This window comes from Lithobates pipiens, unplaced genomic scaffold, assembly GCF_037356315.1.
Source record: "Lithobates pipiens isolate NorthernLeopardFrog02 unplaced genomic scaffold, aLitPip1_a1.2 Scaffold_109, whole genome shotgun sequence".
NCBI lineage: Eukaryota > Metazoa > Chordata > Amphibia > Anura > Ranidae > Lithobates > Lithobates pipiens.
Genome location: NW_027507695.1, coordinates 282,121 through 424,750, shown reverse-complemented (window position 1 = coordinate 424,750; position 142,630 = coordinate 282,121). Strand labels below are relative to the sequence as shown.

The 142,630-nt window shown below is 44.2% G+C and overlaps 1 protein-coding gene across 1 annotated transcript; it reads right to left on the bottom strand.

Moving 5' to 3' along the window:
• Positions 1–41,260: 41,260 nt before the first annotated feature.
• On the bottom strand, positions 41,261–96,453 carry LOC143959098 (EH domain-containing protein 1). The gene is made up of 5 exons (XM_077467927.1): positions 95,823–96,453; positions 82,412–82,509; positions 52,927–53,339; positions 44,366–44,530; positions 41,261–43,023 (listed from the first exon to the last, which is right to left on the bottom strand). The coding sequence occupies exons 1-5, from the start codon at positions 96,224–96,226 to the stop codon at positions 42,499–42,501; spliced, it is 1,605 nt and encodes a 534-aa protein (XP_077324053.1). The 5' UTR covers positions 96,227–96,453; the 3' UTR covers positions 41,261–42,498.
• Positions 96,454–142,630: the final 46,177 nt, after the last annotated feature.

Genomic DNA, 142,630 nt, shown 5'->3' with positions numbered 1-142,630 from the left:
TTCACTGTAAATAGGTCCGATCGTGCCATATTCCTATTACAAGGGATGTTTACATTCCTTGTAATAGGAATAAAAGTCATCAATTTTTTTTTATTTTATTTTTTAAGTGTAAAACTAAAAAAAATAAAAATAAAATTAACAATAAAAAAATTTTTTTTTTTAAGTGCCCCTGTCCCCGTGAGCTCGCACACAGAAGCGAACGCATACTTAAGTCCCGCCCACATATGAAAACGGTGTTCAAACCACACATGTGAGGTATCGCCGCGAACGTTAGAGCGAGAGCAATAATTCTAGCCCTAGACCTCCTCTGTAACCCAAAACATGTAACCAGTTAAAAAATTTAAAGCGTCGCCTATGGGGATTTTTAAATACCAAAGTTTGGCGCCATTCCACGAGCGCGTGCAATTTTGAAGCATGACATGTTGGGTATCTATTTACTCGGCGTATCCTCCTCTTTCACATTATGCAAAAAAATTGGGCTGACTTTACTGTTTTTTTTTTTTTAAGCATTAAAACAGTTTTTTTTCTGAAAAAAACGCGTTCGAAAAATTGCTGCGCAAATACCGTGCGAGATAAAAAGTTGCAATGACCGCCATTGTATTCTCTAGGGTCTTTGCTAAAATAACATATATAATGTTTGGGGGTTCTATGTAATTTTCTAGCAAAAAAATTAGGAATTTTACATGTAGGAGAGAAATGTCAGAATTGGCCTGGGTCTGAAGTGGTTAAAAAAAAAATGTCACTTTTAGTCCTATTACAAGGAATGTAAATATCCCTTGTAATAGAAAAAAACATGACAGGTCCTCTTAAATATGAGATTTGGGGTAAAAAATCCTCAGATCTCATATTTAGACTAAAATGCAATAAAAAAATAAAATAATAATTTTAATTTAAATAAATAATTTAAAAAAATTGGCCCTTTAAGAATTGTGGGCGTAAGTTGCTTCCGCCCAGCAATTGTATGAAGACAGGAGGGGGCCATCTTCCCCTCACTTGTCTTCATGCACAGCTACTGAAAGGACGTGATCGCCTCCGCCTCTGCCGACAGCTCCGGTAAGCAGGGGAAGGCACCGGATCGCGGTGGGAGGGGGGGACCCTCTCCCACCACTGATAAAAGTGATCTTGCGGCGAAACTGCCGCAGGGACCACTTTTCTCTTGTAGCGGACCACCCGCTGAAGAAGGGGATACCGGGGTTATGGCAGCTACCTGCTGCCATAACAATGATATCCTCCTTCAAATAGCTGCCGTAAAACTGCGGCGGGCGGTCCGTACGTGGTTAAAATGAATGAAATTGTGTTTTCAGTTTGTCATTCTCAGATAAAGTTCCATTTTAAAAGATTGCCAAATGATTTGAAATCAATCATACCACTGTAAGAAAAAAAAAATCTATAAGTGTCAGAGATTTAAAATGATTGCTTATTTAGAAAAATAGAAAATTATATCAAATACTTTCAGTAATTTTTCTTTCCTGGCACCTATCCATGGCAGCATACATGTGGTAGTATGCTGCCATGTCGGAGCCAGGAAAATGGTTGATTGTATCAAGTATCATCATTTTCTTTTCCTGGCACCAATCCATAGCAGCATACTACCACATGTATGTTGACATGTTGGAGTAGGGTTGCCACCTTTTCTTCAAGTCAAACCCGAACACTTTAGCGGCGCACAGAATATATATATATATATATATATATATATATATATATATATATATATATACATATACACTACCGTTCAAAAGTTTGGGGTCACATTGAAATGTCCTTATTTTTGAAGGAAAAGCACTGTACTTTTCAATGAAGCTAACTTTAAACTAGTCCTAACTTTAAACAAATATACTCTATACATTGCTAATGTGGTAAATGACTATTCTAACTGCAAATGTCTAGTTTTTGGTGCAATATCTACATAGGTGTATAGAGGCCCATTTCCAGCAACTATCACTCCAGTGTTCTAATGGTACAATGTGTTTGCTCATTGGCTCAGAAGGCTAATTGATGATTAGCAAACCCTTGTGCAATCATGTTCACTCATCTAAAAACAGTCTAGCTCCTTCCAGAAGCTACAAAACTGACCTTCCTGTGAGCAGATTGAGTTTCTGGAGCATCACATTTGTGGGGTCAATTAAACGCTCAAAATGGCCAGAAAAAGAGAACTTTCATCTGAAACTCGACAGTCTATTCTTGTTCTTAGAAATGAAGGCTATTCCATGCGAGAAATTGCAAAGAAATTGAAGATTTCCTACAACGGTGTGTACTACTCCCTTCAGAGGACAGCACAAACGGGCTCTAACCAGAGTAGAAAAAGAAGTGGGAGGCCGCGTTGCACAACTAAGCAAGAAGATAAGCACATTAGAGTCTCTAGTTTGAGAAACAGACGCCTCACAGGTCCCCAACTGGCATCTTCATTAAATAGTACCCGCAAAACACCAGTGTCAACATCTACAGTGAAGAGGCGGCTGCAGGATTTTGGGTTTCAGGGCAGAGTGGCAAAGAAAAAGCCATATCTGAGACTGGCCAATAAAAGAAAAAGATTAAGATGGGCAAAAGAACAGACATTGGACAGAGGAAGACTGGAAAAAAAGTGTTGTGGACGGATGAATCCAAGTTTGAGGTGTTTGGATCACAAAGAAGAACGTTTGTGAGACGCAGAACAAATGAAAAGATGCTGGAAGAATGCCTGACGCCATCTGTTAAGCATGGTGGAGGTAATGTGATGGTCTGGGGTTGCTTTGGTGCTGGTAAGGTGGGAGCTTTGTACAGGGTAAAAGGGATTCTGAATAAGGAAGGCTATCACTCCATTTTGCAACGCCATGCCATACCCAGTGGACAGCGCTTGATTGGAGCCAATTTCATCCTACAACAGGACAATGACCCTAAACACACCTCCAAATTGTGCAAGAGCTATTTACAGCAGAAGCAGGCAGCTGGTATTCTATCGGTAATGGAGTGGCCAGCACAGTCACCAGATCTGAACCCCATTGAGCTGTTGTGGGAGCAGCTTGACCGTATGGTACGCCAGAAGTGCCCATCCAACCAATCCAACTTGTGGGAGCTGCTTCTAGAAGCGTGGGGTGCAATTTCTCCAGCTTACCTCAATAAATTAACATCTAGAATGCCAAAGGTGTGCAATGCTGTAATTGCTGCAAAAGGAGGATTCTTTGACGAAAGCAAAGTTTGATGTAAAAACAATGTTATTTCAAATACAAATCATTATTTCTAACCTTGTCAATGTCTTGACTCTATTTTCTATTCATTTCACAACGTATGGTGGTGAATAAGTGTGACTTTTCATGGAAAACACAAAATTGTTTGGGTGACCCCAAACTTTTGAACGGTAGTGTATATATATATATATATATATATATATATATATATATATATATATATATATATATATATATATATTTTTTTTTTTTTGTTATATAAACTCTACATATATTTTGCTATTAAATAGCATTTCTAATCATATGAAGTTAATAACAAGAGTCCCGATTTACATCTGAGTCCACAGAGTTCTCCTTTTACATTTGAACTCGCAGAGTTCCCTTTCACTGTAAGGGGGGGTTCTGCAGACTCTGATGTAAGGGAAAACTCTGGGGACTTTGACATAAGGGATGCTCTGGGAACCCTGATCTAAGGGGGAACACTGAGAACTCTGATGTACGGAGGGGACTCTGATGTAAGAGGGAACACTGTGGCTTTGGTGTAAAGGAGAACTCTGATGTAAGGGGTGCTCTGAGAACCCTGTTTTACCTTAGTGTACTCACTCAGAGGCAGGAGAGAGAAGGTGGGAGACTTCAGTCACAAACAGGGGTGGATGGTGAGCTCACTTACCCCTTGGCAGTCAGCACCTTTCATCCAGATGTTTCTGAGGCTGCTGTACTTCAAATTTCCAGCCCCCACTTTCCTTTTCCGAGGCACATCCTTGGGGATTGGAGTGTGGACATAGGGGTAGGAGCGGGAGGAAGAGGTGCAGATCGAGCCCTCGCTCCTCTCCCATCTGTACGTGTATTTGGGGGTGATTGTTAATTATGGCTTTGGGCAGTGTGAAAGAGAGTGTAACAGACACTCTCAGCTTAGACAACTGCAGCCAGTAACCCTTCTGGGAAGCCATAGTCCAGTCTGAATAATGTGTCCGGGTTTCAGGCAGGCTGAAACCCGGACGCATGATGCCAAACCCGAACTGTCCGGGTGAATCCTGGACAGGTGGTAACCCAGAAAAATTTAATTGTGGGGTTTTCAGGTTACTCTTGCAACAGATGAGGTCAAAGTGCATATATCTATATATCAGAATAATACACCAAGTCAGCCTGCATGAGTGGTGTTTTAAAGTGGTTTTAAACCCTAATGCCACGTACACACGACCGGACTTTTCGAGGGACAAGGTTCGATAGACTTTCGACGGAGTTCTGACGGAGTTCTGACAGAGTTCTGACGGACTTTCTGAATGAACGGACTTGGCCACACACAATCACACCAAAGTCCGACGGATTTGAACGTGATGATGTACGACTGGACTAGAATAAGGAAGTTCATAGCCAGTAGCCAATAGCTGCCCTTGCGTCGATTTTTGTCCGTCGGACTAGCATACACACGAGCGTATTTCTCGGTAGGAACTGGGTCCGGCGGAGTTCTGGCTGAAAAATTTTAAACATGTTCCATTTCTAAAGTCTGTCAGACTTTTGCAAATCAAAAGCCTGCTGCAGCCCACACACGATCGAATGGTCTGCTGGAATTGTTCCGTCGGACTTTTGATGTTGAAAAGTCTGGTCGTGTGTACACGGCATTACAGACCATTTTTAAATACAGGTAAGCAGTTTAGGAGATATTTACCATTTACGCTTGCACCAACGTCATCGGCACATGCTCACTAAAGAAAGGGCACGATTGTGCCGTTTCTATAGGGCCGTTCCGTGACCATAGACTGCCGCGCACATTCATGGGAGTGATATCACGAGACTCTGGCTAGTCAGAGCGACAAAGTCCAATACCCTGGAAGAAAGAGGGGTGAAGATGGACGCGGCCACCAGAGAGGACATAGCGGGCTTCGTTTTCAGGTAGGTGGCACATAATGAGCTAGTATGCGATGCATACTAGCTCATTGTGTTTTTACTTTGCAGGGGAATAAAGAGGAAGTAAAACCCATCAGAGTTTACTTCCTCTTTAAGAAAATGCTTTTACCTGTCCTAAAAAAACATTACAGCTGACTACAGCTTGCAATTGAACATATACGCTAAGACCAGGCCTTCTTACTTGCAGATGATTAATTAAAGATAGGGTTGTTTGGTAAAACAAACATTCCATGTCTGACTTGTATGTCTGATCTCATTTCCACCCTCATGCGGGGTAGGTGCCACACTCATTTGTCACACCCCCCATGTTGCCATATGCACTTAGTGTGATACTTTGGCTTCAAAATGCTGACCAATGGGTTTTACCAGTGCCAACCTCCAGGGAGAGGCATGGACTGCAGTCTTGGCATTAATGTCATGTGTGATTTCAGATGCTTCTAATGTTGCAGCTATTGGAGAGCACATGAGTGTAGCCAGGTGCTTGGTTAGAGACAAGGAGAGATTTAGAACACTGCGCTGTAGTGCTCTCTGTGCTTCCAATGGACTTCAGCTGAATGGGTTAAAGGGTAATTCCACTTTCATGGGGGAAATAAATAGCAAATAATGAACAAATAATTTAGCACAAAGTCATTGCGACACTAATCTTATTGCAATTGAAAGTTATTAAAAATGAACTTTCCTTTTCAATCTGCAGCCACTGTAATTTACTGAGAATGCATTGCAATATAGCTTCCTGGAGTTGTTCTGTAAACCGAGTGTGTACTGACCACTCCTCAGAAACATCATTTCCTGCTTGTGTGATTGGCAAAAAGTCTGCCTACTATATAAGTCAGATTTCAGGCATCCCCTGCAACAAAAATGTCATTTTTGGAGAGACACTTTCAATAGAAACATGTCTAAAGGGATGCAGGCCCAGCAGATTTCCTCATTAGTGCCCTGCAGCTGCACATCTGACGGTTAATTATGAAACGACCCCCATTAGACCCACTCAGTACAGAGGCACAGAAAAACACACATGGATTTCTTCAGAATAGCAATTCCTTTCATGCTTCTCCGCCCATCCACTGTGGCCAGCTGACGGCCATCACAATTAACAATGTGATTGGCCTGATGCTCTGAAAGCCCTTGTACACACGGTCGGAGAATCCGTCGGAATGTGTCCTATCGGACTGATTCCGTCGGAATATCCGTCTGACCCAATTTTCCAACTTTTTGGAAATATTTTCCGACAAACTGGTCCGATCGGACATACTCTGATCATGTGTAGAGAATTCCGATCGGACAAAGTGCCACGCATGCTCAGATCAAATTCCTACACCAAAGCTATTGGCTACTAGCCTGAACGTAGTCCCGTCGTAACGATATAACGTCATCACGTTCTGAATGATCGGATTTTCTGACAACTTGGTCCGACCGTGTGTATGCAACAGTTTCGGACACAATCCGTCGGACAAAATCCGTCGGACAAAATCCAACGGATTTGGTTGGCAGAATGTCCAACCATGTGTACAGGGGCTTACAGGCCTTTATATACCAGGACTCCCGGCATTTATTTTAAATGCTGAAGGAATTCATGGTTGAAAAGTAGCACAGCTTGATACATCCAGTATCTCCCAGGTATGCTCACTATTTTTACCACTATCAAATACAGACCCTATCCTATGCAGCCTTGTTGATGCTGCTAGGTCTTATTGTTTAGCGCTTTATTGAATGCTATGCTTGCTTTATATTTCTAACACAGTTACACTGGCCCAGTTCAAGCAGGAGCTTTTGCTCTCCAGCAGGGCCGTCTAATATAGATTGGACGCTGGGCAAAAATTTTCTTGGGGCCCCCCCCCCATGCAATTTCCCTCTCCACCTACTCTGAGACATACAATAAATAGCAGCTAGACTTAAAATCAGTTTTCTGTATCAGATCAGGCAGCAATTGCGATTGGTTCCTAGCAGTTACAGCACATCATTACTGCTTACTGACTAGTTGCTAGAGATTACAGCACACATTACGGCTCACTGATTAGTTGCTAGAGGTTGCAGCACATCACCTCCTCACAGCAGAGCAGTGTTTTTCAATTCCAGTCCTCATGGCCCACTAACAGGTCATATTTTCAGGATTTCCCTCAGATGAAACAGCTGGGGTAATTACTAAGGCAGTGAAACTGATCAAATCACCTGTGCAAAAATAATGGAAAGCCTGAAAACATGACCTGTTAGTGGGCCATGAGGACTGGAATTGAGAAACACTGCAGCAGAGGAACATGATATACATAGGAATGCCACCTTTATTTACATATCAATGCCGCCAGTCGCAGCTATTTACTTAGTATTGTCGCCCCTATTTACATACTAATTCCGTTTTTTTACATGTAAACACGGGGTCTGCAGGTGAGTCATCTGCACAGAACAATAGGGCAGAGCTGGGCAGCATTAGTACCAGCGCTTCACACTGAGATATTGGGACACATCACAGGAATAAAACTTCAAGGGACAAGGGCATTTAAACCTGGATAGTTGGCAAGTATGAGGCAGCTGTTTTGGGCCCCACAACAATGACAGGGTCCAGGGCAGCTGCCCCTTTTGCCCTGCCTTAAAGACAGCCCTGCTCCCCAGTCTTGAGTCCTTGCAATGAAGCATTGGTTGCCTTGTTTTTTTCTGAACTTGTTGTGCTCTGGAGGGGATTTCATTTGCTGTCCATGATTGGAATGACCATCTTCTATTCCTCAGACTTATCCCATGTGGATTATTTTATTATGTATGTAGTCCACACACATGGCTGAACACACATAATTCAAGATTTTTTTGTATATCTTGCAATTGTTATAATGTTCATACTAATCATTGTATACTAATATTGTACTATTTGCACATTTTCTCTGTTATAGAAAATCTGTATCCAAATTACCTCTGAAGAAGGACATTTAGTCCATAACATGTAAGGTGTTTTACTTGTGTATTGATCATCACTAGTCCATCCTGCACCAGGACAGTGGTCAGCTTATACAATTGTACAAATTAGGTATCAGATACTGCTTTTTTTGTATAGATTTATATGTGTATTATTGTTACATGAAAATAAATTTATACCTTTTATAGTCACTTTTTTGGTCTGTCTATAATAGACCCTTAGGGGTTTCTAACCGTGCCTTTGGGCACCCGGTTTTCTTTATTTGTTCTACAGGCTAGACAATGGCACCCTGACTTCCATTAGGTAGGTAATCGGGATGAAATCAATGGACCCATTGTCAGATCATTGTCAACTCGCTTGACCTAAATCCAATAGAACACCTCTGGGACATTATGTTTCAGTCCAATCGACCAGTGGCGGCCCGTCCATAGGGGGCGCCCGGGCGCCACCCCCCCCCCCCCCCTTCTGTGTGGTCACAAAAAAAAAAAAAAATGTAAAAAAAAAAAAAAAGTTTTAAAACTGCCCCTTAAAGTTCTTTAAGGAAGTGCACTGTGCTCGAGCGCCGGTCACAGTGCACTATGGGAACCGCCACGCCAATGCAATCATGAGATTGCAGGCGTGGCGCTTCATTTGCGGGCGTTTAGCCCGCCTCAGGGCGCTTTCTGAAGCGCTGAGTAGTTTCCGCCCGGCGCTGTAGTATTGTTACTACGGCCGGGCGGGCAGTTTGATTGACATCTGAGTTGACTCAGATGTCACTTCCTGTCTTCTCTCTCCCATTTCACCTGAGAGAGGAAACAGGAAGTAAGAGGAGTAGAGCGGTGTGCAGGAGAGGAGCGGAGAACACCGGAGAGGAGCACACAGTCAGGTAAGTGGGCTTCGGGTGTGTGTGCGGGTCCTGGTTCTTGCTGTGTAAGAAGAGGGGCTGCAGCAGTCTGGGGCTGGAGATGGCTGCTGGTGGTGACCTGTGATCAGGATGGAGCCACAATCTGGACATTTGCTGGTTTTTCTGCTACTTGTCTCGGCTATAGGATTCTCTCCATCTGGAGCTGCACAGAAAGGTAGGACCGCTCTCTATCATCAGGTGTCTGTGGGGTGACTGTGTTCCTATGGTGGGAACACATTGGGGGTCATGGATATTGGGTGTCTATGAACATAAGTGGAGAGCAGAATGTGAATAGAGGTGATGGTCAGGGTGATTGAGCCACGTTGGGTTCTGATCCATAGCGATCCATAGACATCGGTCATGTCTTGCCATTGCAATCTATGTGTGGGTCATGCCAGATAACTTTTTAAATATGGTCGTGTCCTTGATCCCACTGTGTTTGGAGACTGACGATCTGAGCTGATGTTGGTCCATCTTGTAGTGTTTACCCATGTCTAGTAGTCATTAACCATTGCCTTACCTTGTATATCTGCACCACACATGGTACACCTGCCTCAAACTGCCTTCAGGGGCGTAACTATAGGGGGTGCAGCAGTCGCGACCGCAACTGGGCCCTGTGCTGCAGGGGGCCCATGCAGCCCCCTCTACATATGGCCGGCAGCAGCATAGGCAGCTAGGGGTACCAGTGCACCATGCACACGGGTGGCTGGAAGTGGAGGGTGACTAGCAGAGCTCCATGCTCGACTATCGCACTGGCTGCTCTTTAGTTGTGCATTACCCGCATGACCTGTGTCCTCGGCTGGCTCCTGAGAGTACCCCTCTCCTGCTCCATGCATTGCCGCTCAGTCCGATGTCTGTTCTCCCCAGCCAGAGTCCGCCCCCCCCCCCCCTTCGAGTCCGGCCCACACTGCACTGCATACTTCTCCCGAGTAAACAAACTTTAAGCACACAGATGCAGTGCAGCCCTATGAGAGCCCCCCAGAGGACACTGCAGGCTTGTCTGCCAGCCCCCCTCCTCCCCCGTCATACACAGATGATGAAAGGTCTTTCTGGGAGATATGCTGATCACCCATCCAGCACACTGGATGGAGCCCAGGCCAACATGGATTAGTGCACGGCCTGCAGCTTGGTCATGGTGAGTGAGAGGGCCCCTTCTCACGTGGGGACAGGGACCTCCATCTCCCCTGGGGACAGGGACCTCCATCTCTCCTGGGGACAGGGACCCCTTCTCACCTGGGGGTAGTAACTTCATCTGCCCTGGAGAAAAGGACCTCATCTCTTCTGGGGACAGGGACCCCATCCTGCCTAGGGACAGTCCCCCAATGGGGCACCTAAAAGTAAAAAAAAAAAAAAAAAAACTACTGATGCCAGTAGTCATAGCTGTGACCATGCCCTGGAGTTCCACCGCCGAACTTGGAGGGAAGGGCCCTGGCTGGGGTTCAGGGGGGCCCTTCATGGTTTCTTGCATCGGGGCCCTGAAGGTTCTAGTTACGCCACTGACTGCCTTACCTTGTATACCTGCACCACACATGGTACACCTGCCTCAAACTGCCTTACCTACACCTGCACCACACATTGTACACCTGCACCACACATGGTACACCTGCCTCACACTGCCATACCTACACCTGCACCATACACTGTACACCTGCACCACACATGGTACACCTGCCTCACACTGCCATACCTACACCTGCACCATACACTGTACACCTGCACCACACATGGTACACCTGCCTCACACTGCCATACCTACACCTGCACCATACACTGTACACCTGCACCACACATGGTACACCTAACTCACACTGCCTTACCTACACCTGCACCACACACTGTACACCTAACTCACACTGCCTTACCTACACCTGCACCATACATTGCACACCTGCACCTCGTTGCCTTACCCTGTGTACCTGCACCATAGATTGTATACCTGCACCACACTGCCTTACCTTGTATTTATGTTACCACGCCCTGCACTGTGCCAGGCATACATTAATCAGACTCTTCATGGGTATGTCAGGTACCCCTGGGTAGATTTGCTGGTAATGCTCATCAGCAGTATCTTCTAGCAGTGATCAGGGCACCACTGTGTAACTGCAGTGCAGGGCTGTCTCATTGCATTGCCAGCAGCATTGCCTTACTGGTCCTCTTGGCTCCAGAAGGGTTAACCCCCTTCTTTCCACGCTTCTTCCATGATATACTTCAGGCCATATTTAATTTCTCCTTAGGTCACAGAGGAGGCAGAACGATAAGAGCCAGTTATGTGTGATAACTGATATTAAACAATTCACATATGAACTCTGGGCTAATGAGTTGCAGGCTTGACTAGTTTAATTTGTGAGAAACATGCGTGGGCTGCAGAGTGAATACATTGATGGAGGTGCTATGAGGACTCCAGGGGGATCCAGGTGACTGAAGAATCAAATCTGCTCTCATGCCAGGGAAGAGCTTCCATAGACTGAATGTGTCCTCCATAAGTTGGATCAGACATGCCCTGATAGACTGCACCTGCAAAGCAATGCTTGGACTTGTAGTTCCCCATCTGATCTCAAGCCCTTGGTGTAGGTTATGTTTAGGAAGTTTTAATTTCCTGTAGAACTACAGAAACCAGCCAGCTCCCCTGGGATGCCGAGTCCATCACATAAGCCGGAGAACCATGCCTTGCAGGTTTCTGTCTCTGCTTCGGGTCAGGCATGGTATTGTAGGTTCAGGTACAAACTCCTGTGTCAAGGCTGTTCTATGTCCCCAGCCCATAAAACACGCATGTCTAATAAGGATTAATGTAATTTATCAATGACGAGCCCGGTGTATAATGTCCAGCCTGTTATGTGATGTGCAGAGCCCGGTGTATAATGTCCAGCCTGTTATGTGATGTGCAGAGCCCGGTGTATAATGTCCAGCCTGTTATGTGATGTGCAGAGCCCGGTGTATAATGTCCAGCCTGTTATGTGATGTGCAGAGCCCGGTGTATATAATGTGCAGCCTGGTATATGATATGGATTCTATAAGGGGTGTGGCTTATGAGAAGTGGGAGGGGCCAACCGTGGAGGGGCGGGGTCTTGCGCCCCCCCATCCTAAAACTTCACCAGCCGCCACTGCAATCGACATCTCCAGGTTGAACCTCAGTCTGTTCAGGAGCTCAATGATGCCCTGGTCCAGATCTGGGAGGAAATACCCCAAGACACCATCCGTCATCTCATTAGGAGCATGCGATGACATTGTCAGGCATGTATACAAGCATGTGGGAGCCACACAAACTACTGAGAACCATTTTGAGTTGCTGCAATGACATTTCAGAAAAAGGAATTCGCCTCCTGTATCATCTTCCACTTTGATTTTTGGGGTGTCTTTGAATTCAGCCCTCTGTAGTTACTAATTTTGATTTCCATTAAAACAATGTGGCATATTTTCATTCCTAATACATTATCTGGTCCATTTCAGTACAGATATCCAGCATGATATTTTTCCCCCCTTGAGACCTGATGTGTTTTCAAAGGGTTCCTTTAATTTTTTTGAGCAGTGTATAAATCTACCAAATAAAAAAACAATGGTTTGGTACATCATGAGTATGTTGTCCAGTTCTGGTCACTAATTCTCAGGAAGAGTGTGCTTGAACTGGAGAGAGTCCAGAGAGGGGCAACACAGCTAATGAGGGGGCCAGAGGACCTCAGTTATAAGGAACTACAAACAACCAGTTCCCTCCCAGCTCATATTAAAATGACGGTTGGGCGGGCCTCTTGTCCTTCCAGATAATGCCCCAATCTGTCACCAGTTGTATCCACCGGGCACAGCCAATGCTTAATCAGTATACTGGCTCGCTGCTGGTACTATTTGAGCAATCACAGCAGGTCACATGACAGTTGAAACCAATGGATGGCTTCCTTTCATCCATTGTGTACAACTGTGTTGCTAGCTGTGACTGATTAATGTGATCACATGATACAGACAGGGCCAATCACAACCGATCTGTACTTTGTGATTAGCTCTGGCCAATCACAGCTAATCAAAACAAAACAAACTCAATAAATCCAATTTTATTCAGTAAAATGCTTGCTTATAGCAACTAAATACACTGCTATAAGCAATCATAATGTGTAAAAAAAATCAAAAGAAAAGAATCACTATCACTTCCCTCAGAGTTTGCTTTGGTCACGGTGTGTTACCATGGACTGTCTATTTTCCAAAAAGGGGTCATTTGGGGGATATTAGTACTGTCCTGGCATTTTTGGGCTTCAAGAAATTAGGCCGTCAGTACATCAGGAATGATCCATTTTCAGATCTATACCATCGTTTGTGGACTCTATAACTTTCACACAGACTAAGTAATATACACTGACTTTGGGTTACTATCACCAAAGAAATGTAGCAGAATACACTTTGACCTAAATTTATGAAGAACAATTATTTATTTTCTAAATTTTATAACAAAAACGAAGAAACATATTTTTTCAATCTTTTCAGTCTTTTTTCGTTTATTTAGCAAAAAGTAAAAAACACAGTGGTGATTAAATGCCACCAAAAGAAAGCTCTATTTGTGAAAACAAAATGATAAAAATTTAGTTTGTGTGTATGACCACGCAATTGTCATTCAAAGTGTGACAGCACTGAAAGCTGAAAATTGGCCTGGGCTAGAGGGGTGACACCCATGGGTAGTGGCACCGCTAACACCACCTGCTGCCATACACTAAGCCCTTCAGCAGAGCGGACCGAAACCACCTCCCCTCCTTTGTTTACATCCCCACATGAGGAGCCAGAGAGATGCATACTGCTGTGTATATCTGTCCGCGCTGTTCTGAGGTCTGTATACTTTACTATTGTCACGGTCCCTACCGTGCCAAGCAGTTGGCCAGGTGTGGTCACATCTCAAGTGGCTCAAAGAGGTATTGAACCTATGACTGCATTTTTAGTGCACAGTTCTGCATAAAATACTAGGACCATACTCTGGATCTTGTTGCAATTAGTACCTTTCACTCTTGGTTCAGCTGAGGCAGTTTATCCAATCAGCTGGGTGTAAAGCACTGTCTCACTCTAAGGGCTTTGTCAGTTCATTGTCTATTGTCTATCATTGCCAAGGGTTCCTGTGTCCCTTGTGTTCAAGTTACAGTGTTCCTAGACTGACCCCGGCTCCTGACCCTGGCTTGTATATATTTTATTCTGACTTCTGGAGTCCCTGACTACGGCTTCACCTAGAAAATCCTTTGGCTAATTCTTGTCAAGCCCCCGTACACAGATTCACAGCCCAGGTAGCTTATCTCTTTGTTACCGTGGGCCGTGTCTATTTGCAAGGGTGAGCCTACATCTCTGAGCCATAGACTCCAACCTAGGTAAGCCCTCACATAATGAACTGACCAACATGGAGTCCGCAGAGATGTATAGGATGCTCACCTCCTTTGCTTTGCAAGTCTCCCTGCCTGGGCCAGACCATTGCTGAGTTGCAGCAAGAAGTCTGCTTGTTTAAAGGCACAGTGCGCCCAACCCTGGAACCTGCATGTCTGGAACCGTTTGTTGTGATGCCTGAGAAGTTTGATGGGAATAGTGCATCATTTTTGAACTTTAGGATGGATTGCGAGCTGTTGTTTACTCTTAAGCCTAGGACCTATGCCTCTGACTTTATAAAGGTTTGCGCATCCATCAACCTGCTCACTGGGCTAATCAATATATGGGATTTTCAGCTATTACAGGAGAGGAGCCCAGTCTTGCTGTGAAGCTTTCATGTTTGCTCTGGACTCTTATATTACAGTTTCTAAGAAAACCAGTGTTCCCAAGTCTGCTTCTAGTTCACGTGGCCTATGAGTACCCAGGGACAGGAATACCCTGTACAGATACAACTCCAAGCCATCCCAGTCTGTGCCAAGTTATGAAGCCCTAATCCCTCAAAGCCTGGACAGTCCTGAGGTTTTACCCGCTCCTACCCTGGATGATGTGGAACCCATGGAGATCGGGTCTATCCGGTCCAAGCTGTCTAAGGGAGAGAGAGAGCGGAGGAGAGGCTGTGAACTCTGTTTCTATTGTGGAGTAAGATGGCACCTTATCTCTCTCTGCCCAACTCGTCCACCTCTGCCAAAGTTTCAGCAAGTGGGTACTACTAGGATCCTTCCTGCTACCCCTGAATCTATGCCTGCTATCCTGCTTGAAGTTCAGGTGCCTCTGTCCCCAATTGCAGTTCCAGTGCCTGTGTCCCCAGTTGAAGTTCCTGTGCCCGTGTCCCCACTTGTTCCTGTACCCGTGTTCCCACTACCTCCTGACTGTACGTATGCCTCAAATGGCACCATAGTCCGTAAGCAGGACCTGAAGACCTTCGAAAGAGCCTTGCGAGCGACAAAAGTCTCCCCAGCTGGAACTTCTAAAACAAAGAAAGCCCAAAGGAAATAGGCTGTTCCATGCTATGAGGGCATTCCTAAGGGGAGGGAACTGTCACGGTCCCTACTGTCCCATGCAGTCGGCCAGGCGTGGTCACACCCCAAGTGGCTCAAAAAGGTATTGAACATATGACTGCATGTTTAGTGCTCCTGTTATGTTGCCTCTGAGCCACACCTCAGTTCCTTTCAGGCTGCTTTCCAGCTTTGCACAGTTCTGCATAAAATAATAGGACCGTACTCTGGATCTTGTTGCAATTAGTACCTTTCACTCCTGGTTCAGCTGAGGCAGTTTATCCAATCAGCTGGGTATAAAGTCTCACTCTAAAGGCTTTGTCAGTTCATTGTCTCTTGTCTCTATCATTGCCAAAGGTTCCTGTATTTCTTGTGTTCAAGTTAGTGTTCCTAGACTGACCCTGGCTCCTGACCCTGGCTTATATATAGTTTATTCTGACTTCTGGAATCCCTGACTACGGCTTTACCTGGAAAATCCTTTGGCTAATTCCTGTCAAGCCCCTGTGCACAGATTCACAGCCCAGGTAGCTTTCCCTTTGTTACCGTGGTCTGTGTCTATTTGCAAGGGTGAGCCTACATCTCTGCGCCATGGACTCCAACCTAAGTAAGCCCTCACAACTATATGTAGATGGACATGTGTGGGAGGGGGGCACTATGGAAGGGGAGAGGGGGGTCTATACTGATGGGGTCGGTTTGCACTGAGGGGTGTGTCTATACTGATGGGGGGGATCTGCACTGAAGGGGGGTCTATACTGATGTAGAGGTGGTCTGCACTAAGGGGGGTGTCTATACTAATAGGGGGGTCTGCACTGAGGGAGGTGTCTATACCGATGGGGGGGGTCTACACTGAGAGGGTGTCTATACTTAGGGAGGGGGACTTAACTGATTGAGGGGGGTGGGATCTGCACTGAAGTGGTGTCTATAATGAGGGTGGGGGTCAGTACTTAGTGGGGGGGTCTATACTGAGGTGGGGACTATAGTTAGAGGAGAGGAGGTGACACCAATTTTTCCCACACCGGATGACACTAACCCTAGTGACACCACTAGCATTAAGGCAGCCAGCTGTAGTAGTCCACAGGGTATCAGGAGAGGCGACGGGGCTGGGAGCGCTCCGGCTCAGACCCCACCCCGATGTATGGTCGGGAGAAGGCCAAGGCTGCAGGTGTAGGGGTTTGGAGTGGGAGCAGCTTCGATGAGATCCCCAGATTGCTGATTATATGTGCTGCAAATTTTTCCTGTTCCTCACCCAGTTTTAAGCCTCCTACACAGTGGTTTGTTTCAGTCAATGACTGTGTTTCAACCTAAATATGAAATTGATGATCACTAGCACCTGCTTGGTGTAATTGGTAATACACCTGACTATAATCCTACATAATCTCTGCCTTTGTACACGTGTACAAAGTGTGAATTGATGTTGGTTTGAAGCCAAAGAGTAATCACACCAAATATTGATTTTATTTAGATTTTTCTTCTGTTCACTAACTTTGTATTATGTAAATTGATAAAAATAAACAATTGAAATATAGATTTATATAAAAAAAAAAAAACTTTATATTTACTTTCTGTTATAAATCATTGTAAAGGAAATTTTTAAGTTCTGTATATAATTGTATTCTATTTTGTATGTATTGCACACAGCATTAATAATGTTTTCATTACATGTTTGCATTCTTTCAAGTCCTGATTAGAATTAGCCTGCCTATGTTGCACCCATTGTTAATCATGTGAGCATGTGTATAAAAACCTTCAATTGCGTCTTAATAAAGCAGAACAGTTATTTGGAAAGATGCAGAGTGTATCTTTTGTGTCTGTTCCCTACTTCAGTAGTTATTAATTTGGAGCCACTAATATAATAATAATGAGGATAGGAGTTGCCTAGCTTTAGGCAATCATATACAACAAAACACATTTCCTCATGAATTTAGGCCAAAATGTAGTTTGCTACATGTTGCAATTGCTGGCAGAGATTGGGCTGATCCGATCACTGTATTTTTGGGAAGACTAGTATAATTCTGATCGTGATCAAGATACTGATCCATACAGACACTATACTGTTAATGTCGGTGATAAGCGACTAATCACTGACATTACCAGTATAGTGTCTGTATGGATCAGACACTAGCTGGGAGGTACACTAACTGACTGACACTGACGTTGCTAGTGACACTAATACCAGTGGCAGCAGGTGGGGTTTTTTTTGGGGGGGGGGGGGAGGTGGCAAACAACCCCCCCCCCCCCCGGGCAGCCAGCAGAGCAGCAATAACATAACACAACTGCTCCCTCATCTTTACCCCAACACGGTGGGGGGCTCTGGTGTCCTCCAGCCTGAGGTGGGCAGGTGTCTTGATGCCGCCGGGACATGTGGAGAGGTCTGTGGGTGTTGAGAGCTGAATTCTGAGAGCAGCGGTCGGGTCCTTATGGAATGCGCTGGGCAGCTGAGGTGCAGAGCTGATGTGGCCATCTTCCAGCAAGGTCCCCTCAGTCCAGTGTCCTTAACCACTTTCAGACCGGACCATTTTGCTGGTAAATGACCAGAGGTCTTTTTACAATTTGGCACTGCGCTGCTTTAACTGGTAATTGCGCGGTCATGCAATGTTGTACCCAAACAAAATTTGCGTCCTTTTCTTCCCACAAATAGAGCTTTCTTTTGATGGTATTTGATTGCCTCTGCGATTTTTATTTTTTGCGATATAAATGGAAAAAGACCGCAAATTTTGAAAAAAAATGATATTTTCTACTTTTTGTTATTAGAAAAATCCAATAAACTCAATTTTAGTCATACATTTAGGCCAAAATGTATTCAGCCACATGTCTTTGGTAAAAAAAAAGTCAATAACTGTATATTTATTGGTTTGCGCAAAAGTTGTCACATCTACAAACTAAGGTACGTTTTCTGGAATTTACGCAGCTTTTAGTTTACGACTGCCTATCTCATTTCTTGAGGTGCTAAAATGGCAGGGCAGTACAAAACCCCCCCAAATGACCCCATTTTGGAAAGTAGACCCCCTAAGGAAATTGATAAGTGGCATGTTGAGCCCATTGAATATTTTATTTTTTTGCCTCAAGCGATTGAATAATGACAAAAAAAAAATTTTTTTTTTTTTTACACAAAGTTGTCACTAAATGATATATTGCTCACACATGCTATGGGCATATGTGAAATGACACCCCAAAATAAATTCTGCTGCTTCTCCTGAGTACGGGGATACCACACGTGTGGGATTTTTTGGGAGCCTAGCCGCGAACGGGGCCCCGAAAGCCAAGAACCGCCTTCAGGTTTTCTAAGGGCGTAAATATTTGACTTCACTCCTCACTACCTATTACAGTTTTGAAGGCCATAAAATGCCAAGATGGCACAAAACCCCCACAAATGACCCCATTTTAGAAAGTAGACACCCCAAGCTATTTGCTGAGAGGCATGTTGAGTCCATGGAATATTTTATATTTTGCCACAAGTTGCGGGAAAATTACAAACTTTTTTTTTTATTTTTTTTTTTCACAAAGTTGTCACTAAATGATATATTGCTCACGCATGCCATGGGCATATGTGAAATGACACCCCAAAATAAATTCTGCTGCTTCTCCTGAGTACGGGGATACCACATATGTGGGACTTTTTGGGAGCCTAGCCGCGTACGGGGCCCCGAAAACCAAGCACCGCCTTCAGGCTTTCTAAGGGCGTTACAGTTTTGAAGGCCATAAAATGCCAAGATGGCACAAACCCCCCCCAAATGACCCCATTTTGGAAAGTAGACACCCCTAAATTTAGGGGTACACTAGTGAGACTAGGTAATAAATGGCGGGTGCCCTGAAACTATAAAAAAATAACTAACCAACCAGCGTCACCTGTAACAGTTATATGGTGATCACTGGTGAAAGGGTTAACTAGGGGGCAATCAGGGGGCTTTATGCGGTAGTATATGGGGGTCCCTGGCGCTATAAAAAGCTGCGGCGAACCTAAATACCTACCTGCCTAACTAGCGTCACCTGTGACACTAATACAGCGATCAGAAAAACGATCGCTTATTAGGCTGGGTTCACACTGGAGCGATGCAGGAACGCCACAAATCCGCGGCGGGTTCCCGCATCGCATGCCTCCCGGCGGCAGTTCACACTGCCCTATGCGAACTGCTGGGAGTGTCAGTGAAATGTTAATGACACCCCCAGATCAGTTCGCATATCGCAGTGCGATCTGCAAACTCGGATCGCATGGTGTGAACACCCATGCGATCCGATTCTGCTGCGGACCAAAAAAAGGGTCCCGTGCGAGTTTGCGGCGGGTGCGGCGGGTGCGACACGAATTCAGCCATACTATCTGTATGGCTGAACTCGAATCGCACAGAGATCGGATGTGATTTGCACTGCAGTGCGGTGCGAATCACATCCGTTCTCAAACCGCTGCAATGTGAACCCAGCCTTAGTGACACTGGCGACAGGGGGTGATCACGGGGTTAAACCTTTATTGGGGGGGTTAGGGGGGTACCTTAGAACTAAAGGGGCTAACCCTAACTGCCCTAACAGTTATTACAGTCACAAATGACACCCGCCGGGTGATCAGGGGGTTAAACCTTTATTAGGTAATAAATGGCGGGTGCCCTGAAACTATAAAAAAATAACTAACCAACCAGCGTCACCTGTAACAGTTATATGGTGATCACTGGTGAAAGGGTTAACTAGGGGGCAATCAGGGGTAGTAGTATATGGGGGTCCCTGGCGCTATAAAAAGTTGCGGCGAACCTAAATACCTACCTGCCTAACTAGCGTCACCTGTGACACTAATACAGCGATCAGAAAAATGATCGCTTATTAGGCTGGGTTCACACTGGAGCGATGCGGGAACGCCACAAATCTGCGGCGGGTTCCCGCATCGCATGCCTCCCGGCGGCAGTTCACACTGCCCTATGCGAACTGCTGGGAGTGTCAGTGAAATGTTAATGACACCCCCAGATCAGTTCGCATATCGCAGTGCAATCTGCAAACTCGGATCGCATGGTGTGAACACCCATGCGATCCGATTCTGCTGCGGACCAAAAAAAGGGTCCCGTGCGAATTTGCGGCGGGTACGGCGGGTGTGATGCGAATTCAGCCATACTATCTGTATGGCTGAACTCGAATCGCACAGAGATCGGATGTGATTTGCACTGCAGTGCGGTGCGAATCACATCCGTTCTCATAAACCGCTGCAATGTGAACCCAGCCTTAGTGACACTGGCGACGGGGGGTGATCACGGGGTTAAACCTTTATTGGGGGGGTTAGGGGGGTACATTAGAACTAAAGGGGGCTAACCCTAACTGCCCTAACAGTTATTACAGTCACAAATGACACCAATGCAAAAAAAAAAAAATGCAATTGGTGTCACTGTGACTGGGGGGGCAGGGGTAATTGGGGGGGGGTGATCGGGGGGTAAAGGGGGGGTGTGAGTGTGCCTGGCATGTTCTACTGTATGTGTGGTGTGTTGGTGCAACTCACCGATGCTCTCTCCTCGGTGCCGGAACGAAAAATACCGACACGGAGGAGAGAATACATCACTTCCTCTCCTGTGTTTACATTACAGGAGAGGAAGTGATGTCACGAAGGATTTCCATTCGTCGGGAGCGATCGCGAGGGGGTGGCCATGAATGAATGGCCGTCCCCTCGTCCGGGATCGCTCCCGAACGAATGCCGACCGCCGCAGGCACCGGGGGGGGGGGGGGCCCGATCGGGCCCCCCACCCGTGGGAAGGCAGGGACTTATATATACGCCCTTATGCCTGCCCGTGCCATTCTGCCGACGTATATCGTCGTGCGGCGGTCGGCAAGTGGTTAAACGTGGCAGGCTCAAGGAAAGCTGCTCATGTCTCCTCTCCTGAAGCAACTTCTGCGGTGCGTCTCCTCTCTGCTCCTCCCAGCGCTAGGCATCCAATAGGATAGCCTGACGTTTTGGCCACTTCCCGATTGGCCAGGAGGAGGAACAGTGTTGCAACAGCAAATATTCATTCATTGTTGAAACACACCTGGGTGGGCTCCAGCCACAGTGCTCTACGCCCTGATCCCACCCTTTTTTGAAGCCTATTCGAGCCTCTGGCTCTAAGGCTCTAATCAGGTGCTTCAAAACACACACCCCCCACCTATCCTCACAATTGTAATTCATGCACCTGGCGTCCTGAAAGGGGCCAGGCGCATTGATAGGGAGGGTGGCGGCAGCGGTGTTGGGGGGGGGGTGCACCCATGTACCCACAATGCACGAGCCACGACTGATTAATATAGTGATAATACTGACACTGGCTGGGTGACAGCAGTGATCAGCATCACAATCAAGGGATTAACTTTGTGCCCAACAAGTGTATGTGTGCTGCCTTTACTCATTGATTTTACTCATTAACTTTGTGCCCAACAAGTGTATGTGTGCTGCCTTTACCCATTGTTTTTAGTTCAGAACTGTAACTGAGCAGGGAGAATTCAGCCAGATCTGTGTGTTGTGTTTACCCTGTGCGGTGATTAGCCGTTGCCGATCAACATGTATATAGTCAAAATTATTTGCTGTAACTCATGCCTTGCCCAATCACAGCACAGTTCAGCAGAGGGCACGTGCCTGAGCGCCTCTAAACCAGAAAGTACCCTGCGCCATAAGGGTATGTTGCGGTGCCTTCTTCTGCCACCCACCATCAGTAAGTGGACTGTTGCCCGTTGGCAAGAGGTTAATGATACTTAAATAAAACATGACATTTTATACAACCCATTTCTTTATGATACCGTAAAAGTCTGATATTGTCCTATTTCCTATGTAAAAGCTTCTATGTACGGAATACTACCGGTACCTCGAACCACACCAGAAAGGGAGAGGGAGATTAGGGAAGTAAAAAAGTGGCTGAGGAGCTGGTGTAGTAAGGTGGGGGGTGGGGTTTGGGTTCCTGGAGGACTGGACCGACTTCTGTCAGTCACCAGCTCTATAGAAGTCATTAGGGTGCAGATCTGCTGGGAGTAAAGATGGCCAAAAAGTTAGAGGGGTTTTTAAAGTAGGGGAAGGGTTGGGGGTGGGGGTCCAGAGGTAGATGTAGTCAGCGCAGAACACAGTCCAGAGGGTAGTATTGGGGGCATTAGTGGAAGGTTGACTAAAGCACATAAACCCAAGGTAAGTATAGTAACAAGTCCTAGTTGCAACCTCAGAACACCCAATAAGAGGATAGTATGGGACATGCCAGGAGCCTGGCGGACAAGATGGGTGAACTAGAAATACTGTTGTTGTTTAAAGAGGATTTGGATTTTGTGGGAATTTCAGAAACCTGGTTCAACAGCTCTCATGATTGGCTGGCAACCATTCAAGTGTATACCCTTTATCGCAGGGATAGAGAGGGTAAAAAAGGGGGAGGAGTATGTCTATATATCAAGAATAATGTTCAAGTGAATGTGAGAGATGACATCACTAAGGGAGCTAGGGAGGTGGTGAAATCCTTAAGGGTAGAGCTCCAAAGGGATGAAGCTAAGGGGAAAATAATACTAGGAGTATGCTATAGCCTCCCTATCCTGAGGGAGGAGGGGGAGGGGGACCTCCTATCACAATTTGGATTAGCAGCAAGGATGGGAAGTGTTAACCTGGGGATTTTAATTATCCAGAAATAGACTGGGCAGAGGGAAACACGCATTTGTCTAAGGCTCACCAGTTCCTAAATGTCTTGCAGGACAATTTCATGGGGCACATGGTAGACGCACCAACTAGAAATAAAGCGTTACTAGATCTACTGATTATCAACAATACAGACCTGATCACGGATGTGGAAATATGAGGCAATTTAAGAAAACAGCGATCACAGGTCAATTGGCTTCAGTATAAATCACACAAATAGGAAAATTAAGGGAAATACAAAGACAGTGAATTTCAAAAGAGCCAATTTCCCTGGACTACGAACCTTGCTAGAAGGCATAAATTGGGATAAAATCTTAGGAACAAAGAACACGGAGGAGAGATGGGTTCGCTTTAAGAGCATATTAAATAAGTGCATTAGCCAGTGCATCCCATTGGGTAATACATTTAAAAGCGCAAACAAGTCCTGGATGGCTTAACGCGCCAATGTAAAAATGCATATAAAAGCAAAAGAGAAGGCTTTCAAAAAAATACAAGGTTGAGGAATCCTCAACAGCATTCCGACTTTATAAAGAATGCAACAAGAAATGTAAGGGTGCAATTAGGGAAGCTAAGATAAAACACGAAAGACACATAGCGGAGTACAGCAAAAGAAAAATCCCAATAAATTCTTTAAGTATGTAAACAGTAAAAAAGGGAGGACAGACCATATTGGCCCCAAAAAGAATGAGGAAGGACATCTGGTTACAAAGGATGGGGAGATGGCGAAGGTATTGAATTTATTCTTAATCTTCACGAGGGAATCGGGGGACTTCAGTAACCAAAACTGCAGTGTTTATCCTCGTGACACATCACAGGAAGCACCCTCATGGCTAACAGAGGACAGAATTAGAATTAGACTTGGGAATTAATAAATCACTGGGGCGGGACGGCTTGCACCCGAGTGTATTTAGGAAACTCAGTCAAGAAATTGGATAATAAAAACAGTGTAGCGCTTCGATAATAATAAATGTAAACAACATAAATTATAAAAATAAATATAACAAAAATCACATAGATGTAAGTGCCTGAAAATGAAAGTCCAACATTAGGCGTTCAATCCACTATGTTGATGGCATAAGAGTGACCAAACTGTCACAGAGAAGAGAAATGATGTACTAGACGAATGTATTCATGCTGGTATACTTGATTGTAAAACATCAGAGAAAAGTAGATAAATACTTCTTACCGGAACAGTTGGACTCACACAGTCATATGACGGTTGAGTCTAGAAGGCTTAAGGTCACAATCTGGGACCAAAGAGTGTAAGGAGAGAGGTCAGTTGAGCTGATGGAGGAGCTCCGGGCGGTTGTAGGCTCAATGATGGATCCCTCCAGATGGAACTTCAAGGTGTTCAAGCTCAAACGCAGCCCGCTGTACCAGTACTCCAACCTCCCCCAAATGAGAAGGGGGGGTGTTTGTGAGGTTTTAAACCAAAGCAATGAAAGAAAAGAAAAAGAGGCTCCACATGGTGCGGGTCAAACGATAAAAAGACGTTGATTTATTGAAGTCAAAAGGTAATAAATGACTTGGTGATCACATAAAAAAGCAAAAATAAAATTAAAAGCAATGTGGGGTGCCAACAGCTCGCGAGCTGTTGGCACCCCACATTGCTTTTAATTTTATTTTTGCTTTTTTATGTGATCACCAAGTCATTTATTACCTTTTGACTTCAATAAATCAACGTCTTTTTATCGTTTGACCCGCACCATGTGGAGCCTCTTTTTCTTTTCTTTCATTGCTTTGGTTTAAAACCTCACAAACACCCCCCCTTCTCATTTGGGGGAGGTTGGAGTACTGGTACAGCGGGCTGCGTTTGAGCTTGAACACCTTGAAGTTCCATTTGGAGGGATCCATCATTGAGCCTACAACCGCCCGGAGCTCCTCCATCAGCTCAACTGACCTCTCTCCTTACACTCTTTGGTCCCAGATTGTGACCTTAAGCCTTCTAGACTCAACCGTCATATGACTGTGTGAGTCCAACTGTTCCGGTAAGAAGTATTTATCTACTTTTCTCTGATGTTTTACAATCAAGTATACCAGCATGAATACATTCGTCTAGTACATCATTTCTCTTCTCTGTGACAGTTTGGTCACTCTTATGCCATCAACATAGTGGATTGAACGCCTAATGTTGGACTTTCATTTTCAGGCACTTACATCTATGTGATTTTTGTTATATTTATTTTTATAATTTATGTTGTTTACATTTATTATTATCGAAGCGCTACACTGTTTTTATTATCTTATCTGTTGAACTTCGTTTGTTTTTGGTGTTGGCTGCTGTTGTGGCCGTTGTGGCCATCTTTTTACAAACTATAGCGCAGTGTTTTCCCTTTTTTTTTTTTTTTTTTGTCAGTCAAGAAATTGCTAGACCATTCTTTCTAATTTTTTACTGACAGTCTACTTACTGAAATGGTACCAGCGGATTGGAGAAAAGCCAATGTAGCACCAATATTTAAAAAGGGCCCAAAATGCATCCCTGGGAATTACAGACCATTAAGCCTAACATCAATTGTATGCAAGCTCTTGGAGGGGAGGATAAGGGACTATATACAAGATTATAGTAATGAAAACGGTATCATTAGCAGTAATCAGCATGGATTCATGAAGAATCATTCTTGCCAAACCAATCTATTAACCTTCTATGAGGAGGTGAGGATGAGGTAAACAGTTCAATCTCTGTATCTTGGGACAATACTAAGCTAAGCATGGCAGTAACTTTTCCGCAGGATGTGGAAACCCTGCAAGAAGATCTGAACAAATTAATGGGGTGGGCAACTACATGGTAAATAAGGTTTAAATGAAAAAAAAAGTAAAATAATGCATTTGGGTGGCAAAAATATGAATGCAATCTATACACTGGAGTGAGAACCTCTGGGGGAATCTAGGATGGAAAAGGACCCAGGGGTCCTAGTAGATGATAGGCTCAGCAATGGCATGCAATGCCAAGCTGCTGCTAAAAAAGCAAACAGAATATTGGCATACATTAAAAAAAGGCATTAACTCTAGGGATAACATGAGAATTCTCCCACTCTACAAGACTGCTCTGGCCGAGTATGCTGTCCAGTTCTGGGCACCAGTCCTCAGGAAGGATGTACTGGAGATGGAGCGAGTACAAAGAAGGGCAATAAAGCTAATAAAGGGTCTGGAGGATAGTTATGAAGAAAGGTTGCGAGCACTGAACTTATTCTCTCTGGAGAAGAGACGCTTGAGAGGGGATATGATTTAAATTTACAAATACCATACTTGTGACCCCACAATAGGGCTAAAACTTTTTTGCGGAAGGGAGTTTTTTTTTTTTTCATAAACAATTTTTATTCAGGAATATGCAAACATACAGCAGATGAACAGGCGATTGTATTCCATAACACAGCGTTCAAGATGCTATTAACAATATTGCATAGAATCTGACTAACAGAAGTAACCGAAAACCTAATAAGATTTGCTCATAGACAACCCATTCTGATCAGACTGGACCTGTGCCTGGAACAGGCGGTAGTTGATCACCTTCAGCAGAGTTTAAGAATAAAATAAAATCGGGGGGTGTGGTCGGATGGAGATGGGCGTGAGTGAGTGAGCAGGAGTGTGAGTGTGTCCGAGCTCCTAGCCTCCGCCCTGCGATGCGAGGAACGCAGCCCGCTGGAGGATACAGCTGCCGCTCCCTGGCTCCCTCTATCGTAGCTCCGTAATGAACGTTCGACCTGGAGCGCGCGCTATCACGATTGCTGCCCAGCACTGACGGAGATCGCCGAAAGAACCTGAGGAGGACTCCGCGGTAGGTTTCGCTACCGCGGGAGCGCGGTCGGAGATCCGGTCGGAGATCCGAGGATAGACGAACACTTAAAACGCTGCACGAGGACACGCGGAGAGAGCCCTACGACTGCCTCAGACGAGTAAACCTCCCGTGACATCTGCCAGCCCTATTGATGAAAGAACCCTGGTTGCAGAGTGGTGAGAAACGCTATATAATCTAGCGGGACGGAAGTTAGAACCTGTGTAGTAGAGACTTGGTTACTTCTGATTGCTTGGAATGTTTGCTTCTCCCTATCTGCTTTACTTCTGATAATCGCTGGCCGAAGCGTGCTCACCCCACAAACATAATTAACGTGGGATTCAGGTGCCGCGCGCTTGGTGAATTGGCTGGCCCCCCTCAAGGCTCTCTTGTTAAAAAATTGGGCCTTTTGCTGGGAGAATTGATTTAGCGATACAAACTGCTATATTACTACCTTCCGCTGGTTTAGTGACTCCTCCACGTGGACTTTACCATGCTTAGCAAAAGAGCGGTAGAAGATATATCCCATGGAGAGGGGAATCAAAAAACGCGTGCTGCCAAAGAAAAACTAAATCAAGCCTCTGCGGCCTTGAAACTCGAGCGCTTTGCACATGTAACTTCCCCAGGCAGGAAAGTCCAACACCATCCACCAGGTCAATCTAAAATGCAGGGGTCAGTGGGTGACAGAAGGAGTGCAGGTCGCCCTTCACTGGACCCTGGTACCCCACTGCCGGGAGGCGGGGTAGGTGAGCTATCCCAGGAGGACAGCAGGATGGCCCAAAAACCCGGGGGGGGGGGGGGGGGGGTGGGGAACCGACTTTACGAGAGATACTGCTGGCGGTTAATGATTGTAAGAATTCTATTTCTGGGCTGGACAGCCAACTGAGAAATATTCAAAATGAACTGCACGCTATGAGTCAACTATTAAGCAACACCATCGATAGAATAGACGCTCTAGAGGGAAGATTAAGCATGGTTGAAGACGAATTATCCCCCCTGCAGGAAAAAATAGCTACACTTCAGAAACAAATTGTCGCACAGGCATCCAAAATTGATGACATGGACAACAAGAACCGCAGGAATAACGTGCGACTAATTGGCTTGCCAGAGGGAAGCGAGGGTCCTGACCCCGTAATTTTTTGGGAAAATTGGTTCAAGGAATTACTGGGAGATGTCTCCTTCTCCTCGCCCTCTAGCATCGAAAGAGCCTACAGAGTTCCTCTTAGATCTCACCTATCAGAGGGACGCTGCAGGCCAATGATATTGAAATTTGTTAATTACAATGATCGAGTGATTTTGATGCGGAGGGTTAGGGGATTGGGAGACATCTTCTACAAGGAGACTAGGGTGTCATTTTATCCAGATTTTTCACCGGACTTACAGAAACAGAGAGCGGAGTTTATTCCTGTTAAACGCACCCTGAAATCGCATATAATTTTTATATACAAGCTTCTTCTTTTTTTTTTCTTCTTCTCTTTTTTTTTTTCTCTGTAGGGCATGATTGGTGCTATGGAGGGATTACGATCCCACCCTATAAGATTTTTGATGGGGAGTGATAAGATCACGTGGGGGGATGGTGAGCTCGGACACTTCTGAATGGGGTATGATTATACCGGCTACAATTGAGACCTCTAAGGGTGGCTCTGATGGGCAGGGTTGGGTGGGGGGTGGGAGGGAGGGGAGTCCTCGAACACACACTGTGAGTAACGGGGCGGCGATGAGGGACAGGTTGAGAAGGGGAGTGGCGCCGGGGAGAGGAAGTGGTTCCCTCCCCCCTTACCCCCTCCCCTTCATGGGCATATTAACCACTGGAGCCGATGGGCAGGAGGAATATTATTGGAGTTGATGGGTAGGTGGAATATAACCTCGTGGAACGTGAGGGGCTTGGGAGACCCTAAGAAACGGAGGTCTGTGATGTTAGAGATGGAAGGAAGGGGACCTGGTTTGCTTTTTTTGCAGGAAACCCATCTAACCCCAACTATGGCCCCTCTGCTCCATGACCGGAAATTCCAGGCATACTACCACTCCTTTTATTCATCGTATTCCCGCGGCGTGAGTGTGTTGGTATGGAAGGGCACGGATTTTTTATGTAAAGAGTCCCAGATAGATGGGGAGGGGAGATTTGTTTTCTTGCACTGCCAGGTGGCTGGGCAAGAATGTATTCTAGCAAATATCCTCCTTTCAAACTAGAGGTTATGGATGAATTTCTCATGTTCAGTCTGGGCAAAATGGGTGTCCCATGGATAATTGCTGGTGATTTCAATGAAACTATAGATAAACGCCTAGATCTATTCCCAGTTGGACAAGGGAATCTAACAGGTCGATTACACGAACTTCTACTGGAAGTTGGTTTAAGAGACATCTGGCGTATGCGACACCCCCAGGATAGGCAGTATTCCTGTTTTTCTAGTACCCACCAGACGCTATCAAGAATATATATGGGCTTGGGGAACAATGAGGCAGTGGGAGCGGTGGTAGACATAGAATACGGGGTACGGGGGATCTCAGACCATTCCCCTTTGGTTATAACTTTGAACACGGGAGAGTGCGTCCCACTGAGAGAGTGGAGAATAAACCCCGCTTGGCTGGAACTAATTGATAGATCCAACCTTTTAGGGGATCAAATAGGGGAATTTCTCCAGACTAACAGGGGGACAGCGGCATCTGGAATGGTTTGGGATTCCCTAAAAGCCTTTCTTAGAGGAACACTCATACAGAATATTGCAATAACAAAACGGGAATCCCGAGACCAAGAAGGGAAAATTCGAAATGATGTTATTCAGGCTGAGAGAGAGTTTGTGGAGGATCCATCGCCGGGGAAACAACAGACTTGGGAGGATAACCAACAGATATATAAAATGGCACTTCTAAAAAGGGTAGAAAATCAACGTATTTTCCAACGCCAATATTATTTTGGCGAAGGGGAGAGGGTGGGTCGAGCTCTTTCTTTATTGACTCGAACCAATAGTCCCCCCACAGGAATACAGGCAATTAAAACACAGAAGGGTGACCTTGTCTTTAGGCCCTCCGAGGTTATGAAGGTACTGGGTGATTATTACAGAACCTTATATAAATCAACCACACAGGGTCGGGAGGGCCTGGCCACTAATTTTTTGCAGCAAACAGATATTCCCGTGCTTTCAGACCAGGATAAATTGAATCTAGATTTACCACTTACTTTGGAAGAACTAAAATGTGCAATGAACAGTATGCCCAATTGTAAATCTCCTGGTCCCGATGGCCTTCCAGTGGAAATTTATAAGCGATACAGCGAACAGCTGATGCCGGCACTACTGGAAACGTTAAACTATGCATTAGAGGCGGGGGAACTCCCCGCTTCAATGCGCAAGGCTAATATCACCTTAATTCTTAAAGAGGGGAAGGACCAACAAGAGGTCTCGTCATACCGGCCGATATCTCTGCTATGCTCAGATATAAAAATTCTAGCCAAGGCCCTAGCAACTCGGTTAAATAGCTGTATACATAAATTAATACATCCAGACCAGTCCGGGTTTATCCCGGGCAGAACAACTAATACTAATATTAGGAGGGTTTTTCTAAACTTACAAATACCTAGAGATAGTGACAACCCAGGTGCCATATTAGCTTTGGATGCTACTAAGGCTTTCGACAGCCTGGAGTGGGACTACCTCTGGGGCGTATTGGAACGTTTTGGCTTTGGCCCCCAATTTATCCAATGGGTAAAACTACTATACAGGGGACCCAGGGTCAAGATTAAAATGGGGACCCTATTTTCTGAAGTGTTCTACCTAGAAAGGGGTACGAGGCAGGGATGCCCGTTGTCTTCCCTCCTGTTCGTGCTAGCTATGGAACCCCTGGCTGTGATGGCGAGATCACGCTCAGACATCCGGGGATTCCGGCGCGGACTGGAGGAGGAGAAGCTGGCTTTGTTTGCAGACGACGTCTTGTTTTTTCTTGACGATGTGCGCTTCACCCTGAATAGGGTAGTACGGCTGATGGATGAATTTGGGCAGCAATCAGGCTTGGTCATCAATTGGAGTAAATCAGCCCTTATGCCACTATCAGAGTTTGAAGACCAAACATCGTCTATAGTCGAGGGACTAGAAGTGGTACCTAAGCTGAAATACTTGGGTGTCTGGATTCCCAGAGAGATAGACCGGTATGTTGAGAAGAATTTGGTACCATTACTGGCAAAGTTGAAGCAGAAGGTCAACAGCTGGTGTCGCCTTCCCCTGTCAGTGGCGGGGCGTTGTAACTTAGTAAAAATGATTTGGCAGCCACAGATCCTATATATCCTCCACAATTCCCCAGTCTGGATCAACCAGAAATGGTTTAACAGACTGGAGGGATTAATTCGAGAATTAATATGGAAAAAGAGACAGCCTCGGATTCGGCTGCGGACGCTGCAGCTCCCTGTGGAAAAGGGAGGAGTAGCGATGCCACATTTAAGAACATACTTTCTATCAGCCCAGCTCCAGCATTTGACTGGGGCTGGACTGGAAGAGGGTGGCTGCCCAAACCACAAATTGATGATTAACAATGCATATCATAGAACTCTAGCTGAAGTCCTGGAGGCTAACTCATTTGCTTGTAAATGCCCCACCAATGCTTTGGCGAGGAAAGTATGGCAGATAGCTAAGCAACTCTTGGCCTATGGGGGGGTAACTGAGTATACCCCCCTATGGAACAACGGAGAACTGGCCGAATTAAATAGTATAGCCCGGTCCCTGGAGTGGGAGAGGAGGGGGATTAGAAGACTGGTGCATCTCTATCAGGGGAACACTATAAAATCTTTTGAAGACCTTCGACAGGAATTCGGCATCTCCAATAAAACATTTTATATATATTTGCAAGTGAGGCATGGGATACATTCACAGTATGGCACACTTATTATTGAGAGGACAAAGAATCCCTTGTTACAGAGATTCCTCGAGCAAGGACAAACAAAGGGCCAGATCTCTAGCCTATATACAAAATTCAGGGATAACGTTTTGAATGGAGAGGGACCGGATAAGAGTAGGAGGGGATGGGAGGAAGACCTGGGACCAATTGAGCAGGAACAATGGGACGAGATCCTAGCACAGGGGAACCTGGTGTCTATCTCCCCATCGCAGCGTATGTCCCACAAGCTCTTTCTATATAGGGCATACTACACCCCCAAAAAAAATGCAAATCCAGCGAAAGCACATACAACAGGGTGGACAACGGGCATCTCTGCCTTGTCCCGTTGTGTATGGAGAAGGCGTCCGACAGGTGGTTATTTACTTTGACCCGTGCCCTGAGGTTGGAATATAAGGCCATAATGCTGGCTTTCATGATTGGACCAACCCTGATTGAGTCCAGGACTGATGCCATATAGTCCCATGCCACCCTGTCGAATGCCTTCTCCGCATCTAGTGCCAGGAAAAAACCCTCCTGCCGCGAGGACCTAAGCCAGTGGTGCAGGTTGATCGCTTTAATAGTGTTGTCCCTGGCTTCGCGTCCAGGGACAAACCCCACCTGATCCAGGCCAACCCAACTCGGGACTAGGTGTGCTAGACGGGAGGCCAAAATTTTAGCGTAGAGCTTGACGTCTACGTTCAGTAGGGAGATTGGGCAGTAGCTGGCTACCTCAGCCGGGTTTTTGCCCTCTTTGGGGATTACAACAACGTACGCTTCCAATAGCCTGGCTGAGTCGCAGGGACTGGCGGAGAGCGAGTTAAATGCTCTGGTAAATTTCGGGGCAAGGTAGTCCGCAAACGATTTATAATAGAGAGCTGTAAAGCCGTACGGGCCTGGTGTTTTGCCCGGTTTAGTAGATTTCAATGCTTCTAGGAATTCTACGCTCATAATGGGTTCTTCCAAGGCTTTGCGATCCACGACTGCAAGTGCTTTTGGGCTATACATGCGTAAGAATTCCCTAATGGAGCCCTCCCACACCTCTGGTTGCAACTCAGGTTGGCCAGAAGGCTGTAGATTATATAGATCACTGTAGCACAATTGGAATTGTCTAGCGATATCCTCACTTTTCGCATGGGATATACCTGCTCTATCTGTGATGTGGTGTACCGTATACATTGCTTTGCGTTGTTGGGTGGCCCTAGCTAGAAGTTTCCAAGGTTTATTGTCTTGTTCGTAAAACAGCTTTTGGGTTAGACTATTCCGCCGTGATAGCACTCTGTTTAACTCCTCTAGTAAGGCCGCTCCTGTTTCCGCCAGTTCCTGCGCAACCTCTACTGCCAAGGAGCGCTTGTGCTTGGTTTCAAGTTTATGAATTTTGGAGGACAAGTTCTGAATTAAGGCTTGATGGGCTTTCTTTTTCCTGGCCGCGATAGCCAGCAACCGCCCCCGGATCACACATTTGTGTGCTTCCCACTGTATCATGGGGGACATCTCTGGAGTAAGGGAGTTTAACAAGACACACGGCCACTCATTAAAATTAGAAGAAAAGTGGTTTAACCTTAAACTACTGTAATGTTCGGGTGATTAAGCACAATTGGTAGATGCACGTTTTAGTCTACATCAGGCAGGCGTTTTATGGTTAAGGGCCTGGTAGCCCACGTTTATTATAAGAAAACAAAATATTAGTTCATCCAGTAATCCCACGCAGGGGTTTAAATTCATTCAGCACACAAATGAACATACCAAGCCACCTGGCTCTCAATTGTCAACAGTTCCTCTGCTTGCTCCCAACAGATTTGTCAACTCTTTCCAGCCCCCTGGACTCACCGGCTTCCTTAGTCTTCCTGACTCTCAAGGTTGTCAGCCTTTCCCAGTCCCTTACACGGACTACAGTCTCCCACAGGGCAAACCACTCTTCAACCAGCAGCAAGCTGCTCACACTCCACCACACCCCCTCTACAACTTCCTGTCTTGCTTTTTAAAGACACTGCCTTAACAGGTGGGTTAATCAATTTTATTCCCTTAAAGAGAGCACAACCCAAACAGAGGGGAAATATAGTGTCCTTCCAGGACCCAGCCACGGCGTCCATTACACTACGTAGCGCAGTGGTCATCAACCCTGTCCTCAGGGCCCACTAACAGGCCAGGTTTGCAGGATAACTGAAATACATCACAGGTGAAATAATTTTCTGCTTAGTGATTGCAGCATTCTTGTCTGCATCTCCCCAAGGTAATACATAAAACCTGGCCTGTTAGTGGGCCCTGAGGACAGGGTTGATGACCACTGACGTAGAGGGTTCTTTACTTTTAGTGCAGCAAGGATGTGGAATTCCCTTCCACAGGCAGTGCTCTCAGTGGGGGGCATTGACAGTTTCAAAAAACTATTAGATAAGCACCTGAACGACCACAACATACAGGGATATAAAAGTATAAAATATTTGTTTTTTTAAAAGGCCCCTTTAAAAAAAAAAAAAATAATAAAAAAAGTTCTTTAAGTGCACTGTGTTTGGGTGCCAGACACAGTGCACTATGAGAAGCGCCACGTCAATGCGATCATGAGATTGCAGACGAGGCACTTTATTTGCAGGCTTTTGACCTGGTTTGCGGCACATTCCAAAGCGCAGAACAGCTTCCACCCATAGTATTACTACAGGCGGGAGCTTTGTTGTTTAAGAGGATACTTTCGGGTTTCCCTGTTCCACAGGGAAACTGGAAGTGACGTCAGCAGCTCCGTGGAATGCAGAGACGGAGTGTAGCTGCCTGTAAGGTAAGTGAGGCTGCATTTGATGGGCACAGTGAAGCTGCATATGATGGGGCAGAGGCTGTGTTTGATATGGCACAGTGGCTGAATTTGATGGGCACAGAGGCTGTGTTTCATGACACAGTGGCCACATTTGATGGTACAGTGGCTGCGTTTGATGGTACAGTGGCGGAAATTGATGGGCATAGTGGTGGCAATTGATGAGCACAGTGGCTACAACTGATGGGCACAGTGGCAGCAATTGATGGGCACAGTGGCTGCATTTGATATGGCACAGTGGCTGCATTTGATATGGCACAGTGGCTGCATTTGATATGGCACAGTGGTGGCAATTGATGGGCACAGTGGCTACGCTTGATGGGCACAGTGGCAACAATTGATGGTACAGTGGCTGCATTTGATGGGCCCAGCGGCGGCAATTGATGTTTTCTTTCCCCCCAAATTTTTCAGTTTGTTTGCGCACCCCCCCAAAATTTTGAGCACCAGCCACCACTGGGTTGGACTTTTTTTAACCTCACTTACTATGCAACTATGACATTATGGATGCGGTGCCTTATCCTGCAAAGAACCTATTTAGAAATATTGGTTAGAGCTTCAGTACAAAACATAAGGCCCACAGGCCCTCTCTATGAAGCACGTGAGCTATTGCCAACCAGTATGGGAGTGAAGTGCTGGACCCTGTAACGCTGTCTGTTTCCCCAACACCAAGTACTGAAAGAGGCATCTCCTCCTACAGTACAAGTAAAGCCAATTTTTTTTTTTTATATAATAAATGTTATACTCGCCTGCTTTGTGCAATGGTTTTGTACAGAACACCCCCGCCAGTGTTCCTGGCTCCTCCTCTTCAGCGAGTGCCCCCATAGGAAGATGTTTCCTATGGTGACACCATCACAGGCTCGACCCAGCACCGCAGTGCCTGCACCTATAGACACAGAAATCGCAGCTTGGCCCCAACCTCACCACAGGTTTTGATTGACAGCAGTGAAAGCCAGCTGCTCCCTCTGCCATCAACTTGCCCTGTGAGGAGGGAGGGAGTTGCTTATCTGGGACACGGCCCTGGGTCAAGATTGGGCTCAGGTAAGTATAAGATGGGCTGGCGGGATCCTGGTCACAGGTGACTTTTTTTTTTTTTTTACCATAATGCAGAGAATGCATGAGAGTAAAAAAAAAAGAAAAAAAAAGAAGTTAAGGCTTTAGAACTGCTTTAACATTCACTGCAATGACCAACTGTCATTGCAGTGAATGGTCCAAAAAACGCCAATGTGGGGGGAGTTAGAGAGAGAAGGTGGAAGGGATGGTCACCAGTATCAAAGGCTGCAGAGAGGTCAAGCGGTATGAGTATGGAGTAGTGGCCATTGGTTATAGCAGTTAGTAGGTTATTACCGTCTTTCCCCGAAAGCAAGACACCCCCCCAAAATAAGACCTACTTCCAGTTTTGCCTCTCGCTGTAATATAAGGCCCCTGAAGCTACCGTAAGGCGTCTGACTCCACTGGACCATAGCGGTGGGCACCACCACGTAGCTCAGAGCTGTTCAGGCAGGTGCGAGGTCTCTTTAAATCAACTCTCTGGATGACGAGTGACATCACCCGTCATAAGAGAGCCCGCCCCGCTGCCAGGACAAGCTACCACCTTCTGCCACCTGCTGCTTGCTCTGCCCTGACGGAGCCTGGCTGACTCACAATTAGACAGTGAGTGGGTCGCGTGAGGCAGGAATCGGGCCCATTGTGTGGAATCTGGCTGCCACAGACACACAGGGGTAACTTATGTGGGGAGGAAATGTCTGATAAAGGTGGAGGATGTCTGGTGAAGATGGGGAGAAGACTAAATAATCCACTGGCACAGGGGTAGGAGGACTCACTTAAAATGACACAGGGTGGATTGGGGGGTGGGGGGTATCAAAATGGCACAGGAAGATGGGGGGGGGGGGGGGGGGGGAAATCAATAAATGTGCACCATATTCATCTTCATGGAAAAATAAGACACCCCCTGAAAATAAGACCTAGCGCATCTTTGGGAGCAAAAATGAATATAAGAAACTGTCTTATTTTCGGGGAAACAGGGTAGCGAGTGTCAGTGGAGTGTAGCAAGTGGAAGCCAGACTGTAAGGGGTCAAGAAGGTTGTCAGTGAGGTAGGAGCTAAGAAGGTTGTAAACTAAGGCCCCTTTTACATGGGCGGATAGAATTCAGCTTTTAGCTGCAGACAGATCAAGTTATCTACCTGAGCTAAAAACTCAGACAATGCTTTCCTATGGCCCCATTCACACAGTGCATTTAGCAACGGTTTCTTTACATGGGTTTTGGTGCTGTTAGAAAAAATAAATTTGACTGTGTCCAGGACCGATTTATAGCAGCTATCTGCACAGAGCAGCAGGTGATCGCAGCGTACCATTTCATCTGCAGATAGCAGCGACAACAAGGTAATGACAACAGGAAGCACATCAGAAATGGCAAGAATGTTCCAATGCAGCTAAACACAGTCACATGTAAACGCGGCTAATCGCAACGTACAACTGCAAGTGAACACAGTGCCAGGATTCTCTGAATTTTAAAATAACAAAACATGGTTTTAACAGTGGCAGAACAGCCGCCTTTGTGAAAGGAGCCTAAGCGTTCTAAAAGTTTTCCCTGAAACAGGTCCCGTCTCTCATAGCATGGACATTGGCACCCCTCAATGCTTCACCAGCTGGCCCCACAGATGGTGTTAACGATACCACTGTGAATTCACATTGAAGGGTTATCTTACTTTAGTTTTAATTGTTTATCTATCACTTTGGTTATTGATGGAATGAAACCTTGCCTTTATTCATGGCTTAATTGATTTTTATATCTTTTTTCCCACCACCTTAGTCTATCCATAGAGCGCTGTCCACCAGTATCCTTCACATAAAACTTTCTATGCTCTGTAATCACTGCATTAAACATAATTGGAGTCTGGCAAAAAGAAGGTCTACGGAATAGGTGTAGTTATATCTTTAATCCATTCTCTGTGCACCACAGTAGCAGAATTCTGCTTCACTAAAGTGAATGAATAAGCATAGCCACATATTAAATGCATATATATTTTACAGGTTGTGCTTGGATAGTAAGGGGGGTGTGTGTGTGTGTGTGTGTGTGTGTGTGTGTGTGTGTGTGTTCTATCTCACTGGTATTTTTTCCTTCTAATGCTAAACAATGGACAAATGCTATAAATTGGTATTTGTCTCCCTCTCGTGGTATAAACTTAAAATGGACTTTGTTTATTTCTCATTTCAAGAGCATAGGGAAAGCCTAACAAGAAGTGACTTAATCTTTTTTTTTTCTTGAGAAAAGAACGCACCTACCCAGAATGCCCACTCTTCTTATGTATGAACACCGAGTGGCTGAACTGCATGGTAGGTAATAAAAGGCCCTGTCCAGCCATTTTCTGTCTCTTCTTGCTGGGACTTGTGGCCTTCCCACAGGGGTCTGTGGGTGTGCGTCTGAAGAGCACTGTGAAGCAACATTTGAAGCCACCGGAGACAGTCTACACTACAGCCTGCTGGAGCAGCGCATCGTGACGGCGCTGACTGCGACAGGACTGGAAACCCAAGGAGCGGAGGCATCCATCTGTCCGGACCTAGTGTGGTGAGAGGGCTGATGCCTAGAAGTCTAATACTGCACCTCACATAATTAGACTAACTTTATAGTGTTTCTGAGACCGGTAGTCCCACAGAACAGTTCAGTTCACTAGAGTTACACGTACATAGGCCTCAAGCCTGATTTCATTGCTGACAGCCGCTGGAAGTACATTCCCAGGGAAGGAGTTTGCCAATACTTTGCACAATTGAAGTTATTGCTTTATATTATTCTACACTGCTTTACTGGTGGAAACTCCTGCAGTATAAACAGATACCTGAAGAAAAGAAGACAATAGACTATATTCCTTACTGTAAGGCTTTACAGTATTGCTATTACCTACTAGAGACTGTAGAGGGAATATTGAGTAATTACACTGTCTTATCATTCTGTTCAAATACTGTGTAGCACATTACAGATCTAATAGTGTCTGCACAGTGTACTGGAAGTGGGAAGGTGCTCAGTGCTGAGGTTGTTGCCTGAGCATTAGTCCCACTTGGAGACAAGCCTGCAGGAGCGATACAGGTAGTTCCTCATGTCATAGCCATTCACAACAATTTGCTTCAGTATTGTATACCAATCACGGTTCTTGTGTTTCATCCTGTTCTAGTAAACTTATCTTTTGGTTTAATACAATCTGTTGTGAGGCTTATTCATTCTCCAAACAGGTGTAGCAGTGTATGCCCAGGTGACAACACAGGTAAAGTGCATGTAATCTGTGACTATTCAATTGTCTTTTATTATTGGGTTTCACAACACTGTGACACAGCTGTGTCAAGCGGGTTAAGCCAAATCCTTGGGGGGGTGGAAATACAGTACAGGGCCAATTAAATATCAGCTGCTCCTTCGGGGGTAAATGCCTGCCACACACACATTTTATATATTAAAAAAAAAAAAAAAATGGATGTAAGAGAAACTCAACACTCTCCAGAAAACATAAGGAAATACATTATATTGGTCCAATATGGCCATATACTTCCCAGAGCTTGTAAAGAAAGCCTTTGACGTCTTCGTTGGTTTCCATTCATAGCAGTGAGGTTCTGCATTAGGCATAGCGATCCATTCTACTTACAGAACAAGGCTCTCTTGCCTCAAGCCTGGAAAGGCTAGCCATCTAAATCTATATAGATCCAATACAGTTTATCTATATGCTATACATAGCTGATTTAATTAAAAAAAAAAAAAAAGTATACCTATAGATGAGGGAAGACTATGGCGTCAATTTACTAAGGGAGTAGAGGCTCATTACATGGCAAAATCAATGATAGTAAGTAGAACGTGTTCATTTTTAAAGATGTGTTTTCTCCCCTTATGCATTTGCGTATTCCATGTGAATTCAGAGAGTTACCTTTTTCATCAATATCTGCATTGTTAATGAAGCAGCATTTTAGTCCTTTAAATAAACCTCAATGCCTCAAACAGACAAATATATTGTTTTAATTCAATATGGGAAATCTGTCTAGTTCTTATTAGCAATAAGAACAGATCTTTTTTTTCAGATACATAGACGAATAGGCCCCAACACATGTCTATCCGCTGAACTTCTGTCAGTAAAGTGAACCTATGAGAATGCCAATACAGATTTCTCCCTCGCTGATATTACATTGGCTCCTGGTGCTGTGAGTAAAAACCAAACCGCATGGGGTGGGGGATAAGCTGCACTGAGAGTCTGAATAGACACACAGCCCGGCCCAGGATCAAGTTCACACAAGTGCTCCCATAGCAAGCAGCTTGCTATGGGGGCGCTAGGAAGGGAAAGGGGCCCACAGTGCCAGTGACCTCTCTGTGAAAATAATTGCACAGAGCAAGCAAGTATACAATGGGGGTTATTTACAAAAGGTACATCTTCTTTGCACTAAAAGTACAAACTAGACTTGAAATTGCACTTGGAAGTTCAGTCGCTGTAAATCTGAGGGGTAGATCTGAAATAAGGGGAAGCTCTGCTTATTTTATCATCCAATCATGTGCAAGCTAAAATGCTGTTTTTATTTTTATTTTCCCTGCATGTCTCCCTCAGATCTACAGCGACTTAACTTCCAAGTGCACTTTGCACTTGTAGTGAAAAGTGGGTCTGCCTTTCGTAAATAACCCCCAATGTTGGAGAAAATATATCTAGCTATATATTTTTATAGAATTACACTTCCTGTTTTTGAGGGTGTCCAAGCACCGTATTTATCAGCATATAACACACACCCCAAGTTTAGGAGGGAATTTTAAGGAAAAAATACTTACATTTAAATGCCCATCAATGCAACCTTATCAGTGTCATTTGCAGTCTTGCCATTTAAAAATGGCGCTGCCGAGATACAGAGCAGGATGTCCTGCTTTTGGCCACCGAGAATGGCCGAAAGCCGCCCACAGGCTCACAATCGGTGTATAACAGGCACCCACGATTTTCCCCTGATTTTAAGGGGTAAAGGGTACGTGTTATACGCTGATAAATACGGTACTTATGTGCCTACAGCCTCATAGCTGTATATCTGCCGTGTCAGATCTAAGGGCACTATGGTCTAGTTTTAGGAGATTTAGAGTGAGAATTTGTGATGTCATTAGTTAGCTGATCTTAATAATACTCTACTGAAAGATCTGAAATAAAGAACCAAAACTGTGCCTCTACCAAGATCAAGGCCAACTCAGCAGCTCCAAGACAGTGCAGAAAAGGGTATAGCGCTATTATTGGGGAAAGGTGGAAATCCTTTGTCCTATGCCTGGCTGTTTGTTTTGTTTTTTATACATCATTAAAAAGACAAAACTTCCACATGTCATAATGCTGCACAGGCGCATGAACTCCTAATTTACTCTATATTGTCAAAAGTATTGGGACGGCTGCTTTTACATGCCCATGAACTTTAATGGTATCCCAGTCATAGTCTGTAGGGTTCAATATTGAGTTGGCCCACCCAATGAATTAGAGCAGAGAATGTAAGCCAGCCCTTCTCGTTCATCAGGGCTTGTTCACACAAATGCACTTCTTGAACAATTGTCACATTCCCATAGACACTCCTAAACCTTGTGGACAGCCTTCCCTAGAAGAATTTAAGCCGATATAGCTGTAAAAGGATGGGCCAACTCAATATTGCACCCTACAGACTAAGACTGGGATGCCATTAAAGTTCATTTGCGTTTAAAGGCAGGTGTCCCAATACTTTTGACAACATTTAGTGTAAATCTACAAATAATCTTTACATTTTTCAAAAGGACCCAACACGCAGGGCCCTACCACCAAGTTATTCAAACATTTTAAAGCAAAGACTTCAGTTTACCAAGAAATAGTTTATAAAAGCTTTGTTAAAAAAACAAAAAATTCATTTATATTACAGAAATATGTGATAAAAAATGAAGTATGGGTGAAAAGGCACGGGTTGGTGTTTAGATGTACATTTTGTAAATATAGATTAACTGCTTTCTTACAAATGAACACAATTACTCTATAAAAAAAATATTTTGTACCATGTATTGAACAGCAGATTATTACACTTCAATTGTTTTGGAAGCGCTGTAAGAAAACTAAGCTCAGCACTGTTTAATACTGACATTATGGTGGAATGAGAGAAACAAGCAGCTGGATTGATACGCCAGAAATCACCAAGTTAATATGTTCATTACCAATGACAGCTCACAAATCAAGCTGGTGGGAAGAATTTGATGAGGATAATGTTAGCAAAAAGACATTTCTTGGCATTAAATACAGAGTGTTAAACTTCTTAGCGACTGCACAATTTTGTTGGGCAAGACAACCACAATAAAATAGGAGGCCCCGATTAAAGTGTATTTCCACCCAAACAAATGTTGTGTTTGTTTAGTATGGAATAAAGTGGGGTTGGTTCAGAACCAGGCAGGCTTATAATGCTATCCAGGGCTCCATTAGAGAGAGATTTCCACTCACTAGCCCATTGCCTGTTTGATCCAAGAGGAATTGAGCAAAAAACCTGTAAAAACAAACAAAAATCTTTTTGTAAGTATAGGAGAAGATTAGAACCTCTTTAACTATTTTATTTCCATTTGTGTTGTAGATTATCCGTCACTTTGAGGAAACCACTGTCATTGTGACAGAAAGGGAAGGGAAATTCCTCTGTCAGAGGCCTGGATAGCAGTAAAAACATCTGTGTGCTTCCCCATACTATCTTAAGTGAACCTACACTTTAAATACATACAAGTAAACATATTATCAAGGACTGCAGCGTCCATTTGGCAAGTTCAAATGTATCCTTGGTAGCCTTTTTCCGTATCCAGAGAGGCAGTAAGATACTGCTTGCCAATGCACGCTATGGAGGTTCATAAAATAGTTGCAGAAAGCTGTAGAACATATAGAGAGGACACCTGTTTAATCGAAATCTAGGCATGTAGAGTGGCTCAAAGCATAGCTTGTGCTCCATTAAAAATGGTTGACCTTTTTTCAAAACACAAAATACCTAAGAGAGAAGGTGTAATTAAACGCCATTTCACAGGCTGCTAAACAAATCTAACAAATGAATTTCACTGCTTACACATGACTCAGTTTCTTCAAAACCCAGTCCTGTTTAATTTATTTTATTAAAGCTGTGTTAGATTATACTTAAGTCCCAGACTTCCCTTCCCAATACTGGAGTTCTTTGTGAGGGAAGCGTTCAAGAAGATACGTGTGGAAGACTGTAGGAGAGGAGAACGTAAAAAAGGCAGAACAGTGTTTATTCCCCTCTACGTTTTGAAGGTGGAACTAAATGTGAAGGTAGCTCAGCTGGTAATTCATGCCCTTCTAGCTTTACTTTTATTAAGTGATTTGCTAAGGCAAATTCTTCATCATCAAGAAGCCCATCATGGTCCACATCTGCCAACTTCCAGATTTTACCTAGCACTGTGTTGGGGAGTTTGGACTTCACCATTTCCTTCTTGGCACTAGCTCCGGTGATCTTGCCATTGACAGGTGAAAGAGTGTAGAAGATTTCATCATAGGTTGGTTTATCTTTGGCTACTACCCACTCTAGGTCATCGATACCTTCTCCAGCTCCCTCACCATAGCCATGACCAAATGGACCATTCATGGTTCCTTCAAATGCACCACCTTTAACGATCTGGTTTGTCATTTGGGATTCTTCCTGCCGAACCATGACCATAAGCCGTGCAATGTCATTGGCCAACATGTCATCTACTGTGTCCAGCAATTTAGGCTTTAAGGACTGGAACTTGGTGAAATCCTGTGTCATTAGAACTTCCTAAAAAAAAAAAAAAAAAAAAAGAATATAAACACAAGAGTTTTTTTCTGCAATTTAAAAAGGAAGTTGATCATGTATTTCAATTGAGCACATGTTGCAAAGTTTTACCAGATTTAAATTTGTACCCAATAGTATGGATAGAAACTTTCTCTTACACCTTTTTACTTTGATAAAAAAAAAAAAAAAAAAAAAAAAGGACCCACCCTTTTCGGATAGAAAAATATCTATGCTATTAAATCAATTTATGCGTAAAGCAGTATTAAATTTTTTTTTTTTTTATCCAGGTCCCCGGCAGCTTTATGCCATAGTGTGCTAGTATTAATTGCATACTAGCATATTATGACATGCTTACCTGTCAAAGGAAGATATCCAGTGCTGCGCCATCAGAGTGGTGGTACTTCCACCTTCACCTGGTCTTCCTTCAGGGATCGCTCCATTCAGTTGCTTTAATGGCCAGGCCATGACGACATCACCATGGCACAGAGTGTGTGCTGTAATGTACTCAGGGCTGTGCATGTGCAGTTCAGTGTACATTACCACTGAGTATTTATTTATGGCAGAAGAGTCTTTTCTGCCACAAAAAAACAAAAACGCTGCCAGTCAGCTTTTTTTATTTTGAAGTTTAATACCACTTAGATCTATTCTATTTGTGAATAAAAGTGCCATAATACAAAATGCTTATCCAAATTATATTTTAAATGAGATTAAAAAAAAAAAAACAGGAATTTCTATCAAGAATAAAAAAACAAGATTGTCAAGAACAGGCTTCTAGCAAAGATCACTGAGGAGTTTGAAAAGGTAATACAATACTGCTCTAATAAATGGGTCAAGAGGCAGCATTCAAAGCCAACCTGCATCTGACATGACAGAGAGAAGTCATTTTCGAACATTCTAATACACATGAACTACATAATGGCAAAAGGGAAATATGTGCCAAAAACATTTTTTTTTTAGCCTGCTAAGATTACAATACACAGCTTCTGGTGAGCTCTTGTTAAAAAAAAAAAAAAAAATTGTGCTTTTTTTTCACTTTACATAGTGCAAAGAGAAGCACAGAGATCCAAATTAAGCAGATTAAATGTTTGATTTTAGGTAATTAATATACCGGTACTACATATAACTGTATTCCTTGTCAGACGCCTCAACCATCTACACTGAAGCTTTCTTTGTGCAGTAAACCGCTAACCATTTAAACTGCTGTGATAAGAATGCAAACGAATTTCTGAAACATACAAAGTGTATCTGTACAGAGAATATCTTTTCATAATTTCTGATAAGGAAGTCCTTGATCTACATGACTGAGGATTTCATGCAGGGATGCATTTTTGATCTCGGTTCTCACCTGCATTTTCTTAATATTTGGAAAATCTCCGGGAGAAATTTGATGTTCCTTTTCAATTTTCATGTAGATTTCAGCCAGGTTGTTAATAAGTTCCTTCTTTTTATTGTCTTTCCCAAATACATTTGGCATTTCTTTTTTTAATGAGCTAATAATATAGGCATGAACCTGAAACAAGCAAAATTAACAATTAAAGTCATTGTTTTCATAAAATAAAAAAAAAAAAAAAAAAAAAATAGTTTACAAAACATGTCATACAGGTATTAAGTACGGTTTTGCACAAAGCAGCCCTGAAACTCCTTTTCTTGGGTCCCCTGCCCATGCTCCTGGTTTCTCCCCTTCCCCCCCACAAGTACCCCAATAGCAGTCCACCTGTGTGTGTGTGATTGCTCCAAAGCCCCCCACTGTCTGTCCACTGACACACGAGAATGGCTCAGCCCAGCCCCCCTCCTTACTAGTTGTGATTGACTGCAGCAGGAGCCATTGAGTCCCGCTGTGGAGTCCGAACCAATAAGGAGGGAGAGAGCTGATAGAATCTCTCATGCACATTACTTGATTGAGAACGGATTTGGTAAGTGCAAAGGGGGAGCTGCATGCAGAAGGTTTTTTTCTACCATAATACATACAGTACAGACCAAAAGTTTGGACACCTTCTCGTTCAAAAAGAGTTTTCTTTATTTTCATGACTATGAAAATTGTAGATTCACACTGAAGGCATCAAAACTATGAACACACACATGTGGAATTATATACTTAACAAAAAAAAGTGTGAAACAACTGAAAATATGTTTTATATTCTAGGGCAGTGATGGCGAACCTTGGCACCCCAGATGTTTTGGAACTACATTTCCCACGATACTCATGCACTCTGCAGTGTAGTAAAGCATCATGGGAAATGTAGTTCCAAAACATCTGGGGTGCCAAGGTTCACCATCACTGTTCTAGGGTCTTCAAAGTAGCCACCTTTTGCTTCGATTACTGCATCACATACTCTTGGCATTCTATTGATGAGCTTCAAGAGGTATTCACCTGAAATGGTTTTCACTTCACAGGTGTGCCCTGTCAGGTTTAAGAAGTGGGATTTCAAGCCTTATAAATGGGGTTGGGACCATCAGTTGTGTTGTGCAGGAGGTGGATACAGTACACAGCTGATAGTCCTACTGAATAGACTGTTAGAATTTGTATTATGACAAGAAAAAAGCAGCTAAGTAAAGAAAAACGAGTGGCCATCATTACTTTAAGAAATGAAGGTCAGTCAGTCCGAACAATTGGGAAAACTTTGAAAGTGTCCCCAAGTGCAGTGGCAAAAACCATCAAGCACTACAAAGAAACTGTCTCACATGAGGACCGCCCCAGGAAAGGAAGACCAAGAGTCACCTCTGCTGCGGACGGCAAGTTCATCCGAGTCACCAGCCTCAGAAATCGCAGGTTAACAGCAGCTCAGATTAGAGAACAGGTCACAGAGTTCTAGCAGCAGACACATCTCTAGAACAACTGTTAAGAGGAGACTGTGTGAATCAGGCCTTCATGGTAAAATAACTGCTAGGAAACCACTGCGGAGGACAGACAACAAGCAGAAGAGACTTGTTTTGGCTAAAGAACACAAGGAATGGATATTAAACCAGTGGAAATCTGTGCTTTGGTCTGATGAGTCCAAGTTTGAGATCTTTGGTTCCAACCACCGTGTCTTTGTGTGACACAGAAGAGGTGAACGGATGGACTCTACATGCCTGGTTCCCACCGTGAAGCATGGAGGAGGAGGTGTGATGGTGTGGGGGTGCTTTGCTGGTAACACCGTTGGGGATTTATTCAAAATCGAAGGCATACTGAACCAGCATGGCTACCACAGCATCTTGCAGCGGCATGCTATTCCATCCAGTTTGCATTTAGTTGGACCGTCATTTATTTTTCAACAGGACAATGACCCCAAACACACCTCCAGACTGTAAGGGCTATTTGACCAAGAAGGAGAGCGATGGGGTGCTGCGCCAGATAACCTGGCCTCCACAGTCACTGGACCTGAACACAATCAAGATGGTTTGGGGTGTGCTGGACAGCAGAGTGAAGGCAAAAGGGCCAACAAGTGCCAAGCATCTCTGGGAACTCCTTCAAGACTGTTGGAAAGCCATTTCAGGTGACTACCTCTTGAAGCTCATCAACAGAATACCAAGAGTGTGCGGAGCAGTAATCAAAGCAAAAGGTGGCTACTTTGAAGAACCTAGAATATAAGACATATTTTCAGTTGTTTCACACTTTTTTGTTCAGTATATAATTCCACATGTGTGTTAATTCATAGTTTTGATGCCTTCAGTGTGAATCTACAATTTTCATAGTCATGAAAATAAAGAAAACTCTTTGAATGAGAAGGTGTCAAAACTTTTGGTCTGTCCTGTACATTTTGCCTTTAGAATCACTGTAAGCAAACCTTTGCTAGAGCAAGCTGCAAAGACAACCGGAAGGAAAAGTGCTAATTAGGGCTGCAACTAATGATCATTTTCATAATCTATTAGTTGGCTGGTTGTTTTGATTGATCGAATAACCTAAAAAATTTTTTTTTTAAAGTGTAGTGTATGGTTTAGTTAAAGAGGAAGTAAACCCTAATGGGTTTACTTCTTTGTCTCCCTGCAAAGGTAAAGCATAATGGGCTACTATGCTAGTAGCCCATTGTGTGTCACTTACCTGACACAGGAGCCAGAGATGCCACTGCTGTCCCCTGCGCCCATCTTCTTCTGGGCATCGCTGCTCCGGCCACTCACAGCGCCAAAGCAGTGATGACGTTACTCCCGCGCATGCGCACAGGAGCTGCCACTAACGGCATGCTGCTAACGGCGATAGTGCGCCTGCGCGCCACAGACAGCTGTGCCTCTCTTTTTGTAAATATCTCCTAGACCGTGTAGGTTTAGGAGATATTTCTTGGACCTACAGGTAAGCCTTAATCTAGGCTTACATGTAAGTCAAAGTGGTTTGTAAGGGTTTAAAACCACTAATATGAAAAGTGTAAAAAAAAAAAAAAAAAAAAATAAGCAATTTATTCTTAAATATCTCTATGCAGTGGTAAATATAAAATAACCAATTATATGGTTAGGGAACAAAATCTCTAATCCACTCTGAGAAGAACAGAGGAGATATACTGTATATACTATTAGAGGTTGAATCTGGTAAATAGGCTCAGATCACATTTTTTTATTTAACCACTTCCCGACCAGCGCACGACGATATACGTCGACAGAATGGCACGGCAGGCATATTGGCGTACATGTACGTCCAATCTTCAATGCCGCCCTGCCATCGGGAGCGCGCCGCCGCCGGCATGCTCCCGCGCTGGTCGGGACCCCCGTGAGTCCGGTCGCGGGACCCGCGGACTCGATCGCCGCAGGCATCCCCGTGATCGTCTCACGGGACGGCTGAATGGAGGAAATGCCGTGTAAACAGCATTTCTCCATTCTGCCTAGCAACTAGTGACGCTGATCTCTGCTCCATTTAATTGGAGCAGAGATCAGTGTTCACTAAATGAAAGCCCAACCCCCCCCCACAGTTAGTAACACACCCCTAGGAACACTTAACCCCTACACTGCCACCCACTGGTTAACCCTTTCACTGCCAGTGTCATTTACACAGGAATCACTGCATTTATATAGCAGTGATTAGTGTATAAATGACAACGGTCCCAAAAATGTGTCAAAAATGTCCGATGGGTCCCCCACAATGTCGCAGTCACAATAAAAAAATAAATAAAAAATTGCTGATCGCCGCCATTACTAGTAAAAAAAAAAAAATAAAAAAAAAAAATTATTAATAAAAATGCTATAAAACTATCCCTATTTTGTAAACGCTATAACTTTTGCGCAAACCAATCAATCGCTTATTGCGATTTTTTTTACCAAAAATATGTAGAAGAATACGTATCGGCCTAAACTGAGGGAAAAAATGTTTTTTTTATATATTTTTGGGGGATATTTATTATAACAAAAAGTAAAAAATAATGTGTTTTTTTTCAAAATTGTCGCTCTATTTTTGTTTATAGCGCAAAAAATAAAAACCGCAGGGGTGATCAAATACCACCAAAAGAAAGCTCTATTTGTGGGAAAAAAAGGACGTCAATTTTGTTTGGGAGCCACGTCGCACGACCGCGCAATTGTCAGTTAAAATGACGCAGTGCTAAATCGCAAAAAGTGGTCTGGCCTTTGACCAGCAAAATGGTCCGGTCTGAAAGTGGTTAAAGGAAAAAAAATAAAAAAAATTTTTTGCATGAATATTCTCATCCTAAAATCGATACGTGTATGGCCAGCAGAAGGCTCGGTTCACACCTATGCAGTTTGCTTTTTATAATAATAAATACACCCAGAAGTAGGATATATGGGCATTATAACTAGGAGTCAGACATGAAGCTATATGAAGGGGGGGAGTGAACTATAAATGTTTTATATTAAAGTAGTACTAAAAGCTGAGACTTATCCCATGGATAAGATTTTAAATTATAATGCACAATACTAGTAAAAGTTTACTTTAAAAGCTGTGTTCCAGCCAGTTTTTTTTTTTTAAAGTCAGCAACAAACACAAACAAATACTGTAGCCACTGACTTTTAATAAGGGCATTTACCTGTCCAGCGAGCCTGCGATGTCGGCCGCCCGAGGCCGATCCATCCATGCAGGTGCCGGCGCCGCCATTGCAACTAAGGGAAACCGGCAGTGGAGCCTTGCAGCTTCACTGCCCGTTTCCTACTGCACATGCGCGAGTCGCGTGGCACTTTGTGAATGGCCCCGCCATCTTCCAGGACACACACAGGTCTCAGAAGACAACGGGGGAGCTTGTCGAAGAGGAGGAAGAGACTGAACAGCTCCGTGGACTAGGAAGACGCAGATTAGGAAGTCTGCCTAGCAAAAAGGGGTTTCTGTTAAGTAAAAAACGTTTTTTTTTACGGTGGACCTCCGCTTTAAATGTAATTGTAATGCCTTCTAATACCTCCAGTATATCAGCCTCCACCTTCTCTGGGTTCAGATGCTGATCTTCCCCACACAGTCTTTAACCACTTGCCGACCGGCTCACGCCGATATACGTCGGTAAACTGGCACGGGTGCGCAAGACATACTCGTGTGTTGCGGTGTCATCCGCAGCTAGCAGGCGCGCACACCCGCCGCAGGAGTTTGCATGTTATACTTGCCTGCTCTGTGTAATGGTTTTGCACAGAGCAGCCTTTAGAACCACTCACTTCCTGCCCAGGACTACATGTTCCATGAGGCATTGCTCCTCACACATTCACAAGTTCTCAATCACTTATTGACATGTATGGATGGTGTACTGAGCTGTGTGTGTGCTGCACTGTATTTCCTGATATGTAAACAAATGCATTCAGTATGCAGGCCAACTAATCTGCTGGCCAATTAATTAATTGATTATGATAATAGTTGGGAACTATTTTCATATTCTATTCATTGTTTCGGTCCTACTGCTAAACTTTTGCAGCCAAATTGAGAGAATGCCCACTTTAGATTTGTTACATGCTCTCTTGCACATAGCAGAACTTAAATGTAAAAAAATCGCTGTGTACATTTTTCGTGCTCCATTCTGAATACTCAAACCGAAGCTTTCCTCTACTTGCAGAGATGGCTGGGGGGCTGGAAGCGAATGCTTACTATAATTAACCCCGTCTTTACTTTGTTAGCGGATCACAGCATCAATTGCAAACTAGATCTGAACAGTCTGTCCCAAGAAAAAGGTTAAAGCGGAGGTCCACCCTAAAGTGGACCTTCCGCTCATTGGAATCCTCCCCCCCTCCGGTGCCACAATTGGCACCTTTCAGGGGGGAGGGGGGTGCAGGTACCTGTACAGTACAGGTATCTGCACCCACTTCCGGGATAGCTCTCTGCGGAAAGGGGCGTAGATCTACGCCCCTTTCCGAAAGTCCCCTGCTGCCTGCTGGGAAACACAGATCCCAGAGACAGCGGCTCCATCCTTATAGCGCAGCGCGACTCGCGCATGCGCAGTAGGGAACCGGGAAATGAAGCCGAAAGGCTCCACTTCCTGATTCCCATACCCAAGATGGTAGCGGCAGCACCCGAGAGACGATCGAGAGATCGGCTTCGGGTGGAGACATCGCGGGCGTGCTGGGCGGGTAAGTGTCATTATTTTAAAAGTCAGCAGCTGTTGTATTTTTAGCTGCTGGCTTTAAAAAAAAAAAAAAAAAAAACGGCGGAACTTCGGGCGGACTCCCGCTTTGTATGTTAATGAGGGGAACCCAAAGATGGCCATAGATGGATGGAAACTTGGCTGGTTCAATCTATCGAACTTAGGGTTGCACCGATACCACTTTAAGACCATGTACAAGTACTGATACAGATTACTGGATACTTTATTTTGAATGCCATGTGACAGTGGCACTAATATGCATGCAGCACCGATGAGGAGTGGGCCGTGTCAGTAGTTTAATTTTTTTTTTACAATTTATTTCCTTTCATAATTTTTTACAATCTATATATTGTTTTGCAATGCTTGTGTTTTTTTGGGGGTGGGGGAGTGGACAGTGTCAGTGTTTTTTTTTTTTCCCTTCAATTTAACCTTTACAATTTTTTCACAATTTAACCGATTCAGCCTCGGAAGATTTGGCTGCTGAATGACTAGGCCATTTTTTGAGATTCGGCACTGCCTCTCTTTAACTGACAATTGCGCGGTCGTGCGGCGCGGAACCCAAACAAAATAGACGTCCTTTTTTCTTCAAAAATAGAGCTCTCTTTTGGTGGTATTTGTTCACCTCTGCAGTTTTTATCTTTTGCGATATAAACAAAAAAAACAAAAATAAATAAAAATAAAGCGTCAATTTTGAAAAAAAAAATCTCAGTTTAGACCGATTCGTATTCTATTTTTGGTAATATAAAAAAAAAAAAAAAAAATTAGCAATAAGCGTATATTGATTGGTTTGCACAAAAGTTATAGCGTCTACAAAATAGGGTATAGGTTTATAGCATTTTTGCGTTTTTTTTTTTTAATCGGGACTGCGACATTATGGTGGACACTTGACACATTTTTGGGACCATTGGCATTTATACAGCGATCAGTGCTATAAAAATGCAGTTGACTGTAAAAATGTCACTGGCAGAGAAGGGGTTAACACTAGGGGGCAATCAAGGGGTTAACTGTGTTCCCCTCTGCGTTCTAACTGAAGGGGGAGGGGACTGTCTAGGGTAGATGACAGATCACTTTGTTCACTTTGATCAGTCTCTTCTCCTCTCAGAGAACTGGGATCTGTGTGTTTATACACAGACCCCAGTTCTCGTGTGTCACCAGCGATCGCGGGAGCCCGGCGGTGACCGCGACTGATGGGCACTCGCATTGGCTCTAGGGGGTGAGCAGCAGGCGTGCGCGCCCCTAGTGGTCACAGGGCGAAGCAACGTTACACAACGTCATTTCGCCCAGCCGTACCATTCTGACACAATAAAACTGCGGCGGCTGGTTGGCAAGTGGTTAACCTTTACATTTTTTTTATTATTAAATCAGCCCTGTTGGGGGGCTTTAGTGAGAGATCCGGGGTCTAAACAGACCCCTGACATCTCCCCTTTGAGACGGGAAAGGTACCGAGGACACCAGTTCCTTCTCTGCAGCCTCAGCTGCACTTAAAATGCATGGGCAGAAGACAGAACACAGCTTACGACGTTCAGTTGTGAATGGACGAAGTCAGTGATCACCAACTGTGCATTTAGAAAAGGAGGAAGCCGGGAAACTACATATTTACCGGCTCCTTCCTCTGCTCTACATCCTAAAAGATCTGGGATGAGGGGGTATGGGACCGGAGGAGGACACTGGAAGGACACTGGAAGCCAGAGGAGGACCAGGGGACCTGGAGGACAACACCAAAAGCCAGGAGGATCTGGGGAGCCATAGAAGCACACAGGGGGCAGGCAGGGGTGAACTAGTGTAGTGTAGCAGGGGGGGGACCAGGCAGCCACACGGGTGAACAGTGCAGGCATTTACAAGCACCAATCTCCCTGTATAGCCTTTCAATAAAGCAGCCGACAGCCACTGGAGGAAGCCGAAGTAGAAGTCAGCTACTTTATTGAAAGGCTATATAGGGAGATCCAGTGCTTTTAACTGCCTGCACTGATCACTCGCAAGGCTGCCCACCCCCGCTACACTGAGGACGCGTGGACCGATACAACGGGTATTGGATTATGCATCGGAGCATTTTGCACGAGTACCAATACGTATGCAAGTGCTTGGTATGCTGTCTAAGAACACAAACATTGTGAGGTTTTCTATAATTCGGCTGTAGGAGTGTAAATATTACCTTAATATTTAAAGGATAACTTCCAAAAATACAGCAAATAAAATAAAATTAACCTTTTCGTAATTTAACGTCAAAGAAATATATCTTTCCTTTTCAAACTGCAATGTACATTGATTACCTAGATAGAAATATTTTTTTTCTCAACAAAAGGGGAGTTAATCTTTAAAACAAAAAAGATAATCTGAATACCTTTACTGTTGCTCAAGCATTAAATATATAGATCTTAAAACATAAAAAAGGACAATGGAGTTACATAAATATACAAATGTTACACCCCTTTCTCACCTTGGCCAGCCTAGCTCTTTTAATGAGGTCATTTAGCTTGCGAAGAGCAGCATTCCTTGGTAGTGATTGAATGTCCTTGAACAAGTCTTGTTCCTCTGCTTCAAACAGTTTACGATTGTCTGGTATGAGCAGTGGATGGGACCAGAATGAACCAATGTACACACGCACCACCTCTGGAGTGTTGATGATCTTGCCCAATGACCACATGAGGGCTCCATATACTCTCATAAGCTGCTGGGTTTCAATTTGATCTGCCTTGTTAAGCACGACACGGATTTTATCTTCATGGTTTTTAAGCGCTTTGATAACTTCAGAAAACTCATCTGATATATCCAGCTTGTGGGCATCAAAGAGCAGAATGATACGATCGACGCGCTCTGCGAACCACTCCAGGACTGCAGCAAAGTCATAGCCTGTCAGAACAGAAAGAGGTTTCAGGTTACATGAAAATTATATAAAATACATACATACACACACACACACACACGCAGATCAGTCCTAACAATTAGGTCGCTGACAGGTAAAGTGAATAACTCTGAAAGTGGGTGGGATATTTAGGCAGCAAATGAACACATGTTTAACCACTTTCAGACCGGACCATTTTGCTGGTCAATGACCAGAGGTCTTTTTACAATTTGGCACTGCGCTGCTTTAACTGGTAATTGCGCGGTCATGCAATGTTGTACCCAAACAAAATTTGCGTCCTTTTCTTCCCACAAATAGAGCTTTCTTTTGATGGTATTTGATTGCCTCTGCGATTTTTATTTTTTGCGATATAAACGTAAAAAGACCGCAAATTTTGAAAAAAAATGATATTTTCTACTTTTTGTTATTAGAAAAATCCAATAAACTCAATTTTAGTCATACATTTAGGCCAAAATGTATTCAGCCACATGTCTTTGGTAAAAAAAAAGTCAAAAACTGTATATTTATTGGTTTGCGCAAAAGTTGTCACATCTACAAACTAAGGTACGTTTTCTGGAATTTACGCAGCTTTTAGTTTACGACTGCCTATCTCATTTCTTGAGGTGCTAAAATGGCAGGGCAGTACAACCCCCCCAAATGACCCCATTTTGGAAAGTAGACCCCCTAAGGAAATTGATAAGTGGCATGTTGAGCCCATTGAATATTTTATTTTTTTGCCTCAAGCGAGTTGTCACTAAATGATATATTGCTCACACATGCTATGGGCATATGTGAAATGACACCCCAAAATAAATTCTGCTGCTTCTCCTGAGTACGGGGATACCACATATGTGGGACTTTTTGGGAGCCTAGCCGCGTACGGGGCCCCGAAAACCAAGCACCGCCTTCAGGCTTTCTAAGGGCGTAAATTTTTGATTTCACTTCTCACTACCTATTACAGGTTTTGAAGGCCATAGAATGCCAAGATGGCACAAAACCCCCACAAATGACCCCATTTTAGAAAGTAGACACCCCAAGCTATTTGCTGAGAGGCATGTTGAGTCCATGGAATATTTTATATTTTGCCACAAGTTGCGGGAAAATTACAAACTTTTTTTTTTTTTCACAAAGTTGTCACTAAATGATATATTGCTCACGCATGCCATGGGCATATGTGAAATGACACCCCAAAATAAATTCTGCTGCTTCTCCTGAGTACGGGGATACCACATATGTGGGACTTTTTGGGAGCCTAGCCGCGTACGGGGCCCCGAAAACCAAGCACCGCCTTCAGGCTTTCTAAGGACGTTACAGTTTTGAAGGCCATAAAATGCCAAGATGGCACAAACCCCCCCCCCCCCAAATGACCCCATTTTGGAAAGTAGACACCCCTAAATTTAGGGGTACACTAGTGAGACTAGGTAATAAATGGCGGGTGCCCTGAAACTATAAAAAAATAACTAACCAACCAGCGTCACCTGTAACAGTTATATGGTGATCACTGGTGAAAGGGTTAACTAGGGGGCAATCAGGGGGCTTTATGCGGTAGTATATGGGGGTCCCTGGCGCTATAAAAAGCTGCGGCGAACCTAAATACCTACCTGCCTAACTAGCGTCACCTGTGACACTAATACAGCGATCAGAAAAACGATCGCTTATTAGGCTGGGTTCACACTGGAGCGATGCGGGAACGCCACGAATCCGCGGCGGGTTCCCGCATCGCATGCCTCCCGGCGGCAGTTCACACTGCCCTATGCGAACTGCTGGGAGTGTCAGTGAAATGTTAATGACACCCCCAGATCAGTTCGCATATCGCAGTGCGATCTGCAAACTCGGATCGCATGGTGTGAACACCCATGCGATCCGATTCTGCTGCGGACCAAAAAAAGGGTCCCGTGCGAATTTGCGGCGGGTGCGACGCAAATTCAGCCATACTATCTGTATGGCTGAACTCGAATCGCACAGAGATCGGATGTGATTGGCCCCCCACCCGCGGGAAGGCAGGGACGTACAGGTACGCCCATATGCCTGCCCGTGCCATTCTGTCGACGTACATCGTCGTGCGGCGGTCGGCAAGTGGTTAAAGAAAGCATAAAAAAAAAAAATTAAAAAAAAACCCTTTGACAAGGGCCAGATTGTAATGGCTAGATGACTGGGTTGGAGCAACAAACTGCTGCTCTTGGGATTTTCCCTGTCTGCAGGGGTCAGGACCTACAAATGTGGACCAAGAAAATACAATTGGGGAACAGTCATGGGCAGCCAAGGGTCACCGATGCATGTGGAAAGTGAAGGACTAGCCGTGTAGTCCAACCCAATAGAAGAGCTACTGTAGCTCAGCTTGCTGAAAAAGTTAATGCTGGTTTCCAATATTAAAAAAAAAGTGTCAGAACACACAGTACATTGCAGTTTATGGTGTATAGGGCTGTGTAGCCATGCACTGATCAAGAATGCCCATAACGACCTGTGTCCACAGTCAACAGCCTCTAAAAGGGGCATGTGGGCATCAAAATGGACCACAGAGCAATGAAAAAAAAGTAGCTTAATGTCATGAATTCTAGAATGGTTTGAGAAATTAGTTTGAGGTGTTGTCCATGCCTTGATGCTTTATGGTGGGTGGTCATAATGTTATGGCTGATCGATATATAGATTTCCTCATCAGAATTTAGTTTATTTTAGTCAAACTACTAAAAGATGAATTCCGATTGTAGATTTAATGTCCTAAATTAAAGATATCTACATTTCTTCCTAAACTGTGTGGCCATAGTAAAATGGAATTGCTAACTATAAGATATAGAATAGAACAACAACATTATTGTGGGGATCCTTGCAGAGCCTGGACCAGCTCTGTGATGTCAGCCAACAGCGGACTTTAGTCTGCCAGCTGAATCTGGGTCACAGAAGTAGAACTTAGTGCATTTCAGTAACACACAGAAATAGTATGGCTAAATAAGCTATGGCCATGCTTCTCAAGGAAAAAAAAAAAAAAAAAAAAAGGATTTTCTTCATCATACTTACCTGTAAAATCCTTTTGAGTACATCATGGGACAGTTAGGCCAATATTCATTAGCCGCTGGGTTATACTTCCTCTCAAGGTGAATGGACACTGGTAGACCAAAAAGTCTTTAAAAAACAGGAAGTGATCGCTTATATAACCCCTCCAATACAGGAAGTACTTCAGTTTTGTAGCAAGCACTGAATCCTCAAAAAGAGGGGAGGGACCTCTGTGTCCCATGATGTACTCAAAGAAACCTTGACTGCCCAGGCAATGTCCAAAGAATGCAGTTGTCTCTCTTCCGCTGAACGAGGCTGAGAGAAAAAAAAAAAAAAGGCGGCAAAATAATGTCCTGATTTAAATGAAAGTCTGACACCACTTTTGGCAAGAAGAATGGAACAGGTAACACGGCCCTGTCATGGTGGAGTACCAAGTACGGTTCCCTGCCTGAAAGGGCTGCCAACTCTTCTAGCTGAGGCAATAGCCATCAGGAAGGGTATCTTGCGTGACAGCAAGTCTAATGGAATTTCCTTGATAGGTTCAAATGGTTGTTTCTGTAATACAGACAGTACTAAGCTCAAGTCCCAAGTAGGTGACCTAATGGGGGGAAGCAAGCGAGTTGCCCCCTGTATAAAAGGTTCAGAGCAGTGAATGGGAGGCTGAAGGCCTTTGGAATTAGACTGATATGGCCGAAACGTGACCTCTGTACTCAAAGCCAATTTGATTTCCACAGCTGACTGTAGAGGAAAAAAAAAAAAAAAAAAAAGAATTCTCCCAATCACATACAGTGCCTTGCAAAAGTATCCCCCCTCCCCCCGGCTTTTTACACATTTAGTTTCGTTACATTATAGCCTTTCATTCAAGGATTTTTTTTTTATTTTTTAACTGAATTATATGTGATGGATCAGAACACAATAGTCAAAAAGTCGGTGAAGTAAAATTTTAAATATATACATAAAACTATTTTTCAGAAATAAACTGATAAATCGGTATGTGTTTATGTATTCACCCCCTTTGTTATGAAGCCAATTACCTTCAGAAGTTACGTAATTAGTGCAATGATGTCCACCTGTGTGCAATCCAATTGTCACATGATCTGTCATTACATATACACACCTTTTTGAAAGGCCCCAGAGGCTGCAACACCTAAGCAAGAGGCACCACTAACCAAACACTGCCATGAAGACCAAGGAACTCTCCAAACAAGTAAGGGACAATGTTGTTGAGAAGTACAAGTCAGTGTTAGGTTAAAAAAAAAACCATCAAATCTATCATATCCAAAATGGAAACAAGATGGCACAACAGCAAACCTGCCAAGAGATTGCCGCACACCAACATTTCCAAAACTCAGAGAGCGGACAAGGAGGGAATTAACCACTTAAGGAACGCCGCATGCCAATGTACGTCATCAGACTGGCATGTACAGGCACAAGCACGTACATGTACGTGCTTGCCTTCCAGTGGGTGGGGGGTCCGATCGGACCCCCTCCCGCTGGATGCGGCGGTCCGTTTCACTTCAGGAGCGATCCTGCATGAGGGGATGGCCGTTGGTTTCTGGCCACCCCCTCTCGATCGCTCCTGGCGAATGAGAAGCTTCCTCCCACTGTGTATAGTAAACACAGGCAGGGAGGAAGTGATGTCATTCTCCTCGGGGCGGTCTTTTTGACCGGACTACGAGGAGAACACTGAAAGTAAGTGCACCAAACACTATACTGACATGTAGGCACACAAACCCCCCGATCCTCCCCTCCCAGTCACAGTGTCACCGATTGCAGTGATCATTTATTTACTGATCACTGCATTTAGTGTCAGTTGTGACAGTAAAAAGTGTCAGGGCAGTTAGTGTTAGGTCCAGGGTAGCCCCCTACCACCCCCCAATAAAGGTTTAACCCCCTGATTGCCCTTTTCTGATTGCTGCATTAGTGTCACTGGTGCTGCTAAGTAGCTAGTTATTTTTTTAGGTTCACCGCCAGGTTTTTATAGCGCTGGGTACCCCCATATACTACCCAATAATGGTTTTAACCCCCTGATTGCCCCTAGTTAACCCTTTCACCAGGGATCACCGTATAAGTGTCACTGGTTAGCCAGTTAGTTATTTAGGTTCCCCGTCAGGTTTTTATATAGCGCCAGGGACCGCCATATAATACCTAATAAAAATTTGAACCCCCTGATTGCCCCTAGTTAACCCTTTCACCAGTGATCACCGTATAAGTGTTATGGGTGACTCTGGTTAGTTAGTTTGCTTTTTATAGCATCAGGGCACCCACCATTTATTACCCAATAAAGGTTTAACCCCCTGATCACCAGGCGGGTGATATCAATTAGGTTTTAGGGTCAGGGTCTGCGTCGCCCCAGGCAGCGCTAGGTTAGTGCCAGTACCGCTAACACCCACGCGCAAAGCATAAACCTCCCGTAGTGGTATAGAATCTGAACAGATCAATATCTGATCTATACTAGCGTCCCCAGCAGTTTAGGGTTCCAAAAAAACGCATCGTTAGCAGGATCAGCCCAGATACCTGCTAGCACCTGCGTTTTGCCCCTCCGCCCAGCCCACCCAAGTGCAGTATCGATCGATCACTGTCACTTACAAAACACTAAACACATAACTGCAGCGATCGCAGTCAGGCCTGATCCCTGCGATCGCTAACAGTTTTTTTTGGTAGCGTTTTATATTTAAATCCGGAAGGCAGTGCTTGGTTTTTGGGGTCCCGTACGTGGCTAGGCTCCCAAAAAGTCCCCCACATGTGGTATCCCCGTACTCGGGAGAAGCAGCAGAATTTATTTTGGGGTGTAATTTGACTTATGCCCATAGCATGTGTGAGCAATATATCATTTAGTGACAACTTTGTGCAAAAAAAAAAAAAAAAAATTGTAATATTCCTGCAACTTGTGGCAAAATATAAAATATTTCATGGACTCAACATGCCTCTCAGTAAATAGCTTGGGGTGTCTATTTTCCAAAATGGGGTCATTTGGGGGGGGGGTTTTGTGTTATTTTGGCATTTTATGGCCTTCGAAACTGTGATAGGTAGTGAGGAGTGAAATCAAACATTTGCACCCTTAGAAATCCTGAAGGCAGTGATTCGATTTCGGGGTGTCATACGCGGCCAGACTCCCAAAAAGTCCCACATATGTGGTATCCCCGTACTCAGGAGAAGCAGCAGAATATATTTTGGGGTGCAATTCCACATATAACTATGGCATGTGTGAGCAATATATCATTTAGTGACAACTTTTTGTAAACCTTTTTTTTGTCATTATTCAATCACTTGGGACAAAAAAAAAAAAAAATATTCAATGGGCTCAACATGCCCCTCAGCAATTTCCTTGGGGTGTCTACTTTCCAAAATGGGGTCATTTGGGGGGGGGGGGGGTTTGTACTGCCCTGCCATTTTAGCACCTCAAGAAATGATAGGCAGTCATAAATTAAAAGCTGTGTAAATTCCAGAAAATGTACTCTAGTTTGTAGACGCTATAACTTTTGCGCAAACCAATAAATATACACTTAGACATTTTTTTTTACTAAAGACATGTGGCTGAATAAATTTTGCCCTAAATGTATGACTAAAATTGAGTTTATTCGATTTTTCTTATAACAAAAAGTAGAAAATATATTTTTTTCTCAAAATTTTCGGTCTTTTTCTATTTATATCGCAAAAAATAAAAAAAATCGCAGAGGCAATCAAATACCATCAAAAGAAAGCTCCATTTGTGGGAAGAAAAGGACGCAAATTTATTTTGGGTACAACATTGCATGAGTGCGCAATTACCAGTTAAAGCAGTGCAGTGCGAAATTGTAAAAAGACCTCTGGACCTTAGGATGACAATTGGTCCGGGGCTGAAGTGGTTAATAAGAGAGGTAGCACAGAGACCTAAGGTAACCTGGAGGAGCTGCAGAGTTCCATAGCAGAGACTGGAGTAACTGTACATAGGACGATAAGCTGTACTCTCCATAGAGTTGGGCTTTATGACAGAGTAGCCAGAAGAAAGCCATTACTTTCAGCAAAAACACCAGCGTTTGTCTGCGGAAAAAAAAAAAAGTGCTTTCCCAGCATTATACAAGAGAGCTATGATTGTGCTTAATAGCACATGGAATTATTTGCTTATAGGAGAAGCTTAAAATGTAAACCCTTTATAAAATGGAGCAGTGGCATCTTTAAAGGCTAGTAATCTTGTTACACACATCAAAAGTATTTATGTTACATATCTTGGGAATCAGTCTCATGCTATTTAAGGGTGATGTCACAGGCAGTGGACATGAAAGCATTTATCTCCAAAATCTTTGGATGAGCATGAGCCCAATTCTCCAATATGTCATCCACCTTTCAGCTAGAAGGGGGCACCAAGCAGAACTGGAAAGGAAATGTTCGATTGGGGACACCTCTGGTGACCCTCATGACACCCGGGGATTCCCTTACTTGGAGGGGTTTCCTTTCACTTACTATTTTGGCTAAGACAAGAAGTGAAGTGGAAGCTCCCAATTGGAAAACAGATGGAGAAAAAAATAAAATCTGTCAGAATATACCCTTACCGCCATCCTTTTTAGTGTGGGATGGGAGGAAATATGTGGTCCCAGCGGCACCAGCTAAACTCCTTAACACAGCGACTAGTGTTGTGGGATGACCGGACATATGCAGAAAGGAGGGTGAATTTTCAAGGGTGGATATTTTTGAAACAGAAGATCACTTCTCCTGATGTTACTTTTAGCCAAGTCTGATGATTCACTCAGCTAGGTATGCAACTTTCACTTTTCACTGTGTACTGCGGAGGGGCTGGGAATGGTGGGGCGGGGCAAACTGCCAGCTAATGCCAAAACGTTTCTGTACATGAAAACCATTTCTAGCATAGTTCTAGCTACTGATGGAGATTGACATTTCATTTATTTCATTTATTTTGGGTAATTGTATAGAATACTCAATATATGAAATTGCATTGAGTGGAACTTTAGTGAAAAAAAAAAAAAAAAAACACAACAGGTCCTGCTGGATCACTTCAGGCTGGCCCATTTTACAGGTATGGCTATGTAAAACATTACAAATAAGTGCCTATATGGTTTAAAATACAGTAATACAGTAATACACTGTCACCCTGCTCTGCACATGCTCAGTTTCCTTTCAATTTTCAGCACTGTGGCTAACTAAAATCAGAGCCACTAGAGGCCTACAGATGACAACTTTAAGATTTACTGTTGCTGAACAGGGAAGAAAGCAACAGGAATGACACAGAACTGTGCAATGTGCATAGGGAACATAGATTAGGGAGGGAGAAAAGAAAAGCCAGAGAGGTGACACACTCTGCTGCCAGGGAGACACAAGTGTTAGCTCTGGTTCACACTAGCGCGGCTTTGAAATTGAGCTGAGATCGTGTGATTTGCGCCGATTTCATTGCGGCTTCATTTAACAGAGGTTTTTGCAAGTCACAATGAAATCCCTAAAAAAGTAGTGCAAGAACCTTTTTCAGTCGCAATGATTTGAACGGTTCCATTGCCGGCATTCAAATTGTCAAATCACATGACAAAATCTTAACTTATCTCCCTGATATTCTCCACTTTAGCCATCTAGATTCAAACCATCTATGGGCAGGCTGATTTTACCAAAGTTGATCCCATTGTGGGTACAACCAGCATGTCAGATTTTTAAATGGGATTATTGCCAGCGGGTATAGCCGCTGGCAATAATCACTGTGTTCTCCTGGCAGAGATGGCTATCCAGAATGACTGGGCTATGAGATCAGCAGTGGTTGCTCAGCCCATATAAAGGAATGGTGGTCTACTTTTCCATGTAGCCGCACACAAGGCCGAGAGCGGTCAACTGTGTCTAGGCTTGGACATCTGGCCCTAACTGCAGCTAACTGCTCTGTGTGTGGCTACATGTGAACAGCTGCTGATCACATAACCCGGTCATTCCAGCAGAAAGAATTCACTAATCCTTGCAGCAGGAATCCGGTGGCTACAGCTACCCAGCCATGTGAAAGAGGGCTAAAGTTTCTTTTATCCTTCCTCTTGAACGGTAATATACCATCAAGGTCGGAAATGTACATATTTTAATTGAAGAAAGTGACATACAGTTTTTGAGACCAAGGAGAGGGGGAGAGTTCTCAGTAAGGAAGTGACTGCACTAGGCTTCAAGAAAATGTCAGCCTCCAGCAAGAAGAAACAAACAATGCTGAAGGCAGTTTACCGTTATGGGTAAAATTCTATTTTAATAAAAAAAAAAAAAAATAGCAAAAAAGTAAATAAATGTAAAAACATTTTTTGGGATCATTTCAATGTTGCAATGGCACTAATTTGTCATAAGAATGCAATTTAGGCATAATGAATTTAGGCTTACGTTCTTTGCAGAACTGCCTACTTCTTACCCAAAATGAAAATTTGAACGTTCAGCCATGACACAACTAACAGAAAACAAGCATGTGACCTTAGAGAGGGCTTCCCAGTCTCCTGCAGATGAAGGAATGCTCTCCAACTGCATTTTTTTTTTTTTAAATGTAACTACTAGACTCCTATGGGATGAGAAAAGTGGCAGAGGTCGATGGTCAAATTCAGTTTCCCTTATAAGGCTGCAAACAAAACAGTCACTATTTATAAACAGAAACCGGCCTTGTAAATGCACTGCAAGTAGTAGTCTTAAGAGTCCACTGAGGCTCTAAATTCTGCACAATTTAAAAGTCTGTAGGGCATGTGCTATACAAAACACACACACTCTAGCTGCCTCGCCCTATTTCAATTTTTTTTTTGCCTCGCCCAATTTTTCCATGCAAAAATCATTTCTAAATGGAACACATTATTTAGACAGTTGATCAGACCCTCTGTCTACTGTGTGTACTTACATCCACCTTAGACCTACCTGCAAGGCAGCCCATTGAAGTAGATGAACACACAGCAGCTGCACAGACAAAAAAAAAAAATCGCATTTCTAATTTTGACACGTGGGCGGGGGGGGGGGGGGGGGGGTGCATGGATCCAAATGTTGACCCAAAATTTGACATGCGATTGTGTCTGTGCAGCCGCTGCCTGTGCATTCACTTCTATGGGCTGCCTGCATGCAGGTCCGAGGTGAATTCACATGCAGCAGAAAGCAGCCTAGATTGGAATGACAGATCCAATCACCCCTCTGAAGGAACCCTTAAACTATATTATGGGTAAATAAGTCTGAATGAATTTGAAGCCCAACTCTGGAATCAATTTGACAAACAAAAAAACAATCCTATAGCTGGGCAGAGATGGGCAATTTTTTGCATTCAGTTGTCAGGCTGAACGAAAACGAACAAAAGGATTCCTCCATCCACACAAGCGTGGTAGATAGAGGTATTCCCCCATCAGGACACTGTATTCTGACAGCAGGACCCAGTGCTGATCAAAATTTTTTTGCAACTGGTAAGTTCAACAGAAGTTGATCGAACGGGACAGCCGTACACCGATCGAATTTGGTCCCTGCTAAAGCCACCAATTTCAATTCATCTGTGGCCAGCTTAAAGGTCTTCCAATAAGAAATGTGAACACACTGTATTCATCCAAGTGCCAAAGCCTGGAGGAAAAAAACAGATGTATTGATAACCATACAAATCTCTGTCTTATCTCCCCAGTGTATGTGGGTGGGCAGAATTTAGTGCTGCATGTAATTCCCCCCTCTCCCGCCCCATGAAACTATATATCCCAGAATGCATCGGGATGTTCATTTCCTAGTTGAGCGTTACTTGGGCATGGTCAGTAGAGTAATCCCATCCAGTTCACTAATACCACCACCAGGACACTAATTGGGTAGTGCAGACTCTTCTACTTGTACACATTTGCTTGACAATCTTTTCTGGTTTGAATCCCATATGCTATTCTTCACTCCACATAACAGAGCAACTGCAGAATGCTGTTTAGCAGAGAAGAGCTGTATGTCCTGCCTCTGCTTATGTTCTTCTCTGTGCCATTCTCCACTATACATCAACTGCAAAATACCATTCAGCACAGAATAGCTGCTGTTCTCTGGATGTTCTGCCCATTGCATGCCATTACTCACCACACAATGTACACAGTGCTCAGCTGTCCTCCACTAAACCAAACACTACTAGGTGCACATGCCATTCAGCAGCTGCTAGTTCAGTGTACATCAATTGTACAGTGGCTGCTTTGCACATATTTACTAAATTGTGTGTGGACTGGCGTGGTATTTTTTGTTTTTTATTTGTTCATGTGTACTGGTAATGGTGCAGTGGGACACAGACAGAGGCAGAACATGAAGAGAACAGCAGCTATTCTGTGCTGAACAGCATTTTGTAGCTGCAGTTTTCTGTACAGTGGAGAAAAGTCCAGGAGGAAGTAGAGAGGCAGTTAGTAGGAGTCCTATGTGCCATTAAGGACACTCAACACTGGGGAAGGTGTAGCTGAGTGAGTGCCGAAACACTGAGGCAGAGCTACGTAGAGAGGCTTGGAGGTTCGCAGTAGGTGGAACAGCCAGAAGCTGCCTAACCCACCCAAAAGCTTTGTTAGTACTGACTTAGTTACATAAGGCCTAGAGGAGATGGAACTACAAGGGGGCAGTGAGAGGACCAGTCCTTCTAAAGCACATACAGCAGGCAAGAGCATCCAGGCCCCTGGACAGGAAACACAAGATGAAGGGTGACTTTTCTGGAAGAACAGATGAATATGCAGCAGTTAAGAGTTAAATGGAGCCGATCATTAGATGGTATACATCGGTCTAACAGTCTACTTCATACAGACTTTGCCCAGAATGGGGCTTTAATAACTTCTATCTTGGCAAAACCGTAAAAAAAAAAAAAAAAAAAAAAAATCACAGGTAAGCAAAACCATAAATGATTTACAATACAAAAAAAAAAAAATGCTGCTTTTTAGATTAGTATTATAGTAAAATAATGATCCCAAAATGACTCCTAAATGCGTAAAGCATGTGGAGAGATACAAAGTATACAGAGTAACAGTGGTCTACAACTCTACATCACACTGATGGCTCAGTCCTGTAGAGTACACAACTCTACTTTGTAGCTCCATGGAAGCCTTTCACCGTCTATCAGGAGCACACAGCAGTCCGATACAGAGCAGGCTACCCAGTGATTGGTAAACTTCCTATGTAATCTGGTCTTGCACCATGAAAGACAGGCAGGTGAGGTTGAGTCAGGAGAGGTCTTGCACAGCAGGGCAACGAAGCAATGCCGCTTTTGCCTCCATCTGGCCCAATGCAGTTTTACTGCAATTCTCAAAACCAGCTTACCACGCCTATTTTGTACTGCTTTGGACTATGAGTTTTTGAAAAGCTCATAAAATGCCCCTGTATCTGAACATGTGTGAAGTTTCTACACAAAACTGAATGAGAGGAAGAAAATAGCTCATTCCAGTGTTGCCAACCATCAGTATTTTTACTTGCAGCCAGTAAAAAATGGGCACTTTTCTCCTGCCAGTAAATGGCAATGACAGGAAAAGGTTGCCAGTAAAAAATATGGCTGTGATGTTCAGTTCAGAACTGCGCATGCTGAGATCGACCAAGTGCCTGCACAGTGTGTTTGGGCGTCAGGTCTGGTGGAGCAAATGCCTGGTGTCATGGTCAAGGGAGCCCGGCAGAGCAGTCTGAGCCTCGTGTGCAGGTCTGCGGGACGGGAGCATGGCAAGTCGGGAGCAGGAATGTCAGTGCTGTTTGAACTGGAATGTACTGGAGGGACCACCTGGAGTGGAGAGAGCCTGTCACTGCGACCCCGGAGATGTGTCATCTGTGCTGCTGTCAGTGACACAGAGTCAATGCTTGTGTGTTTTACACCCATTCCATTGTCTTGCTCTCCCGCGTCCTGTCCCTGAGCTATATACTTACTAGATTGAAAATAAAACACTTTTTTTTGCCTTAATATCTACATTAAATCACATTGCTAATTGCATATTGTACTTGTTTGTAGCCCAAATACTGAAATTTGCCCTTAAAACCATATTTTGTAACTTTTGGAAATGCCAGTAAATTTCAATCTGGCAGGTTGGCAACACTGGCTCATTCCAGTATTAAGCTTTTGCAGAGTGGACAAGCACACAGCCCACTCTGCCCAATGGGCAGTTAGATGTAAAACGGACCAGTTGTATGTTTACACCCGACTGCCATCCAATCTGGCCAGATGGAGGGGAATGGATCTCCTTCCATTTGTTTTTAGCAGATTGGAGGTAGCCGGGTGTAAACATAATGAATGGCAGGTCCAATCTAGTCTGCCTGACAAAAGACAGGCAGACCCAATCGGACCCCTTGTGTGAAAGGGGTCTTAAAAAAAAAATGCAACCTGATAGGTTTCCTATTAAAAAGACATACTATGGGGGCTGAAGTAGCCAGAATGTGGAGCAGCGGTGCATCTTCAGCTTGTTCAGCTCTGAAAATGAAAGCAAGAAGCTGACAGATATTCTGACCTTTTTCTACAAAAGTAAATAGAAAAAAAGCCGAAATATCAAAGTAGTAAATAATTCCTTTTGGAGAAGCTCTCCTTTCTAACAGGTCAGTAAATTAGATCTATTTTGGGATCAAGAGACGCTGCTTTGGTGCCTGCACCACCACTCACAGCAATGGCATGACAACACGGTGAAAAAAAGAAGGAATACCCATACGCAGTGCTTTTCTTTGGAATTTGTTGACATGTGTATGACCTTAAGGCTATGTTCAGACATGGAAGAACATTCAGCACTAGTGGGTGTGGAAGCTCTTTTGACAGGGCTCCCAATTTTAATGTTCGCTTTCAGATGAGACATTTTATTGGCGAGTTTAATATTGCTTTAATACTCCTCCCCCCCCCCCCCCCCCCTTCAGCTGCCCATACCAACTATCTCTCCTCACTGATCCTTTCACATAGAAAAATGCTTATTTGTAGAATAAAGAGATGAGGAAAAAAAAAATAAAAAAAATTATATATATTTATTAATTTTCATTTTGCAAATGGTAAGGGGGGGTTATAATTTTATGTAGGCATGGATTTAAGTGCATTTGATAGTATTACATCTAATTATGTGAATTTTTTTTTTATTATTAGATATAAGCTGCTCCCCTCAAAGTGTAGACAATACTAGCTTTGTGATAGTGGTAGGGGGCACTAGTGATTTGTTGTCCGACAGTTGTTTAAGTAACTCACTGGCGCCCCCTACCACTATTCACAAAGGGAGGGTTTAATCCCTCAGCCTTCCAACACCATGGATACCCTCTAGTCCTGGAAGGACGTGCTGTTTGGATGTGTGCAGATCGATGCACCAAACATTAAGCAATTTTAAAATATAAATTCTGCAAGTGTGATTTTATGCATGAATAAAAACTTTTAAAGATTTACACACTATGTTGAGCTTTTCTGTACTTTGGTGAAAATGGGCCTACTCTCTCTTACTGGGCAAGGAGTCCGCAGAGGATAGGAGAGCTCCAGGAACCGGTAAAGGCCTTGGCTGGGCTATAGTGTGTATTAACTCTTGTAGCGAGAGGTCATTTGGAGCTGGTAAGCAGCCATTTTTGCCTTTGGTGGTGGCTTTGTTGCATGGATCACTTTCCATGGTGTTGGATGGCTGAGTTGTACATGAAGAATACCAACACTTGCAAATAGGATTTAATTTTACTTCACTTGTGGACACTTATGAGGCTTTCAATATAAAATTATTATATTTATTGTTTGTATATTAGCACAATTCTATACGTTTAACAATTTCTTGAGCTGTACCCATGTCTTGCAGGAGAGTTGCTGCTTATAGTTTTTATAATATTGATTTAGCGCAGTTTTATTTTGCCATCTGTGTGCCGTTGAGAAGCCAAACAGGAAGTGAGAAGAAATCCTTGCAAATTAATGGAATTCCTTGGGGACCCCCAGGTCACCAGATATAGTGTTCCCATTGGAAAATTTCCCCTCTATTACTTTTATGTTCATCGATATTGGTAAACAAGACAAATAGAGAGGGTGAATCTCCTTAACATAGGCACAGACAGTAATAAAAATCAGACAGGCGTTCTAATCCTTCAAGCTAGTCAAAAACTATTTTTTAAAAAGGTGCCTTTAGATATGCTTTAAAGTAAAAAAAATAAAAAAAAATAAAAAAATTGCCCTAAAGCAATTTGAGTGTCCCTTTAAAAAGACATTACAGATGGATGATGTAAGCTGGTCGGTCGAGGACTTCCCAACAACTGTTGTCAGTTTATAGAAACCCATTAACCTAGAAGAAAAATTAAGAAATGCTGTGTTGCAAATAAAGGACAGGAGTCAGCACTCATTCTCATCATTAGTTAGTCCAAATAGATTTTCATCACATAAGACATAACCACTTGACGACCAGAAATGTACAGATACGTCGCTGGACTTCAAGTGGTTATACTGGGATAAGACCAGTGTGAAAGGGGCCTTTGCTTTAGCAATAGCCAAGACAAAGTCTCTGCAATATACAATGTAGAATACAATACAGCAACAGAGGGAATGTATTACACAGACAATTGGGAAGTTATCAAATTGAATCGATGGCTCCATGTATGGCCAAGCTTTACTTTTGAATACAATTTTATATTCAACACCAAGATAATAACTGTTGAATTCACTAACAATGTATGCTATAACTGCCTTAAGAAAAATAAGAGAAATTTTGAGACAAATACAATGCAGACCTAGTATAGGTCTGCATTGCATTTGTCTCAAAATTTCTCTTTTTTTTTTCCTTTTTCTATTCATGGCAGTTATAGCATACATACATTATATTGCTAATCTAGTCCATGTTACAACAGGCAGGACACTTTTCCTTGCTCTCATAACTCTGGCATTACATAAACCTCCTCCCCACAATGAATCTTCCATACAGTGAAGTGGAAGAAGTTTGTATATCAAGTAGAGATGTCCCAGGGTGCAATCGACACAATAGCTTGCATATTCCCGCTGACTTCAGTTTCCTGTTCAAATACCAATGCAATGGAGAAATGTTTGATAACGGTTTTATTACCTATCGCCGACATCTGGCCCATTGATGCTTTTATTACAGGCTAAACAAAGTTTCCTCTCATTTTAATCTCGGAAATTGTTGGCACATTAACTTGTTTATAGTTAGCATAGCAACATTATAAAAACACAGATTATCATGAAATGAATATGATTAAAGTAAAGCTTGCATCAAAGTCCACTTATTAAGACTCCCTCCCCCACCCTTGTAAAAATGTGGCATTAAAAGGAAAAACACCACACACAGAAAAATTTTATAAAATTAAATAAAAAAATGTACACGCTGGCTTCTGCTTGCAGCACCTAGGTGAGAGTGTTGTCAGGAGCAAGATAATGGAAAAGCAGAGAATTCTTTGAGAAGATACACACATGCTATAGGGTGTCTTCTCACTAGATTTGGGATTCTCAGCTTTCCCACGATCTTAAAAGGAGTTGTAAAGTCTTGTGTTTTTTCACCCTAATGCATTAAGGTGAAAAAACTCCTGTGATGAAGCAGCCCCAGAGCCCCACTTTTACTAACCTGAACCCAATCTTTCCAGCGATGAGAACAGTCGCTCCAGCCACTGTCTTGGGTCCTCATTGGATAGATTGATAGCAGCATTGTCAATCAAATCCAGTGACACAAGAGCCGGGGGGCGGGGCTGAGTCCTGCTGTCTGTGTCAAAGGACGCAGCAGCAAGACTCGGCAGCGCACTGGCATGAGTGCCCCCATGGAATGTGGTTCTCTGTGGGGGCACTCGATGTGGAGGAGCCAGGAGTGCTGCCAGGGGACCCCAGAAAAGAAGGATTGGGGCCGCTCTGTGCAAAACCCTTGCACAGAGAAGGCAAGTATGACAGGTTTGTTATTTAAAAAAAGCCGTATCCGAGATATATGAATTGGCTCCATAGCGAGCCGGTCACAATCTCCTGCTATTGCATCTGAATCGCAATAGTGTGAACCCAGCCTGAAGGTCTGCAAGATCACCCTTCCCTAAGCTTCATGGGCAGAAGCTGTAGTAAGAAACAAAATATTTTTTTTCTTTTATTTACTCCTAAAAATGGCGGGAGGATCAAGAATAAGTGGAGATTGTATTTCAGGGACACTAAATATTAAAGTGATACTAAAAGATTTTTTTTGGACATATTTTATTTTTTGGCTTAAAAATAAAAAAAAAAGTTATTCTTACCTGCTCTGTGCAACAACATTGCACAGAGTGGTCCCTTACCACCTCTTCTGTAGTCTTCCTGTGGCACTGTCTGTGACTCCTTCCTTCAAGATGCTCCCTTAGCACAGGTTTGCTATGGTAAGTTGGGCTGCGAGTGCTCAGACCATACGCTGCACACTGCATCAAATTGGTCTGCATGGCTGTCATCTTCTAAAGATGATGCACAAGAAAGCCTGTAAACAATTTGTGAAAGACAAGCAGCCAAAAGGACATGGATTACTGGAACCATGTGCTGTGATTTATTTTTGTTTAGATGGTGTAATGCGTGTGTGGCAGCAACCAGGTAAAGAGTACAAAGACAAGTGTGACTTGCCTACAGTCAAGCATAGTGGTGGGAGTGTCATGGTCTGGGGCTGCACAAGTACAGCCGGCACTGAGGAGCTACAGTTCATTGAGGGAATCATGAATGGCAACATGAACTGTGACATACTGAAGAAGAGCATGATCCCCCTCCCTTTGAAAACTGTGCCACAGGGGGGTATTCAAACATAATAATAACCCCAAACACACCTCCAAGATGACCACTGCCCTGCTAAATCAGCTGAGGGTAAAGGTGATGGACTGGCCAAGCATGTCCCCAGACCTAAACCCTATTGAGCATCTATGGGGCATCCTCAAATGGAAGGTGGAGGAGCACAGAGGATTCCAGTGGCAACCTGTGAAGCTCTGGTGAACTCCATTGCCAAGAGGGTTAAAGAAGTGGTGGAAATTAATGGTGGCCACACAAAATATTGACATTCGCCTTTAGCCACGTTTTGTTTGCAAGCCTTATTAATTTTTGGCTATCATTTTTTGGCTGCCTCTGAACGTCCATTTAGCAGCAGCAGTGTACGTGAGGCCTTAGGCTTTATGTACACAGGACATTTTAAAACCTCTCCAGAACAATTTAACTTGAAAGATAGTAACAGACGATTAAAAACGTCAGTTTTGCCCCGTTTAGGTACGTAATTTCTACTCATTTAGTTCTATTTGTCAACGTACTTAAAAAGGACTGGGGGGGGGGGGGGGCGGCGTGGAGAAAGAAAAAAAAAAAATTAAAAAAAAAAAAAAAAGCAGAAACGTGCCAAAGAGAAAATCCAAACACAAAATCACAAAAAAAAAAAAAAAAAAAAAAAAAATTCTATCTAGGCGATTTTATTCTCAAAAGAAAGCCAAGGAGAATCACCACAGTAAACATATGTGTCATGTAAAATGCAAATAAAAGAAATCAGTGTTCACCCTTCATAGGGGATTGCTGCATTGTTTCAGGAAACCTGCTTGGTTTAGCTTACTAGATGGGCTAGTGGTCCCTTATCTACCCCCCACACAATGCTTCCTGTACGCTGCATGAAGGGGCTAATGAGGCAGGCAGGGAAGAGTGAAACAAATACAGGAACAACCAATAGAGATGTGGTTAGTTTGTGGAAAGTTAATGTGGGTAACAATTGTGAAGAGCCAGCTGCCAAAGTCATCACAGTGGCTGTGTACAAAGGAGGAAAATGCCTTAACCTCCCCTTCCCCCACAAAAGATCCTTTCTGACACAAAGCATCCAAGCTGATCTCGTGTAATGACTGTCTAGGCCAGAGCGTCTCAACTTTTTTTAGTGAAGGCAATTCTGAGGCACTCCATTCTAAAATGCTGAAAATTAATCGAAACGTTTTACATAATGCAGCAACATCCAGACATGTAGAACACCCAACCCAATGCTAGAGGGGATTGTATTCTAAGCATACACACCTTTACATAATGGTAGTAATATTCCACTGTTTCACTTCGGTTTCTCTATCTTATGCAGTTAATGTGACCCCAGAGCTGACGGAGAGGGGCAGGGGAGAGGCAAACAAGGATGCTGTGCACCTTCCCAAGGTCCTCCTTATCAACTGTTGAGGCCATGGATTGTTAGAATGCCGGTGTTCTATCGTAAAGTGCATCCAATCGGATAATGCCTCAGACAATGTGTGCATGCGCAGGATATGTCCCTCAAGCTGATATGTTGATCAGCCGGTGTGACATCAACATTGCACATACGCAGATAGTCTGCGGCATTATCCATCGATCTGCAAAGGGAGAATGTAATCGTGCAACACACCGAAATCCGCCTGTCACGCCACTGATCAATTCTCCCGCATGAGCAGAATCTGACAATTACATTCTCCCTTTGTAGATGGTCAGATAATGCGCAGTGTTGACGCCACACCAGCTGATCAATATAGCTGGAGTGACGTTGTGCGCAGATTGTTCGGGAGGCATTACCTGATGGGGAAGGTTGTAATGGTGCACAACGAGGCAACCTGAAGCTTTGTGTAACTAAAAGGTAGGCATCATCCACCTGTCAACTTGTACCCCCAAGTCCAAGGGGTCAGGGTGTACAGCAGCCTTCGACAGAATCAAAAGTGACATGCTGGAAAACCAGCATCTAATTAGTGGGAGTCCCCCTGTCAAAATACAACAGCACCGCAGGGGAGATTGTGGCACCGACATTGCTTGTGTTGGTATGTCAAATTGGTCCATTTTTTTTTTTTTTTTCTTTGAACCTGCGGGGTTGAATGAATGAAAAAAAATAAAATAAAAATTGCAGCATGTTGGGGACTGTTAAGCTGAAATCTAATGAGTGCTCAACCTATCTGCCAATCATAAATTTAGTTTGCAAAACAAGGGTTCTGCATATGCTCAGAACAATGGTACTTCAGCTCTGAAAACACTTAGGGGTCTAGTTCTAAAACATTTGTTGCACAAATGTCACAAGCATTTGTCCAGGTTGCATACATTTCTAATTTTTTTCCCCCCCCTCACTTTGACTTCCCATGATCGTCAGCGTCATCATCTAGAGGCCACAATGTGGTATATTTTCAGATTGAAGTATTTAGCGCTGCACAGTGGTTAACATGTCCACCTAGCAGCACTAGAGTCATCCATTTGAATCCTAACCATGACACTACCTGCCTGGAGTTTGCATGGTTTCCCTGTGACAGTGTGGGTTTTCTTTTGGATACACTGGTTTAACTCCCACATTCCAAAGATGGTTAATTGGCTCCTATCTAATTTGGCCTCAGTATGTGTATACATGCAAGTTAGGCACTTTAGATTGTAAGCTCATTGGAGGGACTGATGTGAATGTTCAATATATATGTAAAAGCACTGTGTACATTGACAGTATTACAGAAAGATATTCTTCTAACTAGAATGCTCCAGAAGACGTCACTGACGAAACGCGAAGGGCGTGGCCATACTACGTGCACCATCTATACACAAGAGCAGCGGGCCGGCGGCTATTGTAAACAGCGTTTTTTATTCAGCTGAATGTGAGTAGGTTTTCTTCTTCAATAAAGCAACATATCATTATGTACTACACCATGGATATGTCCTTTCTCTCTACATACACATAAAACGTGGATATAACATTGGGAAAGCGAACATCTCCCGGGATAACGCCAACCAACACCAGAGAGCAGCACAGTGGCTCATACTGTGGAGGCTTATCCACCCCAACTGGGGTAAGATTTCTGGTGAGGGCAACTACATTATTAGGCACTGAGAAGCGCACTGGGAGAAGTTTTGTTGCACGGAGAAAAACAAACAAAGCATTCCTGCACCAGTCACTTTTCTTTATCTCTACGTGGGACTTTTTATACATTGTAATTTTCTGATTGTCACATCTTGCTCATTATTTTGCACTTGTTAATTTTATATAGACATTTATGTGTTTACTCAGGTTCTGCACTGGTATATATTTCATAAGGATTAATTTTATTATTTATTTATGTGTTTATTTAGGCAATTGTGCAGTTTTATTTAGTTTAGGTTTTTTTTTTTGCTACATGCCACATTAAGAATTATTTGTCACACATTTTCTCACTTATTTGACAAGGCATTTAATCACTATTAAGTTGGCACTTTATGCATAACTTACACCAATTTTAACACTAATTTACTAACCTTAATGCTATTACGTTCGCATAGTACTGCACATGTAAAGGAATTCACCTTTATTGGGTTATTTTGGGTGTTTCACCACATCATTGGTGACATTTAGGTATAGCGCCACCATCTACTCCCTTCTTCATTCCATCCAGGACACCCTCCCCCCAATTTGGGAGGAGGTATTAAGTAGAGGCAGCTCATAGACATTTCCCTTTTTCTGGCTTAGTCCATAGCGCAATCTCTCTTTTTTTTTAATTTTTTTTTATTTATTTTTTTTTTTTTACAGAAAGATAGATCACATTTTGGCCACTGTACGAAGCAGACGATCATAGGAAATCAGAGAAAATACAGGGAAACATCCATCCTACAGCCTGGCCAAAACACTTGTGATATTCTTCTAACTAATGTTTGATAGACCTCCACAGACTTTCTCAAAAAGTGGACCCTCCCAAACTGAAGGATGGTAAATAGTATACATGCTGGAGTTTTAAACTCCAGCATGTATACTATCCTTCAGTTTGGGAGGGTCCACTTTTTGAAACACAGTCTGTGGGGGTCTATCAAACATTAGTTAGAAGAATATCAGAAGTATTTGGCCAGGTTTTAAAATAAAGTTCACAAAACATAGTGAATTTATCAGTGAGCTCACACACACACACACACACACACACTATATTATATACAAGTTCAACTTGCATTGTAATTATATGTACAGGAGTGGCCATATTTGCTTACATGTGGAGATATTACATTGCACGGTTAGGTGCTGCACAGATGTGTTTTTACTGCTCCTGATCTGCCAACCCACTCAAACAATTCTCCATGTGAAAGATATCCTAACAATTAGGACTCATTCACATGGGTGCAGTGACTCATACAGCTTAAATGGTCTGTTTATGTGGGTGAAGCCAGTAAAATGCAACAGCTGTAGGGCAACAGCCACGCTTCCTAATTTGACAGGCATGCAGGGCTGGTGGGTGAGCAGGTCTGAAGCAGACAGTGTTCGTTTAAGGCTGCACAACTTCCCCTGCATGCCTGCCAAATTAGAATGAGTGGCTGAGTCTGTAAATCCGCTGCGTCCCGATAGAGTTGCATGCATGCATGAATGAGGCCTTAAAAGCAGAAATACTCAACCTGTGGCCCTTTGATGTGGTCCGCAACCTCAAACCAAGGGCGCGTATGTCCATGCCCTTAGATGGCGGGTCAGCAAGCCCAGATTACAAACTGGTTGCCGACCTGCCAACCCAGAACAGAGAGCAAGGAGCTGGTGGCAGAGGAAGCAGGCAGCCACATAAGCCGATGCTTCCTCTGTAGTGCCGGTGTTCTGTCAAAAAGTGTCCGGCCATCGAATAGTGTCCACCCCGTACAGCGCAGGCGCAGCGCTTGTGCAGTATGGAGGAGAAGGAGACTCCGAAAGTCTCAGGAGAATGGCGCCTGCTCACTGAGTCCAGGTTGAAGCCCCACCATCCAAGTGGACAGTACGGTTGCTCATAGTAACAGGGCCCCTCGCGGGCTCGCCACGCTTCAGGCACGGTCTCGCGTCGCACGGCTATTTTTTATTCTAACGCTAGGTCCACTTGGATGGTGGGGCTTGAACCTGGACTCACTGCACAGGCACCGTTTATCTTCGGAGATGTTCGGCTTCTCCTTGTACTGCCTCCAGAGCTTTTCTGATTGTAGATGCTATGCAGCATAAGTTCTACACATAGCAATGCAATGTATTGTTGCCAGCCATGTGATGAGAAGGTTGAGAAAGGCTGACTTGTACTGCAGAAGCCATGCCCAAAAAAAGGCAAACAGAGGGCAAATGGCTAGGACCCAGTATTGCCTGTACCCTTTTCTACAGCAGATCTTTTCTCCAAGACTGGCTTACCATTCATTGCTACATAAAGTATCTCTATGTGGAGATGGTCAAATCGGTAAAGGAGCAGAGCTTTGCTACCCGATGTCAAGTCAGCCTCCCTGATGACCGATTTGGGTAATGATCAAGAAAACAGCAAGAGAAGCTGAGAAAGGCACATGTACAGATCCACAAAATAAAAAAATGCAGGTCTACAGCTTCCTCTAGAGCAGTGATGGTGACCCTTTTTGAGCTTGAGTGCCCAAACTTCAACAGGTGTACAGAGCGGTGTGTCAGAGGTCATGTGCTTGTGTTCAGAGGACAGGTGTGTGTAGAACATCACTCCTGATATATTGGGGGTGGGGGATAATCCATGTCACTAAAGATCACTTCTACAATGGAAGAAAGCAACCTGATCTCCACTAATCACTACAACCAGACATCCCAAAACAGCCTGGAGGACAGAACTCTGCTCATCCCACCATATGTCCAATCCCAGGGAGAGTACACATGGTCTGCTACAGTAAAGGCCCCTTTAGGAGTCTCTGCCCTCGCCGGCAAGTGTAGCTCCCCCTTCCCTTTCAGCTGTGCTCCGTGTTCCGAACACAGACTCTGGAACACGGCATGGCTTGAGCGTGGCATCAGGCACAAGGACGTGCCTGGACCAGCTGCGACACCTTTCCGAGCACGCACACTGGTGATGGCCGGTCAGTGTGCGCTCCTTTCCGAGGTTCGGCTGCCGGGGTTAGTGAACAGCGACTTAGCTTGCGTGCCATAGGTTCAACATCACTGCTCTAGAGCCTCTAAACTGCAGCTCGGGGATGGATGAGTCCAGGGGCGAATTGAAAACTCATGGGCCCCCCAGGCAATAGGAGGAGATTATGGGGCCCCCCGGGCAATATATTATGGGCCCCCCGGGCATTATGGGGACCCCCCCGGGCAATATATTATGGGGACCCCCCCCGGGCAATATATTATGGGGACCCCCCCCCCGGGCAATATATTATGGGGACCCCCCCGGGCAATATATTATGGGGACCCCCCGGGCAATATATTATGGGGACCCCCCCCGGGCAATATATTATGGGGACCCCCCCGGGCAATATATTATGGGGACCCCCCCGGGCAATATATTATGGGGACCCCCCCGGGCAATATATTATGGGGACCCCCCCGGGCAATATATTATGGGGACCCCCCCGGGCAATATATTATGGGGCCCCCCCGGGCAATATATTATGGGGCCCCCCGGGCAATATATTATGGGGCCCCCCGGGCAATACATTATGGGGCCACAGTACACACACACACACAAGGTACCGGAGAGGTGGGGCAGTGCCCGATTGGTCAGTCCGCCCCTGGATGAGACTCTTTGCTTGCCTTTATCCAAGGCATTCTGGGTCACTATTCCTGCCACAGACATAAGCAATGGAGCATAATTCCTGCCACTGACAACAATGGGGTGCTAATAATTCCACGGGCACCACCTGGCACTATCCCTCCCATTGACACCAACTTTGGGGCACCGTTTAATTCTCACTGGCCAGTCTAGTCCTCTAAAATATAAAGGACAGTAACTGCCATTTGTTTAGGAAGTTTATAGGTCTCTGCTCTAGAGCAAGGAGAATAGGACACTGTTGTCAAATAACACAATTAGATTCATATATGAATATTGTCTTTTTGCAGACATTAAAAACATTTAAAAAGTAGAACTCTAAAAAGTTATTGATGCCTTTATTCCATTTCAGGAGATATTCTCTAAGAGATCTGCATAAAAATGGTTCCACATTATGCCACTATCTTCAGAAACATTTTAACAATGCAATTTGACAGCCCTACTACGAAGTCAGAAAAAATAAAGTAAAAGTCAAATAAATGATTATGCAAGACTGCAATGTTTAAATATCACAAGCAGGATTTTTAAAATGGTACTGCCTGGCACAGTACAGTTATCCCAGGCATTCCGGGGAAGGGAATGCTTTCTTGGAAAGCAAACCCCTTTGATTGAATAGTTGTCTTTATAACTTGGAATACCATCCTATACACAGCACGCCTTAACACCCTCAGCATAACGAAAAATGCCAAAGAGATTTTAGTGTTTACATGTATTCGAAAACCTGAAGGGCAGAAACAACAAACTTTGACAAAGATCAAAGCAAGGTCGTTCAGCTGCATTTTGCAGATCTGTCTCAGTTTTGTCTAAATGTTTATTATATACAAAAGAAAAGAATGCGTTCTTTGCAATATTTTAACTGTACATGGCCAGAACCATTAGTATTTTTCAAGCATAATAAATGGTCAAAAAAAGCCCCGTGTATACATGCAAACAGTCCTTGACATAACTACCCAATAGGCAGGTTGGTCAAGGCTAATGGGTTTAGATAAAACCTTTCCCTGCCGAGCATACACTGTGCCCTCCAGTGCCAGCCACCTCCTCTGACAAACTCTTGCACCTGTTCCAACAAGTACATGCAGGGGTGTAACAAAAAGGTTGTTAAGCTACTCTGAGTGATATCATCCGCTCTGTGTCCCCGTGTTTGTGTGAATATAATATAATATAATATAATATAATATAATATAATATAATATAATATAATATATATATATATATATATATATATATATATATATATATATATATATATATATATATATACATATATATACACACACACACACACACACACGCTAATACCACCTCATTTAAGAGAGCTGCTCACGTGACAGACCGGATATCTCTTCTCCCCATCTGACAGCTGCAGTGGGTCTGGCCGAGAATCCCCCCACTGCTGTCAGGCGGGACAAGAGGACAGGCGGAGAGAGCTGGCTGGTCACGTAAGCGCTGAGCACACAGAGCGGATGGTATGAAAATAACAGTAATTTCAGCTGCATGAGGGGCGGGCACTATCACGAGCTGATAGGGAGGGGAGGGGGAGAGCAGACGAGACAGCAGCTGACGGAAGCACCTAAACTGACCACGGTGTCAGAGCACAGCAGCCACGATATACCATGGTCAGTTTACAGAGGGGAGGGTAGAAACTGGCAGGATCAGCCAGGTATTTCAGGCGATAGAGAGGGCCAAACAACACAACACAAGCACTGTGCTATATAACATGCTTTAAAAGAGACAGGATACATTTTTAGTTTAAACACTTTAATTCTACAAAACTCTTTATGAATTCCATCATATATAGCTTATAAAAAGAAGGGAACCTGTAGAATAAGAGTTACATATTTTCATGTTGCACAATATTTGTGCAACTGTTTTTCAAACCTATATTTCCAGTAAAATATAAACCAAAAATGTATTTTTGGGCACAAAGACACAAAAGAAATCCCATTTTTTTGAACATTTTTAAAGGCAAGACTATGTTGAGTAAAGATGTATCAAATACAACACTTACAAGTCCTTACAGCTGATTAGATTACAGTTAACTGTAAGGGCTCATGCACACGGTGCAAAAAATAAAATAAAACCCCACTGCTTTTTACAGGCGTTTGACCTTTAGGTTTATGCCTCTGAATACCTTTTAGGTTAGTCTATGTGTCCATGCACACATAGGCATTTACAGGTACTTAGAGGCAACAGCATTTAAAAGCAAAAATCCCCCATCACTTGCACGTTCAGGAGAGAAGTGTTTTGGTGGAAAAAGATTAATGGGCCTAAACAGCAGGTTTGTTTAGCGGTGGAGCCATTCATGCCAATGGCCAGAATAAATGAATGGCCAATAAAAAGAATGCCCAAACGCTTGATGCCACTAAACACGTTTGTTTTCTCCCTAGGAGCAAGGCACCCAGGGGAATTTAAAAAACGCCTTTGTGCATGATGCCTAAATATCAGCCTTGGAATTATTCCACTCACTACAGTGTACATGGCAATACCCAATGCGAAGCATGATCAATGCTTACTTAGAAACAGACTTCCATATGGATTGTGCATTTGTGGGGAGTTGCGGTTCCTTTTTTTTTATTATTTAAAAACACTTTAAAATTTTTCACTTACATGAATTGCTATCACCAAAGATACCAACAAACCTCCCATGTGATAGCATTGAGAAAGTGCAAGGCTCTCTTTAATGGGATCACACACTGTTCTAGCAAATTCAGCAAAATCTGAGTTCAATTTGCTTGTTTTACCAGCCAGAGCCACTGGGGTTTGACAGCTCTGAACTTGGAAGTGTTCAGAGCAAAGCAGTTCCTGATTCACTCCACAGAGGGTAGAAGGTTAAAAAGGAGAAGTTCACTTAAAAAAAAAAAAAAAAAAAAAACCCACACACACACACAATAAATGCACATTTTTATAGCAGGCTAAAAAAATTCCATTTATTATATTTTGTTGCAGGAGCCAGTAAAGCATTGCATCAGCGATCAGAATATCACTGATGCCATGCAGGTCTCCTGCAGACCTGTCAGTGCATCTGCTTGCTTGTACGAGGTAGCCAATACATTCTGACAGGAGGAATCAATGAACTATCATAGCGTCGTGCTAGTTCATTTAAAACGACAAGCTGTCAGCTGCAAAGGATGTCGGGACTTGTAGTTCATACACAGAGCTCTGTGTATGAATGCTGCTACCATGTGGGTGGAACCCCACATGACCGCGCTGTTTTCAAAGTGACAACTAGTAAGGGGTACTGCTGCCATGGGGAAGAGGAGCAGTGGGCGGCAGCTGAAGCAGTGGGAACATGAATTTATCCCTTAACTATATTTGCATTTTGTGTCAGCTGTGAGCTAATTTTAAGCTTTTTAATCCCTTGACAAATGGAAAATATCAGGGAAAGGGTTAAGCCTGTAGACTGAGCACAATACTTGTCAGATTCAAAGTAACGAAAATATGGATCTTTCACATTTGGGCCCTTGTTTTTTTCAGGCTTGGCAGTTCAAAACAAAAAAATTGCTTACCCATACCAGAGCAAACCAGATCTGCTGGTATGTGCTCTGTCCACAATGGCCAATGTATTCATTAAAAGTGGTCAAATGAACCGATGCCCTGATATTTTAAAGTGGTTGTAAACCCTTACAAACCACTTTGACCTACAGGTAAGCCTAGATTAAGGCTTACCTGTAGGTCCAAGAAATATCTCCTAAACCTATACGGTTTAGGAGATATTTGCCCGAAGACAGGCACCGCTGTCTACGGCTGCCGCGCGTGTCGGCTCCCGTGCGCATGCGCGGGAGTGACGTCATCGCGGCTCCGCCGAATGACAGCGGTGGAGCTGCGAGACCCCACCGAAAAGATGGATGCGCCGGACTACAGGGGACAGCGGTGACATCGCTGGCTCCTGTGTCAGGTAAGTGACACATAATGGGCTACTATGCGATGCATAGTAGTGCATTATGCTTTGCCTGTGCAGGGAATGAAAGAGGAAGTAAACCCATCAGGGTTTACTTTCTCTTTAAGCGTTTCTAAAGCCAAAAACTTTTGGATAAAGTAGGGATGGGTAAAACCCCCTGTCAGGTTTTTATTGATGTGCGCGTTCCTGCTGGGATACTCCTGCTCTGTCTGAGACACAAAGGTAATAAATTTAAAAAATTTACAGTTGTCCCCAGAATAAAAAAAAAGTGAAAAGGAAATTTTCCAGTCAGGATATAGCTCTCAAAGAGAGAATTTGCCCTCTTTGAAAATATCCTGTCATATTGTGTACCCCTGATAAAGGAAATGAGAAGTCTCTCTAAAGCGTTACAAAACTTAAATAGCTAAAAAAAAAAAAAATGCCTTTATCTTATCTCATTCAGAATGGCCCCCGAACACACAAGTTCAATAGATGCCAAAGGCTCTAAACGTATACAACGCACACTGGAGAGTGTTAACAGAAAAGGTTCCGGTCCTGTTTTTTCTTCATTGCTGCGGGTTGTGTGCCCATTCTAATTTAATGGGCTGCGTTAACGTAAAGCACTCCAGCAATAATGGCAATTCATTCTAAGCAAGCTCAAGATATGCAGTGGAGGCAGCAAAACAAAACCAAAAAAAAATAGATTTCAGCAAAGTGGCAGACTTGACCTCATTTCATGCATAATGCTGACAGAATCCCCATAAAATCTGCAGTAACTTTGGAGGTAAACATTTTCTGTTCTAAAATCTGAGAAAGTAATGGTACTTGTAATCATGAAATCGGATCAAGTGAGTGGTGGCAAAGTTTAAAAATAATTAAACAGAAGAACTGTACACAAGTAAACCTCTGACAAAATATCTAAACTAAACATTGGGCATTAACACGTACCTCGGCTGATCCGCTGCTTCTCCCCAGACAATATGCCTGGCGTGTCTATAATGCTAATGCTCTCTAGGACAGGATTAGGCAGTTGTGCACACATGAACCTAGAAAAAGAAGAAACATTGAGTAACTACAAAATGCTATAAAAAATAAATAAAAAAAAGCATCGATCAAAAACGCTTAGCATACAGGGTACTGGGCAAGGCAAATTAGTAATCAAATCTACATACTGTATAAAGAAATATTTAGAAATGGATGGGAAGGTATAAACATGTAACTGTCTTATTGATGGTAGAACTAAAAGATAAAAAAATACTTTTTTTTTTTAACTTTGAATACAGTAAGGGAGGATTATAACCCATCAAATTTCTTTTTTGTCTTCAATTGCAGAGGTTTCCCTTCACTTTCTGTCCCATAGCCAAAACAGAAAGCAAGAGGAAATCCCTGCAAAAACCTACGTTAGAAATACCGTTAAATCTATGAACCTTCCAGAATGGCACACCCGAGAGATGAGGCCTCCTCCCTATAGGTAACACAATCCCATGACAGCTTATTACAAGTGCCCATCAGCCTTCCCCTTGATCCAGTTTGTAATAAAGTAATCCCAAATGGGTTCACAAGCTGAATCATTCCACATTAGGTACTCAGCACCTAGTGTTCAACCCAATTTTCCTACACCATGGGGTGGGAAGTAGGCCTGCCCTGCTGGAAGGTTAGAAGAAATACCGTTACCAGTAAGGGTCCTTTCTTTTAAGTGCTGATCCGCCCCGTGGATATCTGCTTGCTCAGCGGGGATCGCCGGAGCGATCTCCGCCGAGCAGGGAGATGACAGGTCTGTCTCTGCACACTGACAGACCTGTCACAGCGCCGCTCTCCCCTATGCGATCGGATTTTCAGCCAACTTTCACCAAATCATGTGGTTTTTCTGCTCTTTACCGCCACCTTTGGTCAACTTCTGTATTGTTGGCCGACCTTTTGCATTGGTTCTGAGCATGTGTGTTTGTAAAGTCCAACAGTTTTCTGTACACATGATCGGACTTTGCTCCATCGGACTTATGTTTTCGAAAAGTTTGTCTGTTCGCACAGCCAACATTTGTCTGATGAAAACTGAAAAAGTTTGTCTGATGGAGCATACTCATGGTCGGATGTTGCTTTAAAAACAGCTAATTTGCATGTTTGTTGTCAAAAAGTCATGAGACCTAGGGCTCCTCCTACCAGGGCAGGAAACCTATTAACCCCTACCAGATAAAAGGGTGGTCCTCCAGGCGCCGTGTCAGTATTCGAAAACCGTAGGACGTCCCTGTAAAACATTATGCATAATATACATAACTTCAAGACAAAACCAGGTGGGAATCCAGCTGTCCTGAAAGACTCTCAGAAAAGGAGTTACCGGTAAGTCTAACTCAGCTTTGCTCTAAGCGTCTTCCAGGACAGCCCATGAGACAATGAGCCAGAACTTACCAGTCAAGGGAGAGACAACTGCCTGAAGGACCTCACGACCAAACGCCTGCTCCTGAGCAGATAGGAGATCCAGGCAATAAAGGTTTAATGAAGGTTGAAAAAGTGGACCATGTGGCAGCCCTGCAAATTTGTTCCAGGGAGGCTCCAGCCTCACAGCCCAAGACGTAGAACAAGGCCCTTGTTGAGTATGCAGTGACAAGGTGGAGGAACAGCCCTAATTTTGTAAGTTTCAGAAATAGCTTGATTGATTTGCATTCTTTCCCTTGTGTGCTCATGAAAAGGACAAAAAAGGCATCAGTTTTTCTAAAGGTCTTGGTGACCTCAAGGTAGATGAGAAGAATTCTTCTCAAATATAAAAAACAGAAATTTTCTCTTTCTTGGTCGCCCTTTGGCGAACTACAAAAGGTTGGCAGTACAATGTCCTGGGATCTGTCGAACGTACTGGCCACTTTAGGCAGAAATCCTGGATCAGTTTTTAAAACCCGATCCTTAAAAATTGTGAGGAAAGGCTCCCTCACTGATAGGTCCTGTAACTCACTTACTCTGGGAGCTGAGGTAACTGCCACAAGAAAAATCCTTTTTAAAAAGTAACTTAACAGAAATATCCTCTAGGGGCTCAAAGGCTAATTATACCAGAGTTTGAAGCACCAGGGACAATTGATTTGATTTGAAGAATCTAGCTATAGTGGGATTTTCCAAGAGAGAAAATTAGAGAAAAAACACTGATAGCTGCTGCTTGTACCTTAAGGTACTAACTGAAAGACCTTTGTCGACATCCTCTTGAAAAAAAAAAAAAATCCAAAATTGAAGGTACATCATAAAGTTAATCTTTGATTTTCAAATAACCAAGAGTTAAAATTTCTTCCAAACCTTGGAATATATGACTCTAGTGACTGGTTTTCTGCAATTTATCAGGGTCTTGACTACTTTGTCAGGAGAACCCCTGGGGGTGCTTCGTATCTTTTCTTCAGATAAAAGGCTGTCAAGCTTAAGGATACCACCTGTGTGTGCTACACTGGACTCTGCGATAAGTCTTCTCTCTTCCAAAGGCTCAGTGGAGGCTCTGAGACCAGAGTCTGTAACAGGGAAAACCATGGCCTCTTGGGCTAGAAAGGGGCCATTAGGATAAGCTCTGTTTCTTCTAGAAGAAGCTTCCAGAGAAGTTCCAGAATTAGCCTGATCAGCGGGAAGGCATAACAGAGGCTGAATGGCCACGTATTGGCAAAAGCATTGATCCCCAATGATTGATCCACTGGGGTCCTGAGAAAAAAAAAAAAAAAAAAAAAAACACACACCTTCTCTGTCTTGTGATTATTCTGATCTGCAAACAGGTCTGCTTCGGACATTCCCATCTGTCGGAGAGACCGGCAAAGATTTTGGGATGAAGGAACAAATTGTCTCGACATATCTGGTAGCGGCTGAGATAATCTGCCAGACAGTTTTGTGTCCCCTTCAGGTGCACTGCTGTAACTGAGGCTAGATTCCCTTCTGGCCATGATAAAATCTCCTGGGCAACAGACTGAAGTATCCGACTCCTCGTACCTCCCCATTTGTTAAGGTACGCAAACATAGCGATATTGTCGGATAGAATCTGAAGATGGTGACCCCCGATTTCCATCTGAAATGCCTGCAAGGCTCTCTGAACCGCTAGAAGTGCTCTCTGATACGATGAAGCTCCTGCTTCCCTTGAGGATTATTCTCCCCATGCCACTGTGTTGCTGAGGTGGGCTCCCCATCCCCAGAAACGTGCACCCATTGTGATCCTCTGGGATATAGGAATGGACCATGGTAGACCTCTTGTTAGGTGCAGGTGTGTCCTGGAGGGTAACAAGATCCTTGATTCCAGGGAATTTGCATCTCCATCCCAGTTCCTTAGTAGAAACAGCTGTAATGGGCGTTGTTGAAATCTTGCCCATGGCACTGCGGGAAAGCAAGAGGTCTTTAGACCCAATGCTCTTGAAACCACTCAGCGAGACCGACTGGTCTGTAAGGCTGACATGGTTTGCATAATTTGAGACCTTTTACTGCAGTCTAAGCAAAGATATGTCACTTTCTGGGACGGAATTGAGGAAGACTTCTCTTTGTTTATTAACCAGCCTAGAGATTGAAGTCTGTCCTGTACAGTCGGGAGATCCGCTAATAACTTTTGGTATGACTTTGCCACCACTAGGAGGTCGTCTAGGTAAGGGATAATAGTTATTGCCTGTAACCTTAGCAGAGCCCGTGCCTCCCCCAACACCTTTGTAAAAAAGCGTGAGGCTGAGGACAGACCGAAGGGAAGAAATTTAAAGTGACGAATCTCTGTTCCCATCTTGACCGCTAGTCTCAAGAATCTTTGGAAGGCTGGATGGACAGGGATGTGCAGATAAGCATTCCTCAAATCCAAAGTGTCCATGAAGCTGTTTGGGCAAAGCAGGTTTTTGATTGCGACATCGTCTCCATATGAAAGTGCTTGCACCTAATCGAACATATTAAAGACCGGAGGTTCAGGATAAGCTGATATTTTCCTGACGGCTTTCTGATGACAAATATATGGGAGTAAAATCCCTTGCCCTGATCCGACCGGGGAACCAGGATCAGGACCTTTTGATATAGCAAGTCTCCAATTTAGAGACCCAGGGCCCTTGCTTTTACCTGATCTTGGAGAGGGAAGGTGACCAATAATCACTCTGGTGGCTGGCAAGAAGATTTCAGCCTGTACCCATTGGTCATTAGGTTCAGGATGAATGGACTTGAGGTGACTTCTGCCCACTGTGGGAGAAAAAACCTCAATCTTCCTCCCACTGGGAGCTGTGTATGGAAAAAGGGTTGGCAGCGATTTATTCTTAACTTTAGAGTATGCTGGCAGTGCTGTCCCAGAAGACTGGAGGGGGGGGGGGGGCTATGTGTTGTGTACTGTGCAGAGAGTGGGGGGCTGTGTATTGTGTACATTCAATTTTAGTGAAGTAAAAATTATTTTATTCAACTAAAATGTACTGGAGATTTTAGTCGACTAAAATGGGACCAAAACTAAAATGGCATTTTAGTCCTAAGACTAAATAAAAATTTGTTGCCAAAATTAACACCGACGCCCGCATGAGTGCCCCCGTGGAATGTGACTCTCCATGGAGGGCACTCGAAAAAAAAAGAGGAGGAGGAGCCAGGAGCGCCACTGAGGGACCCCAGAAGAGGAAGATCGGGGCCACTCTGCAAAACAGCTCATACTCACTGATCACCAGCTGGCTGCAGTGTTCTGCTCTCCTCTCCGACAACTTCTGCGTGTTTTTTTTTTTTTTTTTTTTAACATCTTGCAATACATGGGGGATGGTACAATATAGTATTTAGGTGCTGTGGACTGCAGGGTCCAATTTAAAGAAAATCAAGAAAATGTTCCATAGAATATGGGATCCATGGATTGTCTAACTAATGATCCCAGGACACGCGCTGCTTAACGCTATTATGGTAGCAAGGATTTGAGGATCCAGGACTACGGCTCCCTCCCCCCCCCCCTCTCCCAGCTCTCCCCCATTCTCCTTTTTCTCCACCTTTTCCTGTTCTCTAATCTTCTCTCTTCCCCTGCTATTGGGTCTTTCCTCTCTTTACTGTTTTTTGTTTTCTTTAAATCACTCATTTAGCGGTGCTAACTGCACGATTGGATATCTATACAACTCCAGAGGTAACAGCATCGGCAGTTGGGATCCAGTGGATCCAGGGTTTTTTAGTTATGGAACCTACTTTGCCGCTGCCAACATGTCTTAGGAATTGACCGGTGTATTACTCGATTGTGCATTGTGCTAGATGCCATACTTTGCCGCATTGATGAGACCTTTGTTTGTATTGTACTGAAAACCTTTAATAAAAATATTGAAACATAAAGAAAATCAATATTCTTTGGAAAGAAATATCTGCAATTTGGTCTTCAAGATAGGGCGTGCTAAAAACAGTCATTATTGGCCCTGGTCCCTACTGGTGATTCACACATGTTTCTCTAGGGTGGGAGCAGCAAAGGAAAATCATCTGAGCGCAAGGGAAATGTAGAGGCCAATGCATAGGGTAATGTGGAAGAAACAAACCATACATTTGCTTTTGAAAAAGTATGTTCCAACTTTCCATTTTCACAACATTCAGCAAACTAAAAATAACAGAATTTAAGATGTCACTGTAAGCAGATAAAACTGTTGCAATATGCCTTATCTATGTATAGGAACAGCAGTCTGTTTTACAAGAGGATGATTTGAATGTAATTACTACAATAGGAATGTCAGTCGGGAGAGGGGTGTTGTATTTATAATTTCAGACATTTAAGTAACATGACATTTCAAGGCTAAATTTGCACGGGAAAGTTGCACCAGAGCGAATGGAAGAAGCTGGAATCTACAAATTCCTGCAAATGTTTCAGCCACATTTGAGCAGATACTACTGCCACTAAGTCATGTAGACTTCAATGACAGTTCGGCGATAGCCATAGCCATCCGTGGCTGTCCTCTCTGCCAGAGATCACTGCTGGAAGCACACAATAGACCAGCACCAATAAGGTTCTACTCGCTCAACTCCTGTATATTAACTTGCATGCTCAATGACCAACTACTGCGTATGTCACCTGTGGTTAAAATTCTCAGTTTGGAAACCTCAGACAGACAATCCTGTATGATTGTTACCATTCCCCCAAGATAAACAGACTCTGGACTGTCTGTGGGGAGCACACCTGTCCCTCTCCACTGGGCAAACAGGAACGCTTGGGTTCCCATTAGTAATTAGTTTACAGTTTAGAGGGGGGCAGATTACACAGCATAAGCACTGTGCTGTTTAATCTGCTTTTAGGGACCAGGATATCTTTTTTTTTTGGGTTAACAAACACTTTAAGTCCAGCTTACCACTGGTTTTATATTCCATGAACAATGGCTCCTTCAAGCACACATTGTAAAGAATGTAAGGGCATTCCCAGAAAAAAAACCCCATGAGTCAGAGCAGAACACAGTGTAGTAGCAACGCTGGAGATCCCCCAAATTATGCTTTCTCAAAATACTTCAGACTGTAATCTGTGGGTACAGTCAGTGAAACAAGAACAAGGGAACTATACTTTAGCTTGTTTATGCCGGGACTCTGTCTTCATATATCAGCAATAACTGCTTTATTTTGTCCAGTAAAACAAGAAAGAGAACAAACCAAATAAAGTAACTGATGACAATTGCAAAATTTATATATATCTCTCTATCTCTATAGCTAATCTCAATATAGCAGTAAAGTAAAAAAAAATTCAAGATTTATAGAGTCAACAAGAACTACTTCATGGGTTGAGGAGCCTCCTTTTTTTCCCCCCATTCGCCATATTAGAGTGGACATTAGCAAGAAGAGAAGACATAATATGCATTACAGAAAGTAGATCCCCTCGCCATGCATTTGCCAAGGCCTTGATCACAGGTTTACTGTGCGCACTAACTGAACGTTCCCTGGCTTTTGAAGCGAGAAAAGTTGGGATAAATGGCTTGTGAAAAAAAAAAAAAAAAAAACTCACACCAAGAGGGTGCGGTTATAGCGGTAACTCAGGGAATGCCGTGGCTGTCAGAGGATATGGGTGTGTATTATCCAATATCATTGATTAGGAGTGTGCTATAATTCACTTTGTTTTAAACTAAAATGCTTCATTCTTGTACATGGCTGTTTTGCACAATGGGGCTGTACTAGAAAAAAAATCTGAGTAAGCAATAGTTTAAGTATGACATACCACTGTTCCCCTTCCAAAAAAAAAAAAAAAAAAAGCTTTTTTTTTTTTTTTTTTACACTGACAACGAAAAATGTGTCCATACAGTTCCTGCTTTATTCATGTAAGGATATCCTGAAGACAGGTTTGAATGATAAAATAACATCCTTCAGCTGGACAAGCAATGATAATACAAATAGTTCAAACAGACAAAATAGGGAAGCTTTTGACAGACTGCCCAATAAAAATTAATGGGCAAAGCAATAAGCGATGCGTTTCAAAAAACAGAAATAAATAATGGTCCAAGTGATATTCTGGTCAAATAAAAAAGGATTTCTTTCAAGCAGTTAAAGTGATATTAAAAAAAAATAAAAATAAAAAAAAAAGGTCTTAAACATGTCATACTTACTTGCTCTGTGCAATGGCCCAGTGTTTACCTAGATTTATTTTTGCACATTTTGTGTGTTTAAAAGCGGAGTTACAGGCTTTTTTTGTTTATTAAAAGTCAGCAGCTACAAAAATGTTAGCTGCTGACTTAAAGTGGTTCTGCACCTTTAAAAAAAAAAAATATTAAAAACCAGCAGCTACTAATATTGCAGCTGCTGACTTTTAATAAATTCACACTTACCTGTCCCAGGGTCCAGCGATGTCGGCGGCAGATGACGAGCAACCGCTCGTCTCTCTGCTGCCCCTGCCGCCATCCTGTGTCAGGGAATCGGGAAGTGAAGCATTGCAGCTTCACTGCCCAGTTCCCTGCTGTGCATGCGTGAGTCGCTCTGCGCGTCTCTGCTGGTCCCCGCTGTGTCCCGGGAACTGTGTGTTTCCCAGAACACAACGGGGGGGGGGGGGGTCCATCTGCAGGGGTCTTGTCCCGGAAGTAGGTGCAGATACCTGGATTATCCATTTAACTGCACTCCCCTCCCCCCTGAAAGGCGCCGATTGTGGCACCGTGGGGGGGGGGGGGGGGGGGGGGAAGTGATCAGATGAGCAGAACTTCCACTTCAGGGTGGAGGGCCGCTTTAAGAAATAGCCACTTACCTGTCCCAGGGTCCAGCGATGTCGGCGGCAGATGACGAGCAATCGCTCCTCTCTTTGCTGCCCCCGCCGCCATCCCCTGTCAGGGAATCGGGAAGTGAAGCATTGCAGCTTCACTGCCCGGTTCCCTGCTGCGCACGCGTGAGTCGCGCTGCGCGTCTCTGCTGGTCCCCGCTGTGTCCCGGGAACTGCATGTTTCCCAGAACACAACGGAGGGGGGTCCATCTGCAGGGGTCTTGTTCCGGAAGTAGGTGCAGATACTTGGATTATCCAAGTAACTGCACCCCCCCCCCCCCCCGAAAGGCCCTGATTGTGGCACCGGAGGGGGGGGGGATCAGATGAGCAGAACTTCCACTTTAGGGTGGAGGGCCACTTTAAGAAATAGCCACTTACCTGTCCCATGGTCCAGCGATGCGACCGCATGGAAACTTGCTCCTCTCCCCCTCAGCCGGGTGCCCACAGTTTCAATGGAGGCACCAGAGAGCAGTGACAACTTGTGGCTTCATGGCCGGGCACACACTGCACAAGTCGCACTGAGCTCTCCGATTGGACAGGCATTCATCTGGGACCTGTGACGTGTCCCAGAAGATTGCCAACAGGGAGAGGCCGCCTAGGGGGAGAGGAGTCGCATAGGCAACCCGCACTCGGAAGCGGGACAGGAAGTCCCTCTCAAAATCAGGCACCTCCAAAAAAAAATTATGCCAAATGTGGCATATAAGGGGGTGAGGAGTGCTTAAAAGGGACACTAAAGGTTCATGTTTTTAACCTTAAATGCATCCTATGCTTTAAGGAGTAATGTGCCATACAAGAGCATCTATCGGACAGAATCACACATTTTTATGCAATTTTCCAGAGCTCCCATTGAAATCTATGCCCAAAATAACCAAATCTCCTTAAAAAGAAGCTCAGCGTAAGCAACAGGCACCATCATTTAAAGCAATGGGATTTTCCAGGTTCAGCATTTTGTAGGTTTGAGCTACAAAATGCTCAGGTTCATGCGTTTGATCACTTAGTTCTCAGGGGAGAGCCAGCGGGGGACAGCTACAGCTGGCATCGGTGCTGCAGCCATTTAGGGGAAGGGGGCTGCCGTGTGCAAAACCATTGCACAGACCAGGCAAGTATGTTTTATTTTATTCCAATGTTTAGAACCACTTTAAAGCCTGCCTTCTACTGAATAGCTACATGCCCTTCATCTTGAGCTCATCCTCATAGCATTGCACATCCTCAATAGTTAAGAGTGACTGTACACAGTGTCCCCTGTGGAGAACTTTTGTTAAAAAGCTGGGAAATCTTTATGAGTGATCTGTGTTTACATTGCATACAGTGTGTCAAGAAACTGCCATGAATGCTTGAATTATATATGCACAAAGTCAGCTGCTGACATTACTGACAATGGCTTAACATGTGTCCCTCCAGCTGCTGCAGAATTACAATACTGTATATTTTATTTTATTTATTTATTTTATAGAATGCCACAGACAGGCCGATCGTATAAGTTGTGAGGAGACCTGCCCAATCTCATAGATTGTAGAGGAACCATTACTGACAAGTACAATATTCAGTACTTGTGTGTACCCAGATAAAGCATCACTGCCTTGACTGAGCACCACTCCACAGCGGTCTGCCCAACTCTATATTGTTCCAGGAATATGAAGGGTGGTCCCTTTCTCACTGCTGAAACAGAGTATAGTATGCTTGATGTCATACAGTTTACACAGCGGCCTCACTTATTAGTAAGCGTTCAATTGGGCCTATTTAATGTGATAGAAAGTTAGGCTTTCAAAAAAGTATGTTTTTTTTTTTTTAAGCTTCATACCTACCTAGGTGGATGCAACATTGGTCCAATGCTGAATCTGTCCCCTGGAGCCTCTACACTGAGAGCCGAGCAATGGAACACCGCCAGTTGCTCAGTTCTCACAGCTCCCTTAGCAGAGAGCTGGTGACTGTCAGTCATTGGCTCTCTGCTCTGCCCCTCCGCTGGGCTATGGAGGGGGCAGAAAAGGTTGGCTCAGGCTCTCAGCGGCCTGTTCAGGCATGTGGGCGGATGCCAACTTCAATGTCACGATCTTGTCCAAGCCTGGAGCGCCTCCGACAGTGGGCTGCAGCCTGCTGAAAACAGATCACAGGAGTGCAGAACAAACTGCACTCCCGTGGACCAAAGGAGAAAGACAGCCAAATGAGCTCAAGTTGTACTTCCCCTTTAAATAATATAACCATAGCAACTAGTAAACATTCACTCTGCTGCAGATGGAACCTGATTGCCCATTAGAAGTTGCTACATCTAAACCAGACCTGTCCACAAATTTCCTTCATGGTTTCTTGTGCTGGGAAAGTCCCATATTTTACTTTTATTGGGACAACTACTTCCAAGGGTTGTAAAACCTTGTGTTTTTTCACCTGAATGCATCCTATGCATTCAAGTGAAAAAACACCTTGTAGTCACCGGCCCCCTAGCCCCCCCCCCCCCCGTTTTACTTACTTACCGGAGTCCCTAATTTCCGTTGGCGCGTCCCCGCCATCCCTCTCTCAACGGGTTTCAGGCTCTTGATTGGATAGAGTAATAGAAAACACAGCCATTGGCTCCCACTGCTGTCAATCAAATCCAATGACGTGGGCGGCAGGGGACAAGTCCTGCATTTGGCCTCTATGGACACCAAATGCTGGACTCTGGAGCGTGCCTGCAAGGTAACCCCCTCAGCAGGGTGCTTCTCCAAGGGGGTTATCTAATGCAGGGAGGAGTCACAAAAGCCGCTGAGGGACCCCAGAAATGGATGTTCGGGGCCACTCTGTGCAAAACGAGCTGCACAGCAGAGGCAAGTATGATATGTATGTTATTTAAAAAAAAAAAATGGGTCCTTTAGTATCACTTTAAGGCGAATGCACACCCGGCAGTCACCGCCCGCCCCCCCCCCGTATCTCCTCAGCGGGGGATGTGCTGCTCCTCTCTCCACGGGGTTCCAGCCCATGATTGGATAGATTGATAGAAGTGCAGCCATTGGCTCCTGCTAATGTCAATCAAATCCAATGATGCAGGGGGCAGGGCCGAGTCCGACATTCGTGTCTGTGGAGGCAAATGCTGGAATCAGGAGCGCGCCTGCAAGGTAACCCCCTCAGGAGAGAGCTTCTCCTAGGGGGTTATCTGATGCGGGGAGGATTTGCGAGAGCCGGCGGGGACCCCATGATGTTTGGGGCCACTCTGTGCAAAAGGAGCTGCACAGTGGAAGTATAACATCTTTGTTATTAAAAAATAAATAAATAAATAAAAAAAAAATAAATAAAAAAGCACGATCCTTCACAATTACTTTAAATCATTATCCTAGGACTGGAGTGAATAAAGTGCAGCAGGGTTCCCAGCATAAGACAGCAAGATAACTTCGATTTCACTCCATTCCCCAAACAATTTGGGCACAGTGGAGAGGGATTAGTATTCTTGTCAGGTTCCGGTACTGCCGGAGTCCATTAGGGAGATTAATCAGCAGCCACAGATTTGACAGCACAGACCAGGTCAAGTGAGACAGATCCTGGCTGGAGATTGCCTGCATATACTTTGAGGACTGGAACACTCGCACAGCCTCAGTACAGACAAAACATAAGGACAGCAAGATATAAAAGTCATGTGTAAATTGAATTAAGTTGCACTACATACATAACCTATCCTATAGTTGGCTGTCATGTGCGGAGATGTGATCTAAGCATGAGTGATGCCACACAAGCGATTCATCATGGATTAAATAAACAAACACATACGGTATCAAGTTGAAAACACAACCAATTAGAATGATCTATGAAAAAAAGATTATTTCATCAATCTGTGTTACGATTGGCTGTCTGACACACACATATTCATCTGATCCGTCAGAAATTATACAATTCTGCCACTGCCAGTCAACTTATCGTCAAAATTGTTTGAACCATCACCGATATTGATCAGATGGAGGTTTGTGACTTGTAGTAATTCTTCAATGTGATTGTCTGTGAGGCACTCATACCTGAGAGGTCACCTTCATTGTGGGAGGTCAGGCAGGGGCCTCTCTAATACAAAACACAGTTATACACAAAGGTACAAATCATAACCTAGGAGGAAGTCTGCACTCAAAGACCGTGGTTAGGAGAGATTTCCGACACTCCCCCACTTGTGGAGGTCAGACATGGGGGAACGCCGGGACCTGTAGTCCTCCAGATGGGGGGAACGCCGGGACCTGTAGTCCTCCAGATGGGGGGGGGGGGCGCTGGGACCTGTAGTCCCTCAGGTGGGGGGGGGAGCGCTGGGACCTGTAGTCCCTCAGGTGGGGGGGGGGGAGCGCTGGGACCTGTAGTCCCTCAGGTGGGGGGGGGGGGAGCGCTGGGACCTGTAGTCCCTCAGGTGGGGGGGGGGAGCGCTGGGACCTGTAGTCCCTCAGGTGGGGGGGGGGGAGCGCTGGGACCTGTAGTCCCTCAGGTGGGGGGGGGGGAGCGCTGGGACCTGTAGTCCCTCAGGTGGGGGGGGGGGAGCGCTGGGACCTGTAGTCCCTCAGGTGGGGGGGGGGGGGGAGCGCTGGGACCTGTAGTCCCTCAGGTGGGGGGGGGGGGGGGGAGCGCTGGGACCTGTAGTCCCTCAGGTGGGGGGGGGGGGGGGGGGAGCGCTGGGACCTGTAGTCCCTCAGGTGGGGGGGGGGGGAGCGCTGGGACCTGTAGTCCCTCAGGTGGGGGGGGGGGGAGCGCTGGGACCTGTAGTCCCTCAGGTGGGGGGGGGGGGAGCGCTGGGACCTGTAGTCCCTCAGGTGGGGGGGGGGGGGGGAGCGCTGGGACCTGTAGTCCCTCAGGTGGGGGGGGGGGGGGGAGCGCTGGGACCTGTAGTCCCTCAGGTGGGGGGGGGGGGGGAGCGCTGGGACCTGTAGTCCCTCAGGTGGGGGGGGGGGAGCGCTGGGACCTGTAGTCCCTCAGGTGGGGGGGGGGAGCGCTGGGACCTGTAGTCCCTCAGGTGGGGGGGGAGCGCTGGGACCTGTAGTCCCTCAGGTGGGGGGGGGAGCGCTGGGACCTGTAGTCCCTCAGGTGGGGGGGGGGAGCGCTGGGACCTGTAGTCCCTCAGGTGGGGGGGGGGGAGCGCTGGGACCTGTAGCCCCCCCAGATGGGGAATGCTGGGACCTGTAGCCCCCCAGGATGGGGGAATGCTGGGACCTGTAGTCCCTCGGATGGGGAATGCTGGGACCTGTAGCCCCCCAGATGGGGGAATGCTGGGACTTGTAGTCCCCCAACACTGACCTGTTGAGGAAGGCGTTCCCGAAGGCGCTGAGCTTCCTGAAGGGTTTCTTGGGGTCCACCACGAGCGCGTTCCCGGGTAGGACCCCCTCCACGGGGCCGTGCATGACGGCGATGAAGGAGTCTGTGGTGGGCTCGGGGCCGATCCTCATCCCGGGGAAGTCTTGCTCCATGAGGTGTCGGATGAAGGTGGTCTTCCCCGTACTGTATTGGCCCACCAGAAGTACCATGGGCTTGTTGTGGAAGTCGGCATCCTCCAGGGCCGGTGAGTGGAAGTCATGGAAGCGGTAAGTCTCCTCCAGAGGGAATAGCTTCTGCTGGTAGAGTTTGCAGAGCCCGCCGGCCACCGTCTGGAAGAGTTCGGGCTCCTTTTTCCTGCGAGCGTCTTTACTGACCCAGCTGAACATGGCTGCGCACACCGGGCGGACGGGCAGACGGACGGAAGAACTAACGACTCTCTCTAACGGACCCGGCTCTGGGCTCAGGGGGAGGGGCGGGGTACAGGCTGGGCGTGGTGCGGGGCGCGCGGGGACACCTCGGGAGCGCGCCTTGGTATGAAGAGAATAGAGAGCGGCGCGCACACCGGCCGGGTTCCTTCAGAGTCCAGTCAGTCTGAGTCAGTGATTAGAGATGAGCCACGGAACGTCAGAGGGAGGAGAGGGGACCACACAATACCTTCCTCAGCCATGACATCATCAGGAGGATTCCCCCTCCCCACCCCGCCCCTGACTCATGGTGACACGTGGGGGGAGAAGTCAGAGCCCTCAGTTCACAGGATGTGTGACGTCACTCCTAATCTGTGTCATTATATGTGATGACTGGAACCTTCTACAGAACACAACTCTCATCATCATGTCTACTCCCAGACACTGGCCAGGGATTTTATATCCCTAACACTAGTTCTGAAACTACTAGTCCATGGAGTCCAACATTGTCTTCAGGGGCATTTTCTGAAAGCAGCGGACCTGTGTGTAAGACCAGAAGTTGGGACCTCCTACCCCAGAAAAACAAAAACGGAGTTCAGGGGTCAGTAGTAAGTGTAGTGAGTTCAGGGGTCAGTAGTAAGTGTAGTGAGTTCAGGGGTCAGTAGTAAGTGAAGCGAGTTCAGGGGTCAGTAGTAAGTGAAGTGAGTTCAGGGGTCAGTAGTAAGTGAAGTGAGTTCAGGGGTCAGTAGTAAGTGAAGTGAGTTCAGGGGTCAGTAGTAAGTGAAGCGAGTTCAGGAGTCAGTAGTAAGTGAAGCGAGTTCAGGGGTCAGTAGTAAGTGAAGGGAGTTCAGGGGTCAGTAGTAAGTGAAGTGAGTTCAGGGGTCAGTAGTAAGTGAAGTGAGTTCAGGGGTCATTAGTAAGTGAAGTGAGTTCAGGGGCCATTAGTAAGTGAAGCGAGTTCAGGGGTCATTCGTAAGTGAAGCGAGTTCAGGGGTCATTCGTAAGTGAAGCGAGTTCAGGGGTCATTCGTAAGTGAAGCGAGTTCAGGGGTCATTCGTAAGTGAAGCGAGTTCAGGGGTCATTCGTAAGTGAAGCAAGTTCAGGGGTCAGTAGTAAGTGAAGCGAGTTCAGGGGTCAGTAGTAAGTGAAGTGAGTTCAGGGGTCAGTAGTAAGTGAAGTGAGTTCAGGGGTCAGTAGTAAGTGAAGCGAGTTCAGGGGTCAGTAGTAAGTGAAGCGAGTTCAGGGGTCAGTAGTAAGTGAAGGGAGTTCAGGGGTCAGTAGTAAGTGAAGCGAGTTCAGGGGTCAGTAGTAAGTGAAGCGAGTTCAGGGGTCAGTAGTAAGTGAAGCGAGTTCAGGGGTCAGTAGTAAGTGGAGCGAGTTCAGGGGTCAGTAGTAAGTGAAGCGAGTTCAGGGGTCAGTAGTAAGTGAAGCGAGTTCAGGGGTCAGTAGTAAGTGAAGTTAGTTCAGGGGTCAGTAGTAAGTGAAGCGAGTTCAGGGGTCAGTAGTAAGTGAAGCGAGTTCAGGGGTCAGTAGTAAGTGAAGCGAGTTCTTGGGTCAGTAGTAAGTGAAGTGAGTTCAGGGGTCAGTAGTAAGTGAAGTGAGTTCAGGGTTCAGTAGCAAGTGAAGTGAGTTCAGGGGTCAGTAGTAATTGAAGTGAGTTCAGGGGTCAGTAGTAAGTGAAGTGAGTTCAGGGGTCAGTAGTAAGTGAAGTGAGTTCAGAGGTCAGTAGTAAGTGAAGCGAGTTCAGGGGTCAGTAGTAAGTGAAGCGAGTTCAGGGGTCAGTAGTAATTGAAGCAAGTTCAGGGGTCAGTAGTAATTGAAGCGAGTTCAGGGGTCAGTAGTAAGTGAAGTAAGTTCAGGGGTCAGTAGTAAGTGAAGTGAGTTCAGGGGTCAGTAGTAATTGAAGTGAGTTCAGGGGTCAGTAGTAAGTGAAGTGAGTTCAGGGGTCAGTAGTAAGTGAAGTGAGTTCAGGGGTCAGTAGTAAGTGAAGTGAGTTCAGGGGTCAGTAGTAAGTGAAGCGAGTTCAGGGGTCATTAGTAAGTGAAGCGAGTTCAGGGGTCAGTAGTAAGTGAAGGGAGTTCAGGGGTCAGTAGTAAGTGAAGTGAGTTCAGGGGTCAGTAGTAAGTGAAGTGAGTTCAGGGGTCAGTAGTAAGTGAAGTGAGTTCAGGGGTCAGTAGTAAGTGAAGTGAGTTCAGGGGTCAGTAGTAAGTGAAGCGAGTTCAGGGGTCAGTAGTAATTGAAGCGAGTTCAGGGGTCAGTAGTAAGTGAAGCGAGTTCAGGGGTCAGTAGAAAGTGAAGCGAGTTCAGGGGTCAGTAGTAAGTGAAGTGAGTTCAGGGGTCAGTAGTAAGTGAAGCGAGTTCAGGGGTCAGTAGTAAGTGAAGCGAGTTCAGGGGTCAGTAGAAAGTGAAGCGAGTTCAGGGGTCAGTAGTAAGTGAAGTTAGTTCAGGGGTCATTAGTAAGTGAAGCGAGTTCAGGGGTCAGTAGTAAGTGAAGCGAGTTCAGGGGTCAGTAGAAAGTGAAGCGAGTTCAGGGGTCAGTAGTAAGTGAAGTTAGTTCAGGGGTCAGTAGTAAGTGAAGCGAGTTCAGGGGTCAGTAGTAAGTGAAGTGAGTTCAGGGGTCAGTAGTAATTGAAGTGAGTTCAGGGGTCAGTAGTAAGTGAAGTGAGTTCAGGGGTCAGTAGTAAGTGAAGTGAGTTCAGGGGTCAGTAGTAAGTGAAGTGAGTTCAGGGGTCAGTAGTAAGAGAAGCGAGTTCAAGGGTCAGTAGTAATTGAAGCGAGTTCAGGGGTCAGTAGTAATTGAAGCGAGTTCAGGGGTCAGTAGTAATTGAAGTGAGTTCAGGGGTCAGTAGTAAGTGAAGTGAGTTCAGGGGTCAGTAGTAAGTCAAGTGAGTTCAGGGGTCAGTAGTAATTGAAGTGAGTTCAGGGGTCAGTAGTAATTGAAGTGAGTTCAGGGGTCAGTAGTAATTGAAGTGAGTTCAGGGGTCAGTAGTAAGTGAAGTGAGTTCAGGGGTCAGTAGTAATTGAAGTGAGTTCAGGGGTCAGTAGTAAGTGAAGGGAGTTCAGGGGTCAGTAGTAATTGAAGTGAGTTCAGGGGTCAGTAGTAAGTGAAGTGAGTTCAGGGGTCAGTAGTAATTGAAGTGAGTTCAGGGGTCAGTAGTAAGTGAAGGGAGTTCAGGGGTCAGTAGTAATTGAAGTGAGTTCAGGGGTCAGTAGTAATTGAAGTGAGTTCAGGGGTCAGTAGTAAATGAAGTGAGTTCAGGGGTCAGTAGTAATTGAAGTGAGTTCAGGGGTTAGTAGTAAGTGAAGTGAGTTCAGGGGTCAGTAGTAATTGAAGTGAGTTCAGGGGTCAGTAGTAAGTGAAGTGAGTTCAGGGGTCAGTAGTAAGTGAAGTGAGTTCAGGGGTCAGTAGTAAGTGAAGTGAGTTCAGGGGTCAGTAGTAAGTGAAGTGAGTTCAGGGGTCAGTAGTAAATGACTCAGTAGTCAGAACCTGGAATCACTCTGTTCAAAGCTAAGATTCTAGCTGACAGTGGGCAGAAATGTTTAGTGGTCAGTAGTAACGCAGAGTTCGTGGGTCAGGAGTAAGCGATACTTCACCCCCCACTACTGACACCCAGACACCCCCAAATACTGACTTTCAAGACTGAGCAGTGTTTGTCCATGTCGTGCAATGTGTAAGGGCACAGTGGACCCCCCTGACCCCCCATATCTTGGGGTCTGTGTACACCACACACATTGCACCTATGGAAGAGAAGTCTCTGCTTGTTTTGCTTGTAGGCAAAGTTCTCCCTACATTGCTCTTCTCCAGTGCCGCCATCTTGAATTGAGACTTAGTACATGTGCTGACACACAGCGAGGGTCCACAGGAGCTCCTGAGGAAGTCCTTCCTAGGACGTAACGTGTAAAGCAGGGCAGCCTTAGGCCATGTCATTACGAGAGTGGAGCTGTTCAGGAAGACGTTGAGAAGGACGGAGCGATGTGCGGGGGATTCATCACTGTGAATGTCACTCACCATTATTATTATAATTATACAGGATTTATATAGCGCCAACAGTTTGCAATTGAACACAATTCTTTATCTATTTATTATTTTGAAGGATATATTGTGTGTGATTATATGGAGGATTCCCTGTGATATTTTGTCAAGTTTTCATTATATTTATGAAGCACAGATTCTATTAAATCAGAACTTCATCTGTAACAACTTGATAAAAAAAATAATGTTCTTTCGCAAGGAACATAAATTCCACATTAATAATAATGCCACCAAAATGAATGTGTGCTGTAATTTGTCTGCAGCATTCTTCCTGTTACTTCTTGCTGGAGGCTGACATTTTGTTGAAGCCCAGAGCCCATGAGCAGCAGTAAATCATAAAGCGGAACTCGGTTTAAAAAAAGTTACATTCCTGGAAAGCGAGGATTGCTAACTGTCACATTTACTTGTGTCCTCAACCAAACTGTCAAACCATCAAATGACTGGTGTCATAACTGATCACGAAAGGAAGGGTGACCCCTGGAAGTCGCACATCTATGGTGTCCTGCTGCAGTGCATGAATGGAGTGCCAACCTCAGCCTGGACTCTGACCAGGCCACGTGGAGTCCAGGCTGAAGTTGCCACTCCAATCATTCTCTGCAGCAGGACACCATAGGTGTGCGACTTCCAGGGGTCACCCTTCCTTTCTTGTACCTTTGCAGGAGCTAGAATGGGCTCCATCCCCTGTCAGCACTCTAGCAGCAGCTGTGGATGTACTGTCTACATACCCCCTCCCTATCGAGCCTGAGCAGCCCACATACTTTTTCCAGGTCACAGTCATAACTGATCCCATGCAGAACCATGGCACTTGCAGAACAAACAGAAGCAGCTTCCTTGGCTGTAAGGGATAGCTGTACCTGCAGATGGGGCTAGCCTGAAGTGATCCAGCAGGACTTAATTTTCGGAGTAAAGTTCCACTTTAAATATATACACTATATGATATATGCACATAATACACTGGAGAAAGGGTAATAATTAGGGGGAGCACTGTACATTGTTTTGCACCCCACAGGAATTGCTGCTCTGCCAGTTAACTGACCATGAATGATCCTGCAGCACTTGATATGTGTGAGATCCTGTGAGCTGCCTCCTGGTATACATAACTTAGATATCCCAGGAGACAGTTCACAGAATCTGTACGGAAGTGCCTTCTGAAGACTGCTCATCCTAACCTAGGTAAAGATTGATGATGTGAAGTGAAAAACAAAACACAAGGTATTTGCTTTCTTTAAAAAAAATAAAAATAATTATACAGTGCCTTGCGAAAGTATTCGGCTCCCTTGAACTTTTCAACCTTTTGCCACATTTCAGACTTCAAACATAAAGATATAACATTTTTATTTTTTGTGAAGAATCACCAACAAGTGGGACACAATTGTGAAGTGGAACGAAATCTATTGGATTTTTGAAACTTTTTTAACTAATAAAAAAATGAAAAGTGTGACGTGCAAAATTATTCGGCCCCCTTGCGTTAATACTTTGTAGAGCCACCTTTTGCTGCGATTACAGCTTCAAGTCGCTTGGGGTATGTCTCTATCAGTTTTGCACATCGAGAGACTGAAATTCTTGCCCATTCTTCCTTGCAAAACAGCTTGAGCTCAGTGAGGTTGGATGGAGAGTGTTTGTGAACAGCAGTTTTCAGCTCTTTCCACAGATTCTCGATTGGATTTTGACTTGGCCATTCTAACACCTGGATACGTTTATTTGTGAACCATTCCTTTGTAGATTTTGCTGTATGTTTGGGATCATTGTCTTGTTGGAAGATAAATCTCCGTCCCCGTTTCAGGTCTTTTGCAGACTCCAACAGGTTTTCATCCAGAATGGTCCTGTATTTGGCTGCATCCATCTTCCCCTCAATTTTAACCATCTTCCCTGTCCCTGCTGAAGAAAAGCAGGCCCAAACCATGATGCTGCCACCACCATGTTTGACAGTGGGGATGGTGTGTTGAGGGTGATGAGCTGTGTTGCTTTTACGCCAAACATATCGTTTTGCATTGTGGGCAAAAAGTTTGATTTTGGTTTCATCTGACCAGAGCACCTTCTTCCACATGTTTGGTGTGTCTCCCAGGTGGCTTGTGGCAAACTTTAGAAGAGACTTTTTATGGATATCTTTGAGAAATGGCTTTCTTCTTGCCACTCTTCCATAAAGACCAGATTTGTGCAGTGTACGACTGATTGTTGTCCTATGGACAGACTCTCCCACCTCCGCTGTAGTTCTCTGCAGTTCATCCAGAGTGATCATGGGCCTCTTGGCTGCATCTCTGATCAGTCTTCTCCTTGTCTGAGCTGAAAGTTTAGAGGGACGGCCAGGTCTTGGTAGATTTGCAGTGGTCCGATACTCCTTCCATTTCAAAATGATCGCTTGCACAGTGCTCCTTGGGATGTTTAAAGCTTTGGAAATCTTTTTGTATCCAAATCCGGCTTTAAACTTCTCCACAACAGTATTACGGACCTGCCTGGTGTGTTCCTTGGTCTTCATGATGCTCTCTGTGCTTTCAACAGAACCCTGAGACTATCACAGAGCAGGTGCATTTATACAGAGACTTGATTACACACAGGTGGATTCTATTTATCACCATCAGTCATTTAGGGCAACATTGGATCATTCAGAGATCCTCGCTGAACTTCTGGAGTGAGTTTGCTGCACTGAAAGTAAAGGGGCCGAATAATTTTGCACGCACCACTTTTCAGTTTTTTATTTGCTAAAAAAGTTTAAATTATCCAATAGATTTCGTTCCATTTCACAATTGTGTCCCACTTGTTGGTGATTCTTCACAAAAAATTAAAATTTTATATCTTTATGTTTGAAGCCTGAAATGTGGCAAAAGGTTGAAAGGTTCAAGGGGGCCGAATACTTTCGCAAGGCACTGTATATATATATATATATATATATCTATATATGAGAGTCCAAGATATATAAGCTATATATATATATATATATATATATATATATATATATCTTTGACTCCCCCCAGCTCCAACATCTGATTCAACAACAATTGAATCAGCAGTTACATAAGACGAGAGTGTCCAAAAACACCCATTTTTTTCATTAAAAAATCTCCAGGCCATGCCAGTAGGAACCCAAGTGAAACTGGCATAATTAGAAATAGCTACCACTGCTCCATTATGCCAACTGATGCTTCGTACACACGACCAGACTTTCCGTCGGAATAAACTCTGACAGTCTTTCCAACAGAGTTTCGTCAGAGTTCTGCTGAAACGGACTTGCCTACACACTATCACACCAAAGTCCGTTCGATTCGAACGCGGTGACTTATGACAGAACTAGAAAAGGAAGGTCGATAGCCAGTAGCCAATAGCTGCCCTTGCATTGTATTTGGTCCATCTGAATAGCATACCGACGAACGGTTTTCCCCATAGGAATTGATTCCGTCGGAAAGGTTTAAAACATGTTCTATTTCTAGGTCCATCAGAATTTTTGAAGAAAAAGTCAGATGAAGTGCACACACGATCGGAATATCCGATGAAATGATTCCATCGGACCTTGTCTGGTCCGGTCGTGTGTATGCGGCATGACTGTACTCTATGATTATTCTTGCAGGGAGTTTCATTATACTAGATCAGCTAATGCAATTTCCATTTGTTTAAGTAGAGTTATAGTGAAGAACAATAGGCCATTGTGGGTTCATTACATTTAGGAACAAAGCCTAATTAAGAACTTTCATTTTAAAAAGATAAAACCATTCAGGTGCTGTTACTGGACAATAGAAGGTACACAGTGTAACATCAGTTTTATTGTTTAATTAGCAGCTGGCCTAACATTGCAGGCCCCAAAGTGAACTGAAACTTATCTGTTTGGTAGGTTAAAGTGATTGGAAAGGCTTTTACCTTAAAGTGGTAGTAAGTCATAACTTCGAAAAACCAATGATAGGCAGGGATTTTATAAAAGAAGAGACCCTAGAGGTCTCTTCTGTAATAAATGTACCCCCTGCTTTACAGCGATTAATGTGACTGAGCTGCTTATGCACAGCTCAGACCACATTTACGGCCCGCTCTCTGTGTCCCGACAATGTGACTTCAGTACACATGCGTTAGAGTAACACCACCCTAGCCAGTCCATTCAAGCAGCTGAAGATAGAAAGCCTAGAAAGAAGTCCGGGCAAACATGAAAGTGTCGGGGAGCCGTGACAGCGCAGTGCTTGAGGGCTCTGTTGGCAAGTGTGTCATAATATACTAGTATGCAGTGCATACTAGTACAGTATGGCTAAAACCTGCAGGTGGGCCAATTTCTTTACTTTGTTCACTAGATTTACTACCGCTTTAATGCATTCTCTGCATTTAGATAAAAAATAAATCTTTAGTGCAGCTCCCCATAAATATTTCCCAGAGTCCTATCTGGATCTAGCACTTTACCCGGGAGCAGTGGCTTACTCTCTCCGTTCCTGCTCACTGGACTCAGTGAGAGCAGCGGGGTCCACTGGCTCCTGCTTATGTAAAAAAAAATCCATTGACGAAGGAGCGGGACAGGGCCAAGCCACACTGTGAGGTTGATTTACTAAAGGCAGATATACTATGCACTAGACTAGAAGTGCACTGCAAGCAGGTGCTCTAGATGTGAGGGGAAGCTCTGAAATGAGGGGAAGCGCCATCCAATCATGTACAAGCAAAAATGCCTTTTTTTAATTTTGTTTGCATGTTCCCCTCAGATCTAGAGCAGCTGCACTTGCAGTGCACAAACTATTTACCTTTAGTAAATCCACCCCTGTGTGTGTCAATAGACGCACGCAGTGCAGCTCAGGATTGAGCCCACAAGAGTGCTCCTATAGCAAGCAGCTTGCTATAGGGGTACTTGGAAGGCTGGAGGGGCCAGGAGCACTGGCAGGGAACCCCAGAAGAAGAGGATTGGGACTGCTCTGTGCAATGGTTTTGTAAGTATAAAATGTTTGTTATTTTTATAAAACAAAAAAGGAACCTTTATAATCACTTTAACGGCTTCCCGACCAACCAATGTGGCAGGTTGGCTCCCCTGCGCGAGCTGTCATACCTATATGTTGGCTTGGGGGGGTTGGGATAACCGGGGCGCAAGCTGCACAGCAGGGGTCCTGGTGCTCGCGGCCGACGGTTGAGATGACCGGCGGCCACGAGTGATTGTGACCAGGAGAGACAGAACAGGGACGAGTGTGTGTAAACACACACTTCCCTCTTCTGTTCTGACAGGAGTGACAGATCGTGTGTTCCTATTAGCAAGGAACCATGATCCGTCACTTCCTCCAGTCAGTCCCCTCCCCCTTCAGTTAGAATCACCTCCCAGGGAACCGAGTTAACCCCTCGAGCGCCCCCTAGCATTAACCCCTTCACTGTCAGTGACATTTTTACAGTAATCAATGCAATTTTATAGCATTGATCGCTGTATTAATGTCAATGGTTTCAAAAATGTGTCAAAATTGTTCGATGTGTCCGCCAAAATGTCGTAGTCACAATAAAAATTGCAGATCACCGCCATTACTAGTAAAACAAATAATAAAATTTTTTTTATAAATCGTTCCCCTATTTTGTAGACGCTGTAACTTTTGCGCAAACCAATCAATATATGCTTATTGCGAGTTTTTTTTTACCAAAAATATGTAGAAGAATACATATCGGCCTAAACTGAGGAAAAAATTTTTTTTTATATGTTTTTGGGGGATATTTATTATAGCAAAAAGTAAAAAATAATGCGTTTTTTTCAAAATTGACGCTCTTTTTTTGTTTATAGCACAAAAAATAAAAACCACAGAGGCAATCTAATACCACTAAAAGAAAGCTCTATTTGTGGGAAAAAAAGGACAACAATTTTGTTTGGGTACAACGTCGCACGACCGTACAATTGTCAGTTAAAATTACTCAGTGCCGAATCACAAAAAGTGCTCTGGTCAGGAAGGGGGTAAATCCTTCCGGGGCTAAAGTGGTTAAAGAGTGACAACAGGGTCTCTGCGTGGTCATGTCCAATACTGACATCCAATTCATATTGCTATTAGTAAAGTTACCTTTGGAATGATTGCTTGTATCTGTTACATTGTTGGGCCCCAATGTAAGTGAACATTCCTAGTGAACAAAAAATAAACTGGTACATTCAGACACAATTAGCAAGTGGAGAAAATTGAAATGTACTGATTTTGGTTTTTATTTTTAGATGTACGGTCTGGCAAAGTACCTTTTACATTTCAACAGAAGAAACTAAAACTTGCCTGCTACCAAATGGTAAATAATGTAAAACACACCTAATCATTGCCCATAAAGACATTTGATGCAGCAATAAACAAAACACGACTTTACTAATGCCTACAGACATGAAGGGAGCTCATTCATAACCACCGGCACAAACTCTCAATAGATAAACATTGTGGGCTCATTCACACTTCCGTATCCAAATAACGAATGCACACAATGCACACATTTTAGTGCCTTAAAGTTGAAGTCCACTTAAATATTAACTGTACTTAAAGTGGTTGTAAACCCTTACAAACCACTTTGACCTACAGGTAAGCCTAGATTAAGGCTTACCTGTAGGTCCAAGAAATATCTCCTAAACCTATACGGTTTAGGAGATATTTACCTGAAGACAGCCACCGCTGTCTACGGCGCACTGGGCAAGCCGCAGATCGCGGCGATATGCAGCGAGTGTCGGCTCCCGTGCGCATGCGCGGGAGTGACGTCATCGCTGCTCCGGCGAATCACAGCGCCGGAGCAGCGAGACCCACCAAGAAGATGGACGCTCGGAACTACAGGGGACAGCGGTGACTTCGCTTGCTCCTGTGTCAGGTAAGTGACACATAATGGACTACTATGCGATGCATAGTAGTCCATTATGCTTTACCTTTGCAGGGAGACAAAGAGGAAGTAAACCCATCAAGGTTTACTTCCTCTTTAAATCTGCTCCCACCCCCTATTCTAAGCCTTGTCTAACTATTCTGTACTTACCTATTCTGAGGGTGGTCTGGTCGAATGATCGTCCCAGCATCAAGCTTCAATATAGAGGAGAGATCACCAACAATGGCTGCAAAGCCTGTTCGGTGACGTCACCCCTAGGCTTACTATGGATCATCCATTGTCGGCTGTCCCTCCTCTACACTTAAGCCAACGCTGGGAGCCGACCATGTGACCAGACCAGAGCACCCTCAGAGTAGGTGAGTATAGGCATCTTTCCTCTACAAAAGGGGTCTGCAAGCTTTCTAAACAAAGGGCCAGTTTACTGTCCTTCAGAGTTTAGGGGGGCCGGACTGTACCCAGTGGTAGTAGAAAATGCCCCAGTGACAGTGGGAGTAAAAAAAAAATACATAGTGCCTGTGTTCAGTAGGGGAAGGTGAGAGGAATATTTCCCAATTGCTGGTGTCCGTTGGAGGTATTACGCCCCACTGTTGCTGTCGGTAAAGGGAATGGTGCCTCATCTGTGTCAGTGGGAGGAATAGTGCCTTGTATCAATGGGAGGAACAGTGCTCCAAGGGCCAGAAAAAGGCAAGCAAAGGGCTACAGTTTGGAGATCACTGGTCTACATGGAAGTTAGAATAGGGCTTGGAATGAGGGGTGGGAGTAGGTTTAAGTATAGTTATTATTATGCCGCATACACACGTAGCCGACTATCCGGCGGACTTAGTCCGGCGGACTTCCCATCGGACTGTCCGCCAGACTTTCCGAACGGGCTACTTGCCCACACACGCCACTTTTTCAGCGGACTAATACGGCGTACTAAGTCCGCCGGACTATCCGCCGTACTTTTGAAGTGAACGGACTCGCCCACACACGCGGAGGAAAGTCCGCTCATTTTGAGCGCGTCTCCAGGTAGGCAGGGCCCGCGAAGGAGACGTCGCTGGCCCCGCCACCTGGTATGGACTTAAAGGGGAACCCCAACGCCGAAAAAATTGGTGTGGGGGTTCCCCCCCAGGTCCACATCAGACCCTTGTCCTAGCATGCTACCCAGCCGGCCAGGAAAGGGGGGGACAAGTGAGCGCCCCCCCCGAGCCATACCAGGCCGCGTGCCCTCAACATGGGGGGTGCCTTGGGGAAGGGGGGCCGCGCGGCCCCCCCACCCCAAAGCACCTTGTCCCCATGTTGATGAGGACAAGGGCCTCTTCCCGACAACCCTGGCCGTTGGTTGTCGGGGTCTGCGGGCGGGGGGCTTATCAGAATCCGGGAGCCCCCTTTAATAAGGGGGCACCCGGATACCGGCCCCCCACCCTATGTGAATGAGTATGGGGTACAACATTCCCCTACCCATTCACCTGTGAAAAAAAGTACAAAAAAACACAACACAGGGTTAAAATAGTTTATTGCATAGCTCCGGGGGTCTTTCGTCTTCGGGGGTCTTCTCACCGGACTCCTCCGCTATCTTCTGCTAGCTCTTTTACTAGCGAAGGAGCCCGGCATTCTTCTTCGCCGCCGCTCTCTTCTTCCGACTTCGGGGGTCTTGTCCCCCTCTTCGGTTCTTCTTGCCGGCGGCAACAGCGGCGACAGAAGACCGGGCCACCGCCTGTAAAAGAGCTAGAAGAAGGCGCAGTGGCCCGGCAAGAAGAACCGAAGAGGGGGACAAGACCCCCGAAGTCGGAAGAAGAGGGCGGCGGCGAGGAAGAAAGCCGGGTGAGAAGACTCCCGAAGATGGAAGACCCCCGGAGCTGTGCAATAAACTATTTTAACTCTTGTGTGTTGTGTTTTTTTTTTACTTTTTTTTTACAGGTGAATGGGTAGGGGTACATTGTACCCCATACTCATTCACATAGGGTGGGGGGCCGGTATCCGGGGGCCCCCTTATTAAAGGGGGCTCCCGGATTCCGATAAGCCCCCCCCCCACAGACCCCCACAACCAATGGCCAGGGTTGTCGGGAAGAGGCCCTTGTCCTCATCAACATGGGGACAAGGTGCTTTGGGGTGGGGGGGCCGCGCGGCCCCCCTTTCCCAAGGCACCCCCCCATGTTGAGGCCTGGTACGGCTCAGGGGGGGGGGGGCGCTCGCTCGTCCCCCCCTTTCCTGGCCAGCCGGGTAGCGTGCTCGGACAAGGGTCTGATGTGGACCTGGGGGGGACCCCCACGCTGATTTTTTCGGCGTTGGGGTTCCCCTTTAAGTTCATACCAGGTGACGGGGCCAGCGACGCCTCCTTCGCTGGCCTCGTCTACCTGGAGACGCGCTCAAAATGAGCATACTTTTCCCCGGGCGGGAAAAGTGTTCATTTCAAAAGTATAGCGGGAAGATTGGAGTGCAAAAATACTTTCAAAGTCTGCCGGAGGCTACACACGGGGGGATTGTCCGGCGGACTTGAGTTTGCCGGACTTTTCCACCTGATTGTTTGATCGTGTGTACGCGGCATTAGGTGCACTGTGTTAAGGCATCCCTTTTCATTTTGAATGGGCTGGCAGTGGATTCGAATGCATGAAATAAAACACATCTGCAGCATTCATTGGCAGCTATTTCCTCTGTGTTTAAATGAATGGCAGTGCAATGGAAGTAGACAGCAAAGAAAAATCGCCACTCCAGGTGAGAGACTCCTCACATGGGTGCAAGCCCCGACTCACCTGCTGTAGAAGACTGAGTGAAGAAAGAAATTGGCTGCACACCGACATTATTGAAGTGCATTTATTGAATAGAAAGAAAAGGGGTGGTAGGTTGCGCTATGGGACTTATATGCAAGTGAATAGGTAAGAGCAGCCTCTATTAGTATCCACCTGGAGGGGTGGAAAACATTAAAATAGGGGGGTTGCTGTGAATAGATCTGGCGCTATACCTATATGTTATCAAGGAGTATATCACCAGGGGTTCTTTAGTGAGTGGTATTAGGAATGGGGTTGGTTGTGTTGGTGTGCTAATAAATTAATTGAAAATATTAAACCTGCCCAATTATTTAAAAAGTGACAGTGTATAATGTGCTGCCCTAGTGAAAAAAATGAAAGAATAAAAGTATTTTCCACAACAATAAATATTTACCAGCGTGCTGGCTATAAAAGTGCGAATCAAAAATGTATGTAAACAAAGACTTGTAATCCTCAAAAATTGTGACCGGTTACTAGTATATTAAATACATAAAGTGCTAGTACTTTTTATATATAGCTAATATATTAATGACAATAAAGTATAAAACCAGAACTGACTGTGCTGTTTTTTTAAAAGGTGCACTGATGTGACGGTGAAATAAATACATGCAACAAGTAAAAAATACAATAAATGAGTGATAAATATCAATGCATCAAGTGAAACATGCCAAAAATTTAAAATGGAAAAAAGAAAAAAAAAAAAAGAAAAAAAAGGAAAAAAAGAAAAATAAAAATTTAAAAAATGAATATAAAAATCAAAATAAAACAAAAGTCTCTAGTGAAATACAATTGATGGGGTTATCCCGTGAATGGGGAGAAGGGATGTGATAAAATCAAATCCTATTCTTCATGCATTGTGGACACTTCTAGGTTGTACTCTCACCGGAAAAAAGACCCCATCCGGGGTGGATCAGCCTTCACAATATAAGCTATTGTGTCGCTCTCTGGCTTGCTTCTGGTAAATTGTTGGGGATCCCTCGTTATTTCCAGGTGGAGTGTGCCACAGTATATATGTTAAAAAAGAGGACCATCCATAGTGTGATACCGTATGGGAAACAGTTTATTTGACAAAGATTAAAACTACTTACAATTTGTGAGTAGGAATAATAGCAGTATGGTTTGTTTATCTTTAATGTGGAAAAGCTGCTACGAGCGTTCCGTTCGGCTTCCCCGCCGTCTATAATGTGGAAAGGCTGCTACGAGCGTTCCGTTCGGCTTCCCCGCCGTCTATGTTGAAGGTGTATGTCGATATCGACATACACCTTCAACATAGACGGCGGGGAAGCCGAACAGAACGCTCGTAGCAGCCTTTCCACATTAAAGATAAACAAACCATACTGCTATTATTCCTACTCACAAATTGTAAGTAGTTTTAATCTTTGTCAAATAAACTGTTTCCCATACGGTATCACACTATGGATGGTCCTCTTTTTTAACATATATACTGTGGCACACTCCACCTGGAAATAACGAGGGATCCCCAACAATTTACCAGAAGCAAGCCAGAGAGCGACACAATAGCTTATATTGTGAAGGCTGATCCACCCCGGATGGGGTCTTTTTTCCGGTGAGAGTACAACCTAGAAGTGTCCACAATGCATGAAGAATAGGATTTGATTTTATCACATCCCTTCTCCCCATTCACGGGATAACCCCATCAATTGTATTTCACTAGAGACTTTTGTTTTATTTTGATTTTTATATTCATTTTTTAAATTTTTATTTTTATTTTTTTCCTTTTTTTTCTTTTTTTTTTCTTTTTTCCATTTTTAATTTTTGGCATGTTTCACTTGATGCATTGATATTTATCACTCATTTATTGTATTTTTTACTTGTTGCATGTATTTATTTCACCGTCACATCAGTGCACCTTTTTAAAAAACAGCACAGTCAGTTCTGGTTTTATACTTTATTGTCATTAATATATTAGCTATATATAAAAAGTACTAGCACTTTATGTATTTAATATACTAGTAACCGGTCACAATTTTTGAGGATTACAAGTCTTTGTTTACATACATTTTTGATTCGCACTTTTATAGCCAGCACGCTGGTAAATATTTATTGTTGTGGAAAATACTTTTATTCTTTCATTTTTTTCACTAGGGCAGCACATTATACACTGTCACTTTTTAAATAATTGGGCAGGTTTAATATTTTCAATTCATTTATTAGCACACCAACACAACCAACCCCATTTATTGAATAGTCCATGCAAACAATGACACACACCACGCTTGCAGAGGCTGGAACAGAGGTGGACTAGTTTCGCACAGCTGCACTGTGCAATACCCATACATAGCTCCATGTGTTGTAGTAATACTTGGTAAAATACATAGGTGTGGAGCCAGTGTAAAGTGTATGTTTGTAAAGGGTTCATCTGGATGTTTGGCATACATTCACCCACAATTAACTGGACAACATTGACCATATTAGGGTCCATGCATACTGGGCTTAAAAAATTAGGACTTTGACTCACTGTGGAAGCAGCTCACTGATACCCATGGCCGGTATTGAGTGTGCAGTGTAGCCCATGGGCGTGGCTGCACGGCAAATATTAGGAGCTTATAACGTTTGGATACCGGCCATTGAGTGTGCAGTGCATCTGAAGTGGAGAAAAGTGGAGTGGATAGGAGAGCGAGCGGAGTGGAGGGTAAGACTTACAAGTTATTTCTGGGTCCGCCGAGACCGCACTACATCGTGTTACCACTGCGAATTCCCCACTTTGGAAAGTTTATGTTGAAGTGCCTTTGTGTGATAAAAAGGATGTAAGTGCAAAAATTTAAGGTTTCGTGTTCGGTTTTAAATAAATGGTTTTACTATACTTCACTATTGGAAGCACTGTTTATCTTTACGTGTGGAGTGCGAATTGTTTAAAGAATACCTTTGGGATTATTTGATACCCTTGGGGGATATTAAGCGATACTGCCGAGCATGAGATTGCAAGGCATATCCAAATATTGCCTATGGAGTTCTAAACCCAAGCTTTAAAAACACGTTCAACATTTCTAGAATATTTTTTTAATACATTAAAACACATACAAAAACAGCCTGCTTTTTTTCTCCAGTTCACCAAGGAGGCAGTGACTCCATGCTGATGCTCTCTTCTGGACATTATTGTTTTGGGAGGGACACTCCTGTTTTGGAGAACCCATCTCAAATTGCCTCGAATGCTGAACAACATGTGGTCTGGTATCACCATAGCTGAGGGTTCTTACAGGCAGCCCTCTTGTCATGGGGATACCAGCCAGCGTGTCCTTCAGCTATTTAAGACGACATAGAGGAGCGCCACTCAGTAAAATTTCTTTTATCTATCCATCTTATATTTTCTCCTGCTTATGAGCTGACTTCACTCTGGAGAGGAGCCGCCGCCTGTGATCTTGCAGATGTCCCATCGGTCCATCCATCCCTACATCCAGCAAGTGACCTCAATTGGATCAGTCACAGTGCTTAAGTACTTTTTTAAAAACTTTGAATGAACTTTGAAACATTAGACTATTTTAATTATATTGTCAGACATCTGATCCTAGTGTTGTTTTTATCATGTCCTTCAGCTAGGCTGGCTATCTCCACATAATACAAAGCGATCTGTGATTGGCTAGGAGGATGGAAGGGACAAGCAGAGCGGCTGAATGCAAATCTGCAGCTTTTGGAGCTGGGACCATAGGGGCCAGCGTCAGAGCACAATAGTATAGCAATAGCTATGCTCCTGACACTTAGTAAAAATATCAATTGTAAATTACAGAGATGAGTCTTCAAGGTGTCATGCACCACGCTGGACATTCGCTGGAGTTCAGCTGTAGGGATCTGCTGTCCTCTAATGTCTGTATTTGTAAATAGCTGTTGCTTGTTAATTATCAGAGTTATAGACAGATCCTTCTTGTCCCTGCAAGTTGGGTTAGAAATCCCAGAGAGAGGAAATAAATAGAGATAGAGGGTCTGAGACCAAATGTCTTTCTAGGAAGGATCTACTACTAATGCAGGCCAGAACCAAAGATTGTAAGGCAAGTGTTTCTATGTGTAATAGTTTACTATTGTTGCCCGTAGCTTCTGGCTGTATATATATTTACTACTGTGCAAAGTTATGGTCAGGTGTGAAAAATCTCTGTAAATTAGGAATGCTTTAAGAAATAAAAGTGATGATAGTTTATTCTTATCAATGAACAAAATGGAAAGTGAATAGAAGTGAAATCCAAATCAAATCAATATCTTGCATGACCACCCTTTGCCTTCAAAGCAGCATGATTTCTTCTAGGTACACTTGCACACAGTTTTTGAAGGAACTCAGAAGATAGTTTGTCCCAAAAACTTGGAGAACTAACCACAGATCTTCTGTGGATGTAGGCTGCCTCAAATCCTTCTGTCTCTTCATGTAATCCCAAACAGACTAAATGGTGTTGAGATCAGTGCTCTATGGGGTCCAAACTCTAACTTCCAGTATTCCTCTGATTTACTCTGAAGATAGTTCTTAATGACATTGGCTGTATGTTTGTGGTATAATGGAAAATTATCTACCTGTATTTCTCAGCACAATGAGGACACCATTGATCCTGATCAAATCTCCAATGCCATTTGCAGCCACAAACTTGCAAGGAACTTCCACCATGCTTCAGTGTTGCATGCAGACGCTCATTATTATACCACTCTTTAGCCCTTCGGTAAACAAACTGCCTCTTGCTACAGCCAAATATTTCAAATTTTGACTCATCGGTCCAGAGCATCTGCTGCCATTTTTCTGTACCTTCCTTTCTATGTTTTCATGCATAGTTGAGTCGCTTAGCCTTGTTTCTACGTCGGAGGTATGGCTTTTTGGCTGCCATTTCTCCATGAAGATCACTTCTGGCCAATCTTCTCTGGAAAGTAGTTTACAGTACCTGGGTTCCACTGGTTTCTGACACTTCTAGCTCTTTCGTAGCTCACCGAGAGCTACAATCCGTCTGCCATGGTGAAAGGCAGGACTTTGTAGTTCATTGATTCATTCCCAGATCTCTGTAAATGAATGATGCAGCTGTGCAGGCGAAGTGGGCACAGCCACGCTGTTTAAAAATTTGACAGCGGGCATGGGGAGAGGATCCCCTGCCTGCTGTCACAGGAGCTGATTGGGGGGGGGGGGTACAGTGGACTGCACCAGAGTAACATGCAACACGCTAAATACTGGTAATACTTAAGATAAATACTTTTGTAACATGTTACAAAAGGTGAACTTACCTTTTAAGTTTAGAGGTCCTTAACTTTTTTTTCTCCCCCAAATTGGGCTTTATTTTGAATTTCACATTTATAAATCCTTTTTATATTATATTTTTGTTATTGTCTTAAGTAGAAAGATATGCAAACTAGCTCCTAGTGGAAGTTCTGTATTTCCTTATATTCACTCAGCCTTCCTGCTCAAAAAGGCACCGGTCTTGCACTGGGAGGATCAGAGGATTAGGTAACTATATCTCGGCTCTCCAATCCCTGATGCCGCGTACACACGATTGGAATTTTGGTCGGAAAAAGCTCAGATGGTTTTCCCAACGGAATTCCGACGGGATTTCGCTCAAGCTGTCTTTCATACACACGGTCACATCAAATTCCGACCGCCAAGAACACGGTGACGTTCAACACGTACAACAAAACTAGAAAAAGGAAGTTCAATAGCCAGTACCCAATAACTTCTGTCTCGTAGTTGAATCTGAGCATGTGTGAGTTTTTGCGCGTCGGAATTGCATACACACGATCAAAATTTCCGATTGAAACCTTTTCCGTCTGAAAAATTGAGAACCTGCTCTCAATATTTTGCTGGTGGAGAAAAATTCCAACGGAGCATACACACGGTCGCATTTTCCGAAAAAAAGCTGTCATCGATCTTTTGCTGGGCGAAATTCCGACTGTGTGTATGCAGCATTAGACAAAAACAGGCAGTTAACCCATCGGATGGGAGAAAAAAAAAGTGCCCGGAGCTAACAAACAATGCATTGTGGAGACCAGACCAAATTGTGTGATCTTGCAGTGTACACACGATCTGAATTTTGGTCGGACAAAGCTCTGATGGTTTTTCCGATGGGATTTCGCTCAACCTATCTTGCATACACACGGTCACGTACAACATGTACGATGGGACTAGAAAAAGGAAGTTCAATACCCAGTAGCCAATAACTTCTATCTCGTAGTTGAATCTGAGCATGATCACACGATCGGAATTTCCGATAAAAAGTTTTTCCATCAGAAAAATTGAGAACATGCTCTCAAATTTTTGCTGGCGGGAATTTGGCCAGCTAAATTCCGATGGAGCATAGACACGGTCGCATTTTCCGAAGAAAGGCTCTCATCGGTCTTTTGCTGGCCGAAATTCCAATGGTGTGTACGCAGCATTAATGTGTGTAAATTTGGTAGGGACTCTAGCCTTCAGACTCTTTTGAGGGGCTGATGTAAATAGCTCAGTGTGTGGTATACATTGCTAAAACTAATCAAGTGTGTCAAGAAGCATATGAGATATAAATATATATACAGACACATTCCATTGCTCTAGTTTGGAGCTACATCAAACAGGTGGAAATTCCAGACAGGACTGTCACTTATCAGCAAGAAGTCATGTCATTTCAGCTGTTGTCTAATAAATGCTACAATGTATAGACTTAGCACTAAGCATACATAGATTGGTTTATCTATGGTTTATGGGATACATAGCCCTTTTAGTAGAAAAAACAAACAAACTCACACAGCCATAGAAAAATACTGCATTTTCATCAGTTCAATGTTTTTTTTACAGATCTGAACACAAGTATATTATGTGCTATGGTCAATGCACTCGCTGCATTTATATCCATAAACTTGTGCTGTATTAAGATCGGTAGTATTAAAATAGCAAAAACCTGTGACTGTTATCATTATTTTAGGCATGTACACATAGAAATGTGTCCCTTTATCTGTAGCCCCTCCTGTAGTGATGTAGTAAGTAGAGTTAGTGCCACTTATAAGCCAGTTGTGGATGGGGCCCAGTGGAGAAGGGGTATCAAGCAGTATTCCAGGATTCCCCTGACCAGCATGATGTAGAGCTGTACTGAAGGAAAGAGAGAGGGTCCTCTGTGGGGCTGAACCACTGGAGTGTCCAGAGGAGGATACATTGGGGACAGAAAGAGAAATCTTGCCAGACCCTCTTCTAGCAGGTCCTGTGACTTGATTTAGGATGGCCTCAGGGCCTATGTGAGGATCTACAGTACCTTTGTGTGAGGGGAAGGTACATCTGGTGTGCGTGAATCATCTGTGAAAGGAGACGGTAACACCTGTTGAAGATGGTTAAGTTGACACACTGAGATGATTCAGAGTGTTCTGCACTAAAGGAACTACTGTCAGGAAGTCATGTAATGAGGTATGGTGTTCTGCAACAGAGACTGCTGTCAGGAAGTTGTCAACTGTTTATTGTCTTGTAAAGAAGAAGTTTCATGTGGACAGTGTGTAATACACAAATGGTGTAGTAAAGCCCCGAAAAGGCTTTTGGACTGTCACTGGACATTCTTTTTTATTCTGGGTAATAGGACTTATGCTGGGAATATGTAAGTGAGTGAGCTTCAAGCTAGGGAAATGTGAGTGACACAACATGGCAGAGTATCTCCAAACAACAGGTAGGTGACTATTCCTTTCAAGAAGAAGCGAGGTGGGTCCAGAGTCAGCTTGGTGCAAACAGCTGTCCAATCAGGGACCCTGTGACTTGGCCTAGTCAGCAGGATGGAATACTTCACCGCGTGTGGGCGTGTTTTGGTTGGAGTAGAGCCAGAAGGCAGAGCGAAACAAGGAGAGCAAGGGATTGGGAATGGTCTGCTGCATATGCTTGTGAGTGGCAGTGTGGATTGCTGTAAATATTCAGGCTTTGATGTGCCATGCTTCTTATCCTTGCTTATCAAGAACATTACAGCGGACCTTTGGCTGCGAGTGATGTTAGGCCAGGCCATGCTGTAAGTCAGTCAGGGACCAACATCTGTGCTGGCATCTTGGTCCCACTGCGGAGGATGCTGTGCATTCCTCTTTAAGGTTCTCCCTGCCAGTGACTCTCCATGTGAGCAATGGGTGCCATGGAAAGAATTCCATTTGGGACATCTTCGGAGACTCAAAGGACCCCATGCAGTAGCTGGAGGAGGTGCATCTGGGCTCTCCCAACCTGGTGCTATGGGAGGAGGGCCTTCCACACCAGAGCTCCCCAAAGGGCAGCGGGTTGAGCTGGTGCACTGAGAGCCTGGGAGGAGGAATATGAAACAGCTACTCTTTTGCCGCTGTTGACCACTTGACTCTCAGTGAAGAGAAGGGTAAATCAGCAGCTAAGACCTGCCCCACAGCTACATCAGCAGAGCAAGAGACAGAGCCACCGGCGTTGCTCCCTCTGGTTCCAAGGAAGGAGGACTTGTTCCATCTGCAGAGTGCAACAGAGCCTGAGGAATGGCTGAGAGCATTGTGGGACACCCCAAGGCATGCATTGGCAGCTGCAGAGCCTCAAAAGGAGTCGGCTTGTATGCCGTTAAGTGCCCCAGAATGTAAAGGCGTTGAAGGAAGCTCAAGGTACCGGACACTGCCCAAGCCTTGTGTGAATTGGTATTCCTCCACTTCGGGGGAGGTTGGTGAGGTGAATAGGGAGAAGCTGGGTGATTCAGAAACAGGAGCATGGTGACCTACTTCATGCTTGTCCTCCGGGCCTGGACAGCAGTTGTTGTGGTTGTCCTGGCTCCATAATGTTTTTATACAATAGGTTCCAGAAATTTTCTGGCTTGGAGTTCTCCTATATCCCTGAGGCTGTGTTGAAATACTTGGAAATTGAGCACCCTAAAATTTATATGACTACTTATGAGTCTCAGAGGACCAGGAAAAGGGATCTGCTATTTACTAAGAAGTTCCACTTTTTTTTTTTTTTTTTTGAGTTGTATTATGGGCACCTCATTCACATGGACAAGGTGGTGCTGTCTCAACCTTGGAGTGAGGACAACTATTACTATGTCTATAGCCAACATCCAGAAACAGGGGAATGGCAGGAGTACTTCAAAGTACAAGTAGACTTCAAATATTATATTTAATGCGGTTACATGCATACATTGGTGTGTAAATTTAAATATTTCTGCCAAGCTCTTACAAGACCCTGCGTGGATTTAATTTATTTAATTATGTTCAAGTGTATTAGCCCTTGCATGTTATTAATGTGGGTTGAAATTTGGCTAGTTCAGCAGGGACCGGCTGAATTTCGATCCATATATGGGCAGGCTGATTGTGCCCAAGTCGATTCATTGATTGACTTGGGTGCAACCAGCCTGTCTGATTTTTCAACAAGCGGTTATAGCCGCTAACAGTAATCATTGTATTCTGCTGGCTAGAAAGTTTCCCTGTGAACCGTCTGGCAGAATAAAATAGCGTTGTGGGAGGCACCCACCTGTGGTGGATAGAAAGAAAATCGATTTATATATGGCTTGCCTTATTCTCACCTGCATGATGTGCTTTTTACAGATATAGCAATGTGAAATCCCATCTTTATTTGAATGACCTGATATGCTAATTTGTAGCTGACGGAGAAAACATGGGGTGAACCTCCCGCTCCTTTGTGCGCGGTAGACATTTTTATTTGCACCCTATATTTAAATACATATTTAAGGTATTATCCAAAGTAACATGATCTATTTGGTATGTGCCAGTCTGGTGTCACGTCCTTTTTCCCTGTATTGTATAAACTCCATGCGGTTACTAATTTCTAGAAAACCACTTCCCATTTCTGGTATCAGGAATTGATGTGGTTACACCACTTGTTGCTTCCCCTTTTAATTCCTGATCCTGCTTCCTTTGGGCTTGAGCTCTGACACAGAAATGTCCTTCTCAAGCACAATTTTAGGTGTTTTCCTATGTCATTAGGAGAAAAGGAATGACCGCATGTGCAATAAACCAACCTGACTTGCTTACATGAAATGTTGTTAGCATACAGCTGACAATGAAATAGGGATTTGACCTATTTTAAGACTGCTAATAGTACTTAAAGTAGGCCTGAATCCAGTGACTAAAATCTCATATAATCTTTAACATGTTAATGCAATTTTAATAATAGTAATTTTACATTTCTATACATGTACAGATTTTACGAAAATAATACCTGGTAATCCTGTTGTAAATGTCCTTGTTCAGGCACTTCCAGTTCTAGGGTGAGGAAGCTCTGTTCCGGTCTCTCAATTACTCATATGTGTTGTCACCCTTTCACAGGCACTTCCAGCAGAGACAAGAAGTCTCTCTAATGATGCTTATGGTTGCAAAAAGGTTACAGGAGATTAGCAGTATTGAGGTGCAAAAAAGGATGAAAATACGCAATAAAAACGGAAAATTGTATACTCACCTTTCCGTAATTTTCCTTTCCTGACGCATCCCATGGCAGCACACACAGTGGGTTGTGACTCCGCCTCCACAACCTGATAGGACTGGTTAGCTATAAGGTTTGAAGAGGAGTCCACCGTTGCATTCTCAGTAACTATCACCTTAGAGGGGTGGGATCCTGTGTGCTGCCATGGGATGCGTCAGGAAAGGAAAATTACGGAAAGGTGAGTATACAATTTTCCGTTTTCCTGACGCATCATGGCAGCACACACAGTGGGAAATAACTCGCTACATGGGAGGGTGCGTTTTAGAAGTTTTCTTTATTTACTCAAGTACAGGATATAGATGAGTTTGATTGAATAATTGATCTCCCGAACTCAACCGTGGTTAATTGAGCCGGATCTATTCTATAGTGAGACATGAATGTGGTTTTTGATGACCAAGTTGCTGCCTTGCAAATAGTCTCTGGTGATACTCTGCTGTATGCTGCCCATGAGGTCGCCATCGCTCTCGTCGAATGCGCTTTCAGGCTTTCCGGTATTGGAAGATGTTGAACTAGATATGCTTTTTTGATGGCTTTAATCAACCATGAGGATATTGTTCTTGAGGAAGCCGCTTGACCTTTTTTGGCGCCATGCGGAATGACTAGGAGGTTTTCTGACTTCCTGAATGGAGCGGTAGCCTCCAGGTAGGCGGATATTGCAGACTTCACGTCCAGAGGGTGTGGGTTTCCATCTGTGTTGAGAAATACGGGAAGATTGATCTCCGGATTAAAGTGGAAGCTAGAAGCTACCTTTGGCACAAACCGTTCCGAAGGTCTGAGTACGACCCTGTCTGGGAAGAAAACTAGGTGTGGTTCTTTGATTAGTAGAGCTTGCAGCTCAGAGACCCTCTTGGCCGATGTGATTGCAACTAGAAACGATAGCTTTAGTGTCAAGTCCCATAGGGATATTGATCCCCCCGTCGAGAAAGGTTCTTTGGTTAAAGCTTCCAGGACAATCGATAGGTCCCAGGTCGGAAAAATTGGTTTTCTAGGAGGCCTTATTTTTAGGCATGCTTTCTGAAATTGGATGATGAGGGGATTTAAGGCCCACTTGATTCCTGTCATTGCGGATATGGCAGAGACATGAACTTTTAAAGTGCTTGATCTTAAGCCTTTCTCTAGGCCTAGTTGTAGGAATTCTAACACCTGAGAGACTGAAGGAGAAAGGGGATTCCAGGACTGTAGCTGGGCTATTGCAGAAAATCTTTTCCAAATCTTATTATATATGTCGTTTGTCGACTTCTTCCTTGCTTGTTGTAAGGTGGATATTACTCTTAATGAACAACCCTGATCTAGTAACCTTTCCCTTTCAGTTTCCAAGCCGTCAGGTGTAGTCGTTCTGGTGACGGGTGTAGAAATTTCCCCTGTGAGAGCAAGTCTGGGAACAGTGGAAGTGGGAGAGGCTCTTCTGTGCTCAATTGCAGGATGGCCGGAAACCACGGTCTTCTGGGCCAGAAGGGCAACACTGCTATTACCGTGGAAGACGAAGTCCTCAGTCTGGCCAGAAACCTGGCTATCAAGGGCACCGGAGGGAATATGTAACCAAGGCGAAACTCCCAAGGATGGTGGAGACAGTCGATCCCTGTTGCTGCTGGATAGGCGGTCCTTGCTAAGAAGCGAGTGCATTTGCGATTCGCTGGAGTCGCTGCCAGATCTATGTCGGGAACACCCCATTTGTGTGTCAGAAGAGTAAAGGCCTTGTGACTGAGAGACCACTCGTTGTTTGAAATAAATATTCGACTTAGATCGTCCGCGAGTTGGTTGTGAATTGCAGGTACGTATACTGCCTTCAGATCCGTCAGGTAGACTTGGGCCCACTCGATTATAGGTCGTACTTCCCGCATTAGGACTTTGCTTCTTGTGCCCCCTTGCCTGTGGACATAATTCACAGCCACTGTGTTGTCCATACGCAGGAGGACATTCTTCCCTGAAAGGAGAGGACTGAAAGTTAGAAGTGCTTGCCATGCAGCCCTGAGTTCCAGAACATTCGAGACTATCCCCTGTGGACAGAAGGGCCAGCGGCCCTGTGCTCCCCGATCTAGATGATACGCACCCCAACCAAGGTAACTGGCATCTGACGTTACTATTTCTGGGAGTGGATGAACGATAGGACGACGGCGAGTTAGATTGTTGGTTTGAGTCCACCAACGTACTGACTCCTTGACTGCTCTGGTGATTGTTATTTGTTGTGACATGGACACCTCGTTCCATTGTTTTAGGAACGAATTCTGAAATACCCTGGAGTTCCATTGAGACCACTGAACCATTAGAAAGGTTGATGACATTGAGCCCAGAATACTTAAGCATTTTCTTGCAGATAGGTGTTCTACTGATAGTAGCTTTCTCACTTTGCGGATAAGAGGACGAATTTTCTCCTGGGGAAGCCCTACCGTGTTGGATCTGGTGTCCAATTCGGCTCCTAGGAAGACCATCTTCTGCACTGGGACCAGGTTGCTCTTCCTCCAATTCACTATCCACCCGAATTGCTGGAGTGTGGAAATCAGAATTGAACGATGTCGTAGAAGTATTTCTCGGCTGTCTGCTAGAAGAAGAATATCGTCGAGGTAGTGTAGGACTCTTAGACCTCTTTCTCTCAGTAGTGCTATAACCGGAAGTAACACCTTTGTGAAGGTCCTGGGTGCCGTTGATATCCCAAATGGGAGGCTTTTGAATTGAAAGTGTTGTTTGCCTATCGCAAAGCGTAGATACTTTTGAAAGGTTTGATGCACTGGAATGTGTAGATAAGCGTCGGATAAATCGACCGAGAGCAACCAATCTTTCTCCCCTATTGCTAGTAATATTGATTGGAGACTCTCCATCTTGAATGATTCGACTAGAATCATTTGGTTTAACTTCTTTAAATCCAACACGGGCCTCAGGTCGCCTGTTTTCTTTGACACCAAGAAAAGGGGGGAGTAGAACCCCTCTCCTCTCTGCTCCTGTGGAACTTCTATAATTGCTTGCTTCTGGAGCAACTCCATAATGTATCTGACTAAAAGCTTTCGCTTCAGGCGCGAAAAGGGTAGCTTGGTAGATTTGTAGTGGTTTTTTGGCGGTTTTTGCTTGAATTTCCACCTGTGACCTTGCTGAATGGTGGATATCGCCCAGGGTTCTTCTATTTTGTCTACCCAAGTTTGGGCAAATAGCCTCAGCCTCGCACCAACTATTGCGGGCTGGGCATGCGTGGCATCAAAAAGATTTTTGTTGGTCTCCCGGCGCGGTTGTCTTCGATTTTTGGACTCTTACAAAAGAGGGTTGTGTGCTTCGCCAATTCCGTTTGAATTCTTTGCCGGGTCTATAGGACCTTACGTCCCGGTACCTTTCCGGAAGGTGACGTCTGAAAGGCGGATTTTTCTGCTGCTTGGATCTTCTGTCCGATGGTATTAGACCCGATTTTCCCCCCGTGACCTTTGATATTGCGGAATCTAATTTTGAGCCAAAAAGGTTAGTGCCATCATAAGGGATCTTACACCAGCTGGATTTGGAAGTCGCATCAGCAACCCAAGGTTTTAGCCAGAGAGCCCTTCTGGAAGTTACTGAGGCCAGCATTGCTCTTGCTGATGACCGAATAACGTCCACTGCCGCCTCCGCTACGAAATCACCCGCAAGGCTAAGTTCCTGCAGAGCTGAAATAATTTTGTCTTGGTCCGCCGCTTCTGCGATTAATTTTTCAACTCCAGATGTCCAGGAGGTGATGGCTCTACCGACCGCTGCTAGGGCGATTGCGGGCCTACAGGCCCCCCCCCGCTGCTGAGTAGGCTTTCTTAAGGTCGAGATCGATTTTGCGATCCATCACATCTCTAAAGGTTACGGCGTCCTCTATTGGTAGGGTTACATGGCGCGCTAAGCGCATCAGTGATGAGTCTACCACGGGAGCAGAGATAAGAAGATTCACTGCTGGCTCTTTTAGGGGATAGAGCTTCGCTAATCTGTTATTTAAGCCGGATTTCTTTTCTGGTTTTTGCCATTCATCTCTTATGAGCTCCTCTAGCTCTTCGATAAAGGGGAAGACCTCAGGGTCTTTTTTTAGGTTAGGGAAGTATTTCCTTAACTTAGGCGGAACGTCTCTCTCTTCCTCCCAACCGATCGCCTCCTTAACCGATTTCGCAAAGGGGTTTATTAACGCAAAGTCAAAAACTGTAGGAGTCAGAGGATCCTCATCCTCTGGGGAGTCATCTGGATCCTGAGGAGAATGAGAGGTTGAGGCTGAGTTAGATGACCTGATTGGTTCATAAGCTGTCACCTGCAGGATCGTTTCCTTAACTGAGTCTCTTATAATATTGGAGGCTTCTCTAGCGTCCGCTTCCTTGTCCCGGGTTGCTTCCTCCAGACAGACTTGGCAGACAAGCTTACTAGGTAATGCTTGCGCTCCGCAGACCCAGCAGGTATTAACCGCAGGACGGGTATGGTGTTCCTCTCGATGTGAGGATGGCGATTCTCTGCGATGACGGGAAGACCTTGACCGACTTCGCCGAGAGTGAGAGTGTCTTGAGGGGGAACGTTCCTTTCTTTTAGAATGGGATGACCCCGAAGACCTGCCAGAGCTACCAAAATGAAAGGTATTAGTGGCAGAGCTCTCTTTTTCTCCTCTTCGCTACTTACCAATCCATACGCCCCCTTACCTTATGGTTCTAGGATGGTCTACTAAGGCAGCGGTCTCCATGAGGAAGAATAGAGTACACCTGTGACCAGAGGTTTTCAGTATAAGAGCCAATGCAGAGTATGGGCAGAAGGTGCAGCAAATAAATGAATGGCAAAGTGCATAAGGATGAAAGAAAAGCAGCTTACCAGAGTTCAGGAGGACTTGTCTTGCAAGGCAGCAGGCTGTGTGCAGAGATCAGGCTGGTAGATGGCGTGGAAGGCACAAGCAGCACTTCAAAACGAAAAATGACATTTTTTAAATAGCCCGCTGTCGCTGGAGGAATGACGTCACCGCCGCGCATGCGCACTGGCCGCCTGCGCCGCCCTGCGCCATCTTGGATGCTGGCAAACGCAGAGGGCAAGGGAGAGTGTCACTTCCTGAGCGCCGAACATCCAGACGGAACCGCCATGATGGAAGGGACACAGCGCCGTGGGACTACAGGGCTCAGCATGCCCAGAGTGGGAAAAGGAAGGAAAAAAAAAAAAAGGAAAAAAGAAGGAAGGAAACTGAGGACTGAAACAGAAGGTAGGCAGAGAACGGAGACATGTTGGGGAGCTCAACAGATAGGAAAAGGGGGGAGACCGCTGCAGTTATTACAACCTTTTTAAGGTTGTTGTTGTTTTTTCTTAAAAAGGCTTGCTGCTTAGTAATTTTTTGCCCCTGAGACCACCAGAGTGGGGCTCCCTGCGTTATGGCTCATTTAGAGACCGTACGGACAGGGACTTCCAAGTAGGAGAGGCTGAACCTAGCTGGGGTGGTGCGGTAAGGGGTTCCTTGCTAACCGAACTCGAACGTAATGTCCCATACAGGTGAGGAAAAAAAGGAGAATGCAACGGTGGACTCCTCTTCAAACCTTATAGCTAACCAGTCCTATCAGGTTGTGGAGGCGGAGTCACAACCCACTGTGTGTGCTGCCATGATGCGTCAGGAAAGTATTTTCTAAGAAAAGAAACAAAAAAACAAATAGATGTTTATGATACAATGTTTTTGCAAATTAAATGTTTGCAACTGTACAGGCATGTATGGTATTTATTTACACGAGTAATGATATAACTAGCTACAAATTGCAACACAAATAATCAAAGTTGCCAGTGTGACATGGCTCTAATGCCCGGTACACACAATCAGAAAATTGTACGAAAAATACCGCTTTCAAAGCGATCGTACAATAATTTGATCGTTCGTACACCGCTTTCAAGAGTCCATCGCGACAGTTCATCTGATATTACCCGAAGGGACAAGCACAACATTTTTTTCTTGTACGATACCAGATCATACGACTTTTGTTTAATCAGTACAGGTTTTATCCGAAAATACAATACAGATATAATGCAATACATTACATCACTTCCAAATTTTGTCCTACAAGAATTTCCTTAACTTTGGTAACCTCTTCATTTGCAAAAACAAAAATGGACGATCAATCGTTTGATAATCTCATCCTGTGTACAAGGCATTAGAGTCTGCCCATGTACACTCGGGTTATCTCATTATGCCCATATAATTGTGTACGTTATGCTTCAGAGACTGCCAAGGGTGTAGTACACATAAACAGCAATAATAATAGGTTAAAAGACAAGTCAGATGACAAATTGTGGTTTCCGTAATAAGAATTTATACCACAATACTGTTTTTTTTTTTTTCTCCCCAAGTCTGAAGTATATCACTGTCTCTTGGCACATATGATGAAAACTGTTACTAAATTCAAAGTCAGAAAATGAGAAGTGACTGCAATCTTTTGAAAATTTCCTGTGCACAGTTTTGCTAAGAATAATTTCTATACCTTTTTCGTTTATAACCATTTGGTCTACTTCTTTATTTTAAAGGGCTACCAATCTGTAGATTTACCTTTTCTATACCAAAAATATAGTATATTTAAAATGATATATTTCTTAACTCAGCAGGCTTTCGCTCAGGCTTTTTGAGACTTGAGTTTTATTACAGCATTTTGCTATTATCCTAAGGGAATGCTACGGCAAAAGCAGTGGAATGGGGATGGTCAGGAATTTTAGAATTTCAAGCTTGTGGGTCTCACTGACTTGCAAGCTTGACAGCTAGCCTCAAAATTCTATAAGCATCTGTTGCACTGTAATTATTTTAATGAAAAAAAATCTAAGTACCTTCTTTTCCTAACTGATATACAGCTGTCACATGACGCAGCACTTATCCAGCTGGTCTGCAAGGAAACAGTGGTAGGAGGAGCTTCTAGTCCACTGCTGCTGATCACACGTTAACCATTTAAGCCCCGGACCAATTTGCAGCCAAAGGACCAAGCCCCTTTTTGCGATTCGGCACTGCGTCACTTTAACTGACAATTGCGCGGCCGTGCGACGTGGCTCCCAAACAAAATTGGCGTGCTTTTTTTTCCCACAAATAGAGCTTTCTTTTGGTGGTATTTGATCACCTCTGCGCTATAAACAAAAATAGAGCGACAATTTTGAAAAAGATGCTATATTGTTTACTTTTTGCTATAATAAATATCCCCCAAAAATATATATAAAAAAATTTTTTTCCTCAGCTTAGGCCAATATGTATTCTTCTACATATTTTTGGTGAAAAGAAATCGCAATTAGTGATTATTGATTGGTTTGCTCAAAAGTTATAGCGTTTACAAAATAGGGGATAGTGCCATTCTGCCGATGTATATGTGCAGGAGGCGGTCCTTAAATAGTTAAAAAAACAGCCTTTGGAATGCAGAGTAAAATAAATCAATAATATCAATAAACTGTTTTAAATTTTCATACAAATACATGTTACATATTTGAAATCAAATCTTTATTATTTGTTATTATATGTCATGCTAGGTTATATTAGGAAAACAGGGAGGAGAAGCCTCCATCAATCAAGATGTGATATCCCACCCTATTGGGTTTAGCTGGTTAGTGGGCATGGAGGAGGAGGCAAGAAGTGGGCTGTCACTTACCACTGTGTATACGCCCACACGTGTGACTCTATAGTCCCATGGGCTGCTCAGGTATAATAGGGAGGAAATACTTAGTGTAGAAAATATGCTGAAAACTGAGCATGTACACTAACTGCCAACACTGCTCTGACAAAAAATCCCTAACTTCCGTGGGGACATAAACAGGAGGGGGAGATAGAGAGCAGTAGGTTCAACCAGGTTTTTTGCAGAATCCAGAAAACAAATCACATAGTAACTGAGTGAGTATGAACTGCATGTATTACTGCATTTATTTGTTTACTTGTTTACTTGTCTAGAAACACCTGGGTGCGGAGTCTGGGCATACACTGTGTTACAGCTGATTGAAGATAAGCACCCTCCCCGACACAAATTTCCAGCCATTTTCATCTTGTGTGTCAGAGAACTTGTCAGAAGTTATCGATCTGATAGAAGAAGAAGGGAGCAGCAAAAAGAAATGTGACTCAGAGATTTTGAGAGAGATAAGTAAACACTACAGATATATGTGCCCAGGTCAGATTCCATGAATGGGGTTTATGACCACTTTAAAACCATTATGGCCCATTCAGAGCAACCCATGAGTATTATGCTCTGTGTAATGCACACAAGATGGTGTGTGTTGCATCATTCAACTTTATGCACAACAGTGCATTGTGACATGCAGCTTTGTTGTTTGTTACACTGCCTAAAAACACATGCCAACACACCTGTATGTGTGAACAGGGCACACAGAAAACAATTGGTTTCTCTGTATGAATATACCCTTACAGATTTCACATCTCTTCTGAGATATGACCTTTGTATAAAGCAAAGCTATGCCCCTAGTCATTTTTTCAAAATAAATTTTGACTTTTTAGCCAAACATTCAAATCTGTCATATTTTGCTATACAAGTGAATGGGAAATTATTTTAAAAATCAGGTTAATCTACTATGGGTTGGTCATAGACAGCTGTCACGAACCTGGTGGAAGAGCCTGATGGTCTCAGGAAGGCCTCTCTTACACTTTTGGCTCAGGGACTCGAATAGGACAGGCAGGTGATGCAGGAGCACAGAGTTGCACAAATGCCTGTTTTAAATGATATATTGCTTTACTCAGCAGGCTTGCTAGCAAAGGAGCTAATAGAATGTCCAGAACAAGCAGCAGGAAGCTGACGGTGGACCTCAGTGCAGTAGGTTAGCTAGACCAGTGATTCTCAACCAGGGTTCCTCCAAAGGTTGCTAGGGGTTCCTCCAAAGGTTGCTAGGGGTTCCTACAGCATTGGGCAATTTCTGCCTCTCAGATAAGTTCCCACAGACACCATTGATCTTTATAGCTACCTGTAAGGAGGTAATTCTTCCCAATGACCACAAGTGTAAGGACCATTCTTCCAACTGACCATCACACTATTGTATCATGAGTTGTAGATTTCTAATTTTTAGCAGGGGTTCCCCGAGACCGGAGAAATATTTCAAGGGTTCTTCTGTGTTGAAAATATTGAGAAAGGCTGAGCTAGACAGTGGCAGGTCAACAGTAGGCAGGAACAGGCTGGCACTGGTGACCAGTGGACCAGTGGGAACAGCAGACTGTGGTGAGGCCCAAACTGGTAGCAGACAGGTGATGAGTAGGCACTTGACAGGTAGCAGACAAATGCTTTCAGTAGAGGACCAGCAGCAGATAGAACAGTAGTGAAGGCAGGCAAACCGGGTCAGATACTGGTATTCGGATCAGATGTAAGTGCTCAGGCAGGAGCGTAGTCAGGGTACAGGCCAGAGTCGGTAACAGATCATCGATGCAGGGGCAAAGAGGGCAGGCAGAAGCAGAGGTCAGTAGACAAGCTGGGGTCGGTGCAGGTAGAGTTTAAGGAATGGTCAAGACAAGCCCGGTCAGTAACTGGAAAAAGATGCAGGTTGCACGGGAATGCTGTAAACGAGACAGCACTGGAGACAAGTACTGGGTTTGTTTAAATAGCCCATTCGGCGCCACTATAGGTCACAGATGCGCTTGCATGCACACACTGATGCACCCACATGTGCAGGCACACATTTTCTAAGTGCAGTGCATATGAAGGGCATTGAAATGGCCTCTGACTGCGCACAGGAATCCGCCCAGATGGACCATCTTGCTTACGGATATGCCCTTCCTGACAGCAGTCCATCGACTTAAAGGGGTTGTAAAAGCAGAAGGTTTTTTTTATCTTTTTGATTAAGACTTGCACCTTGTACAAGGATTTTAGGATTTCATGTAATCTGTGCCCAGTCTTGTCAAGAAGAGTTAATCCAGCTCTGAGCAGTCCTCTTATCTTTTTTTCAGTGAGATAAAAATGTTCAGAAAGAGAAATATGGTCCATTTCTCCCCCTTTCTGTGAGTGACAGGTGATTTGCATATCTCATGCAGGAGCCTGAGAGAGACATTCTGTGTACCCCTCCTCTTCTCTTCTCCAGCTCTCCAAAGATTGGCTGCTCCACATCTCAGCATGAATGTGCATGCTGAAGTCATGTGGTGACTTTTCTGGGTTTTGATTGGATGTTAGTGATCATAGTAGAAGTTCAGTGTAAGAAATACACAGGAGAAAATGGATATTGACAAGTGGAGTGTAGAGGTGGGTGGGGAGTCTACTGACATCACGACTCCACCCACCAAGCTCTGGAAACAGACCCACCCACAGAATCTTTTTTTCGGGTCTCATAACAGACAGAGGGGAGACATTTGACAGGTAAGGATACATACAGTTACATAGTTAGTAAGGTTGAATAAAGACAACAGTCCATCCAGTTCAACCTGAGTGAGTGTCTACAATTGTCCCTATCTCTGTACATTGCACACTCACATCAGTCCCTACCCTCAAGGAGCCCACAATCCAAGGTCCCTATTCATATACTAGGGCCAATTTTGGACAGAAGCCAATTTTTTTAATTTTTTCCTACCTTTGTGTCTTGGGAGGAAACCCACACAGGCACAGGGAGAGCATGCAAACTCCAGGCAGGTAGTGTTGTGGTTGGAATTTGAACCAGCAACCGTTTTTACTGCTAGGCAAGAGTGCTAACCACTACACCACTGTGCCGCCCAAGGAGGCATGTATAGAGATAATCACTATGGCAGTTTAGAAAGGATGACAGTGAGTTTACATCCACTTTAATGCATTCTATGCATTAAGATAAACAGCCTACTGTGTGCAGCAGCCCTTCTCGGCCTCCCTAATACTTACCTGAGCCAGGAGCAGCGAAGAGGGACCCGAGAAGAGGAGGATCCAGGCTGCCCTGTGCAAATCCACTGCATTGAGAGGGAAAGTATAACATGTTTCTTATTTAAAAATAAATTTAAAAAAGGAGGCATTACAATCACTTTATTTGATTGACTTCAGTACATCCAGCCTGCCCATACATGGATCGAATCTCAGCTGGTCCATTCTTAACTGACTGAAATTTGATCCATCTATGACTGACTCAATATGAAGTTCTTTCTGTTATTAGGTGGCTTTAATTGTCATTTGGTGGAGACAACCTTGTTTACTAAGCAGATTGATTTGTACAGTGGGGGGAATTCAATAAAGTTGATGCACTACTTTTCTGGCGCTAATTGCTCTTGTTTATAGGTTACACCTAATTCAAGACACATCTGCAACAGTTTTGACAATGACTTGTGCGTAAAATTTGGGTAGTTCAATTTAATTAACAACAATTGTAAAAGCATTGCGCCAAATTTAACCACTTCCCGACCAGCGCACGACGATATACGTCGACAGAATGGCACGGGCAGGCATATTGGCGTACAGGTACGTCCAATATTCGATGCCGCCCTGCCATCGGGAGCGCGCCGCCGGCGGCGCGCTCCCGCACTGGTCGGGACCCCCGTGAGTCCGGTCGCGGGACCCGCGGACTCGATCGCCGCGGGCATCCCCGCGATCGTCTCACGGAGCGGCCGAATGGAGGAAATGCTGTGTAAACAACATTTTTCCATTCTGCCTAGCAACTAGTGACGCTGATCTCTGCTCCATGTGATTGGAGCAGAGATCAGTGTACACTAAATGAAAGCCCAACCCCCCCACAGTTAGTAACACACCCCTAGGAACACTTAACCCCTACACTGCCACCCACTGGTTAACCCTTTCACTGCCAGTGTCATTTACACAGGAATCACTGCATTTATATAGCAGTGATTACTGTATAAATGACAATGGTCCCAAAAATGTGTCAAAAATGTCCGATGGGTCCCCGACAATGTCACAGTCACAATAAAAATCGCAGATCGCCGCCATTACTAGTAAAAAAATAAATAATAAAAAATTATTAATAAAAATGCTATAAAACTATCCCTATTTTGTAAACGCTATAACTTTTGCGCAAACCAATCAATAATCGCTTATTGCGATTTTTTTTACCAAAAATATGTAGAAGAATACGTATCGGCCTAAATTGAGGGAAAAAAAAAAATAATGCGTTTTTTTCAAAATTGTCGCTCTATTTTTGTTTATAGCGCAAAAAATAAAAACTGCAGGGGTGATCAAATACCACCAAAAGAAAGCTCTATTTGTGGGAAAAAAAGGACGTCAATTTTGTTTGGGAGCCACGTCGCACAACCGCGCAATTGTCAGTTAAAACGACGCAGTGCCGAATCGCAAAAAGTGGTCTGGTCTGAAAGTGGTTAAAGTGGTTGTAAACCTCAGACATAAAATATGCATACGCATATAGTGTGTACTTGTCTAAATTTAGGAGCACTATGGGGGTTATTTACAAAAGGCAAATCCACTTTGCACTACAAGTGCAAAGTGCACTTCAAATTGCACTGAAAGTGCGCTTGGAAGTGCAGTTGCTGTAAATCTGAGGGGTAGATCTGAAATGAGGGGAAGCTCTGCTGATTTTATTATCCAATCATGTGCAAGATAAAATGCTGTTTTTTATTTTCCTTGCATGTCCCCCTCGGATCTACAGCGACTGCACTTCCAAGTGCACTTTCAGTGCAATTTCAAGTGCACGTTTCAATTGTAGTTTACACTTGTAGTGCAAAGTAGATTTTGCCTTTAGTAAATAACCCCCTAAGTGTCATTTCTGTCTGCTGCTTTGTTCCTCTCTTATCAGCATAAATCACTTCTAACAAGTTTTCCTGACAACGAGAGAAAAATGGTGATGGGGAAGGAGCTCCAGCCGATTGACATCCTCAGCTCTGTTCATGTGTGCTGTGTGAAGGGGTGTGTCTCTTCCCTCCAATCAGCTCTCAGAGCTCTCCTCACTCAAAACTGCAGAGTGTAATTTCAGCTCTCCGTACCCTTTTCTGAACTCTCAGACAAGCTTTATTTTTTCTGGCAAAATACTGCTACCAGGAGGAAAAGCCTTTTTAAGTAGATATTGTAAAGTCCTGTGTGCATGAGGCCTAAGCTATAGTCAGGTACATGAATCGGGGCATTCTGCACCACTTTTAGAACACCCACAAGACACTTTCGCAAAATCTGTCTATGCCAATCTTTATAAATTTTAAGGAATGTGTTTGGGCACTTGTATTTAAGCATTTAGCAATTTCAGGGGAATTTTACCCTGTTTTATTTGGTACACATGTGTAACATTTGCACATATTAATAAAATTTATATATATATTTTTAATGAAATTGTTTAACAATGGGAATGTTTTGGTCATCTTATGAATTCAGACCATGCTCTGTGTGTTATGGTCATGCAGTCTAAAAAAAACTAGTGTGAAGGATGTATTTACAGAATTTTTTTCATAAATCAGCATGAATGAACAAATATTTCTGCTGATGTGCATATGAATAGGCCATGGTATGGCTGTTAAAGCAGAACTGTAATGGAGAAGTTCTGTTGTAGTTTTGGGAGCTTTTTCTCATGGATTCATTTATTTGAGGCCCAACACACACATGACTATTATACAGCATATACTGTTTCAGCAATACATGGAAATTGAAATAAAAACTCAAATTAAATTTGCAGGGCAATTTTGCCTAGCAAAAATAAGTTAGTGATATCCAGTATAAGAACAATACAAATGACATATTTGGTTTAAAGAGGAAGTAAACACTGAAAGCTGTGCCTATAAATAGGTAGTCAGAGAGTAAAGGACTAGTCATTAGTATTTTCTGTGGTCTACCGATGGGTGATATTTTTCCAGTTACTGACTTATCATGTGCCTTGTTCAGTTCCGTGTTTGTTTGTGGAGGAGGCCATCTTGGTAGAGGCAAGCTTTTGCTTGCATGTATCACATTCCTTAATGGGAGCCTAAGCCAACAAGGGCAGCCTCCCTTACAGCGCCAGTCCAAGCACCCTTGAGTAGTGAGACAAAAGATGAGTACGCACAATAAGGTCTTTTGACCTGTCACCTTCCAGCAAGGAGAACAATGAGGAGCAAAGTACTAACATCACCAAATCTCACTCCAGATCTGAAAGAACTGGCAGTAAGAAACATTAGATATCATACTGCAGATATAGTTTTCTGAGGCTGTAGGGACAGAGGTCCCTTGACTATAGGGACATGAAAAAGGAGGCCATGTCTCAGAAACACAGTCCTAGCAACCACACACATGTTCTATTCCTACTTTGCTGACAGCTCCCGTAGTGTGTCTCCATAAGATGCAAGCCTGGATCTTGGCCATGCTCAAGGCCCCTCACACACTGTTGTATGGCAGCAGTGGATGTGGGTCTGAGGCTGTGTGCCAGCAGCCATCTATTACCATCTGGTTGGGCATCTCCACCACGGACTGCCAAGTGTGACCATTTCATGGAGGTGGCAAGGAAAGCATTTATGTACCTATACCATCCAACTAAATGTGAGTGCATTGGATGCTGGTTTTATTCATTCAGTCAATAAATGTTTTTACACTAGAGTGATTGTGTTCCCTCTCTTGCTTTGTCTGTAGGGACAGAAGTGCCTAGGCACATTCACATACAAGGAAGTGCACTACTATTTTTCAAGGGGAATTCTTGAGAAGGGTTCAGAGTACTGCTTATGCATAATTAACAGTTAACAATTATGTGTTTTTACCCTATAACTCACTTTAAAGAGAACCAGTCACTTACTCAAATAATTACTATAATGTTTCTAACTAATATTTCAAATGTATTGTTTGCAGTATTTTTTATTTCTTTAAAAATGGAAAGCAAACTCATTTCCCAACATGGGGGGAATTCAAGCTGCTGCACTGCTTTTCTGGTGCTGATTGCTTGTTTAAAGGTCGTACCTAATTCAAGAAACATCTGTGACAGTTTTGCATGTGACTTGTGCATGAAATTCAGTCAGTTCAAATTTGTTTAGTTAGAACTAATTAGTCCTAATTTTAAAATTAGTTACAATTTAATTAACAATTGTAAAAGTGTTGTGCCAAATTTAAGTAGTTCTACCCAGGTACATGAATTTGGTGCAGTCTGCACTACCTTTAGCACCCCCGTGAGATACTTTCGCAAACTATGTCTGTGCCAGTCTTTATGAATTTCAAGGAACTTGTATTTAAGCATTTAGCAATTTCAGGGGAATTTTCCCCTGTTTTAGCTGGTACATATGTGTAAAATTTGCACAAATGACAAAAAATTATGAGTTTTCCCTTTTTCTTCACTTTAAAGAGAACCAGTCACCTACTAAAATCATAACACATTTTCTCCTCTGGGAGTGTCTAGTTATTTTTTGTGCTGGCCCAGCTCCTCTGCCTCTCCCCTCACCACTCTACATAACCTTTTTTATTGCACCCAGGAGAGGAGCAAAGGGGAATACTATAGTTTGTCACTTGAGTAACAGCTGGAGCTGTTGAAAAAAATATACAAGATGGTGGTGGCCAGAAGCAGTTTTAGGGTTTTTGGATGTCTACTGTACACAAGGGAGGCTTTTACTGGTAAATAACATGCCTAAAATATGCTAAATGCACATATATTCTTGTGGGAAGATTGTTGTTGAAATTAATGGTCTGGTGACAGGGTCTGTTTAAAGTGGTAGTAAACTCTGTTCTACCACTTGTACCTACAGGCAAGCCTCTAGTAAGACTTACCTGTAGGTACTGTGAATATCTCCTAAACTTGTTTAGGAGATATTCAGAGTGCATGCAGCCGACGATGTCACCGGCACGTGCGCTCTGAAGGTCCAGCATACAGTGCCGGACCTTCAGAGCCAGATCGTAAGAGGCCTGCTCCTGTGTGCATGCATGGGAGTGACATAATTGTGCCCCTGGTCACTCATATAGCCAGAGGACATGAACCCCGAAGGAAGACCAGGGGAAGATATCAACCCTCTCAGCGGTGACAGTACGGTGCTGGAGGGCTTTGTTCTAAGGTAAGTCTCTCATAATGTGCTAGTGTGCGATGCATACTAGCACAATCTGACATTGCCTTGCAGGGGATTTTTTTTCCCCCATCAACTGCGGTTTACGCTCTCGCTTTAAGAGGAAAATGCACTCCTAAAAAAAGATGGCTACAATGTATATTGTACAAAGGATTTGCAGATGGCTACAATGTGTATAGTAGACACAGAATTTCATGAATGCTCGAAACTGATTTTGGGAAACACTTATTTTCTAAAAGGAGTTTTATACCTCTGCAGTTAACACAGGTGGTTACAAAAATAAGCATCTGAAGCAAAGCATAGCACAGTGTGGTGATCTATTGCTAGATTGAGAAAATAGTCCATAGCAGGCTTAAAGTAAACTTGTCATGAGATAAATATTGTGGCTCCCATTGACTTCCTGCTAAAAATGCCAGTTTTCTGGTAGTTTTTATGACCAGGAACAAAATAAAGGAAAGCCGAATAAAAGTCCTTATCTGCATACTTTCTGTAGGTCAGTGATTCTAATTATTAAAGACAAGGCATCAGAATGACAGCTAGGCAACTACCATTTTCAGAAGAGAAAATATACTTTACCTTCAAATGGTTGCTTGGCCCTTCGGGTCTGGTGTGGATTTTAAGGGGAACTCCACGCCAAAATGTAAAAAAAAATGGTGTGGGGCCTCCCCCGTAAATCCATACCAGACCCTTATCCAAGCAAGCAGCCTTGGCAGGCCAGGAATGCGGGGGGGGGGATGAGCGAACGCCCTCCCCTACTGAACCATACCAGGCCGCTTGCCCTCAACATGGGGAGGATGCTTTGGGGTCCCCCCCGAAGCATTTTCTCCCCATTTTCATGGGGACAAGGGCCTCATCCCCACAACCCATGCCCGGTGGTTGTGGGCATCTGTGAGTGGGAGGGCTTATCGGAATCTTGATTCCCTCTTTTAACAAGGGGGTCCCCAGATCCCACCCCCCCATGTGAGTGGGTATGGGGTACATTGTAACCCATACCCATGCATGAAGGTGGCTGGGTCCCCTCGTTACGTCACTTGGTGGCCCCGCCTGGGACGCCTCCCATCGAGGTGGAGCTTCTTTTGTTTTCTATTTTACAGGTCCGGGCGTCATGATTGAAGATGGATTGACATTGTGGGCCACTTTTTTTTCTTTTAATAAAGGAATTGTCAAAAACTCTCCTCTTCTGTCGTTTTTACTTTTTTGAAATTTTTTGGGTGAATGGGTAGGGGTACAATGTACCCCTATCCATTCACATAGGGGAGGTGGGATCTGGGGGCCCCCCACCCGCAGACCACCACAACCACGGGGCTATGTAATCAGCCTTATATAGTGTGGAGCAGGGACTTAGTCCCCCTGAGCCATGATTGGCCAAAGGCACCCTGCCTTTGGCCAATTATGGCTCTCGCAGCTGTGATTGGCCAAAGCATGCAGGTCAGGTGCATGCTTTGGCTAATCATCAGACATCAATGCGCATCAGCGATCTCACAGTGCATTATGGGGTGTTCCACGGCGCTCGAATTTCCCACAAATTTGCCATAATATTCGTTGTTCGGCGAACAGGGCGAAAACCTGATGCTCAAGCTCATCCATACGCAGCTATATGCGCTCTCCAGCAAAACTGACTCAGTTCATGAGTGCACTTTGTACAGCTACTGTGAGGGGTTAGCTCGGCAGCGGGTGTGTGTGACCCCCTGGATGGGTTCACAACACAAAGTCAGGCACAGCAGACAGCGGTGTAGGTTCAAAAAACAAAAGATCCGGTTTATTTAGGCTACATGCAGTGATACATATAACAGCCAAACAAAATAAAACAAGAAAATAAATCCTGGTCAGCTTGACCTCTAACTACACACGTAGACTCCCTGTCTAACAACTGGGTGCAGCCTTGTGCTGCCCCAGTCCCTGTCTCTATTGTAGGGGTTTGCCACACAGGCGTTAACTCACCGCACAGAACAGATCTCAGACTCCCCAGTCTATACACACAAAACTGGTTCCAGGATGGAGCATCTCCCTAAGCATGCTGGGGTTTTTTGTAGAGGTCTTAATGAGCCCACTTACTTCAGCTGGGCTCATTAACTCTTCCCCTCTAATTGTAAAAGTCTGCATAAAGCCTGAATCTAGGACACACATATTTACCATCCTGGATACAACCAGGTGACTTTACCTGCCTGCTGCCACACTACCCAACGAATGTATTTGTGCACAGTCTGTCAATCACAAGCGAAGGAGAGGGATGATTGCAGGAGAATGGAAGTGATTCTCCATGTAAAACTAAGTTCAAGCACTTATTGCAGATAAACTTTATTTAAAAGAGAAGTATAGGAATCCGTTTAAAAAAAAAAAAAAATCATACTTAACTAGCTGGATACAGCATCAGTCTGATGCTGCATCTGTCCCCCAGCCCTCTCTAACACTGACAACCAAGCGATCAAGTCCCGCTAATCACTCAGTTCTCAGAGCTCCCTGGGCAGAGAGCTGGTGATTGTCAGTCATAGCTCTCTGCTCTGCCCTTCTGCGCTCACTGAAGCCCTGGGCTCTGAAGGGGGCGTGAGCGGCTGGCTCGGGCTCTTAGTGGCTTGGACCGGCTCAGAGACATCAGCAGACAGCAGACTTCAGCTCGCTGTGTGCTAAAAATGGGTCACATGAGTGCAAAACAATCTGCACTGCTGTGATCCACAGGAGAAGTACAGCCACACAAGCTTTGGCTGTACTTCTCCTTTAATTGTTTTCTCAAATTGTTTTATGTTTTCCAGGTTTACAACCACTTTACCAAAACTACTTTAATCGTTTGCGGACCAGCTTTACTGCGGCAGGTTGGCTCCACTGCACAAAATCACATTATTGTACATGATCTCGCGTGACCGCCGTGAGCTCCGTGAGTCTGACCGTGGATCCCACAGATTTGATGTCCGTGGGGATACCCGCGATTGTCTCATGGAGAGGAAGACTGGGGAAATGCTAATGTAAGCAAGCATTTCCCTGTTCTGCCTAATGATCACTGCCTGTGATCGGGAGCGGTGATCAGTGTCATGTCACACACAGCCCCTCCCCCACAGTTAGAATCACTCCCTAGGGCACACTTAGCCCCTGTAGTGCCCCCTTCTGGTTAACCCCTTCACTGCCAGTCACATTTACACAGTACAGTACTGATCACTCACTGTGTTCATTCATAACTGGAGCATTGTAAACATTGTCTGCAAAGAAAGGATTGGGGCTCTATGTCCTCAATTCCTTTCTATGTCTCAAAAGTGAGATTTCACTGGTCTATTTAAACACCTGGATTTTCACAATATCCCCCTCAACAGCATCAGATAGACTGTACAGGGCCCTGTGGTTTATAACAGCAGCGCTGCCTGGACCCATGAGTCTTCTTCCATGCACTCAAGCTCGTAGGGTTTTAAGCATCCATGGCAATATTAAGGATCCAAGCCTATGGATAAATCTGCCACTGCATAAATGTCCATCACCACCCGTTCTATTAGAAGTGGGGGCGAACATTAAGGTTGTTTTTACAGAGTTTTGTGAAGTTCAAATAGCCAACTCATAGGTGTGGGAGGTGGTATCAAATATAACAAAAAAAATTCACCTTCATCCCCTGCCTTGATTTTTTGCTTTGCATCTTCTCAGTGTCTCAGGACATTTTTTCAGTCCTTTAGAGACTGCTGTCCCAGGGTGTTATCATACCATTTCCCCAAACGAAAAGTTTCAGTGTTTTTATCCAAACCTGTTTTATAGTTCCAAAACTCAAAGACCCCTTTTGGATGTAAAGCCTGTCAATGCCTTTGTATACCCTCAAAATTTGAGATGGAAACTATTTGACTGTCAGTTATTATCTCCCTTCATCATGGAAACATCTTTACATCCATCATCAAAAGAGATGTGTATATACAGATTTCTATCTTTCTAGGTCTTCACAAGTCTTTGCTTTGCTGTGTGCCCGAACAACTCTTGGTTATTCCCCTTGGATTTACCTCGGATTAAAGAGAGTCTACAATCACACCAGGTCCTCTTTGTTTTAGAGGCATTCCAGACATTAGATGCCTGAACAATCTGCTGTTGTGAGAACAGACATCCCTGACCTTGCTTGGGAACTTCCAATGGATTCTGAAGATCCAGAAGAAGGTGGCTCCAGAAGTGTTGCAATGGGATTGAAGGTAGAGTTTTCTGTCATGGACAGAGCTTCACGTTTTCAGCATATTTTTGGGCTGGAAACTTTGCAGACAGATTTTCTCAGCAGTGGACATATGCACTAGGGGAAGGATATCTTCATCTAGAGCTGTGTCAATAATTAATTGGGGAAAGGGGAATGAGGAATATTGGGACTTTAAATGAGGACATGACCTGGTGAGGTCATGCGCCTCCATACCTGTCAACATGAAAAGTTGAGAGCAAAATGAAGGGGGTGGGACTTTAACCGCTTCAGCCCCGGACCATTTGGCTGGCAAAAGACCAGATCGGTTTTTTTACGGCACTGCGTCCCTTTAACTGACAATTGCGCGGTCGTGCGATGTGGCTCCCAACAAAATTGATGTCCTTTTTTCCCACAAATAGAGCCTTCTTCTGGTGGTATTTGATCACCTCTGCGATTTTCATTGTTTGCGCTATAAACAAAAAAATGCAACAATTTTGAAAAAAACGCATTATTTTTTACTTTTTGCTATAATAAATATCCCCAGAAAAGATATAAAATATTTATTTTTACTCAGTTTAGGCCGATACGTATTCTTTTACATATTTTTGGTAAAACTAAATCGCAATAAGCGTATATTGATTGGTTTGTGCCAAAATTATAGCGTCTTAAACATAGGGCATAGTTTTATGGCATTTTTATTAATTTTAATTTTTTTTTACTAGTAATGGCGGCGACATTATGGCAGACACATCGAACAATTTGACACATTTTTTGGACCATTGGCATTAATACAGTGATCAGTGCGATTAAAAATGCATTGATTACTGTAAAAATGTCACTGGCAGTGGAGGGGTTAACACTAGGGGGCAGTGAAGGGGTTGTAGGAACAGACGATCTGTCAGTTCTCCGCTCAGAGAACCGGAAACTGTGTTTACACACACAGTTCCGGGTTCTCTGTGTGCCCCGAGCGATCGCGGGAGCCAGGTGGTGATCGGGACCGCCGAACACTCGCATTGCGCCCTCTAGTGGCCACAGGGCGAATCAACGGTACATAACGTAGTTTCGCACAGCCGTGCCATTCTGCCACAGTACAAGTGCGGCGGCTGGTCGGCATGTGGTTAAGTGAAGCACGGGGTTGAATAGAATACAATGTTGGATGCTTAAGAAGTTATATGATGTAAAAACATGATTATATACATTTATTCCATATATATTAGGGCTGGGAAAATTAAAGATGAATTCCTCAATTTATCGTTAATTTTTTTGATCGATCAAAATTCTTTTGATCGGTACTCAACTCTCCACCGGTTTCCGGGTCTTCCGGGAATTTCATCGGAGATCCGGTGACGTCACGGACATCGATGTCACCGGACTCCTCCCCCCTTCCCCAAGTGCCTCCGTCTGCTAACGAAGGGAAGGGCGGAGGAGTCCGATGACGTTGATGTTCGTGGCGTCACCGGACAGCCTGGACAGTATTGATATTGAAATTTGATAACCTCTGTTTTTAACATTGTTGTAAAAAAAAAACAACAAAATGTAAACACTCTGGTATGTCTGCGTGACTGGCTAAAATGATGCCTACTTGCCTACTATAAAGTGACTGACAGTCAATATACTAGATAAGTTTTATAATTCAAGTAAAACTTAAACTTAAACTTTCTACCTTTTCCTTAAAGTTTAATAAAAAAATTACTTACGTTAGTGCTACAGTTTGAATTTAAAACGAATTTGTGTGAACTATGAAGTTAAGTCATGGATTGTGGAAACGAACTAGTGTCGGGTGATTGTATATAGTGTATACCATATTTAACACTGACTAATGCAGAGTTGCAATGCAAGGAGATCAGCTAAAAGTAGTTGGATCTGTATGTGCGTTATAATTAATCGAAATTAAAAAAAAATCAATTAATCGAACACGAAAATTTTAATCAGTAACAGCCCTAATATATATAGAAACACATACTTTTCACAGTGTCGATTTCTATGGCGGTGGTAACTGATAATAACATGGTTAGAAATTAATACCATAATAAAATTGCCGAATCCACCAATGGCAATAATAGGGTACACATATAATACAGGTAATGACTGCATGGCCTATGATCTTCCTGATTCTGTCACAAGGTATAATTAATGGCATATAGTATTGGGGCTAAAATGTTGGGATACACGGCATCTGGCAGCTCGGCGTGTTTCACTATTGGATTTCTCCAATCCTGGCCACGGTTTGCCTTGACCCTGCTAAAGACTTGCTTGATATCCTGTTGCCAACCTCTGCCTGTTCAGCTGACCCTGCTCCAGCTTACAGCCCTACTCTGCCTAACTACCTGTGTTTGACCCAGCTTGTCTCACCTTGCTCCAGCCTGCTGTTCTGCTCTGTTTGATTACCTGTGTTTGACCCGGCTTGTCTCACCCTACTCCAGCCTGCTGCTACTACTGAACCTTCCAGCTCACGGGTCACTGATCTGCATCTGCCTCTGCTGACACCTGCATCCTGGACCTATCTGGTGGTTCATCATCCATCTGTGTACACTATCA

Bases quoted from the DNA above. Each gene is read 5' to 3' on its own strand.
- LOC143959098 (XM_077467927.1), bottom strand. From the start codon at position 96,226: ATGTTCAGCTGGGTCAGTAAAGACGCTCGCAGGAAAAAGGAGCCCGAA. The intron at 82,510-95,822 runs GTCAGTGTTGGG...TTCTTTTTCTAG, and splicing joins GGGAACGCCTTCCTCAACAG to GTTCATGTGTGCACAACTGC. The intron at 43,024-44,365 runs GTGAGAACCGAG...TTTTTTTTTTAG, and splicing joins CAAATATTAAGAAAATGCAG to GAAGTTCTAATGACACAGGA.